The sequence below is a fragment of the Salvelinus sp. IW2-2015 genome, unplaced genomic scaffold, assembly GCF_002910315.2.
Source record: "Salvelinus sp. IW2-2015 unplaced genomic scaffold, ASM291031v2 Un_scaffold1113, whole genome shotgun sequence".
Lineage (NCBI taxonomy): Eukaryota > Metazoa > Chordata > Actinopteri > Salmoniformes > Salmonidae > Salvelinus > Salvelinus sp. IW2-2015.
The window spans coordinates 1-119,052 of NW_019942732.1; the positions used below are offsets into that span (position 1 = coordinate 1).

At 42.6% G+C, this 119,052-nt stretch overlaps 3 protein-coding genes across 8 annotated transcripts; all 3 read right to left on the bottom strand.

Annotated features, from left to right (window-relative positions):
• Positions 1-16,126: 16,126 nt before the first annotated feature.
• LOC112069771 (signal peptide, CUB and EGF-like domain-containing protein 3) lies at positions 16,127-46,559 on the bottom strand. The gene is made up of 3 exons (XM_024137147.2): positions 46,103-46,559; positions 22,463-22,585; positions 16,127-16,293 (listed from the first exon to the last, which is right to left on the bottom strand). The coding sequence occupies exons 1-3, from the start codon at positions 46,206-46,208 to the stop codon at positions 16,127-16,129; spliced, it is 396 nt and encodes a 131-aa protein (XP_023992915.2). The 5' UTR covers positions 46,209-46,559.
• A 23,809-nt stretch (positions 46,560-70,368) lies between these two features.
• On the bottom strand, positions 70,369-78,549 carry LOC112069750 (complement receptor type 2). Of its 4 annotated transcripts, XM_024137113.2 has the most exons (14): positions 78,360-78,549; positions 78,009-78,212; positions 77,546-77,642; positions 77,402-77,475; positions 74,946-75,167; positions 74,424-74,603; positions 74,148-74,321; positions 73,714-73,959; positions 73,415-73,600; positions 71,516-71,612; positions 71,321-71,394; positions 70,955-71,134; positions 70,595-70,774; positions 70,369-70,496 (listed from the first exon to the last, which is right to left on the bottom strand). In XM_024137113.2, exons 1-14 carry the CDS (start codon positions 78,412-78,414, stop codon positions 70,483-70,485), a joined length of 1,983 nt encoding a protein of 660 aa, XP_023992881.1. In that variant the 5' UTR covers positions 78,415-78,549; the 3' UTR covers positions 70,369-70,482. The 4 variants fall into 4 exon arrangements, with proteins under 4 accessions (XP_023992881.1, XP_070294788.1, XP_023992883.1 ...); XM_070438687.1 differs by lacking the exon at positions 77,546-77,642 and having other exon boundaries at positions 78,360-78,470; XM_024137114.2 differs by lacking the exon at positions 70,369-70,496 and having other exon boundaries at positions 70,595-70,674.
• Positions 78,550-93,999: 15,450 nt separating this feature from the next.
• Positions 94,000-111,014, bottom strand: LOC112069751 (6-phosphofructo-2-kinase/fructose-2,6-bisphosphatase 2). 3 transcript variants are annotated; one of them, XM_024137117.2, is made up of 16 exons: positions 110,924-111,012; positions 110,326-110,548; positions 108,770-108,895; positions 108,344-108,440; positions 107,777-107,843; positions 107,584-107,658; positions 107,410-107,466; positions 107,159-107,283; positions 99,613-99,820; positions 99,309-99,455; positions 99,095-99,199; positions 98,879-99,008; positions 97,023-97,085; positions 96,828-96,892; positions 95,969-96,169; positions 94,000-94,397 (listed from the first exon to the last, which is right to left on the bottom strand). In XM_024137117.2, the coding sequence occupies exons 2-16, from the start codon at positions 110,420-110,422 to the stop codon at positions 94,344-94,346; spliced, it is 1,617 nt and encodes a 538-aa protein (XP_023992885.1). In that variant the 5' UTR covers positions 110,423-110,548; positions 110,924-111,012; the 3' UTR covers positions 94,000-94,343. The 3 variants fall into 3 exon arrangements, with proteins under 3 accessions (XP_023992885.1, XP_023992886.1, XP_023992887.1); XM_024137118.2 differs by lacking the exon at positions 110,326-110,548 and having other exon boundaries at positions 110,924-111,014; XM_024137119.2 differs by lacking the exons at positions 94,000-94,397; positions 96,828-96,892 and having other exon boundaries at positions 96,081-96,169.
• Positions 111,015-119,052: the final 8,038 nt, after the last annotated feature.

Below are 119,052 nucleotides of genomic sequence, written 5' to 3' on the forward strand. Positions count from 1 at the left end.
CCCACTTATTTTTTGTGTGTGTTTATTGGGGGGGTTCATACAGGTTGGTGTTTGGCTTTATGGATTTATCTGCAAAGGTGGCGGGCTGCAGTTTCTTGCAGCTAAGCTGAAAGCGTTTACCGCTGTCACTCTCCCTTTCTTTCACAGTGGAGAAAGACTCTGTTAAATTAAAGCCCAAAGCATCTGCATGAGGCTGGGGTGGATTGGCAGCTCTGCTGCTCAAATGTGAGCACACTTCACTCTGAAAACGGCTTCCAACTTCTTCACCTTCCACCAGGCCCTCTGGTCTGTCCTTTATAACACTAACTTTATTTCTCACTTTTTCTGTTTTCAAGATCAGGGACAGTTATGGGCGGCAGGACTTTACGCTAGGATAGTGCTCAGGTTTTTCTAGTGGGCCTTAGTGACATGATTACATTGTTTTAAGGAGCAGCAGCGGTGCTGATGGGCTAGACTTGGCAACGTCGTTGGGTCAGGAAGGTCACACGCCACTACCCACTTAAGCTACCCCAGAGGTTTCATGTCTAGTCAGGTTCCACTCTGACATCACTCCAGGGATCATCCGGAGTGGAGGTGTGTGTGTGCGTCTGTGTGGTGTCATGTCTGTGTGGAAAGAGAGGAGACAGAGGTGAAGTTAAATTTCTAACTATGCTGAGGCTGAGTAATCCCCAGAAGGAAACTTAATTCCAGAGGCTCTCAGACTGAACAAAATAGACAGAAAATTTTGTTTCGACATGACGTTTATTAAAAAAAGCCTTGTGTTATACAGCAGACTGTTGATTGCTCGAGATGGGGATGGAATTAAGGGTTCCAGCTCTGTCCTAGCGCAGGACAGAGCACAGGTCTCCAGGGGAGGACGGAGGCCTGGTTCAAGGCACTGTCACGATAGGAATGCTGCTGGGCATGACTTTACACATTACTAACGTCCTAATCCCGTAGACAGGTCGTCTCTTTGGGAAAGAGGTCTTCTGACTCATATGAGACTTCCTGGTTAATAAGGTTACAATACAACTATACTGTATATAAAATTGTAGTGACACTGTGCAGAGACAATCTTTATAAAGGTCTTCAAAGTTCATGGATGGGCCCCAAACATTCTTTTAATTTGCATACTGTTACATTTTTTAGGGCTATGTTTTGGGATTTTTCCACCCGGAAGGATGGTGGTTGATGCTATTACATTCAAAAAGAGCTTAACATCTGGTTTCTCTATGTACAATACCCCATGTAGTTATTGGTGTGCCTCTGACCATTTTTAACAAGTTGTTAAATGAATGATGTTGGTGCTGTTAACACTGATTGGGTGTACTCAGTTGGGCTTCAAAGACCAGAGAGTACCGGAACACTCTAGTCGTATCCTTTTAGAGTAAGGGGCCCAATGAACGTCTCAAATGGATAAATGCTATGTCAGCACCTACCGTTGATACCTACTCATTGTCTACGGGTGCTACCCGTGACAAAGCAGCGCTCAGAATACCTCTAGTCAGACTAACTGCTGTGTGCTGCACTTCACTAGGCTTAAGTGGCTCTCCTCCCTCCACTCCTCCCTCACCTTTCATTACCCCTCCTCCCTCTCCCTTCTCGCTTCCACTTCCCTCTCCTCGCCTCCGTTTCTTCTCACTCTTTTCCACTCCTCTCCTGCGCATCCTTCAAGTGGAGGGCTGACAGGACGCTCGTCATTGGACAGTACTCTGTTCAGGTGTCATGTTTACCACAGTTGCCCCAGAGGGCAATCTGTGCTGGCTCAGGCTTAGTGGCCGCACAGTTGAGGCGTTCAAATTCTCGTGAACCCTCCACTCTGTCTGCTTGCCACACCAGATAACTATTAACTGAGACCTCACTCTTCAGACAACCCCGCTCTGTCTCTCTTGACTATGGGTCTCCATATCTCCCCCTCATGTTTGGAACCTCTGCAAGTCTGCCCTGCTGAAAACCTCCACCTGCCCCTGGTTCTATTGCAGGATATGAACTGTTATTAGGCTTCATACTTTTTCAGAAAATGTTCATGAACTCTTTGTATCTCCTGTGACTCAACCTTCCAATGCGCAACAATCTTCCGTTTTGTTAATGTTTGGTGTCATTTTAAGGGGGATACCTTAGTCTAACACACACACACACACACACACACACACACACAGAGAGAGATGGAGAGAAGTAAACTAATGACACATGCATGAATATACACCAAACAAGCAGTCAGCCACAAAAAGCCAATCGGGAATTCTCTTTCCAAACCTCCAGCGCATCAATGAAGGTTTCATTTCTTGATTCCTTCATCCCACCAAATGAGGCTTTGCCTGTCACTAGATCTCTCCTGCTGCAATAATTGCCTGTGTTGTGTGCTAGGCAAGGCTGGCGTCCAAAGCAAATATTTCCAAGCGGAAAGGGATTCTGGCACAGCCAGGAGAAGTGATCATGTTATTTGGACTTAAACGTTTTTTTTTTTTACAAAAATACCTTGAGAGTATGGGGAAAAAACGTGTTAATGAAGATAAAAGGGCTGCCTTAGTTATGAAACATGACATCTCTCCCTCTATCCCTCGCTTTGCTGTGAGGAGGAGATGGGAAAAAGGGAAGATTCAAACAGAGGGAGATTAAGAGATTGGTTGTGTTTGCGGAGGCCATGTCTGCTGGTTTCTCAGATAGCCTTGACTGTATATATAACATTTGGCCTTGTGCTGAGCTTCGGAGCCGTGTAAACATGGCGGCTGAGTTACAAAAACTCCTCAACTCTTATTTTGAGACGCGCTCATGTCTTTTTCTAAAAAGGTTCAGATACTCTCGGGACATTTATTGCTGACCCAGCACCAGAGATTTAAGGGGAAAATAAAAAACGATGTCGATCTCCTCCACAGTGCTGACCAAGAGTTGTGCTTCCACAGACCCAACAGACAGGCAGGCAGACAAGGAGACAGACAGGCATGTCTTTGGGATCCAGACCAGAGCAGACAGCCCAGAGACATGAAGAGGTGAGACCGAGGCCGGCCATTCGCCCTGTTTGTGCTTTTCATTTACAGGGGTATAAGAAACACACACTCCCTAATAAGGCAGCAATAAGGGCCAGGCTGAAGGCAGCACACAAACAGCATGCTGTGCTGCCTGAGCTGCCCTGGTAGGTGAGGGAGACATTATGAAGATAAACATCCCGTTGGCTTTGCTGAGCATCGGTAGGTGGGAGGAGGGAAGGGGGAGCATAGAGAGCTAGTCCCAAATTAAAACAAGATCCTTTCTTTTTTAAACAGGATTAGGGGATTTCCTCTTTCCTCTCCGTTGCCTCTGGAGTTCAATGACACGGCTCGTTCTTTCCACCCTCTTGACTGAACAGTGACCACGGCGCCAGGTTTGAACCGAGCCGAGGCGCTCTGAGAGGAGCCCTGAGTGCACACAGACACAGGCCACGCGTAAACAAACACGCAGCGCTTATCAAGCACATGTCAGCAGGAGGTTGCACAAGTGAATGTGTTGCCTGAGCACAAACACACTCTCTGTTCGTTAGGTGGGTGGTTGGGAAACGAACTCAAAGCAGTGGGAGAGCTACTAGGCTAGAGATACTTTTTATTGGTTAGACAATGCACTTCCTTAGGTTAAGCCAATGTATAGGTGTTATTAAAGCTGATTTAAACCCTGACTAGCGTGACCACAATACACAAAAACAAATAAAGCCTTTGCTTAGGCTGCATTTTGATTTGAATTCTTAAAAGCCTAAATTGTTGTGTGTGGACCCATTTAGGTATAAAAATATATTTCAAAAATTATTTGATAAAATGTTGAATTTGGATTTTACCCAGAGAAAACGCAAAAAAAGACAGTGAAGAAATAAATCATAAGAAACAAGTTTTCGAAGTGTTTGTCCTTTATCTAGGAGATATAAGAAAGCTTAGGAAATATATAGATTTTTTTTACACATATTTAACCCCATTTTTGGGTAGGCACAAAACTACATTCATACTTCCATWAAAAAAAACTGCTGTACCGGTTATCTTAAGATGAGTCCCGTGACACTTGTGGGGGACGTAGAGAATACTGGAGAATCACCCCTTTCCACAGTGGGGTAACATTAACGTGTAGCCCAAACTGTTCGGACGCTACAAACAGAAGTTGGCACATCAACGGTACCGACCTCAGACGAGTCCTCTTACACTTGTGTGGGTCGTAGAGACCACCACCGTGTTCGTGAGAGTCTCCCATTTCCATAGCGTGGTCATAATAACCGTTTGGACGCTACATACATTTTTGTGAGAAGACTGATTTTTGTGATGTGTCTCATAGTTTGACAAACTCCACTCTAGCTCTGCCACCTTTCACAGCAGATGCGGAAGTGCGACATAGGCAGATGCGGTGGATTAAGACGAGGGTTGCAAAGGGTGGGAAACTTTCCGGGAAATTGGGGAATTTCCGGGAAATTTGGGGAATTTTGCTTAGATTCATCAAAAAAGTTAACTTATAACAAGTTAACCTTTTTTGTGGAATACACATAAGGGATTTCTAGGTCTTGTGACATATTMTGGTTAAACTATCCCCAACTCAATGGAATTGCAACCCTCTGCATGCACAGTGCATTCTTCCATCACATGTACAGCTGATTCTCAAGATCTTGCACACTAATGAGATGCTATTGAGCCCACACTACTACACTGTCTGAGCCAAGGACTACATGCTTTCTGGTAACTTTTGATTACAATACTGGGTGGGGTGAATATACACTGCTCAAAAAAATAAAGGGAACACTAAAATAACACATCCTAGATCTGAATGAATGAAATATTCTTATTAAATACTTTTTTCTTTACATAGTTGAATGTGCTGACAACAAAATGACACAAAAATTATCAATGGAAATCAAATTTATCAACCCATGGAGGTCTGGATTTGGAGTCACACTCAAAATTAAAGTGGAAAACCACACTACAGGCTGATCCAACTTTAATGTAATGTCCTTAAAACAAGTCAAAATGAGGCTCAGTAGTGTGTGTGGCCTCCACGTGCCTGTATGACCTCCCTACTACGCCTGGGCATGCTCCTGATGAGGTGGCGGATGGTCTCCTGAGGSATCTCCTCCCAGACCTGGACTAAAGCATCCGCCAACTCCTGGACAGCCTGTGGTGCAATGTGGCGTTGGTGGATGGAGCGAGACATGATGTCCCAGATGTGCTCAATTGGATTCAGGTCTGGGGAACGGGCGGGCCAGTCCATAGCATCAATGCCTTCCTTGCAGGAACTGCTGACACACTCCAGCCACATGAGGTCTAGCATTGTCTTGCATTAGGAGGAACACATGGCCAACTGCACCATCATATGGTCTCAAAGAGGTCTGAGGATCTCATCTCGGTACCTAATGGCAGTCAGGCTACCTCTGGCGAGGACATGGAGGGCTGTGCGGCCCCCCAAAGAAATGGCACCCCACACCATGACTGACCCACCGCCAAACCGGTCATGCTGGAGGATGTTGCAGGCAGCAGAACGTTCTCCACGGCGTCTCCAGACTCTGTCACGTCTGTCACATGCTCAGTGTGAACCTGCTTTCATCTGTGAAGAGCACAGGGCGCCAGTGGCGAATTTGCCAATCTTGGTGTTCTCTGGCAAATGCCAAACGTCCTGCACGGTGTTGGGCTGTAAGCACAACCCCCACCTGTGGACGTCGGGCCCTCATACCACCCTCATGGAGTCTGTTTCTGACCGTTTGAGCAGACACATGCACATTTGTGGCCTGCTGGAGGTCATTTTGCTCTGGCAGTGCTCCTCCTGCTCAAAGGCGGAGGTAGCGGTCCTGCTGCTGGGTTGTTGCCCTCCTACGGCCTCCTCCACGTCTCCTGATGTACTGGCCTGTCTCCTGGTAGCGCCTCCATGCTCTGGACACTACGCTGACAGACACAGCAAACCTTCTTGCCACAGCTTGCATTGATGTGCCATCCTGGATGAGCTGCACTACCTGAGCCACTTGTGTGGGTTGTAGACTCTGTCTCATGCTACCACTAGAGTGAAAGCACCGCCAGCATTCAAAAGTGACCAAAACATCAGCCAGGAAGCATAGGAACTGAGAAGTGGTCTGTGGTCACCACCTGCAGAACCTCTCCTTTATTGGGTGTTTCTTGCTATAATTTCCACCTGTTGTCTATTCCATTTGCACAACAGCATGTGAAATMTATTGTCAATCAGTGTTGCTTCCTAAGTGGACAGTTTGATTTCACAGAAGWGTGATTGACTTGGAGTTACATTGTGTTGTTTAAGTGTTCCCTTTATTTTTTTGAGCAGTGTATTTTATATCACATACTTGATTTTTTGTTAACTAGTAAATAGAACCCTACAGCAAAGTGTGTTTAAATAATTTCTAACTTGTTAACAATTTCTGCTAGCTAGTTTTTGCTACCATTTGTGTTTTAGCTTGCTTGACCCGGCTAACTGAGGAGTGTTAATTCACCTGTTTCCATACATGTTTCATTAAAAACAAATTCTTACAAAGGAGTTGTTTAATCTAACTGCTTAACTATCTTTTTAAAATCTTTTTTCTCCCCAATTGGTAGTAGTTACAGTCTTGTCTCATCGCTGCACCTCCCGTACGGACTCGGGAGAGCTATGCGTCCTCCGAAACACTACCCAACCAAGCCGCACTGCTTCTTGACACAATGCACATCCAACACGGAAGCCAGCCGCACCAATGTGTCAGAGGAAACACCGTACACCTGGCGACCTGGTCAGCGTGCACTGCGCCCGGCCCACCACAGGAGTCACTAGTGCACGATGAGACAAGGATATCTCTGCCGGCCAAACCCTCCCTACCTCGGACGACGCTGGGCCAATTGTGCACRGRCCCATGGGCCTCCTGGTCACTGCCAGCTGCGACAGAGCCTGGGCTCAAACCCAGAATCTCTGGTGGCATAGCTAGCACTGCGATGCAGTGCCTTAGACCCCTGCGCCACCAGGGAGACCTAACTGCTTAACTATCTTAACTTATCTGTACATGGAATTGTATTTTAAATTTTCTTCTTCTAATCTTTACAGGAAAATGCCATAGGCACTATCTGATGTGTGGAGACATTTCACTGCAGCTAATGTAGAAGGAAAAGCTGTGTACATTTGCAAATACTGTGCCAAATCATATGTGAAGAATGCAACAAAGATGCAGAATCATCTAGCCAAATGCATAAAGTTCCCTCAGCGCTCACAACAAGCAACCTCAGACAAAAGTCCCTCTACTTCTATTCGAGGTGAAAATGAGGAATCAGACACCTTATCGATAGCAACAGCTCATGGTCCTCCTGGAATCAGATGTTTCTTTTGACTCAATGGAGGAACGTAGTCAGAGAAATGCTGATGAATGTCTTGCTCGAGCTGTGTATGCAACTAGTTCACCTCTGATGCTCACAGGCAATGTGTATTGGAAGAGATTTCTGAATGTTCTTCGCCCAGCATACACCCCTCCAACCAGACATGCTTTATCTACTAATTTGCTGGATGCAGAGTTCAACAGAGTTCAAGTGAAGGTCAAGCAAATCATAGAGAAAGCAGACTGTATTGCTATCATCTCTGATAGGTGGTTGAATGTTCATGGGCAAGGAATAATTAACTACATCATCTCCACCCCTTAACCAGTATTCTACAAGAGCACAGACACAAGGAACAACAGACACACCGGTCTCTACATTGCAGATGAGCTGAAGGAAGTCATCAATGACCTTGGACCACAGAAGGTATTTGCACTGGTGACAGACAATGCTGCGAACATGAAGGTTGCTTGGTCTAAAGTGGAGGAGTCCTACCCTCACATCACACCCATTGGCTGTGCTGCTCATGCTTTGAATTTGCTCCTCAAGGACATCATGGCACTGAAAACAATGGATACACTCTACAAGAGAGCAAAGGAAATGGTTAGGTATTTGAAGGGTCATCAAGTTATAGCAGCAATCTACCTCACCAAGCAAAGTGAGAAGAATAAGAGCACCACATTGAAGCTGCCGAGCAACACCCGTTGGGGTGGTGTTGTCATCATGTTTGACAGTCTCCTGGAGGGAAAGGAGTCTCTCCAAGAAATGGCCATATCACAGTCTGTCGATATGGACAGCCCCATCAAATCAAATCAAATCAAATGTATTTATATAGCCCTTCTTACATCAGCTGATATCTCAAAGTGCTGTACAGAAACCCAGCCTAAAACCCCAAACAGCAAGCAATGCAGGTGTAGAAGCACCATGGTTAGGAAAAACTCCCTAGAAAGGCCAAAACCTAGGAAGAAGCCTAGAGAGGAACAAGGCTATGAGGGGTGGCCAAGAGGACTGGCCACCCCTCATAGCCTGGTTCCTTCTACACCTGCATTGCTTGCTTGATCCATCAAGAGGATCCTCCTGGGTGATGTATTTTGGGAGAGAGTGGTAAACAGCCTGAAACTCCTTGAAACCTATAGCAGTAGCCATTGCACGAATTGAGGGAAACAATGCCATCCTGTATGATGTTCAGACTCTGCTTGCAGATGTCAGAGAAGAAATCCGTACTGCCCTGCCCACTTCACTGTTGCTCCAAGCAGAGAAAACTGCAGTTCTGAAATACATTAAAAAACGTGAAGAATTCTGCATGAAGCCCATACACGCCACAGCGTACATGTTGGACCCCAAGTATGCAGGCAAGAGCATCCTGTCTGGTGCAGAGATCAACAAGGCCTATGGTGTCATCACTACCGTGTCTCGCCACCTTGGCCTGGATGAGGGCAAGGTTCTTGGCAGTCTGGGGCAGTACACTTCCAACCAATGGCTTTGGGATGGAGATGCAATATGGCAATCGTGCCAACATATCTCATCAGCCACCTGGTGGAAGGGACTTTGTGGATCTGAGGCTCTTTCCCCCTCCCACCAACATCAGCCGCCTCAGAGCGCAACTGGTCCTTATTTGGGGACCTCCGCCACCCGGGGCTCCCGGGTGGCGCAGTGGTCTAGGGCACTGCATCGCAGTGCTAGCTGCGCCACCAGAGTCTCTGGGTTCGCGCCCAGGCTCTGTCGCAGCCGGCCGCAACCGGGAGATCCGTGGGGCGACGCACAATTGGCATAGCGTCGTCCGGGTTAGGGAGGGTTTGGCCGGTAGGGAGGGTTTGGCCGGTAGGGATATCCTTGTCTCAGTATGTAAAAAAAATTAAAAATTAAAAATGTCATAAAAAAATAAAAAAATAATAATAATGTATGCACTCTACTGTAAGTCGCTCTGGATAAGAGCGTCTGCTAAATGACTAAAATGTAAAAATGTAATTTGAGAACATACACACCAAAGCACACAACAGGCTGACCAATACAAGGGTTGAAAAATTGGTCTTTTTGAGCCTGACAACGAGCCATCCTCAACAAGGTTGGAAAATGACAGGGAAGATGAGGCCTCAGAGTCTGATATTCAAGAGGTGGACATTGAGGAGGTCCAGGGAGAAGACATGGACGCCTGAGAGGAAGACAGCCAAAGCTTTAGTTTCTCGACTATCATTTTACAGATGTATGTTGAAAACGTTTTTGGGAGATGCGATGGATCATTCAATATTTCCTTTCTTTTGTTGTMCAGTGAAATCATCCCATGTGAAGAGTCAACTCATTTAATTAAAGTTCAATTCGTAACTAAATAGTTTTTTAAATTTCTATTGGAAGGATTTAATAATTTGCAATTAGGTCTAAGGTTTATGTTTCTGTCTCCATATGATATGGTAAATATATCCAATGCAAAAAAACACCTACATTTAAATGGTAATAATATTAATTTGCATATATTTCCATTAATTCCCATATATTCCTGTTAATTCCCATATATTCCTGTTAATTCCCATATATTCCCGTTAATTCCCACGGAAAGTTTCCACCTCTGAATACTCCCCAAAATGTGCAACCCTAATTGASATGCATCCAATGCAAAACTAATGGATTTTATTATTATGTTACTTAGCACCTGTGTCAATCGACTCTAGGGAGATATTTCAGTGGAACAGCTTATTGTCATACCAACACGATATAAACAAAGCTAATGCTGCTTTGATCGAAGCCCAGCCTCCAACGATGCACTCGTTGCTCAGGTAACAGTTTTTGGTAAATATACACAAGAGAGAACCTAAACTTCCACTGTCTCACTCGGTTATTCCATAATATTTTTTTTTGCTTTGGTCATACCAAATGATATTCCTCTGTTCCTTTAAAACAAGTCAAAGTATTTTAAAAACAAACCCCAGAATGTGTGTTTGGGTGMACAGGCTCGTGCCAAGAAATCAAGAGGCCCTGACGTCTGCAGCCTGACGGCTTGCTGTCTGCTGGATGCTTACATCCTTAAAGCCCAATCCCAGGCTTGACTTTCCCCCCAAACCCTGCCAGTCGGCTCAGCTGGAATTGTTAATTTCATGGTGGATGGGGACGAACAATCCTGAGGGAGCGAGAGTGTTGATATCCTCTTCAGGAGCCAGCGAAACCCAAATCCTCCTCCTCCCTTACAACTCCCCACTCCACCCTCCACGCTTCATCTCCCCTACCTGGACTTTGGAAAGCCTCTCTGCCAAAACCCAATTTGTGCGTGTCACAACAGCAAAGTGATTGCACTCTGGGGAGAGGAGGGTATCTGACCAGAGTATTCTGGGTATCTACATCTGCAATGGAGAGATGGTGGAGGGGAGGGTGATTACTAAACTGCCAGAGAACCTGGGATTTGTGATTTCCCCTGGATCAAACCAGAGGAGTGATGGCCTTTACTTTACCAGAGCATCATTATCTGGGCTCCCTCTCAGACAGCTAACATATTTACACACAAAGGGGAACAGTGAGGTTAAAGTAATTTCCTCATGTCCGGGAGAGAATCAAATCCGATCTGTTGAGATTGAGTCAAGAGAGGGGTGGTGATGGGGGAGGGGTGGGGTTAAAAGTGTTGCATTAAAGGGTGCTTGCTTCAAAGAATGAGTATGTAGCGAATCAACGTGAGGCACTCTGGTGATTGTACTTTAACAACAGCCCCCTGGTCAATAATACATCAGGTATACAGGCTCAACCAAGRGATCACTCAAAGCTGTCACACTAGATTGGGGAGAAAACAAAGTTTTTCCACTTAGTTAGAGGGGCCGTTGCCATGGGAATGGGAATATCACATAAGAGAATAAGGAAATCACATACAACTTTAGTTACAGGTTGAAAGGTGAATACTAGGACTACAATTCCTGCTCTTCACTGACAGAAATGTGTAATAGTATGATGTGAAGCATTATGCAAAGCCTTTATAAACAGAGTGTTTAAGAAATAAAATGTTACCACAGTAATAGTATTGATCTTGTTGCTGAGATGATCTTTTGAGTGAACTGCTCCTACAACTGACAGGATGATACCAGAGAGAGAGAGAGACAAAGACAGAGACAGAGACAGAGAGAGATAGACAGAGACAGAGACAGAGAGAGATAGACAGAGACAGAGACAGAGACAGAGACAGAGAGAGAGAGAGAGAGAGAGAGAGAGAGAGAGAGAGAGAGAGAGAGAGAGAGAAGCGATGTCGATGTCGATGAATAAATAAACATAATGCGATGATGATAACAGCTCGGACAGCTGGACAGCTGGAGAGGACAGGGCCTGAATCATTACAACACACATTGCTCTGGAGACATTGCTGCCTTCCACACATCCATCCGTGGCGTGTGTTTCTGTTTATCTGTGGGCTCAGGCTCTGTGGTGGTGGTAGGGTAGGAGCAGAGGCGGCCATGTTTTGGCAATGCTTTTTCCATTCAGAGAACACAGACAGACAGGGCATCTGTGTTTTATTTGTCTATGTCCATTCTTCTGTGCTGTGTCTCTCTTTGACCTGGCCATGCTTGACATAATATCAGTAATGTGATCCCCTATAATGTTTTTCTGCCGGGGGCAAAGGTTAGTAAAGATGTGATTTGTGGTTTGCTAGCTATAAATCCATCAGGGTGTATTTTCACAGATGGTAATGATATTTGGCACCACATAGCCCTACTTGAGTGATTCCAATGGACCATACATTACGAATGATAAGAAGGAATTTAGGTTTCTAGAGGTCCTAAAAGAAAACACATAGCTTATAAATGTAGGGACATTTGTACCTTAGTGGGGAATAATGGACATCACACATCTATGAATCGCTAGACTCCTTTTTAAGAGCCTAAAAATCCCTTCTGTCCCAAACACTATTGTGAACTAGGTGTGGTAAGGTCTTCAAAACAAAAGCCATTTCACTCATAAAGAATATAATAACATTGTTTCCGCTTCACTACTTCACCGCAGTGTGCCTCGTCGTAGAGATCTCGAGACATCAGTGACTACAGAGCGCACCATGAGGTAAATTATACAGCGACCCATAGCGATGTCGTACTCCACATGCACAGATTCACTGCGCTGTGACATCACATTGCTTCCACCTGAATTCCTGACTTCCTGATGTCTTTGTGAGGTGTGTAGGGCATTCAGGGGAGACAAGGGAGGCCAGAGAAACCTGAGCAGCCCAGTGAGGCTACGGTCGACTGCACGCTCTGCCGCCTGCCGCTGCCGCCCAACATCATTAACCACTGCTAGAGCGGCCAATTACCAGGACTCATGTGGTGCGGGCAGGTCGGCGGGGGCCAGGAGAATGCCTCGTTAGCGACTCACAACTGACTAGGTATTCCCCTTTCCCCTTTCCCTGTCTAACTCAACCCGGCCCCTGGCCTGACTAGCAGACACAGCACCCCCTGCTGGCTAGGGCCAGGGTCGTGTGAGAGAGGGCAACAGGAGAGGAGAGTAGCGGCCAGGGCCGTGTGAGAGAGAAGTGAGGGAGTCAAAGCCACCCAAGCATGTGGATCATCAACCTCATGTCTTATACAAACTTATTTTCAGTGGGTAAAGGCGAAAGGGTCTTGGCTCTGTGTGAACTTCGGAGGATCGGATCAGGTGGTTCTAGGAGTGAGTGACTATAGTATCACTCTGATTACAGTGATACTGTCCAGGTGTCAGTCTGCTCTCCAACCCACTAGCCAGAGCCTCTATTAGGTCTGAGCTCCTCTGAGCACCATCTGCACAGCCACTCCAGTTACAGGCCAATAGACTTAATCTTATCGAATGGGGCCAAAGGCACTTAAACCTTTAGGAAGTTAAGGGGGAACATGAAACCCCCACAATGCCTCTTCCTCTCATGTTTCTGTGGTAAGAATMAATCACTTAGAATTCCAGAGCGGGGATGTATAAGACAGTTTCTTCCCAACTCTTCCAAACTCTCATCAAGCCCCCAAAGCCAGGCTAGGGTAACTGCTAGGAAAGAACAGGCGACGCTCAAAAGATTTTGACACATTTTGTTGTGTTATAGCCTGAATTTCAAATGGATTGAGATGTTGTGTCATTGGCCTACACACAATACCCCATAAGTTCAGTAGTAAAAGTTTGCTTAACAAGTCACAGAATAAGTTGCGTGGACTTACTCTGTGTGCAATAATAGTGTTTAACAGGATTTTTGAAAGACTACCCTGTCTTTGTACCCCACACATACAATTGTCTTTAAGGTCCTCCAGTCAAGCAGTGAATTTCAAACACAGATCCAACTTCAAAGACCAGGGAGGTTTTCCAATGCCTCGCAAAGAAGGGCACCTATTGATTGATGGGGGGGAGATATTGCATATCCCTTTTAGCATGGAGCAGTTATTAATTACACTTTGGATAGTGTATCAATTCACCCAATCACTACAAAGATACAGGCGTCCATCATAAGTCAGTTGCCGGAGAGGAAGGAAACCGCTCAGAGATTTCACCCTGAGGCCAATGGTAACTTTAAAACAGTTACAGAGTTTAATGGCTGTGATAGGAGATAACTGAGGATGGATCAACAACATTGTAATTACTCCACAATACTATCATAAATGACAGAGTGAAAAGAAGGAAGCCTGAACAGAATAAAACTATTTCAAAATATACATACTTTTTGCAATAAGGCCCTAAAGTCAAACTGCAAAAAATTGGCTACGAAATTAACTTCATGTTCTGAATACAAAGCGTTATGTTTGGGGAAAATCCAACACAACACAACACATCACTGAGTACCACTCTTCATATTTTCAAGCATGGTAGTGGCTGCATCATGTCATGGGTATGCTTGTCACTGGCAAAAACTAGGGAGTTTTTTATTTGGATAAAAAAGTGGCCTAGTTACAGTTTTGACTTAAAATCGTCTTGAAAATCTATGGCAAGACATGAACATGTCTGTCTAGCAATGATCAACAACCAACTTGACAGAGCTTGAAGATTTTTTTCAAGAATAATGTGCAAATATTGTACAATCCAGGAGTGCAAAGCTCTTAGAGACTTACCCAGAAAGACTCACAGCTGTAATCACGGCCAAAGGTGATTCTAACACGTATCAACTCACTGGTGTGAATACTTATGTAAATGAGATATTTCTGTATTTAATTTTCAATAGATTCACAAAGAACCCCCCCCCCCAAAAAAAATATAACTTTGTCATTATGGGGTATTTTGTGTAGATCAGTGAGAGAAAAAAATGCATTTAATACATTTTGAATTCAGGCTGTAACAAAAGAAAATGTGGAATAAGTCAAGGGGTATGAATACTTTCTGAAGACACTGTATATCTAAGGGATTGATGGAAGCATGGCCTGAAGAGGCAGCAGGTCCATAACCACAGATACTCCAGTTACACACCTGCATGCAAGGCAAGAGCTCATCCACAGCATAGCAAATGATCCACACACAAATAAATGGGCTCTGCTAAATGACTTGGAAAATAACCCTGTTTCAGACTATGCATGTTGTGCACGCTTGTGTGTGTGTGTGTGTATATGTGTGAGGGAAGAGAGAGCGAGAGAGGGAGAAACTGGTGTAACAAAGCGAGGCAGACAACGGCCCCCTCAAGCCTGTACATGTTTATCAGTCTACGGAGACACTTTGCTACTTTCAGTTCTGTAAGGGCATGAGAAATAGATATGAGTTGTTGTTGACTGCCCATGGCATGTTTACTGTGTTGATAAGTAAAGTCGTAGTTGATCTACTGTTCATGTTAGCGTGTCAGAAAGAACACAGTGATTTAATTCATCACCAACACATCACTCTATCCTATCACCAATGACGCATTTTGTAAACCGACAATAATACCTAAAGAAACAGTACAGGACTCACAGACAGAAGAGAGAGAGAGAGACATCTGTCAACCCATAACCTGTCTATGAAATATGAGTAGTTATATCATATCACCCTTGCTATTCTCATTCATGGTCAACACACAGCAGCAAACAACATCATAGGTTCACATGTTTGATGATGAGGTTCAAATAAAACGTTTCTGTCTGAGAAGAAGCCAGGTTTGACTTGAGGTTTTGGAGCAGGGCGAGAGAGACTGTGGGAGAGAGGGAGAGAAGGGAGAGAAGGGAGAAGGGAGAGAAGGGAGAGAAGGGAGAAGGGAGAGAAGGGAGAGAAGGGAGAAGGGAGAGGGTGGCTATGCTAAGCAGCAGAGCAGAATTACTTTCCCTTAATTTTGTAGCCTTTTAAGTTGAATGTGTGCTCCAAGGGGCTAATATGAATGGCACACTGGTGTAATATTAAACCATGAGAAAGTATGGTCCACTGACAGCTCACTCAGAGCCCTGAACCCAGGGTCAAGCTCTTCATCAATTCACTCTTTTGACCCAGACTTGTTGAAAAAAAGGGGGGCTTTTTTTGCATGTGGAAAACAGAAGGCGTGAGAGTTTCATCCTGCTATGTGGGACCAGGAAAAGTCTGCCAGAAGTGAACTACAGTAGTAGTCTAAACATAACACATTAGCCCTGATAAATAAATGATCCCTCCCCCAAAGCCCTTTTCTGAAGTATGATAGACATCCAGTCTGGAAGATTAATTAATGCAACATCATGAATTATGTCAAGTTCAATGTTTAGGACTTGCAGTTCTGCAGATCTGCAGTTGAATGGAAACCAGGCATTTCCTACTCAGGGACCTTCTGTGGGCAGTACTTTAGTTCTCTCCTTGGGCTATCCAAAACAAAGTGACTGAACGGACACAAGATCCCATGTAGCTCAGTTGGTACAGCATGGTGCTTACAACGCCAGGGTTGTGGGTTTGATTCCCATYGGGGATCAGTATGTAAATGTATCCACTCATTACTGTAAGTTGCTCTGTATAAGGGCGTCTGCTAAATTACTCTAAATGTCATAAAGCTGGTCATCAGCTGACACACACTCACCGAGGCAGTTGTGTCCGTCGTGTGCAAGGCGGAATCCGTCATAGCATGTGCACCTGTAGTTCCCCGGGATGTTGATGCAGTCATGGACACAGCCGCCGTTGTACTCACTCGCACACTCGTCTAAATCTGCAGGAAGAGACAGGGGGACGGGTTAGGACTATGGTCTTTTCATGTTTGACCTTCACCCCACCACCCAATGTTTGGACATATAGCCTGAGAGGGTGTTCTTTTTCAAATGAAACAGAGATCGATATGACAAACTTAGGTACTTGTGAGATGTTTAAGGAGTATGTTTAAAAAAAATAAAAATAAACATTTTAGTCAGAAACATTGGTGCATGTATCCCTCATGAAATCTGCAAAAGTACTACAAATCCAAGAGCAGAAGATAAAAAGGGAAATATACAGGAACACTAAAGATGAATCAGAATAGAATAAATCAATGAATGGGTGTGAAACAAAAGCAGACGTGCAAAGAGAGTGTGATATATGCAATGTTCTATAAATAATGGCAGACAAATTTAGAAGCAGGCAGAGAGGGTACAGTACATTAAGTTTATTAGGCGTACAGTGTGTGGAGAATGTGAATGTGGCCATGAACACAAGGTGATATTACAGATGAGACAATGAATGGTAGGATAGAGATAGAGAGATAGAGAGAGAGGGAGAGACAGAGAAGGACAGGGAGAGAGGGGGAGAGAGAGAGAGGGAGAGGGGAGAGAGAGGTAGAGGGAGAGAGCGAGAGAAAGAAAGAAAGCAAAGGACATGAGTAATACTGAGGAGAAGCAGACGTGCAGCTGAACCAACACTCCAGTCAGTGAGCAGCATAAAGATGACAGAGGAGTAGAGTGGCCTGTTGTGGAGGTGGCTGAAGAGGCTCTGATGATGCGCTGGCAGGCAGGGAGGTAGGCAGGTAGATAGGGAGGCAGACAGGGAGGTGGGCAGACAGGCTGGGAGACAGACAGCGAGATATGCAGACAGGCAGGGAGGCAGACAGGCAGGGAGACAAGAAGGTAGGTAGGCAGATAGGCAGGGAGATAGGGAGGCAGTCAGGGAGGCATGCAGGGATGCAGGCAGGGAGCTGAGGAAGACAGGCATGGAGCTGAGGCAGACAGGCAGGGAGTCAGGCAGAGTTGGAGATGCACCCCATCTTTTATTTTCTGACCCATTTAGGGCCAATGATCTGGGTGGTTCGGCTCGTCTTTGTAGCTGCCTGGTACAGATGCCTCAGTGCTTGATTTGACTCGACAGCAATGGGCTGAGCCTGGACCAGTGCACTCTCTCTCTCTAACTCCCAGAGCTGCCTGCCACCACAAGTTTCTGCTGCTCTAGCCCATGATGTCACACAGGAGACACACTAACGCCAGTCTCACTCTCATCTACCCCGGGCTAAGAGAATATCATCCCCTCAACGAGAGGAGGCTTCCTCCCTCTTGTTCACAACACTGACATTTCTCAAGATCAACATGATTCTATCCAACACCATTGTTCAGTCTGTTCAGTATTCAGTCTGTTACAGACCTATTTGACTCATTCACATTGAATGGAGCAGCATCAAATTCCTATCAAATAGGTGGATTTACTCCATGGGCAATACCAGTGAGATAAAAACAACGTACTGTTCTAGGGGTTCAAATAAAGAGAGATCAAGAGAGAGAAGGAGAGACAATAAGAGCGAGAGAGAAAGAGAGTGAGAGAGGGGGGAGAGAGAGAAAGAGATAGAGAGAGAGAGAAAAAGAGAGAGAGGTTTCTGTAATGACTTGGACAGGGGACTTTGCTAACAGGCACTGACGCATGATGCTGCAGTGCAGTGGTTCCCATGCTGATGGACTAGAAGATTGAGTGGATAGAATGGTTCTGAACCAGCCTGTCATGTTCCCTGTTCCCTGCTCTCCCAGACAACCTCCTTGGCATCCTCAGACAGAGGCTGTGCCACTGCCAAGGTGTGTGTGCCAGCCTGCCAACGGGTGTCTAAGAGCAGCATGTCACCTGAGACCACACTAAGGACCAAAGTGCCCTCCACACACCATGAGTCATGACTCATCAGCGATAGAGGAACAAGTACCACGTATAGAACTAGTACATCAATATGTATTATTATCCTGTCTCTCTATTATGGTTTATTTATCTCCTCCTCTCTCAGCAGGACTCTAAGGACCTCTATTAGCAGGGTAAAAACACTAGCTGTCTTTATGTGTACATGTTTCTATATTTCAATGGAATTCTAATGTTGAATACAGAATGCTCAACCTTAGTGTTATTGTATGGGTACACCTTCAGAGACATAGGCAAAAACATACAGTATAATTAAGCAATAAGGCCTGAAGGGGAGTGGTATAAGGCCAATATACCACGGCTAAGGGCGGTTCTTATGCACGGCGCACCACAGAGTGCCTGGACACAGCCCTTAGCTGTTGTATACTGGCCATATATCACAAACCCCCGTGGTGCCTTTTTGCTATTATAAACTGGTTACCAATGTAACTAGAGCAGTAAAGAAATGTAAAAAATATCATACCCGTGGTATACAACCTGATATACCATGGCTGTCAGGCAATCAGCATTCAGGGCTCGAACCAACGAGTTTATAAAATGCAATGCAGTATATCCAAGCATCACCTACAGGACGCTCTGGGCTGTGTGTGTGGGTGCACTTGGCCTATGTGTAGTGTGAGTATATGAGAGTGTGTGTATGAGAGAAAGAGAGAAAAGGAGCGTCTGGCATGTGAGTGAGTCAGTCATTAAAATCATATTGTTTCCGCATCATTACGATCATAATGAGGCCTCTGCTGATGATAATCCCTTTACCGTACGAGGGAAGACATTGCCTTTAGCCTCCTTTACCGTACGAGGGAAGACATTGCCTTTAGCCTCCTTTACCGTACGAGGGAAAACATTGCCTTTAGCCTCCAAGACAAAGACTCCTCATCTAGTTCCTGACGTGGGATATAGAGTAGCTGATAGACAGACACATCAGCTAGCTGGACTGGGTGCTCCAGTTAGGACTCTACCCACACACTCACATACTACACTGACACTCCAACACACACATACACACACACACACACTCGTACACTACATACGCTCACAAACACAAAATACACACACACATGCATATTGATGCCACACACACACACACACGCACACACACACTCACACATAGACACACTTTCACATCTTGATTGCCAAGTCACTTTTACAACTTACCTACATGCACATACTACCTCAACTACCTGAGTACCTCGTACCCCTGCACATTGACGTGGTACTGGTATTCCTTGTATATAGCCTCGTTAATGTTATTTTATTGTGTTACTTGGCTGCAGGGGCAGTATTAAGTAGCTTGGATGAAAAGGTCCCAGAGGTGCCCAGAGTAAACTGCCTGCTCCTCAGTCCCAGTTGCTAATATATGCATATTATTATTATTATTGGATAGAAAACACTCTGAAGTTTCTAAAACCGTTTGAATGATGTCTGTGAGTATAACAGAACTCATATGGCAGGCAAAAACCTGAGAAAAAAATCCAACCAGGAAGTGGGAAATCTGAGGTTTGTAGGTTTTCAACTCATCGCCTATCGAATACACAGTGGGATATGGGTCAGTTTGCACTTCCTACGGCTTCCACTAGATGTCAACCGTCTTTAGAACCTTGTCTGATGCTTCTACTGTGAAGTGGGGCCGAAGGAGAGGGGAATGAGTAAGGTCTGCCATGAGCTGACCATGCTCTGACCATGCACGTTCACATGAGAGGGAGCTCTGTTCCATCGCACTTCTGAAGACAATGMAATTCTCCGGTTGGAACATTATTGAAGATTTATGTTAAAAACATCCTAAAGATTGATTCAATACATCGTTTGACATGTTTCTACTGACTGTTACGGAACTTTTTGACATTTCGTCTGCTTTTAGTGAACGCGCTTCGTGACTTTGGATATGTTTACCAAACGCGCTAATAAAAGTAGCTATTTGGACATAAATGATGGACATTACCAAACAAAACGAACATTTATTGTGGAAGTGGGGAGTCCTGGGAGTGCATTCCGACAAAAGATCAGCAAAGGTAAGTAAAGATTTATAATGCTATTTATGACTTTTGTTGACTCCACAATTTGGCGGGTAACTGTATGGCTTCCTTTTGTGGCTGAACACTGTTCTCAGATTATTGAATATTGTGCTTTTGCCGTAAAGCTTTTTAAAAATCTGACACAGCGGTTGCATTAAGAACAAGTTTATCTTTAATTCTATGTAAAACATGTATCTTTCATCAAAGCTTATGATGAGTATTTCTGTTATTTGATGTGGCTCTCTGCAATTTCTCCGGATATTTTGGAGGCATTTCTGAACATGGCGCCAAAGTAAACTGAGGTTTTTGGATATAAATATGAACTTTATCGAACAAAACATATATGTATTGTGTAACATGAAGTCCTATGAGTGTCATCTGATGAAGATCATCAAAGGTTAGTGATTAATTTTATCTCTATTTCTGCTTTTTGTGACTCCTGTCTTTGGCTGGAAAAATGGCTGTGTTTTTCTGTGATTTTGCGGTGACCTAACATAATCGTTTGTGGTGCTTTCGCTGTAAAGCCTTTTTGAAATCGGACACTGTGGTGGGATTAACAAGAAGTGTATCTTTAAAATGGTGTGAAATACTTGTATGCTTGGGGAATTTTTATTAGGAGATTTATGTTGTTTGAATTTGGCGCCCTGCACTTTCAATGGCTGTTGTCATATCGATCCCGTTAACGGGATTGCAGCCCTAAGAAGTTWAAAAAAACWATGTGCTAATGTTTCTTACTTTTTAACTCTGCATTGTTTGGAAAGGGCTCGTAAGTAAGCATTTCATGGTAAAGTCTACACCTGTTGTATTCAGCGCATGTGACAAATACATTTGATTTGATTTGAGTAATCCTCTAGTGTGTACGGTTTCAGAATGAACTGAAAAGCAACACAGGAAGAGTATATTTGTACAGCTATCCTAATATCTCCATTTCCACACTTCTTCTTCCACAATCACAAGGCAAATGTTATGATAGCAAAGGCTGTAATTCCACCTCAGCATATACAAGCGGCTGTACCCATTGGCCCATGTTTTGCCAGGGTTTAAGGTGTTTGTTTCAGTAACACCAGATCTACACCACTACAGTATCACATCTACTGCTCTGCTTGCACAGCTTTTGAATGAGTTTGAAACGTACACTTGTTCAATTTGATCAGGTTTGTTGCCATTAGCAGAAAACAGCAGGTTTGTCTTTGAAAATGAATTATGTAATACAAGCCTTGTGCTGTACTGCATTGCCTTCTACCTTCTATGATTATTTACCACAGCCAGTATAGGGGAGACAGGCAGCTCATGGCCATCAACTACACTTCCAGTATGGTGTTTATCGGCCTTGAGGAGTCTATGCAGACATACTGCTGATGAAGAGAGAGAGGAACAGACTCTTTCAGGTATCAGAGCTCTACTCCCTCCCCAGATTTTCAAGTGGGCACTTTTTTTATTTTATTTATTTAAAAGCAAACTTTTATAACCTGAAGGCAAACAGCCATGAAAAACACAGTCAAATAAATTCTAGAATAATCTTAGGAGTGGGTGAGGGGTTGACATTGTGAAATATGGTTCTGCAGTAATACTAATAAAAACGGGGGGAAAGAACGATCCAGAGGCTTTGAACGCTCCCTACTACAAAAACAGGGTTGTGTCTGACAGGCTATAGACAGTCACGGGCAGCCCTGGGCTGTGGAAACATCCCTGACTTCTTGGCAGACAGAGGCCTCTGATTGCTTTTTCATCCACTATCTTAACTCTCTTCTCTAACATGTGCACGAAATGTACAGCTTCATTTAATATTGGACACAAAAGAGCAGTCGGCTGCACCTGTCTTTGTCTCTCTGTCCTACGCAACATCTCGATCCTCTCTCTTCAGGCGAGTACGGGATTTAAAGGTGGAATCTACATTAGAGAAAAAAGTGCCACTGTCCGCCCCCAGCACCTTTGTTATTGTTTTTGTGTTGTTGACGAAACAGAGGCGAGGTGCTTCAAGCAGTGTGGTAAAAAAAATTGCACTACATATTCTGCTGTTCTATTGGGAGATGCAATGATGTCAGAGGGGAAAACCGTGTTGGTTGTTTGCATTAGCTTCTTTGTTTTTGTAATATCCCAAATGGAAGAAGCAGTTTCCCCATGAAGGATTCCAGCTTTAAAGTTTTAAAGCCAATAAGACATGTAAAGCATACAAGTGTGTGTGTGTGTGTGTGTGTGTGTGTGTGTGTGTGTGTGTCTCTGACACCTTACCTTCGCAGTGCTTGCCATCCCCCTTGTAGCCCGACTTGCAGATGCATTTGTATGACTTGAGTGTATTCTGGCAGATGGCATCGGTGCTGCAGTTGTCAATTTGCTCTGCACACTCGTCCACATCTGACAGAGAGGGAGAGATGGAGGGAACAGTGACATCTAAGGACAATAACTACAAACAATGTTTAATATCCCCAAGTGGCTAATGCACTGTACATTAGGGGAGGAGGGTCAATCATCAATCTGACAAGGTGTTCACTATAGGATGTTTACTGTGGATACACAACCCCTGTAAAGTACCTGGTCAGACAGACAGGCCACCACGAGAATACAAGCAGTCACACTTGATAAAGACAAAACAACTCAGCTCAATAAACCCTGCTACACTGTGGTATGTTTGACAGCTTAATAGTTCTCGGTAACCCTTGTACAAATAAACAGTTAATTCATGCGTTTTTGAAGAACCGATTGCTTCATAACAATAAACAAGCAGTTGAGTAATTACTATAACGTGTAAATAAACAGTCTATCATTGATTGACCTGTGATGAACCTCTGTTTGACTGCCTGCTGGCTTGGACAATCTGTACCTGATACACAGGTCAAGAAATGGAGTAAAAAGTCAATGTTTTCATCGGGATGGTAGGATAGATAGCCCTCTACCATGGTCATGGACCAGAGTTAGAGGGAAGGATGAAGTCCAAAAATGTATAATCAGGGATGTGATCAGGAAATCATATAAACTCAGGAAAAATAGGATATTAGTTTGAGATCAATTTCAATATTTTATGAATAAAGGATCATGTAAAAATCCCAATCTTTGATAAAATATTTGCATAAAAGTGAAATGATGGGCTTGATTAAAACAGGGAACTGGGGAGTGAAGTGGGGGCAGAGTGGGTTCTATGGTCCCCTCCTCTCTAATCCCACCTGATCCCAGTTAACCAGCCCAGGTGTTTGGGATTACCCGCAGGGGGTATTACTCGCAGGGGGGAAAAGCTTAACAAGGTTTACACAGCTTCCAATATCGACCCTTATCACAAGTCCTCTCTCTGCAGGGGCCCGGAGGACTGATCCCGGGGGTACACAGCCTGCAATCTGAGACCTGTTAGTTTAGCATCTACCTTGGGAGCCATAGGCCATCACTTCCATGGACCTGACCAGAGAGGACAATGACATTAAAAACCCATGCTGTTCTTTGGAGAGGTCAGGTCTCAATAATCCTTGGAGAAGCTTTTCTTTTTTCCTGTCCAAGGGAAGTCTGTAGGGCCAACTACACACACGTTTGACCTTTTGAGTTTGAATTAGAAAATCATGTTTTCATCTGGCTCTATTTAAAATTGTATCGCAGAAGTTCAGCGTTACATATTGAAATTTAAAGGCTCCCGCGTCAGCGGAGACTGCATTCATGGTAGACGCTGCATATGTCGGCTCAATCGGGAATTACCTTTACATTTATATTGCGCAATCTGTAAATCTGTCACCATCCCAAGCCATGTTSACTACAGGAGTTTAGTAGATTACTTTTCTCAGTCTCACACAAGCATTTGCAATACCAGAAGTCCCAAAGGCTRAAAGTAGTTAATTTCTCCATATTGATTTATATGAAGTGGTAACAATGGGAATCCTCAGGGATAGAAACACAAGCTGGATCTTTTCTCCTCACTGATTATCCTCAAGGATGAATAGGACAACGTTCCTTTGATAGTCGAGCAAGCAACATTCCACATAAAAACAGATTAATCTTTTAGTCAGGTTTAAGGATTCTAAGGCTCTATGGTGATTAATATTCATTAAAAACTAAAACTAAAGAATCTCACATGTCCACTTTAGCCTACATTAATGCTCCTATCCGGGTCATCAACTCCAGATCATTTACAATTAACTGTCTGGAAAAGGTTCACTTGGTTTTACTGCTAAATATTGCCTTTCACAGAAACATTGTTGTAAAAAATATCTAGTTACGACTCAGACAAGATGCAATACAACACTTGACACAAGATAAACTGTGGTATTATGCTTTGAAAAATCAAGCATTTATTTTATGTTCAACCATTTATGAGTATGTTTTTGTGTATGTCTGAAGTGATTCAGACACTATACTACAGTACTAGAGAGGACAGAGTGTAGCACCAAGATGTCTCACTGTATTCAATATATCATGCTTGATTTGCATCTCTGAGCTGTTGACAATATAACATATTCCCTCAACAAATCTCACTGTTGGTAACAGACATAATAAATCAATAAAACAAAAACCCCTTCAAATAGACTTCAAAAAAGACAGTGCAGTTTAATTATGATCTCTATGACCTGCAAATGATTGAATTGTGTTCCTGGAAAAAAGAATAGGTATTTTCTCACCTTCTCCTGTTTCTTTGACTTTATAAACCATAATAATGGTTGTATTATACTATCAAAATCTAAATCTAGAACACAACTTCACTGAGCAGTGGCACTGTTCTCAATTTTCTATTTGTTCTTGTATCGCCAATCTTACTGCCAGTGGCAGCAGAGATCAACCTCCTCAACCGTAAATGTAACAGCAGACCCAACCATCACAAGCAAGCACTTCACTCACAACGCACAAGAGTATGTAAGGAACTAACTTTTAAGCCAAGCCTACACAAACTAATCTTTTGACTACATTGGCTGAAGCCAAGCTCAACATTTCAACAAGCACTGCCATACTTTATACAGCCTTGTATATTTCCCCAGATCTGGACAACATTCACTAACACTGAACCTCCCTCTCGTTAACACTAAAGAACAGAGCAAAGCTCAGTGTTCGCTGTGTAAGACCAAGGCTCTCCAACTTCAACATCTCTGCAATGCACATGATATGCTACAATTATATAGCATTATATAGGAGAGTGCTTTCAGTTTGATAAACCCCTATAACTAATTCATTTCTAACTAGCATAGACCGAGCACAACTCTGCTAGTGCTGAGTGTTCTTGAAGACGACAGCAATTTGTGTCCCCTCATTAGCCAAACAATAGAGGGAAAAGTGGGTAATTATGCCAACACTTWGTCTTTAAGAAATAATTCTGAACTTTGAGAAGAGCTTAATCAAGATCTTTTCATGAGCTGTCAGTTTAAGTCAGGGAACAAAAATATTAAATTGAGTAAGAGATTTATTTTTTTAATCTCTTGAGTTCATCTCCCGTTTACAGAAACATAATTTTTTTAAACGGCTCACAAAGACGGCCAGTTAGTCACTCACTCAAACTTCAGGAGTAGTTCAATAAAGTTGCTCTTTGAACAAAATAGAATCTTGGCCATGTAAAAAGAACACGTCAGATGCCCCGTTGGTGGTTTAAATAAAAAGGCACCCGTCTGGGGAATTGGGTGCCTTCCCTCCAACACATGCACAACAAAAGCTGAAAATATGCTGGATCTGTTACAAATAAAAAAGGCCTTTGCCGTGAAAATAAACATGTCAGAATCAATAGGTCCTACGGTACAGTCCCGAGGACATTCCTTTGGTCACTTCAGAAACAAAGTTGCTGAATGTGTTCAGTAACGCTGCCCTCCTAATTGACTCATGCAACACATGAAAKGCTTTGCTTTTTCAGGCTGTACGTGTATGTGGCTTTTTTTCTTTGGCACTGATGTATCAAAGTTGTTGGGAACAAGTTTAGGCAGCAGAGGTTGAATGCCGTGATTTCAGACAGGGATGAATAAACAAAGTCAAAACAACAAAACAAAAAAAGGTTGCTGTTGTTCTGTGCATTTAGACATGAKGTTTAGAGTTTAGGAGCCCAGAATTACATACTGTATGTACGCTAGTTACCCTTTCTGCTCAATGCTTTGGTTGAACCCACGGTTGGATGTCCTAGGAAGAAGTAGGTCAGTGCACTTTGTCTGAGTAGTAGCCCTGTAATGGGGCACATCATTCAAAGTCTCTTCCCTTCATAACTGGGCCGGGACAGTTGGCTGCTCTTAATACCACATTAAGTGAAATAAGAGCATGTCATGCACTAAGCCCTGGTTTATCAAACCCAAATCGAAAAGAGCTGCTGTGTCTCCAGGGTTTTGCTATCGTCAGCCTSTAAGACGCTGTGACAGTGCATGCTCTAGTCTTATCTAAAGTTCCGGAGGGGGATAGCTCATTTATATAATTCAGTTGATTAGTACCTTGGTTTAACAAAGACCTGCAGACAAATGTGGTTCCATCCTCAGCATCATAGTACTCAGATATAAGTCAAAGATTTTTTTGTGATATTGAGAGAAGATATAGTGCTGGTCAGATGATGGTCAAGCTGGTCTGACCAGCATGGTCTAGCTCAGGGGTTCCCAAACTTTTTCACTCGAGGCCCGCCTTCCAGCATTGGGGAACATCCCGCGCCCCCCCCTGCACAGAGCAAAAGGCTGGTCACCATTGTTCAAAATACACCGAAGGCTGGTCACCAGCAAAAACACAGCGAAGGCTTGCCACCAGCAAAAACACAGCAAAGGCTGGTCACCAGCAAAAACACAGCAAAGGCTGGTCACCAGCAAAAACATCGCAAAGGCTGGTCACCAGCAAAAACACAGCGAAAGGCTAGTCACCAGCAAAAACACAGCGAAAGGCTAGTCACCAGCAAAACGAGCACTGGTGACCAGCATGACTAGCCTATGCTGGTCTATGCAGATTTTTTCAGCGGGGGGGGGGGTACTTTTCCCCTCTTATTTATGGGCAGGTCCAGGGATAAGCGGTGTATTTAGCTGGGCCGGTCGGGAATAGGGCTGAGGGGAGAATGAGTGTGTGAGAGACTTGCTGTACCCAAGGTGTACAGTTCAAACACAGGGCAATGTTTACTTTGTGTGTTGAGACCCTCACTGTTTGCTCAAGCCTCCCAGACCGCCCCCTGCCCTGTCCCGGCCCATCCCCCTTCCTCCTCCTACCACAGAAATAGAGTGAATAACGCTGGGACACCCTATAGAGTAGACCAGAACATGCTAGGACTAAGGCAGTGTTATTCAAAGTCGGGGTCGCGACCCGGAACTGCAGCGGGGTTGTTTTAAAAAATAATAATACAACATTTCAGAACAAAAAGAGTACAGATGTGACAAGATTGCGTTTAGAGGTAGGTGAAGGAGTCAGGCGCAGGAGAGCAGAGATGTCCGAGATGCGTAAATTTAATGGGCAAGTCCACCAACATACAGGTAGGGCACAATACCAAAATCAAACACCCTCGACAACAGAGAAACCCGTTACTCACGAAAGGAGGAACAAACAAAGCTCCTAAATTTATACACACTCAGTATAATACGTGAAACAAAATGGGCACAACCTAAACGAGCAACATCACAATAAATAATCACGCACAAACCTAGGCAGGCAACAGGGTTAATTATACACACAGAAATTAAGGCAAATGAAACCAGGTGTGAAAGAACCAAAGACAAAACAAACAGAAAAGGAAAAATGGATCGGTGATGGCTAGTAGACCGCCGACGCCGACCGCCGAGCACCGCCCGAACAGGGAGAGGAACCACCTTCGGTGGAAGCCGTGACAACAGATTATTGTATGGGACAACATACAAATGTTTTTGATAAAGATCATTAGAAAAATACAATTTTATTGAGTAAATATATTTATTGGTGTCTTTTCACTTTGATAAAAGAAGAAAATGTAATGAATTTAAGGTTATTTGTAGATGTAAAAATCTAAATTGACCAATTTTAAGGTTGTGTCATTAGAGTTGGGGTGGGTTGGGGTTGCAAGAATTTATTGAGAAAAAAATGGGTTCCCCAGAAATTCTAGTGGAATAAATTGGGTCCCAGTGGAAAAAGTTTGAATACCACTGGACTAAGACAAACAGAACAGTGATGAGGCCAGGCCGGGGTTGTTTTGGCTCATCAATGCAAAACAAAATAGATTTTTATCAGTCCAACAGGAATGTCAAGAGTCTGAGACAGAAATGAGTAATCCCAAATCCAGACAAGAATGCAGATCATTTTTGAGTCATACAGTAATAGACTAACCGTCATAATAGTTTGAGATAAACTTACACAGGATGGCCAGTCCATCATCGCTCTTAACAACAACAACAAAAGAATATCAGTGGCTATATTGATGGAGCTTCGGGGGCCAACACCATCAGTACATCAACACGACCTCTGAGCTGCACTAGCAGTTGACCCTTGATCCCCGATGAGAGGAGGAGAAGAAGCAGGGGTCAGGTCTAAAAAGAGCTGCTAGTCTTGCCTTCCTTCATGGAGCTAGGCAGCAGAAGTGGAGGGTGAAGAGGAGGGGAGGGTGTGAGTGTGAGCCATGGCAGAATGTCACAGCCCCTCACAGCACACAGCAGCTCACAGCACACAGTGCACGTCTCATGGGTTATTAGGCCGACTAGGGCAGGAGACTGGTGGTCCAAAAAAGGGTTTGATGAAATGCAGACGTTAACATTAGTGCAAATTTTAGCATCCTCCCCCGCCTCCACCCAAATCCTCCCCAGCTAATGAAGGGATACACTGTTTGACGTCCGGCAAAGCTTTTAAAAGTTGTGAATAAAAATATKAACTGCTTCCATTTGGGCTATTTACACTCATCCTTCACACACTCTAAATGTTTAGGAATCATGACCACTGACTTGATCCTGGTCTTCTAAAAACAATGACACCAACTTCAAACCTGGCTGGACCCTCCCTAGCTGGGTCCACCAACCATGCAGCGAGAGTCTACTGTAGATGGATCTTACTGAATGGTAAAAAAAAATGGAACAGAACAGAAAGAACAAAACAAATTGTTCAAAATGTACTGTAAATAAGAGCTGTAGAAGCAACTATAACATTATTATTCAGTGACAGTTACAGTAAATCTTGTATACCACAGTCAATAACACCTAGCACTGTGTGTAGGGGGTAGTTGCTGATACATTTGAAATCACCACCTCTGTAGGTAGATTTTATTTTTTTAAACCTTTTATAAATAGAATCCACTTTGGATCTTCAGGTAAGATAATTGTAAGTAAGATAATTGTAAGTGCTGTATGAGAGCAGAAGGTTTCGTTGCACAATCTGACGTAAGACAATGGGCTGTGGGAAGTTGTGCAAAGTTAGCTAAAACCCCAAGAGCCCAAAATCAAATAACAGCAAAAGGGCTTTTATGAAGATTTCAAATGTAAGCTTTTCTATAATAGAGATGCAGTGACAATCTAATCATGGGACCTGGACGAGTCAGAGAGTGAGTAGGTACCATAGAAATAGAATCTCATTCTTTGGTACTGTAGGTAGATTATGTGAGCAAATTTGCCAGACCCCACCTCTTCCTCCTTCATCCTTAACCAGCAGCATACCACCCTGCATCCCACTGATGGCTTGCTTCTGAAGCTAAGCAGGGTTGGTCCTGGATCGGAGACCAGATGCTGCTGGAAGTATTGTTGGACGGCCAGTAGGAGGCCCCCTTTCCTCTTGTCTAAATAAAATAGCCCAATGACCCAGGGATGTGATTGGGGACATTGCCCTGTGTAGGGTGCTGTCTTTCGGATGGGACGTTAAATGGGTGTCCTGACTTTCTGTGGTCACTAAAGATCCCATGGCACTTATTGTAAGAGTAGGGGTGTTAACCCTGGTGCCCTGGCTAAATTGCCAATCTGCCCTTCATACCATCACGGTCACCTAATCTTCCCCAGCTTACAATTGGCTCATTCATCCCCCCTCCTCTCCCCTGTAACTATTCCCCAGGTCGTTGCTATAAATGAGAATGTGTTCTCAGTCAACTTACCTGGTAAAATAAGGGTAAAATAAAAAAAATCTACATCTGGCTTAGGAAGTATCTTCCAACTGTAACCCTAGAATAGAGTAGAGAAGAGTACTCCCCTGGCCAGGTCTCATCTGGCAGTAGAGCTCTCCTCCTTGTTTCACTTCAAACAGTAGGACAGGTGCCCATCTCTAGCTACAATTCTACTGGGTCCACAGAAGACAGTAAATTAGGCTGTGTAGCAGGGTTGGGATCAATTATTGAGTTGAGAGTTTGTCTTAAATTCCAATTCAAATCTTGAATTTGAATGGAATTGGCCACACCCGTAAGAAGTATAATTTGAATTAAATTTGAACTAAAGACTGTAGAATTTAATTCAGTGGAATTCTTTGAAATTCAAATGGATAATTTATTCCATAAATCATTATGCATATATTTATTTTGTCATCATGTATGGTTACCAACAATCTAATTTCTAAAACAATGAAGTATAGTGGTCTGGAAATATTGTTAGATCATTATCTAGGATGTTTATAATGATTAATGATTCAAACACTTAAATATTAAACAAAAAAAGACATATCTCAGAATGTAATAGATCAAACACCCAGAGGGTACAGAACAACCTAACATCTCATGACAAAAATACAAACAAAATACTGTTTGACATCTTTGAGTTATAATCAAGCTAATATTTGAAATAGTATCTGTATTTTTTAGTGTAAGGTGGCAGATGCTTTTGGCAAAATATTTGCCAAAGGAATGAGACTCATATGTTATTTGTCTCAGTTGAATGTCATTGAATTGGTATGAATTCAATTCTACTTCCTTTTTCCTTCTACTTCCTGTGGGGTGTGGCCAATTCAAATGTTAATTTCAATTAATGGTTTGAATTTAATTAAATTCAGAAATTCCGAATGAACCCKAATAGGATGCTCACAAGGCAGCATGTTGACTCATGACTTGGATCTTATATTGTTACATGCAGGGCAACACAAGCTCATGTTATGGGCTGCAGGTACTGGTTAAGAGCATTGGTCCTGTAAACAAAAGGTTGCTGGTTTGAATTATTGAGTCCAACTAGGTGAAAAATCTGTCGATATGTCCTTGAGCAAGGCATTTAACCCTAATTACTCCTGGCTGTCGCTCTGGATAACAGTGTCTGCTAAATGACTAAAATGTAAATGTTATACTAGAACAGTATAGCTCTCATAAGGCCTGGGAGTGCATTAATGTGTGCCTCTCTACTGAAGAACTAAGATCATTAAAAGTCTGAATAGATATAATGTCCTTGCTCAGCATGTGTTGCTCAGAAACATCAGTGCTTGGAGAAGCATTGAGAGAACATTCTAACTTTCTACTTCTACTATTACCAGTCTGTTCAACCTCTCTTTCGTATCGTTCGAGATCCCRAAAGATTGGAAAGCTGCCGCGGTCATCCCCCTCTTCAAAGGGGGTGACACTCTAAACCCAAACTGTTACAGACCTATATCCATCCTGCCCTGCCTTTCTAAAGTCTTCGAAAGCTAAGTCAATAAACAGATCACTGACCATTTTGAATCCCACCGTACCTTCTCCGCTGTGCAATCCAGTTTTCGAGCTAGTCACGGGTGCACCTCTGCCACGCTCAAGGTCCTAAACAATATCATAACCACCATCGATAAAAGACAGTACTGTGTAGCCGTCTACATCGACCTGGCCAAGGCTTTTGACTCTGTCAATCACTGTATTCTTATCGGAAGACTCAACAGCCTTGGTTTCTCAACTGACTGCCTCGCCTGGTTCACCAACTACTTCCCAGACAGAGTTCAGTGTGTCAAATCGGAGGGCCTGTTGTCCGGACCTCTGGCAGACTCTATGGGGGTACCACAGGGTTCAATTCTCGGGCCGACTCAATTCTCGGGCCGCTCTTGCTGCGGGTGATTCCCTGATCCACCTCTACGCAGATGATACCATTCTGTATACATCTGGCCCTTCTTTGGACACTGTGTTAACAAACCTCCAAACGAGCTTCAATGCCATACAACAGTCCTTCCGTGGCCTCCAACTGCTCTTAAATGCTAGTAAAACGAAATGCATGCTTTTCAACCATTCGCTGCCTGCACCGCCCGGCCGAACATACATCACTACTCTGGACGGTTCCGAACTTAGAATATGGTGAACAACTAACAATACCTAGGTGTCTGCCTAGACCATGGTGTCAACTCTGGCCCGCGGCCAAATTTGGCCCGTGGGTAATATATTTGGCCCGCGAGACAATACCAAAAATACTACTAGAGCTGGCCCCCGGTATTATACAGCGCATTCACCGCTAATACTACGAATCCCATAATGCTCTGCTGTTGTTTTCGCGCGCCAATCAGGACAGGACCCAGAAACGTCCTCTCCTCTGTGACAGTAGTCATAGCAACATAGACGCTACAACTGTCAGCGCGCCTACCTTCCCAAAAATGGCGAAAAGAAAGCAGAAAACAGGAGCTTCTGGACAAGTGGGAGGCAGAATATCTGTTTACATATGTAAAAGACAAACCTGTTGTCTTGTTTTGGAGTCAACGTGGCTGTAGTAAGGAGTACAACATTAGACGACACTATGAAACGAAACACCATGACAAATACAAGGACATGGACATGACTCAAGGAGCCAGAAAGTAGAGGAGATGAAAATAAGTTTGGTTTCACAACAGAATATGTTCAAAAAAGCCACATCACAAAGTGAGGCTGCTGTAAAGGCTAGTTATATAGTGCAGCAGAGATCGCAAAATCAGCCCGGCCCTTTAATGAGAGAGGTTCGTGAAAAAGTGCATGATGAAAGTTTGTGACCTCGTATGCCCAGAGAAAAGCAAGCATTTTCAAACGTGAGCCTGAGCAGGAACACAGTAGCTGATCGCACATGTGATCTTGCCACCAATCTGTATGACCAGCTGATGGAAAAGGGAAAAGATTTCGTTGCGTTCTCCCTCGCTGTGGATGAGAGCTGCGACGCATCTGGAAAAAGTTAATTTGGTATTTAAATCAGAAGGCTGCAAATAGAAAAGAGGCATACGATTTTTATTTAAATTTATTTATTAATAAATGAATGCCATTGATGGTTTTTTCATTTGAAATCGATTTTGCATGTCTCCACTATTAAATTATATATTGTATGGTAATAACGATGCTTGTTCCATATTCAATGTTAAAGCAAAACTTGTTGGGTCCATATTAAAAGGTTCATTGTTCAATGTTGCCCGCGACTTTGTTCAGGTTTTACATTTTGGCCCACTGGTATTTGAGTTTGACACCCCTGGCCTAGACTGTAAACTCTCCTTCCAGACTCATAATAATATCTCCAATCCAAAATTAAATCTAGAATCGGCTTCCTATTTCGCAACAAAGCCTCATTCACTCACACCGCCAAACATACCCTCGTAAAACTGACCATCCTACGGATCTTCGACTTCGGCGATGTCATCTACAAAATAGCTCCAACACTCTACTCTGCAAACTGGATGCAGTCTATCACAGTGCCATCCTTTTGTCACCAAAGCCCCATACACCACCCACCACTGTGACCTGTATGCTCTCGTCGGCTGGCCCTCGCTACATATTCGTTGCCAGACACACTGCTCCAGGTCATCTATAAGTTTTTGCTAGTAAAGCTCCGCCTTATCTCAGCTTACTGGTCACAATAACAACACCCACCCATAGCACGCGCTCCAGCAGGTATATCTCACTGGTCATCCCCAAAGCCAACACCTCCTTTGGCCGCCTTTCCTTCCAGTCTCTGCTGCCAATGACTGGAACGAATTGCAAAAATCGCTGAAGCTGGAGACTTATATTCCCTCACTAACTTTAAACATCAGCTATCTGAGCAGCTAACCCATGCGTGCAGCTGTACATAGCCATCTGTAAAAGCCCATCCAATCTACCTACCTCATCCCCATATTGTTTTTATTTACTTTGCAGCTCTTTGCACACCAGTATTTCTACTGCACATCATCATCTGCACATCTATCACTCCAGTGTTAATTTGCTAAATTGTAATTACACGCTACTATGGCCTATTTATTGTCTTAACTCCTCATGCCATTTGCACACACTGTACATAGACTTTCTTTTTTCTATTGTGTTATTGACTATACGCTTGTTTATTCCATGTGTAACTCTGTGTTGTTGTTTGTGTAGCACTGCTTTGCTTTTTCTTGGCCAGTCGCAGTTGTAAATGAGAACTTGTTCTCAACTAGCCTACCTGGTGAAGATAAAAAGGTGAAATAAAAAATAAATACAAATATCGCATACATATTTCCTAGAATTTTGTGTAACCAATGTGAAATGGCTAGCTAGTTAGCGGTGGTGCGCGCTAATAGTGTTTCAATCGGTGATGTCAATCGCTCTGAGACCTGAAGTAGTTGTTCCCCTTGCTCTGCAAGAGCCGAGGCTTTTGTGGCGCGATGGGTAACGATGCTTCGAGGGTGGCTGTTGTCGATGTGTGCAGAGGGTCCCTGGTTCGAGCCCAGGTAGGGGCGAGGAGAGGGACGGAAGCAAAACTGTTACATTTGCATACATGATAACAATGCATCCAACTTTTTGAAGGATACAAGTAATTCATTCACAAGGTTTAAGCACCGTTTCTTCGATTGTGGCATATGTACTCAATTTACCAACTCTTCATGTTTTTTGGCCTCTAGCTCTATAACATTTCATTTTATATACGAGGAGGGTGGTACTTAGTGCTGTTATATACCTTATTATTTATACAGCCAGAGCTAAATGACATGACACTCTCCCCTGTGCACACAGCAATTACATTCATTGGCGGCTGCTTTAGCAAGATACAGCACCTACTATAAAGAGGGAAACATAGCAATTACAGCAGAAGTGTTAGTCCGATATTTTTAGCTGCTTCCTGTGAAACTATGAGGCATAAAGTGAATGGCTCTCTGTGTGTGAGTGAGATGCAGAGTAGAGCATGGCAGTTCTTATCTGAAATATACAGCTCAAGGAGGTAATAGCAGAGGAGTGAAATACTTATTCTAATGGCATCATAAGAGTGTCATTAGAGACAAACACTATACGGAACAATAGTTCATTTTGACATATTACATTCATTAGATATCTCTGTTTCACAAGAACAGAATTGCAATGGGAGACAGTCCATCTGGCTCCTCCTACTACAACTCCAACACACATCAAACTACTAAGGATAAAATAAAAGGTAAATTGAAAAATGGCAATCTTAGAGTAGTATATGAAAGATAATGGTTGCCAAACGTCTGGCACCTCCTAACGTCTGGTAGTGCAACGTCTGGCACCTCCTAACGTCTGGTAGTGCAACGTCTGGCACCTTTCCTAACGTCTTGTAGTGCAACGTCTGGCACCTCCTAACGTCTGGTAGTGCAACGTCTGGCACCTCCAAGCGTCTGGTAGTGCAACGTCTGGCACCTCCTAACGTCTGGTAGTGCAACGTCTGGCACCTCCTAACGTCTGGTAGTGCAACGTCTGGCACCTCCTAACAAGACTATGCTCTTACCGGATAGGAGTCAAACAAAAAGCATGTCATCACATCTAGACTTCTAGTTATAGGTTTTATACACTGAGTSGGCAAAACATTAGGAACACTTTCCTAATATTGAGTTGCACCCCCCTTTGGCCTCAGAACAGTCTCAATTCGTTGGGGCATTGACTCTACAAGAGGTCGAAAGCGTTCCACAGGGATGCTGGCCCATGTTGACTCCAATGCTTCCAACAGTTGTGTCAAGTTGGCTGAATGTCTTTTGGGTGGTGGACCCTTTTTGATACACATGGGAAACTGCTTAGCGTGAAAAATCCAGCAGTGTTGCAGTTCTTGACACACTCAAACCGGTGCACCTGGCACCTACCCCCATACCCCGTTCAAAGGCACTTAAATCTTTGTCTTGCCCATTCTCCCTCTGAATGGCACACACACAATCCATCGATCAATTGTCTCAAGGCTCAAAAATCATTCTTTAACCTGTCTCCTCCCCTTCATCTATACTGACTGAAGTGGATTTAACAGGTGACATCAATAAGAGATCATAGCTTTCACCTGGTCAGTCTATGTCATGGAAAGAGTAGGTGTTTCTAATGTTTTGTACACTCAGTGTATATCAAGTGTTAACATTCTGGGATACCTTTCTACAATCATCCTCAATTTGAGAAGATCCCAGCTTTTCATATGACTCCTCTCACCAATTGTTCTGAGCGATTAGTGCTTTTCTAGGTCGGTTTGGTTTCGCTTATATATCTTTTTTAAAGCACGGTTTTCAATTACGGTTTCAATAATTTTTTTAAACATTAAATGCATTATAAAATAATAACGTAAAAAATATTTTTGCGCTTTTTAATGGAAATTCCAAAGCCAAAAATAGTGAACATTCAATTACCAAAATATTGAAAATATTCCATTGTCTCTGTCAGGTCCACATTGGATAGACATTACAATGAAATAATACAATATTTCAGTTGTGTATATTACTTAGTTTTTATATGATGACTTTATTATTTTGAATTCCTTAAGGTCATCATCTCATCTCTGCTCAGGCAGTAGCAGTCAAACAGCCAGACAACGTTATCTCGGTACTTCCCATATTGCTCTCTCTTTAGTCATCCTATTTAACTAGCTGCAGAACTATCTGACGAAATCCTTTTACTAGTTCTTCAAAGAAGATACGGCATACTTTCACAAACTGTCTCCATCCCTCTCTCTCGACATTGTGTTGTGTACATTCCTCTCTCATGCGGTCTATGCGGTCTGTGTGTATCTAACTGTACGTAGCAGGCGTAAAAGTGTATCCCTCTTTGCTAGAGAGAGGAATTATAACATTTCTGCACTGAACTAGGTTGAATATTTGCTTAATGAAAACTACAACTCCCTTCAGCACAGCGTCCCACATAGTTCTTGAGTTGATTTCTCCAGTGAATGATTTGATTTCTCTTTAGAGAAACAGCGTTGGGGTCACACAAAAAACATTCAAGTAATTGAACCGACATTGGTCAATTAGTTGTTTAATAACCTCCCCCAAAAATAAATGTTGGTTAATCGCTCAGCACTACTCACCAAGGAAGTATCTGTTTCACCAGTGACGTCACACCGGTCATTTCAGCCCCAAAAAGCTTCAGCTAAACCCCATGTACCTCACCAAATAAATTAGTTTTTTTTGTTCTAAACAGTCCTTGATGTGTTGGGTTTTTCCATTACTAAGCAGAATAAGAGCATTTCCTTTCATTTACAGCAGTCCCCAAAGCTGGCTCTAGCCTCAAGGAATGTAAACACAAGCAGTCTGTAAACAAGGCTCTTTCTGCCCCCCCAACCCCCATCCAACAACACTGACTGACTGACCATCACAGACCAGTCTACAGACGTCCCTCACTGACCCCAAAACTCAAAAAGAGGCGCAGTTGCATTATTAGGCCAGGCCAAAGGGGTCTCAGGAGAAAGAGGTGTAAGGAGGAGGAGGAACGTCGGGGACAATGGCAGCAAGGCTCTCCTCTGTTCTCCACTCCTCTCCACTCGAACCATGTTGAGCCTTAGTAGTGGAGAGAACAGAGAACTAAAGCAGACAATCCCACAGAGCAGACACTTACTTCTGGTCCTGGATCACACCATTGCCAATCAGTGAGTCATGGAACAGAAAAACAAATGGTGGGATTAATGATCTGAGAGCAGCCCTAGCTGTCGGCTCCTAACTGTGGATGGACAGGCCGGCCCTCCAGTGCCTTGGAAGCTCTCCCCTGTCCATGCTGGAGCTCTCAGCACTTTGAGAGGGAGTTGTAGAGTGGCTTGGGTTGGGTTCAGTGTACCATCAACTCTGCTCTTTATCCTCCCACTAACCAATGGGAACGCAGCGCCTCCGCATCCGCACAGAGAACAACAGATGGGTACAGAGAGAAGAGGAAATATAAAGAGAGAGAGAGAGCGTTGTATAGAGACCCGAGGGTGAGAAGAGCGAGAGAGATGAGAGAGAGAGGAGGAGGCAGGATCCGAGAAGATGAAGACATGGTCGGAGGAGAGGCATGCGAGAGAGAGAGAGAGAGAGAGAGAGAGCTATCAGACGTCCCACCAAAGTGCAAAGGAAATGTATTACAAGCCTCATTTGGAGCACACTGTTTACATTACGGCCCAATAAATAAATGGGCTTCTAAGAGCTAGGGGTCTCAGTCAGGGAGCGTTTGGAGGAACAGCCTGAGTCTGGCCTCATTGTTTGGACTTGTGTGTCTTCATGTATGTGTTGTGTGTAATCTTGTCAGTTAATGTTGGTATTTTCATGTGTTTGTCTATGTGTGTAGGAAGGGAAAGGTAAAATATCATGTAGGTTTTCTGAGAGTTTGAGACATCATTGGTCCAAGATTTCAGTCTGTTTCAAGAGGAGATTCACTCCTCCTATCCTGTCCATGTGGAGGCTACCTCCTCTGTCAGCATTAAGACCATCTAATTGAGACTATGAGTGCTGGAARGCTGGTCACTGTGGGGTTTATCTGCTGGGTGCTGATATAGAGGTTTCTCTGCTCCAGGGGAGAAGAAAAGGTGCCATGACAGAGTTAAGAGGCGTGTAAAAAAAAAAGACTGATTGCTTCCCCTGTGCACTGGGCAGGTACGTATGATGTCTGCAGCCATAGYCAGGTTCTAAATGCCCCATGACGACCCAAACCTGCAGACTCAATCGGACATGTCAAAACAATGCTTAGTTACTAAGGCAGGAGCCAGAAATACCACTACTTCAGTCAAACCCCCAAATCGACTCCAGAAGGCTTTTCAAAAATTAAAGCTAAATATCTTTAGATACATATTTATTTTTCAGAGCACCATATTCTGCAATATAWTTCAACCCGTGTCTGACAGCACTGTCAAATGGAAAACCGTTTTCTCTGGCTACCCCAAGCATTGTTTTTTTTTWAACAATCTATAGTGTAACAAACACCTTCAAGCAAACAGAGCCTGTGTTTTTCTTGAACTCAACACAACAACAAAATATTTTACCCAGAGGATCAGACTAATAAAACTCCCCATCACCAAGGCCAGACCCATCACCCAGGCCAGACCCAACACCCCGGCAGACCCACTACCCAGGCCAGATCTATTAATTTGCCACAAACGCTTCGGACATTAACTCTTTAGTAACCAAGAGTGGATCCGTTACAGAGAAAGAATAGGGATGCCTTACAGTATTTCCCTTGACCTGACTCTGAATCTTTGACACACTGTTGGAAAAATAAAATGTATTGGTTTTAAATTCCAGTAGCCAGGATAAAAGTGASTGACTGACCAGTGCTGGGGCTACTGTACTGCTCTGGGTAATGACCTATACCAGACAACCCAGCTTTTACACATGGCTGTAAACATGCATGCATGATAACTGGCTGACTATGTGGATCTCTACCATGCTCTGACTACAGTATACCCCTCTAGAACATCTGTCAAACAGCAACTTATAATAAACAATAACCCCATAGGCAATAAACATAGAAATTCCATATGAAAACAGGACAAAAAATACCATGATTTGGGGGATTTTCACATTCCTTTGGACGAAGGATTGTTGACATATATTTGAATCTAAAAGTATAATTGAGAAATAATATTTCAAAGTTGGCTTATTTAGGATATTTTGGCCTTACCCAGGCCTCCTTTAAGACTCCATAACGTTTCATCTGCCGGTGCTACAAAGCAACAATCTCAATCTGGAACTTTGATAAGCCCGTAAAGTATATTATGTTCAACTATATATTGAAGAATTTGATAAATCAAAAAATTTAGTTTTTCAATATTCATTTGAAAAAAAATCAATATTCATCCATTTATTTATTATTATCAATATTTTTTATTAACATTCTAATCATATTACACAGCATATGGTGATGCTTCATATGGCACCAATTTTAGCTTTGTAGTACCTACATTTTAAACATTTAGGACTCTTAAAACTTCTTTGGGATAGGGGGCGGTATTTTGACGTCCGGATGAAAAGCGTGCCCAAAGTAAACTGCCTGCTACGCAGGCCCAGAAGCTAGGATATGCATATAATTGGTAGATATGGATAGAAAACACTCWAAAGTTTTTAAAACTGTTAAAATTATGGCTGTGAGTATAACAGAACTTATTTGGCAGGCGAAACCCCGAGGACAAACCATCCAGGAATATTWTTTTTTTTAGTTCACTGTATTTTCAATTGGCTTTCTATGGTAAACTAGATTTATGAGGCACCTGGTTGCAGTTCCTATGGCTTCCACTAGATGTCAACAGTCTTTAGAAATTGGTTGATGTTTTTCCTTTGAGAAATTAAGAAGTACGGCTATTCAGAATGAGTGTCAAGCCAAGTGGACTCTTGTTTGGGGCTAGATACAGTATATCAAAATGCAAACTAAACTAGTATCAGGTCTATGCTTGTCTTAACCTCACCACCTTAAAGATCAAAGCTATTTTCACTATTAATTAAGTATATTTGTCTTGGACGGAACTGTCATCAATGGTTTCAACTACTCAACAGCACTGCAAAGATTATGATCTCCCTCCTTTCACACAACTGCTCTGTAACAACATGTACAGTGGTATTGGAGCACCACTTCTCAGGAAGATTATGATCTCCCTCCTTTCACACAACTGCTCTGTAACAACATGTACAGTGGTATTGGAGCACCACTTCTCAGGAAGATTGTGATCTCCCTCCTTTCACACAACTGCTCTGTAACAACATGTACAGTGGTATTGGAGCACCACTTCTCAGAAGATTTGATCTCCTCCTCTTTCAACAACTGCTCTGTAAACAACATGTACAGTGGATTGGAAGCACCCACCTTCTCAGGAAGATTGTGATCTCCCTCCTTTCACACAACTGCTCTGTAACAACATGTACAGTGGTATTGGAGCACCACTTCTCAGGAAGATTGTATCGGAGTATCCATTCTCTGGGTGGGAAAGCACGGCTTAACTGTTTGTCTGCTCTACACTCATGAAGATCAATGACCCTGACAGACTTCCACGGGCATGGTGATGTATAGATTAACAAGAAGAAAAGGACAGTATCTCAAGAGAACATCTATTCAACCTCAATTCAACCATGTGACCTGGAGCTATATTGAGTAAATAATAAAGACAAAGTGTTCTGTGTGTCAAATCCATATGCCAAAACCCCTGAGTTGGCAAACAGAAAGGAACTTTTGCATCAGTATGATRTAAGGCACATATCCACCCTGTGAGTAGATAACAGTAATGTAATAGCACAACAAATACCACTGCTGTCTAGAGTAATGCATGAAGCACAGAAACAGCACCTAACAGAGTGAATGTGATGAGAAAAGTGTATCGAAGTGTTGTTACAATACGATTGGGAAGTGGTGAGAAAGGACTGGCCATGGTCCACGATGATCACATTCACAGAGAACAGAATGCTGTCTCCACAAGAGTTGCATTCTTCTTCTGTGGTGTTCCTAGGGTGGTCTAAGCTCAGAAAGATGAGCAGGAAGAAAATATGTTTGCAGATCTTTTCATGTGGCTTCATATGTGGTTACCAGGAACCATTACTAATAGATCACAAGAGATGTCGGTATTTGACATCTTCAGTAATTGTACAGCTTTGACTTTCACAGGTAAATGCCTGCAACCTTTGCTGACAAAAAGCAAAGCAAACCTATCAACATCTTGACAGCGAATGTATGAGGAATGGACAGGTTTAAATATTTTAAACCAGAGGATAAAGTGAGGAATAGGATCCCCATTTACAAGAGTTTGTGGATGCCTTTAACACACACAGACATAGCCTATGACAGACGGTGGAAAAAGACATGGCTACTTCATTAAGTATAAAGGAAAGAGAAAGAAGACAAAGCAAACAAAGAGGAGAGAAAAAATAAAAGGGGGGGCCCCTTTGGCCTRCCTTCCATCCCCTTCTTTGTGGAAGACACAACACTTCTAGGTAGACCTACCTCCCTCGGGCCTCATTTTGCTGAGTCGTTCCCTCCAGGCTAGGGCTGGTTGGTTCCCACATCGTGGCCAGACCCAGGGCTCACGGCTGAGGGCTGCTGCCCCTGCCTGCCAGAGAGACCCCCAGGTTACACCAGCAGAGGTTACAACCAACAAAGTCCCCGCTCTGCACCGCACCACAGCATGTCAGAACCTCACCAACAGTTGCCTTGGCACTGTATTAGCTAGCCAGGAGCTTTCGACTTGAGCTTAGCTCAAAGGCTCAGTGATTAGTCTTGTCGTCCAAGGCCCTTCACTATTTCCCTTTTTTTCTTTCTCTCTCGCTCTCAGCCTGCTCCTCTAATCTATCCAATTTCCCTTCTTCATCTCCCTCTTTTTCTACCTCTACTTCACCACATCCTCCGCATCACTCCTTTGTTCCATTTCTCTTTTTAGATGAGATAACGATTGATGGCCTGAAGGCAGACCTGTAATTAAGCTGACATTGATGAAGGACAAAGAGGTTTGTCGCCAACATCTGTGTTAAATAAATATTGAGCTGACAAATTGTGCTTATTTTTTATCAGCACCGCTCTCTCTCTTCTAAATGTCTAAAGATAAAAAGCCATAATATTAAAATATTACTAACTGCACATTATTCTTAGACTATCTTCCCAGTTTTAAGATTTCTGTTTTCACAGAGTCCATTCTCATTACTGCATTTGTATTTTTCAATCCATTGCATTAAATATTACTCTCAACAACCAGGGTCCATCAAAAAGATATGTCCATGAACATGAACAACACATGATCACTATCAGACCATGCTTAGTTTGGCACATACTATACTAACACATTTCAACCTGCGCTTCAGACTTCTCATGTCAAAAAGCTTAGAATGTGCTGTGCCATATCTTATCAATAGTAGACTGACAGACACATTTCTAGAACCAATACCAGGCTATGATGGTGGTGCTGCTTGTCACCTAGGCTACAAACAGGTGCATGCCATTACTTAGTGACAACACTGTTCAGGTAACATTCCACAAGATAAGGGAGTGTGTAATCGATGTTGTGGAAAATTAAGTGAGAAAAAAGTCATTCTAATTGCAAAATGTAAATATTGGGCTTTCCCACAAGTGGGGGCAGACCACCCAGGATGCAAAATAGTCACTCCCCCTCCCCCTTCACTCCTCGCCTATAGGCAGAGAGATGTCTTTTTGTGTCTCTCTGCGTGTGAAACATCACCAAAAACAAGCAAAGCTGCCGAGGCTTGCCCACACACACGGTGCTGTGCTCTGTCCCTTGCATATATACAGTGCATTCGGAAAGTATTCAGACCCCTTGACCTTTTCCACATTTTGTTACGTTACAGCTTTATTCTAAAATGGATTCAATTGTTTTTTCCCCTCATCAATCTACATACAATACCCCATAATGACAAAGCAAAAACAGGTTTTTAGAAATGTTTGCAATGTATAAAATAAAAAAAACTGAAATATCATATTTACATAACTATTCAGACCCTTTACTCAGTACTTTGTTGAAGCACCTTTAACAACGATTACAGCCTTGAATTTTCTTGGGTATGACGCTACAAGCTTAGCACATTTGTATTTGGGCAGTTTCTCCAATTCTTCTCTGCAGATCATCTCAAGCTCTGTCAGGTTGGATGGGGAGCGTTGCTGCACAGCTATTTTCAGGTCTCTCCAGAGATGTTCGATCGGGTTCAAGTCTGGGCTCTGGCTTGTCCTGAAGCCACTCATACGTTGTCTTGGCTGTGTGCTTAGTGTAATTGTCCTTTTGGAAGGTGAACCTTCAGGTCCTGAGAGCTCTGGGGCAGGTTTTCATAAAGGATCTCTCTGTACTTTGCTCCGTTCATATTTCCCTCGATACTGACTATTCTTCCAGTCCCTACTGCTGAAGAACATCCCCACTGCATGTTGCTGCCACAACCATGCTTCACCATAGGGATGGTGCCAGGTTTCCTCCAGATGTGACACTTGGCATTCAGACCAAATAGTTCAATCTTGGTTTCATCAGACCAGAGAATCTTGTTTCTCATGGTCTGAGAGTCCTTTTTGTGCCTTTTGGCAAACTCCAAGCGGGCTGTCATGTGCCTTTTACTGCAGAATGGCTTTCTTACGGCCACTCTACCATAAAGACCTGATTGGTGTAGTGCTGCAGAGATGGTTGTCCTTCTGGAAGGTTCTCCCATCTCCACAGAGGAACTCTGGAGCTCTGTCAGAGTGACCATTGCGTTCTTGGTCACCTCCCTGACCAAGGACCTCCTCCCCCGATTGCTCAGTTTGGCCGGGCGGCCAGCTGGAGGAAGAGTCTTGGTGGTTCCAAACTTTAAAAATGATGGAGGCCACTGTGTTCTTGGGGACTTCAATGCTGCAGATTTTTTTTGGTGCACTTCCCCAGACCTGAGCCTTGACACAATCCTGTCTTGGCACTCTATGGACAATTCCTTTGACCTCATGGTTTTTTCTCTGACATGCACTGTCAACTGTGGGACGTTATATAGACAGGTGTGTGCCTTTCCAAATAATGTCCAATCAATTGAATTTACTACAGGTGGACTCCAATCAAGTTGTAGAAACATCTCAAGGATGATCAATGGAAACAGGATGCACCTGTGCTCAATTTCGAGTCTCATAGCAAAGGGTCTGAATACTAATGTAAATAAGGTATTTTTTATTTTATTTGTAATACATAGAAAAATACATCTAAACCTGTTTTCGCTTCGTCATTATGGGGTATTGTGTGTAGATTGAAAAGGAAAAAGTTGTATTTAATCAATTTTAGAATAAGGCTGTAACGTAACAAAATGTGGCTACAGATTGACAAACTTATTGTCCTTATTATTATTTATTTTTTCAAGAGAGAAACAGGCAGAATAGGGGAAATAGTACATGGATAAGAAAACGGCACCCAGGCAGCAACATATTTCAGTCCTTTTATTGTGTGAATGGATTACTTTTATTACTGCAAGTAAAATGTTGTCCAATGACATGCATCATGCATGCATTTTCATTGGCTTTCAATGCCCTAATTCTGATAACCATCGTCATATTTGGAGTTTGAACACTCGATGCGGATTTAGAGTTGTATCACCTTAAACTCTTCAGGCACAGTGTGTGATAAATCAGAAAGAGAAGGCAAGCCATGGAACCAAACTGGGTGCAGTACTGTAGCCTAGCTCAGTGGAGGCTTTGAGAGAGAGCCCTATCGCTCCATGTGAGTGTTACAGAGTAGTGTCAAATACTTGCCCTGGTAGTGTCAAATACCTCCTGATGGTCTTTCTTTCATTAACCACTCCTCTGCTCATTAAGTTCACAACAAACCTGTTCTGTTCACACTGTTGTTGTTGTTGCGGTTTGAAGTGTCACCAGTTATTCTTCATGGTTAGAGAATAGGAGTGTCAGGGAGATTTAAACATGTATTAACAGTTTTAAATCAGACCTATAAAACAGGTTAATTTGACAATGTTGTGCCAAAGTCTCAGAAAAGTGCAGCAGTAGCTTAACCATTGTGGAGAGACAAATATAGTCTGGGCATGCAATGTGAGAATAATTGAGTACTGTAGTTGGTGAAATTCCCAGAATACTTTATATCTCTGTAACAGCATTGACAAATGCCAGTGCTAAAACAATATTTAAACAGAGTGGAATTTCCTAGGTAGAACTTAGAATACACATTTTTTTTGCATTAGCCTACTAAACTAGTTTTAAATGTTCTTCACCAGTGTGCCTCTTCTTTTAAATCATAACCTTCATATAATTTTGAGTAGGATTAATGAGTCATACTTATTTTTTTTATGTTGAAGTTATTGGTGTGTGTGTGTGTGTGCGTGTGTAATCTTTAACGGCTAACTCATTTGTAACTTAATTAGAAATTGGTCAGGTATTAGCATACATATTCACCATGCACTGCAAATTGAGGTAGTGATATCTGCACTAAATAACAATAGCATAGGCTAGGGTTAGGCTACTACGCTCCAGAAAAATAAAGCTTGAAGGAATAAAGGTATTTTGATGGGAAAACGTACCTTGAGTGGATTTGCTTCCTGAAGCGCGAGCTGGCTGTTGGACAAAGGCGACCAGACACAAACCGACTAATCCAATGCTCGCGCGCATTATAACGTGCATATGCATAGCTACTTGATACTGTAGTTAGACTGTTATAGTTATTAAACACCTAGCTAGGTTGCAACGCTCAACACGCGCAAACGGACGATCTTTTTTTTTTTAAGTGTTGGTCCACCTTTAAAAATATAATGTGGGACTCTGAAGTCCTTTCCTTTATGTCTGCTTATTCTGTTTCAAGTGATCGGCTTTTGCGAAATGCCCGACAATGTGCAGCAATACTGAAGCGGTGTTCTGTGATCATGTTCTACACTGGACAATTTCAATATAAGAGAGAGGGAGAGAGAGGGTTGAGAGAGATGGAGCGGAGCGGAGAGGAGAAGGGGGAGGAGAGATTACGATACGCGCATTGCTCCTGCTCTCCCTCACGCGCTCTCTCTCTTTCTCCAACTACTTGCAAGGATTTCTTATTCTGCAGGAATTTACAATCAGCTGCTGGTTGGACCGTAGTCGGGGGTTGCCATGGAGACGGCTTCCGCGGTTGAGAGGTCAGACTCGGGGACCATGTGCAAACAATGGACTGCGCGCCACACCACCACCATCAAGTAGGCCACTTTTCTCATTCATTGACAAGGGAAATGAGCGTTGCGCGAGGGGAAAATACTCTAAACCTCCAAGAGAGAGATACAGTGATTTACAAATATGCAAAAGTGCAGTTGATACTGTAGCACCCCATTCACATTGCACAGGTTGTAGCCACTCTACAGTAAGTAGTAGGTTCGTTATAGCGACTTGTAGCCACTGCGCTTGCACCGTCTCCCATGATTGGCTCTCATAGGTCTACTAAAGTATCATCCTTTTTGCCAAGTCAATTATTCGGAACTATTATTTTCTCCAGCAGTCATCAGAAATTGATTTGATGATATCTAATAGCTTAATGTAGTTGTTGTAGGCTGTCAATCCAACACAAGCTCCAAAGAAAAAGCCATGAGCCAATCACATTCTAAGAGATCCAGAGAGCAATCATAGCGCACTGCTTTGCAAACACCATGCTATTGAGCAATAGCCTTTAGAAAATTCAGTTTAATTGTCACATCTTCCCCATATCTTTGTGCCCCCACAAGTCTGGTGTAACATTATCGCTATTATCATGACCTTCTTGATCTAGATATTATTATTCAAGCCTATACATACTCCTTTTTGAAATTAGTTTGTACCCTGTCCAATTTGTCTTCCGTTTAGAACCCTTAGGGTTCCAAGTAGAACCCTATTGGGTTCCATGTAGAACCTTTTCCCCAGAGAGCTCTACATGGAACCCAAAAGAGTTATACCTAGATCAAAAAGGGTTCTACCTGGAACCGAAAAGGGTTTTCCTATGGGGACAGCCGAAGTACACAAGGCATAGACACAGAAAAATATTACATTGCCCTGGCCCCAGCTCACAAAAAGGTTTTCACATCTTCTGAGAGACAGCAAGGGTGTGAAAGCCTGTGTGTAGCTGGTGTGGAGGAGTCAGGCGCAGGACAGCAGAAATGAGTAAGGAACGTAATTTACAATCAATAAATCAATAAATACAACACAATAAACTAGCCCACAATAACGGACCGTATACATACAAACAATCACTCACAAAAAAAACATGGGGGAACAGAGGGTTAAATAATGAACAAGTAATTGGGGAATTGAAACCAGGTGTGTAAAACAAAGACAAAACAAATGGAAAATGAATAGTGGATCGGCGATGGCTAGAAGGCCGGTGACGTCAACCGCCAAACGCRGCCCGAACAAGGAGAGGGACCGACTTCGGCGGAAGTCGTGACAAAGGGATATCGCCAAGCAGTCTGAACTTCACGTCACCTGCCTGTAACATCCCTCAAACGATACATTTACTTTCAATTCACAGCAGGACTCTGTTTTCCTCCTCCAGAGGATATTGTCCCATATTTAATATGTATTTGTGTTACAGCCTCTACTTCCTCCTTTTCTCTTTTCAAGAATCAATAAAAGCCGAACAAAAGGAAACACAAACAAGAATCAGCATGTTCCTGTTCTTTCATTATACCATGGCTGCTTTTCAACTTGAAAGAGGGTAAAGAAGACAGTTTGCTTTTCCACTCTCCTCCAGAACACTGTATCACTGATCATGTGCTTTATACACCATTAGCAGTGAGGGCCTACTGGGAATGAGTGTCACGACTTCCACCGAAGGTGGTTCCTCTCCCTGTTCGGGCGGTGCTCGGCGGTCGGCGTTGCCGGCCTACTAGCCATCACCGATCCATTTTTCCTTTTCCGTTTGTTTTGTCTTTGGTTCTTTCACACCTGGTTTCATTTGCTTTAATTTCTGTGTGTATAATTACCCCGGTTGCCTGCTTAGGTTTGTGCGGGATTATTTGTGTCATGTTGCTCGTTGAGGTTGTGCCTTAGTTATGTTCACGTATTATACCGAGTGTGTATAAGTTTAAGGAGCGTTGTTTTTCCTCCTTCCGTGAGTAACTGTGTTCTTTTTGGTCGAGGGTGTTTATTTGGTATTGTACCTGACCTTTTTTGTTGTGGACTTGCRTATTAAAAGGCGCTACTTGGACATCTCTGCTCTCCTGCGCTTGACTCCTTCACCTATCTCTAAACACAAATACGTAACAATGAGACTTGAAATGTGCTTGAATCAAAGCACTAACTATCTGTTCCTTCCTTCCCACGTTACCTGGAACAAAAGCCTAAAAAGAGAGCCACTTGTTCACACCTTGGCTTTTGGAACATGGTGATTAGATTCAGCACGGCATCAGTATCAGACAGAAGAAATGCGTATTATATTCTCTTTCCTCTAGGATTTAATCTACTGTGCTGATGCATTTATGTTTAGATGTATGTTTTGAGACAGATAATGCTCTATAATTATGTTCCATAGCTCCTCTGTGTTATTTCTCTTCAATCAAAAGTGTAATTATGGTCTCGCATTAAGATTGAATTGTTATCTSCAAATCATTCAACTACAGGCTAAGTCAGATAATGATGAACATTTAGAAGGCAATCTGATAAAAGCTTGTCCATAAAGATGGATATCTCTGTGGCTGATAGAATTGAAACCTTCAAGAGTTCAAAGGTACAGAGAAACAGAGGTTTACCCAGGTTTAATCTTTGAAGTGTTTTTACCTTGCAGGGTGGAAGCCACTTTCTGGGAATGTCTAATGCTCCTTATTAACATTTGGGTGGTAAAATAAAGCCTGATCATACACTTTTTCTTAAATCTGAGGATGTGTTGGAATTTCATCTGATTTAGAATCACCATGGGCACTACTCTTCTGTCGTGAACCTTCATTTCATGAATCTTAATGAGTTGTATTTATAACCAGAGTAATCAGACAAAGTATAAAAATGCCCTTTCAAATAAATCCCTCCTGGCTTGTAACAGACATCATTTGAAAGGATTCATAGTAATGACCATTTATATCCAAACTGTGAAGTCTGTCAGCCTGGCCTGTGTAATTATAATAACATCCTTCAGAAGAAATATGGAAATGTCCCAAACCCAAATCTCCAGGTAATTGTGAGCCCTTATACAACCAGATGAACTGAGAGTCACTGGGGAGCCAGAGAAAGTCAGGCCACCGTGGCAGGGGAGCCTGGGAGCTGTAAGAGTTGCATAAGCATCAGCATAGTTTTTCAAATGGGTACGGCAGTAACACTTACTTCATTAAGGGCCTAGCGGTGTGCATGGGCATCACTCTACACACAAATTGGGCTATTTTTACTTGAACAGACACATAGGGGAAGCCCAGGTAATGTTTAATTTATGACCCTAGTCGTCATGAAAGGACTTCAGTTAAACTGTGAATCCGGAGGAAAGGGAAAGGGTAAAGAAAGAGAGTGAGAAAATACAGCTGCAGGCTGCAATACAGGCTTCTCCTATTAGATAAGCACACAGCCCCACTATGCAACCAAATGGCATCATATACTTCGGCAATGGGACTCTACCACACCATTTTACATGTATCCAAAGCAACATACATTTCGTGTGGGTGGCCCCAGTGGAAAACGAACCCACAAACCTGATGTTGCAAGTGCTTGAGCCACACAGGACCGAGATGGTGCCCAGCTCATTCCCTCTCTCTCTTTTCCCCTCCAGGCAACACCAGCTAGGTTTCAGTCACCACCACAGGCCCAGCAGGGTCTCTGGGCATTGACCATGCCAACTCCACAGGGGATCAGATGGGGGAGTTTCACACCACATTTCAGCACTGGCAACCCGGAGAACATTGTGGGCTGGCCCCAGGAATTCACCTGACCACAGCCCCAGGCGCTGGCACCACGAGAGAGAGAGAGAGAGACCGGCCTTCTCTGGTTGGTCAGCAGGTAGGCAAGGATACAGTATTACTATGCATGCAAGAATGTGAATGGTTCTAATCTAAGGAACATTATGAGACTAGATGAAATAAAACACACTCCTGTTGTTTTCTCAGAGATGTGTGTTAGATGAGGGTTGCCACTTAATATAATGTTTACATACCCTACATTACTCATCTCATATGTATATACTGTACTCTATACCATCTACTGCATCTTGCCTATGCCGTTCTGTACCATCACTCATTCATATATTTTTAAGTACATATTCTTCATCCCTTTACACTTGTGTGTATAAGGTAGTTGTTGTGAAATTGTTAGGTTAGATTACTTGTTGGTTATTACTGCATTGTCGGAACTAGAAGCACAAGCATTTCGCTACACTCGCATTAACATCTGCTAACCATGTGTGTGACAAATACAATTAGATTTGATTTGATTTGAGTTAGATGAGGGTTAGAGGGTTAGATGAGTTGGAACGTTAGCATGAGTGAATGGCATTACTATGCTCTAAGGCTATGGTTGATGAGGTTCTTGTTTTCCAGTGCAGAGTAGATAGTGTGTGAGCTAGTCTTATCATGTAGATGAGAGTGGAGGGGAGGGGTGGATAAGATGTGCATCATGATTGACATGTGTGTGTGTGTGTGTCTGTGTGTGTGTGCGTGTGTGCATGCGCAATAAGGGACAGGTAACTGCAGACAGGAAAACCAAAGGATATGCCTAATCCTGCTAAATCCTTCTTAAATGTATGAGTGCTCACATTACTAAAGCCATTATTGTCATATCATGCTATTATGTCATCAACTTTTACAGTTGTACTTAACTATTATCTGTCTGCGCATATACAATCACAAGTCTGTAGATGACTAAGCAGGTAGGATAATGGAGATGCCTCCCACATGTTCAGATGGTGACCTGTTTGAATGAGCTAACTGGGCTGGGTAGCTGCACACTCAGCAGTGGCTTTACTGTACAGAGCATCTGCACTAATCCCCCTATGATCATCTAAGATCCAGCCTTAGACAGACCTGGCAACCCACACAGGTACAGTCAGAAGATGAGATCTGGCAACCTCCCACACAGGTACAGTCAGAAGATGAGATCTGGCAACCACCGACACAAGTACAGTCAGAGGAAGAGATCTGGCAACCTCCCACACAGATATAGTCAAAGGACGACCGACCGCCCAAGACAGCAACCGACATAGAAGACCCTGACCTCAATGTGTAGCCGTACGCCAACATGGTTTATGCCTTTATCCCAGTCAGCATCTGACAAGGTCTAGAGGAGCGTCATAAATCTGGAGGTTTGTATTTTCACAAAGTAGAAAAGGATACTTATGCTAGATTAACATAGAACTTGTAGACTAGACACATGTTCGATCTTTTTAAGAAATGTTACGTGAAAATAAATCTATGTCTGATTCCTATAACTTTACCTTGACAAGCAAACAGACTAGATCAAATATGACTGCACAGTTGATGCTTTGTTGAGTAATAGTTTACAAAACATTCAGACTAAGTACCACAGGCCAGGACCAGTCCTAACACTTTTTCTTTTACTCTGGAGAAAATAAATGATTTCCTCTGAAAGAGATCAAAACGACCACGCCACTCTGAGCTCTCTGGGTCACCCTGGGTCAGCCAAGGTTACACTTTTCAGGGCAAAACAAATTGGTTATTGTTATCCAGCCTGCCTCGCTGCACTGTTGCCAGGGCCCAAGCAAAATACTTCATTTCAAACCTCCAGTGGAAGCAGGTTCAATTTGATACAAGGGGAAGAAAACACAATTCAACAGTTCAACATTCATACTGTTAACTGGAGGCAATTCCTCTTATTAGTGAGTTACAAATTACTAACATTTTGTACAAAATGAATGACTTAATGGCTCATGATGAACGGTATGGAATATGAAATACATAAAACACAAAATGGAAATTGCATTAGTCTGCATTAGTCATTCATTCATTGCTCATTTATTGCTCTGTGTTATCGCCAAAGAGAAAGCTGTTAAAACTTAATTATTTCCCTCTCGCGAACGGAGAATTCTAATGATATTATATAAATATAAGTCTGACACTAACTAGGAGCATTCTTTCCTATGAGAGAGCAACGTTGCAGACTGTCTCCTCCCGTAGTTTTTGTTTTTGGATGAAGGTGCTCACATCACGTCATTCCTTGGCAACAATAGAAAATACAAAAATAAATCCTCATTAAATCCACACCATATGCAGCATAATCCTGTCTGAAACGAAGCAATTAGGTCATTATGAACATCTTACAGGGGGTTATGAAAGAGGATGACTTTAAAGCCCATCAGTTTGTTTTGAAGTCTGTTTGGTCTGCTTGCCTGAAATTAATACAGATGACAACAGGCAGCTAAACGGGGGTCCACCTTATGTTCCCTGGGACCTTTGTTCCCTGGGCCCTATGTTCCCTGGATCCTATGTTCCCTGGACCCTATGTTCCCTGGACCCTATGTTCCCTGGATCCTATGTTCCCTGGACCCTATGTTCCCTGGACCCTATGTTCCCTGGGCCCTATGTTCCCTGGGCCCTATGTTCCCTGGGCCCTATGTTCCCTCAGTATCAACTTAATACATTTCTGTCAAAATTGGCACAACTGCTTATTGTCCAAATAATTTGTATTGTAATCAAATGTGGCCTTTTTTGTGGACAGAGAAGATTCAAATAATACCCAGTATGCTTTGAAAGAATTCATTTTCACATAACATTTTCGTCATTTATATGACGAATCATTTATATATCCATCCTGCCCTGCCTATCTAAGGTCTTCGAAAGCCAAGTCAACAAACAGATCACTGACCATCTCGAATCCCAAACGTACTTCTCGCTGTGCAAATCCGGTTTCCGAGCGGGTCACGGGTGCACCTCAGCCACGCTCAAGGTACTAAACGATATCATAACCGCCATCGATAAAAGACATTATGTGCAGCCGTCTTCATCGACCTGGCCAAGGCTTTCGACTCTGTCAATCACCATATTCTTATCGGCAGACTCAGTAGCCTCGGTTTTTCTAATGACTGCTTGCCTGGTTCACCAACTACTTTGCAGACAGAGTTCAGTGTGTCAAATCGGAGGGCATGTTGTCCGGTCCTCTGGCAGTCTCCTATGGGGGTACCACAGGGTTCAATTCTCGGGCCGACTCTTTTCTCTGTATACATCAATGATGTTGCTCTTGCTGCGGGCGATTCCCTGATCCACCTCTACAGCAGACGACACCTTCTATATACTTCCGGCCTTCCTTGGACACTGTGCTATCTAACCTCCAAACGAGCTTCAATGCCATACAACACTCCTTCGGGGCTCCAACTGCTCTTAAACGCTAGTAAAAACCAAATGCATGCTTTTCAACCGTTCGCTGCCTGCAACCGCACGCGCCGACTGCATCACACCCTGGACGGTTCCGACCTAGAATATGTGGACATCTATAAGTACCTAGGTGTCTGGCTAGACTGCAAACTCTCCTTCCAGACTCATATCAAACATCTCCAATCCAAAATCAAATCAAGAATCGGCTTTCTATTCCGCAACAAAGCCTCCTTCACTCACGCCGCCAAACTTACCTAGTAAAACTGACTATCCTACCGATCCTCGACTTCGGCGATGTCATCTACAAAATAGCTTCCAATACTCTACTCAGCAAACTGGATGCAGTTTTAATCACAGTGCCATTCGTTTTGTTCTAAGCACCTTATACGACCCACCACTGCGACCTGTATGCCCTAGTCGGCTGGCCTCGCTACATGTTCGTCGTCAGACCCACTGGCTCCAGGTCATCTACAAGGCTATGCTAGGTAAGTGCCGCCTTATCTCAGTTACTGGTCACGATGGCTACACCCACCCGCAGCACGCACTCCAGCAGGTGTTATCTCACTGATCATCCTAAAGCAAAACCTCATTTGGACGCCTTTCCTTCCAGTTCTCTGCTGCCTGCGACTGGAACGAATTGCAAAAATCTCTGAAGTTGGAGATTTATCTCCCTCAACAACTTTAAAAATCTGCTATCCGAGCAGCTAACCGCTCGCTTGCAGCTGTACATAGTCCATCTGTAAACTACCCACCCAATTTACCTACCTCACCCCCCATACTGCTTTTATTTATTTACTTTTCTGCTCTTTTGCACACCAGTATCTCTTCTTGCACATGATCATCTGATGATTTATCACTCCAGTGTTAATCTGCTAAATTGTAATTATTCGATTTATTGCCTACCTCATGCCTTTTGCCACACATTGTATATAGATTCTCATTTTTTTCTACATGTTATTGACTTGTTTATTGTTTACTCCATGTGTAACTCTGTGTTGTCTGTTCACACTGCTATGCTTTATCTTGGCCAGGTCGCAGTTGAAATGAGAACTTGTTCTCAACTAGCCTACCTGGTTAAATAAAGGTGAAAAAAAATAAATTTAGCAGACGCTTTTATCACACCATATTGCCATCACACTTCTGACACCATGCAGTAAATTTGGGGTGATATGGGGCCACAAAATTGTGAGCCGCTAATAAAAAAGAGTATAGAAAAGTATTTTGTATTTTTAAATTGCGTTATCACAAAATATATTGCATTTGAGTTCAGGCCAGTGACAAACAAATGAAAAAATACTCAAAAGTAATTGAAATACGTATTTCAAAAACATGTAACAAAAATTCTGCTCGTCTCTGTTCCATCATGCAACAGTGGATCAACTTACCAAAACCAACCAACATCAAAGGTGTAAAAAGTATAAGGTTGATGGAACATAAGGTAGAGTGCACATAGGGCTGTTGCAACATGGGTTGAGGGAACATAGGGCTGAGGGATTATTGGGCCGAGGAAACATAGGTTGATGGAACATAGGGCCCAGGGATCATAGGGCAATGTAAACATAGGTTGAGGGAACATGGGACCCAGGGAACATAGTGGCAAGAAAAAGTATGTGAGCCCTTTGGAATTACCTGGATTTCTGCATAAATTGGTCATCAAATTTGATCTGATCTTCATCTAAGTCACAACAATAGACAAACATAGTGTGCTTAAACTAATAACACACAAAGTATTGTATTTTTCTTGTCTATATTGAATACATAATTTAAACATTCACAGTGTAGGTTGGAAAAAGTATGTGAACCCCTAGGCTAATGACTTCTCCAAAAGCTAATTGGAGTCAGGTGTCAGCTAACCTGGAGTCCAATCAATGAGACGAGATTGGAGATGTTGGTTAGTGCTGCCTTGCCCTATAAAAAAAACTCACAAAATTTGAGTTTGCTATTCACAAGAAGCATTACCTGATGTGAACCATGTCTCGAACAAAAGAGATCTCAGAAGACCTAAGATTAAGAATTGTCTACTTGCATAAAGCTGGAAAGGGTTACAAAAGTATCTCTGAAAGCCTTGATGTTCATCAGTCCACGGTAAGACAAATTGTCTATAAATGGAGAAAGTTCAGCATTTTGCTACTCTCCCTAGGTGTGGCCGTCCTGCAAAGATGACTGCAAGAGCACAGTGCAGAATGCTCGATGAGGTTAAGAAGAATCCTAGAGTGTCAGCTAAAGACTTCCAGAAATCTCTGGAACATGCTAACATCTCTGTTGACGAGTCTAGGATACTAAACAAGAATAGTGTTCATGGGAGGACACCAAGGAAGAAGCCACTGCTGTCCAAAAAAAACATTGCTGCAAGTCTGAAGTTTGCAAAAGTGGACCTGGATGTTCCACAYCGCTACTGGCAAAATATTCTGTGGACAGATGAAACTACAGTTGAGTTGTTTGGAAGGAACACACAACCCGATGTGTGGGGAAAAAAAGGCACAGCACACCAACATCAAAACCTCATCCCAACTGTAAAGTATGGTGGAGGGAGCATCATGTTTGGGGCTGCTTTGCTGCCTCAGGGCCTGGACAGCTTGCTATCATCGACGGGAAAATGAATTCTCAGGTTTATCAAGACATGATATGCAGAAATCCAGGTATTTCCAAAGGGTTCACATCATTTTTCTTGCCACTGTAGGTCTGAAGGAACATAGACATGGTCCCGCTAAATGCAACAGTTGTTAAGTGAGTGGTAGGCTGTGGCTGGACTAATCATCTTCCACACTTAAAAGATCATAGTGGATCACACACTGTAGTGGAAACCTTTGGAGGCCTTCCTAACACTTTATTCCAATGGTCCTAACCAGACTGCACCTCAAAGTTAGGACAACACCAGCACTCCAATGAAAGTGGTCTGTAAACAGTATGTTGTCTTCCATCATCACATGATGCATAATAATATAACACAAATCAAAGTTTACTGGACGTGTACACAGTTCAGCAGATATTAAAACGAGTGCAGTAAAATGCTTGTGTTACTAGCTCCTAACATTCTCGCAAAAATGTTGAACAAGTACACAAATAATAATCAAAAAGTAGAACAATAGGTTACAGCCTCAATCATGACTGCAATTACCACACCGCTCTGTAGTCTCTCACTGTGCCTGTCTGCATATACAGCAGCTGTGAGGAGAGACAAGTCTGCATAGGCTCACGCAGACGGCTGCCTAACTACACATCTATCCAGCACAACCCTGGACTGCCCTCTAGTGGCAACATTGTGCTCACACAAGCTCTGAAGGATGACCACTTGTTTATGGTCATGTTCACTGCTAAACGTTCTTGAACGTTGCAGATAGAAATACCATAAATAGAGCCGACGTGATTCCTTCTTCTACATGTCAGAGATGCATATTCTACATTGATAGTATATTTCTATCTGAACGTTCCAAAATGTTGCTGAACATGCCCTATGACAAATGTCTGTGCTCTTCTCATTGGCTCTCTCAATCGCAGTAGCCATTTAGAAAACATGTCAAACAAATGAAAAACAATGATACCTTATGAATGTATACACTGGGTGTACAAAATATTAAGAACACCTTCCTAATATTAAGTAGCACCCACCCCCTTTTTGCCTTCAGAACAGCCTAAATTCGTCAGGGCATGGACTCTACAAGGTGTTGAAAGCATTCCCACAGTTGTGTCAAGTTGGCTGGATGTCCTTTAGGTGGTGGACCATTTGTGATAGATACACATGGGAAACTGTTCAGTGTGAAAAACCCAGCCGTATTGCAGTTCTTGACACAAACCGGTGCAAACCAGCTTGCTGGAGTTTTCAGGGACATATTCATATTAACTAAATGAATATGTCCCTAAGTTACCTTCCCTATGCCAGTCTGTTGTCCCCACTTGCTTCAAGATGTCCACCATTGTTCCTGTACACAGGAATGACTATCACCCCATAGCCCTCCTTTATAATCATGAAGTGCTTTGAGAGGCTAGTTAAGGATCATATCACCTCCCTCTTACCCGACACCCTAGACCCACTACAATTTGCATATTACCTTAACAGATCCACAAATGAAGTAATCGCCCCCCTCCTGTACTCCCTGTTCACCCATGACTGCGTGGCCACGCATGTCTCCAACTAAATCATCAAGTTTGCTGACAACACAACAGTGGTAGGCCAAATTGACCAGCTTCAATTTGCTTACCGCCCCAATAGATCCACAGACAATGCAATCGGTATCACTCTGCACACTGCCCTATCCCATCTGGACAAGAGGAATACCTATGTAAGAATTCTGTTTATTGACTATAGCTCAGCATTCAACACCATAGTACCCTCCAAGCTCATCATTAAGCTTGAGGCCCTGGGTCTGAACCCCACCCTGTACAACTGGGTCCTGGACTTCCTGACGGGCGGTGGTGAAGGTAGGAAACATCACCTCCACTCCGCTCATCCTCAACACTGGGGCCCCACAAGGGTGCATGCTCAGCCCCCTCCTGTACTCCCTGTTCACCCATGACTGCGTGGCCAAGCACGCCTCTAACTAAATCATCAAGTTTGCAGACGACACAACAGTAGTAGGCTTGATTACCAACGATGACAAGACAGCCTACAGGGAGGAGGTGAGGGCTCTGGGAGTGTGGTGCCTGGAAAACAACCTCTCACTCAACGTCAACAAAACAAAGGAGATGATCGTGGATTTCAGGAAACACGAGAGGGTGCACCCCCTTATCTACATCGACAGGASCACATCACTGACAAACTGAAATGGACCACCCACACAGACAGTGTGGTGAAGAAGGTGCAAAAGAGCCTCTTCAACCTCAGGAGGCTAAAGAAATTTGGCTTGTCACCTGAAACCCTCACAAATTTTTACAGATGCACAATTGAAAGCATTCTGTCGAGCTGTATCATTGCCTGGTATGGCAACTGCACCGCCCGCAACCGCAAGGCTCTCCAGAGGGTGGTGTGGTCTGCCCAACGCATTACCGAAGGCAAACTACCTGCCCTCCAAGTAACCTACAGCACCCGATGTCACAGGAAGGACAAAAAAGTAATCAAGGACATCAACCACCCGAGCCACTGCCTGTTCACCCCGCTATCATCCAGAAGGCGAGGTCAGTATAGGTGCATCAAAGCTGGGAACGAGAGACTGAAAAACAGCTTCTATCTCAAGGCCATCAGACTGTTAAACAGCCATCACTAGCACATTAGAGGCTGCTGCCTATAGGCATATACTAGGAATCACTGGCCACTTTAAGGAATGGAACACTAGTCACTTTAATAATGTATACATATCTGGCATTACTCATCTCATATGTACAGTATATACTGTATTCTATACTATTTTACGGTATCTTAGTCACTTAATGTTTACATATCTGGCATTACTCATCTCATGTGTATATACTGTTTTCTATGCTATTCTACGGTATCTCTTCACTTAATAATGTTTACATATCTTGCATTACTCATACATGTACAGTTGAAGTCGGAAGTTTACATACTCTTAGGTTGAAGTCATTAAATCTTGTTTTTCAACCACTCCACAAATTTCTTGTTAACAAACTATAGCTTTCTGCAAGTCGGTTAAGACATCTACTTTGTGCATGACACAAGTAATTTTTCCAACAATTGTTTACAGACATATTATTTCACTTATAATTCACTGTATTACAATTCATGGATCAGAATTTGGAACAGAATTTTACATACACTAAGTTGACTGTGCCTTTAAACAGCTTGAAAAATTCCAGACAATTATGTCATGGCTTTAGAAGATTCTGATAGGCTAATTGACATAATTTGAGTAAATTGGAGGAGTACCTGTGGATGTATTTCAAGGCCTACCTTCAAACTCAGTGCCTCTTGCTTGACATCATGGGAAAATCTAAATAAATCAGCCAAGACTTAAAAATTGTAGACCTCCACAAGTCTGGTTAATCCTTGGGAGCATTTCCAAACGCCTGAAGGTACCACTTTCATCTGTACAAACAATAGTACGCAAGTATAAACACCATGGGACCACGCAGCCGTCATACCGCTCAGGAAGGAGGCGCGTTCTGTCTCCTAGAGATGAACGTACTTGTGCGAAAAGTGCAAATCAACCCCAGAACAACAGCAAAGGACCTTGTGAAGATGCTGGAGGAAACAGGTACTAAAGTATCTATATCCACAGTAAAACAAGTCCTATATCGACATAACCTGAAAGGCCACTCAGCAAGGAAGAAGCCACTGCTCCAAAACCGCCATAAAAAAGCCAGACTATGGTTTGCAAATGCACACGGGGACAAAGATCGTAATTTTTGGAGAAATGTCCTCTGGTCTGTTTCGCCATAATGACCATCGTTATGTTTGGAGGAAAAAGGGGGAGGCTTGCCAGCCGAAGAACACTATCCCAACCGTGAAGCACAGGGGTGGCAGCATCATCATCACCAAGCATACTTCCAAAGTTGTGTCAAAATGGCTTAAGGACAACAAAGTCAAGGTATTGGAATTGCCATCACAAAGCCCTGACCTCAATCCTATAGAAAATTTGAGGGCAGAACTGAAAAAGCTGCGAGCAAGGAGGTCTACAAACCTGACTCCGTTACACCAGCTCTGTCGGGAGGAATGGGCCAGAATTCACCCAACTTATTGTGGGAAGCTTGTGGAAGGTTACCTGAAATGTTTGACCCAAGTTAAATAATTTAAAGGCAATGCTACCAAATACTAATTGAGCGTATGTAAACTTCTGACCCACTGGAAATGTGATGAAAGAAATCAAAGCTGAAGTAAATCATTCTCTCTACTATTATTCTGACATTTCACATTCTTAAAATAAAGTGGTGATCCTAACTGACCTAAGACAGGGAATTTTTACTATGATTAAATGTTAGGAATTGTGAAAAAACTGAGTTTAAATGTATTTGGCTGAGGTGTATGTAAACTTCCGACTTCAACTCTATATACTGTTTTCTATACTATTCTACTGTATCTTAGTCTGTTCCGCATTGACATCGCTCGTCCATATGTATATAGTCTTAATTCATTCCTACTTAGATTTGTGGGTATTGGGTATACAGTATGTTGTGTAATTTGTGAGATATTACTTGTTAGATATTACTGCACTGTCAGTGTCACGTTCCTGACCTGTTTTCTCTTGTTTTGTATGTGTTTAGTTGGTCAGGACGTGAGCTGGGTGGGAATTCTATGTTGTGTGTCTAGTTTGTCTGTTTCTATGTCAGCCTAGTGTGGGTTCTCAATCAGAGGCAGATGGTAGTCGTTGTCTCTGATTGAGACTCYTATATAGGAGGCTTGTTTTGTGTTGGGAGMTTGTGGGTGTTTGTTTCCTGTCTCTGTGATTGTCTGCACCAGATAGGTCTGTCTCGGTTTTCACGGTTTGTTATTTTGTAGATTGTTTGTAGTGTTCACTTGTTCTTATAATTAAACATGTTGAGCACTGGCTACGCTGCATTTTGGTCCTCTCCTTCACCCCAGGAAGAAAACCTTTACAGTCAGAGCTAGAAGCACAAGCATTTCACTACACCCGCAATAACATCTGCTTATCACTTGTATGTGARCAATACAATATGATTTGATTTATTAGCAACAACGACCAGACAGCCTACAGGGAGGAGGTGAGGGCCCTGGCGGAGTGGTGCTATGAAAATAACCTCTTCAGAAACGTCAACAAAACAAAAGAGCTGAACGTGGACTTCAGGAGGCAGCAGACAGAGCATGCCCCCATCCCCATTCAGCTCCCGAGTGGCGCAGCGGTCTAAGGCACTGCATCTCAGTGCGTGTCACTACAAACCCTGGTTCGATTCCAGGCTGAATCACAACCGGCCGTGATTGGGAGTCGAATAGGGCGGCACACAATTGGCCAAGTGGTGTCCGGGTTAGGGTTTGGCCGGGGTAGGCCTTAATTGTAAATAAGAATCTGTTCTTAACTGACTTGTCTAGTAAAATAAATCAAAACATAAAGGGGTCTCAGTGGAGAGGGTGAAGAGCTTCAAGTTCTTCAGTGTGCACATAACTGACAGCCTGACAGTTCTCTTATCAAGAGAACATCCTTGCTCATCCCTACTGCTTCTGATCTGGCGGACTCACTAAACACAAATGCTTTGTTTGTAAATTAAGTCAGAGTGTTGGAGTGGGCCGGCCCCTGGCTAGCAGTAAATAAAATAAAAACTAGAAAATCGTGCCGTTTGATTAATATAAGGAATGTGAAATGATTTATACTTTTACTTTTGATACTCGTGTATATTTTAGCAATTACATTGACTTTTGATACCTAAGTATATTTCAAACCAAATACTTTTACTCAAGTAGTATTCTGCTTGGTGACTTCCACTTTTGAGTAATTTTCTATTAAGGTATCTTTCCACCACTGAGCATCAAAGCTGGGACTGAGAGACTGAAAAATAACTTCTATCCCCAGGCAATCGGACTGTTAAATAGTCACCACTAGCCGGCCTCCGCCCAGTACCCTGCCCTGAAATGAGTCATAGTTACTAGCCGGTTACCACCCGGTACGATACCCTTCACCTTAGAGATTGCTGCCCTATGTACATATGTAACAGTTTTGCTTCTTTCCCTCTCCACGCCCCTACCTGGGCTCGAACCAGGGACCCTCGCCACACATCAACAACTAACACCTACGAGGCATCGTTACCCATCGCTCCACAAAAGCCTCTTGCGGAGGGGAACAACTACTTCAAGGTCTCAGAGCGAGTGACGTCACCGATTGAAACACTATTAGCGCGCACCCTGCTAACTTGCTAGCCATTTCACATCGGTTACACATAGTCATTGAACACTGGTGATTTTTTAAAAGTTTACATAATGTTTTACCCACTTCATATGTACAGTATATAGTGTACTCTTAGTCAAGGCTCCACTTACATACAGTGCATTCGGAAAGTATTCAGACGCCTTGACATTTTCCACATTTTGTTACGTTACAGCCTTATTCTAAAATTGATTAAATTGTTTTTTCCTCATCAATCTTCACACAATACCCCATAATGACAAAGCAAAAACTGGTTTCTGTAGGTTGGATGGGGAGCGTCGCTGCAAAGCTATTTTCAGGTCTCTTCAGAGATGTTCGATCGGGTTCAAGTCTGGGCTCTGGCTGGGCCACTCAAGGACATTCAAAGACTTGTACGAAGCCACTCATGCATTGTCTTGGCTGTGTGCTTAGGGTCATTGTCCTGTTGGAAGGTGAACCTTCGCCCCAGTGTGAGGTCCTGTGCGCTCTGGAGCAGGTTTTCATCAAGGATCTCTCTGTACTTTGCTCCGTTCATCTTTCCCTCGATACTGACTAGTCTCCCAGTCCCTACCGCTGAAAAACATCCCCACAGCATGATGCTGCCACCCCCATGCTTCACCGTAGGAATGGTGCCAGGTTTCCTKCAGACGTGACGCTTGGCATTCAGGCCAAAGAGTTCCATCTTGGTTTCATCAGACCAGAGAATCTTGTTCCTCATGGTATTTGGGTCCTTCGGGTACCTTTTGGCAAACTCCAAGCGGGCTGTCATGTGCCTTTAACTGAGGAATGGCTTCTGTCTGGTTATCCTTCTGGACGGATCTCCCATCTCCACAGAGGAACTCTGGAGCTCTCTTGGAGTGACCATCGGGTTCTTGTTCACCTCCCTGACCAAGGCCTTTCTCCCTCGATTGCTCAGTTTGGCCGGGCGGCCAGCTCTAGGAAGAGTCTTGGTGGTTCCAAACTTCTTCCATTTAAGGATGATGGAGGCCACTGTGTTCTTGGGGACCTTCAAAGCTGCAGAAATGTTTTGGTACCCTTCCCCAGATCTCTGCCTCACCACAATCCTGTTTCGGAGCTCTACGGCCAATTCCTTCGACCTCATGGCTTGGTCTTTGCTCTGACATGCACTGTCATCTGTGGGACCTTATATAGACAGGTGTGTGCCTTTCCAAATYATTTACAATCAATTGAATTTACCACAGGTGGACTCCAATCAAGTTGTAGAAACATGTCAATGATAATCAATGGCATCAAATCAAATCAACGTTTATTTGTCACGTGCGCCGAATACAACAGGTGTATTCACTGTAGACCTTACAGTTAAATGCTTACTTACACCAACAGTGCAAAAAAGGTATTAGGTGAACAATAGGTAAGTAAAGGAATAAAAACAACAGTAAAAAGACAATGGAAAATAACAGTAGCGAGGCTATATACAGTAGCGAGGCTATAACAGTTGCGAGGCTATATACAGGCACCGGTTAGTCGGGCTGATTGAGGTAGTATGTACATGTAGATATGGTTAAAGTGACTATGCATATATGATAAACAGAGAGTAGCAGCAGCGTAAAAGAGGGGTTGGCGGGTGGTGGGTGGCGGGACACAATGCAGATATTCCGGTTAGCCACTGTGCGGGGGCACTGGTTGGTCGGGCCAATTGAGGTAGTATGTACATGAATGTATACTTAAAGTGACTATGCATATATGTTACACAGAGAGTAGCAGCAGCGTAAAATAGGGGTTGGGGGGGCACACAGTGCAAATAGTCCAGGTAGTATTTCATTACCCGTTCAGGAGTCTTATGGCTTTGGGGTAAAAACTGTTGAGAAACCTTTTTGTCCTAGACTTGGCACTCCGGTACCGCTTGCCATGCGGTAGTAGAGAGAACAGTCTATGACTTCGGTGGCTGGGGTCTTTGACAATTTTTAGGGCCTTCCTCTGACACCGCCTGGTATAGAGGTCCTGGATGGTAGGCAGCTTAGCCCCAATAATGTACTGGGCCGTACGCACTACCCTCTGTGGTGACTTGCAGTTGGAGGCCGAGCAATTGCCGTAACAGGCAGTGATGCAACCAGTCAGGATGCTCTCGATGTTGCAGCTGTAGAACCTTTTGATGATCTCAGGACCCATGCCAAATCTTTTTAGTTTCCTGAGGGGGAATAGGCTTTCTCGTGTCCTCTTCACGACTGTCTTGGTGTGTTTGGACCATTCTAGTTTGTTATTGATGTGGACCAAGGAACTTGAAGCTCTCAACCTGCTCCACTACAACCCCGTCGAAGAGAATGGGGGCGTGCTCGTTCCTCCTTTTCCTGCAGTCCACAATCATCTCCTTAGTCTTGGTTACGTTGAGGGATAGGTTGTTATTCTGGCACCACCCGGCCAGGTCTCTGACCTCCTCCCTATAGGCTATCTCGTCGTTGTCAGTGATCAGGCCTACCACTGTTGTGTCGTGTGCAAACTTAATGATGGTGTTGGAGGTGTGCCTGGCCATGCAGTCGTGGGTGAACAGGGGGTACAGGAGGGGACTGAACACGCACCCCTGAGGGGCTCCAGTGTTGAGGATCAGCAAGGCAGATGTGTTGCTACCTACCCTCACCACCTGGGGGCGGCCCGTCGGGAAGTCCAGGATCCAGTTGCAGAGGGAGGTGTTTAGTCCCAGTCTCCTTAGCTTAGTGATGAGCTTTGAGGGTACTATGGTGTTGAACTATGAGCTGTAGTCAATGAATAGCATTCTCACGTACAGTGGGGAGAACAAGTATTTGATACACTGCCGATTTTGCAGGTTTTCCTACTTACAAAGCATGTAGAGGTCTGTCATTTTTATCATAGGTACACTTCAACTGTGAGAGACGGAATCTAAAACAAAAATCCAGAAAATCACATTGTATGATTTTTAAGTATTTAATTTGCATTTTATTGCATGACATAAGTATTTGATCACCTACCAACCAGTAAGAATTCCCGGGCGCTCACAGACCTGTTATGTTTTTCTTTAAGAAGCCCTCCTGTTCTCCACTCATTACCTGTATTAACTGCACCTGTTTGAACTCGTTACCTGTATAAAGACACCTGTCCACACACTCAATCAAACAGATCCAACCTCTCCACAATGGCCAAGACCAGAGAGCTGTGTAAGGACATCAGGGATAAATTGTAACCTGTACAAGGCTGGGATGGGTACAGGACATAGGCAAGCAGCTTGATGAGAAGGCAACAACTGTTGGCACAATTATTAGAACATGGAAGAAGTTCAAGATGACGGTCAATCACCCTCGGTCTGGGGCTCCATGCAAGATCTCACCTCGTGGGGCATCAATTATCATGAGGAATGTGAGGGATCAGCCCAGAACTACACGGCAGGACCTGGTCAATGACCTGAAGAGAGCTGGGACCACAGTCTCAAAGAAACCATTAGTAACACACTACGCCGTCATGGATTAAATCCTGCAGCGCACGCAAGGTCCCCCTGCTCAAGCCAGCGCATGTCCAGGCCCGTCTGAAGTTTGCCAATGACCATCTGGATGATCCAGAGGAGGAATGGGAGAAGGTCATGTGGTCTGATGAGACAAAATAGAGCTTTTTGCTCTAAACTCCACTCGCCGTGTTTGAGGAATAGAAGGATGAGTACAACCCCAAGAACACCATCCCAACCTGAAGCATGGAGGTGGAAACATCATTCTTTGGGGATGCTTTTCTGCAAAGGGGACAGGACGACTGCACCGTATTGAGGGGAGGATGGATGGGCCATGTATCGCGAGATCTACACCAAAACCTCCTTCCCCAGTAAGAGCATTGAAGATGGGTCGTGGCTGGGTCTTCCAGCATGACAATGACCCGAAACACACAGCCAGGGCAACTAAGGAGTGGCTCCGTAAGAAGCATCTCAAGTCCTGGAGTGGCCTAGCCAGTCTCCAGACCTGAACCCAATAGAAAATCTTTGGAGGGAGCCGAAAGTCCGTATTGCCCAGCGACAGCCCCGAAACCTGAAGGATCTGGAGAAGGTCTGTATGGAGGAGTGGGCCAAAATCCCTGCTGCAGTGTGTGCAAACCTGGTCAAGAACTACAGGAAGCGTATGATCTCTGTAATTGCAAACTAAGGTTTCTGTACCAAATATTAAGTTCTGCTTTTCTGATGTATCAATACTTATGTCATGCAATAAAATGCAAATTAATTACTTAAAAATCATACAATGTGATTTTCTGGATTTTTGTTTTAGATTCCGTCTCTCACAGTTGAAGTGTACCTATGATAAAAATTACAGACCCTACATGCTTTGTAAGTAGGAAAACCTGCAAAAATCATCAGTGTATCAAATACTGTTTCTCCCCACTGTAGGTGTTCCTTTTGTCCAGTGTGGAAAGGGCTGTGTAGAGTGCAATAGAGATTGCATCATCTGTGGATCTGTTTGGGCGGTATGCAAATTGGAGTGGGTCTAGGGTTTCTGGGATAATGGTGTTGATGTGAGCCATTACCAGGTTTTCAAAGCACTTCATGGCTGCGGACGTGAGTGCTACGGGTCTGTAGTCATTTAGGCAGGTTGCCTTCGTGTCCTTGGGCACAGGGACTATGGTGGTCTGCTTGAAACATGTTGGTATTACAGACTCAATCAGGGACATGTTGAAATGTCAGTGAAGACACCTGCCAGTTGGTCAGCACATGCCCGGAGCACACGTCCTGGTAATCCGTCTGGCCCCGCAGCCTTGTGAATGTTGACCTGTTAAAGGTCTTACTCACGTCGGCTACGGAGAGCGGAACAGCTGATGCTCTCATGCATGCCTGTGTTGCCTGCTTCGAAGCGGGCATAGAACTGATTTAGCTCGTCTGGTAGACTCGTGTCAATGGGCAGCTCGCGGCTGTGCTTCCCTTTGTACTCTGTAATAGTTTGCAAGCCCTGTCACACAAGATGAGCGTCAGAGCACGATACAATCTTAGCCCTGTATTGACGCTTTGCCTGTTTGATGGTTCGTCAGAGGGCATAGCAATTTCTCATAAGCTTCCGGGTTAGAGTCCCGCTTCTTGAAAGCGGCATCTCTACCCTTTAGCTCAGTACGAATGTTGCCTGTAATCCATGGCTTCTGGTTGGGGTATGTACGTACATTCACTGTGGGGACCACGTCCTCGATGCACTTATTGATAAAGCCAGTGGACTGATGTGGTGTACTCCTCAATGGCATCGGAAGAATCCCGGAACATGTTCCAGTCTGTGATAGCAAAACAGTCCTGTAGTTTAACATCTGCTTCATCTGACCACTTTTTTATAGACTGAGTCACTGGTGCTTCCTGCTTGAATTTTTGCTTGTAAGCAGGAATCAGGAGGATAGAATTGTGGTCGGATTTACCAAATGGAGGGAGAGAGCTTTGTACGCGTCTCTGTGTGTGGAGTACAGGTTATCTAGAATTTTTTTCCCTCTGGTTGCACATTTAACATGTTGGTAGACCTGATTTAAGTTTCCCTGCATTAAAGTCTCCGGCCACCAGGAGCGGTGCCCTGTTTGGTTATTTCCTTATACAGCTGACTGAGTGCAGTCTTAGTGCCAGCATCCGTCTGTGGTGGTAAATAAACAGCCACGAAAAGTATAGCTGAAAACTCTCTAGGCAAATAGTGTGGTCTGCATTTTCTCACAAGATATTCTACTTCAGGCGAGCAAAATCTAGAGACTTCCTTAGATTTCGTGCATCAACTGTTGTTTACAAATATGCAGACACCACCCCCCCCCCCCCCGTCTTACCGGAGTGTGCTGTTCTATCTTGCCGGTGCAGCGTATATCCCGCTAGCTGAATATCCATGTTATCATTCAGCCACGATTTCTGTGAAACATAAGAGTATTAACAGTTTTTGATGTCCCGTTGGTAGGATATTCGTGATCGTACCTCGTCTAGTTTATTGTCCAATGATTGCACGTTGGCGAGTAATATTGACAGTAATGGCAGCTTTCCCACTCGCCTTCTGCGGATCCTTACGAGGCACCCCGCTCTGTGTCCTCTTGCAAATAACTGGAATGTTGGCCTTGTCGGGTGTTCGGAGAATGTCCTGTGCGTCCTGCTTGTTGAAGAAAAAATCTTTGTCTAGTCCGTCTAATCCGAGGTGAGTGATGGCTGTCCTGGTATCCAGAAGCTCTTTTGTGCCGTAAGATACGGTTGCAGAAACATTATGTACAAAATAAGTTGCAAAAAACCCACATAATAGCACAATTGGTTGGGCGCCCGTAAAACTGCTGCCTTTTCATATCAGGATTCACCTGAGCTCAATTTCAAGTCTCATAGCAAAGGGTCTGAATACTTACGTAAATAAGGTATTTGTTTCTTTTTCTTATACATTTGCAACAAAAAAAAATCACTAAAACTGTTTTCACTTTGTCAATATGGGGTATTGTGTGTAGATTAAATTAATTGTTTTCCTCATCAATCAGTTTTGGAATAAGGCTGTAACGTAACAAAATGTGGAAAAGGGGAAGGGGTCTGAAAACTTTCCAAATGCACTGTAACTACTGCTGTACACACTTTTTCTATTCATATACTGTCCATACCATCAGTATACATTTCACACTAAGGTCTACACCTGTTGTATTCGGCACATGTGACAAATAAAATTTGATTTAATACTGTCTTACACACCATTATATACAGTACCCGTCAAACGTTTGGACACACCTACTCATTCAAGGGTTTTTCTTTATTTTTACTATTTTCTACATTGTACCAGCCAACAAGTGCTCAGCATATGTGGGAACACCTACTCATTCAGTTTTTCTTTATTTATTTTTTACTATTTTACATTGAAGCAGCTAACAAGTGCTCAGCATATGTGGGAACTCCGTCAAGACTGTTGGTGAAGCTGGTTGAGAGAATGCCAAGAGTGTGCAAAGTGTGACTACTTTGAAGAATCTAAAATATATTTAGATTTGTTTAACACTTTTTTGGTTACTACATGATTCCATATGTTATTTCATAGTTTTGATGTCTTCACTATTCTACAATGTAGAAAATAGTCAAAATAAATTTAAAAAACCCTTGAATGAGTAGGTGTCCAAACMTTTGACTGGTACTGTACATATACAGTGAGCTCCAAAAGTAGTGACAGTGACATTTTTTAAAATTGTTTTGGCTCTGTACCCCAGCACTTTGGATTTGAAATGATACAATGACTATGTTAAAGTTAAATTAATTTGAGGGTATTGTCATCCATATTGGGTGAACCGTTTAGTGAGAAAATTAGATGCACAAATATCATACTCCCAAGACATGCTACCTTCTCACCATTACAATAACAGTGGAGATTAGAATATTTAGTATGATACATTTTTTTTGTCATTTAGCAGACGCGCTTATCCAGAGCAACTTACAGTAGTGGGTGAATACATTTATTTAAAAAAATGTTTTCATACCGGTTGTGGGAATTGAACCCACAGCCCTGGCATTGCAACCGCCATGCTCTACCAACTAAGCTACGCAGAACACTATGACACGGATATTTTTGCATCTGTAGAAGTGTTTAGAAACATATTATATTCTTACAAGTGACTCCAAAATGACAATGCAGAATTTACCAAACATTTTTATTGTTAACAAAATCGGAAACAAACAAAACAAACAGCAAATGCATCTAACACATTTGTAGAGTCACACGTTTGATGCAGTCATTGTGTGCTATGAATATGGGACCAAATACTTAACTTTGAGTACTTTAATACACAAGTGAATTTTCCCCAAAACGTTTGGTCCCCTAAAATAGGGGTATATGTACCAAAAGTGCTGTAAATTCATGATAACATGATTCCAGAAGACAGAAGTTTTAAAGACAACAGTCATTAGGATATTAATTTATTATAATAAAATGTATTGAGTTTGATTATTATGGTAAAAGTTATGGTAAAATGGTTGAGTTGGCGACATTCAGTATAATGATCAATGGTATTAGACCTTCAGTAATACCGATCTGTAAAAAAAGGGACAATTTTATACAATGCACTCCAGTTATGTATCAGCCTACAAAGAGTTATATTGTCAGTAAATAGACCCTTCAGATTTACTCACATTGACATATGGGAAGGGCAGGAGTCCATGTCCCGTCCAGGCTGCATGTGACAGTGCCTGGTCCATTCATCACCATGCCCCTGAAGCAGACAAATGTCACAGAGTCGCCAAACTCAAGTGGAATTCTAATCCCTCTTGTCATTTGGGCATATTGTACTCTGGGATAGGGACATTTAATGTCTGTGAACAGAGATTAAAGAGTCAACATAAGCTTTTATTCTATTGGTTTTAAAGGGGTTGGTTCCTTAATATTACTCTCAGGGCCAAGTTCTCAACACTTAAGGGATGTTCCTAGTTTGCTAAAGGGAACAAAAACATAGCAAAAATAGTGCAGCTATAGAGTTTAACAGGAAATGGAACCTTTGCACTCTGGAGGTGGCGCACTCCATGTCCCATCTTTGGTACAGTAGAGCTCACTCGTTCCAATCAGTTTCCCTACGCGACACCGATAGCCAATTACAGTGCTGTAAACGTAAGGTGGTTCCAAATGGCCATTTAGCTCTCCATTTACCACCTCAGGAAGTTTAGCACACTGTACAGCTGAAAGTCACACACACAATGTACATTTACATGATTTAGATGACCTTTTTTTTTTAAAGATTATGGTGACAGAACTGAAGTTCAGGGATGTTCTAAACTAAAGCAAAGTTACCTAAAGCAATTGACCTATGACCCAGGTGTAATACTGTGTGGTGCAGTAGACCATCTAAAAAATAAATGTGACACCTTCACAGACAGGAACACGCCCATCCCAGCCATCATTCATGCAATTTCTTACATTCTGTCCAACCAGCTGATACCTGGTGTAATAATGGGTACAAAAAGTGATTTAATATGACAACGCATCTTTTATTTGTACACTGCAACAATTATGAGAGTAGCCTTAAGAGCAAAAAGACATACTAGCAGAATAGAACTTACCCTTCATTACAAACCCCTGTGGCTGTATCTCCAAACTCTGCACCGGTATAGACGAAATGACCAAAAGACATCTCTCCAGCTGATCCACATGATTTGCCTTCGGACAAGAAAATGTCATTAAATTACATTTTTCAGAAGGCACAAAACACACAAGCATTAACTACCACAGAGTGACATATTCTAGACCATCTATGGCTCTGCTGCCACCTAATGCTTAAACAAGAGAAGAATGTTCTTTACATACTGTAGTACATAGGAGGAAGAAGTATTAATGATGTGCCAGAGTATATGAAAAGTATATGTAGAGTAACTAACTGTACATATACAGTACCAGTCTAAAGTTTGGACACCTACTCATTCAAATTAATTTTTTTTAAACTATTTTCTACATTGTAGAATAATAGTGAAGACATCAAAACTATGAAATAGCACATATGTAATCATGTAGTAACCAAAAAAGTGTTAAACAAATCTAAATATATTAGTAGCCACCCTTTGCCTTAATGACAGCTTTGCACACTCTTGGCATTCTCTCAAACAGCTTCACCTGGTATGCTTTTTCAACAGTCCTGAATGAGTTKCCACATATTCTGAGCACTTGTTGGCTGCTTTTCCTTCACTCTGCGGTCCAAATCATCCCAAACCATATCAATTGGGTTGAGGTCGGGTGATTGTGGAGGCCAGGTCATCTGATGCAGCACTCTGTCACTCTGCTTCTTGGTCAAATAGCCCTTACACAGCCTGGATTTGTGTTGCATCACTGTCCTGTTGAAAAACAAAATGATAGTCCCACTAAGCCCAAACCAGCTGGGATGGATGATCGCTGCAGAATGCTGTGGTAGCCATGTTGGTTAAGTGTGTCTTGAATTCTAAATAAATCACTGATTTTGTCACCAGCAAATCCCCCCCACACCATCACACCTCCTCCTGCTCCAGGCTTCACGGTGGGAACCACACATGCAGAGATAATCCGATCACCTACTCTGCGTCTCACAAAGACACGGCGGTTGGAACCAAAAATCTCACAGTTGGACTCATCAGACCAAAGGACAGATTTCCACCGGTCTAATGTCCATTGCTCGTGTTTCTTGGCCCAAGCAAGTCTCTTCTTCTTATTGGTGTTCTTTAGTAGTGGTTTCTTTGCAGCAACTCGAACATGAAGGCCTGATTCACGCAGTCTCCTCTGAACAGTTGATGTTGAGATGTGTCAGTTACTTGAACTCTGTGAAGCATTTATTTGGGCTGGTAACTCTAATCAACTTATCCTCCGCAGCAGAGGTAACTCTGGGTCTTCCTTTCCTGTGGCGGTCCTAATGAGAGACAGTTTCATCATAGCGCTTGATGGTTTTTGCAACTGCACTTGAAGAAACTTTCAAAGTGCTTGAAATGTTCCGTATTGACTGTAAAGTAATGATGGACTGTCGTTTCTCTTTGCTTATTTGAGCTGTTCTTGCCATAATATGGACTTGGTATTTTAGCAAAAAGGTCTATCTTCTGTAAACCACCCCTACCTTGTCACAACACAACTGATTGGCTCAAACACATTAAGAAGGAAATCAATTCCACAAATGAACTGTTAATTGAAATGCATTCCAGATGACTACCACATGAAGCTGGTTGAGAGAATGCCAAGAGTGTGCAAATCTGTCATCAATGCAAAGGGTGGCTACTTTGAAGAACCTCAAATATAAAATATATTTTGATTTGTTTAACACTTTTCTTGGTTACTACATGATTCCATGTGTGTTATTTCATAGTTTTGATGTCTTCATTATTATTCTACAATGTATAAAATAGTTTAAAAAAAAAAAAAAAACTTGAATGAGTAGGTGTGTCCAAACTTTTGATTGGTACTGTACTTTCATCTATTCTGGCACATCATTTCATATGGTTTCTTACGTTCACATCTCAGAGTTACTGGCGTCCACCTCCCACTGACGCAGGTACTATAGTAAGTGCCTCTTACTCTCATGTATCCCAAGGCACAACTGTACCTGACCTGGTGACCAGGACCAAAATCTGCCTGTGCTCTACAGCAGTCAGAAAGGTGTGCGTTGGAGAGGTACGGTGGCACTCCACATCTGCCTACAGGAAAGGGAGATAGATAGAAATCACATCTGGTATAAAACTAATGCATCATAACATGTATATATATTTCAATGATCAAAGTGACAGATATTGGCTGGTGTTGTGTTTACCATCAGGCTTGGGGCTTTCAATTATATCATTAAAGGGCAGACAAAGTGGGAGCTCGGGCTGCCACTGGCCGTCTGGTCCACAGGTGAGCTTCTGGGCTCCAGTCAGGAGGAAGCCCTCGGAGCAGGCCAAGGTCACTGAGTCTTTGACCCTGTACACTGAGACAGTCTCACTCAGCTTCACACTGTTGGCCACTGAAGGAGCAGGGCAGGTCACTTCTGCTTGAACAACTTGTGGTTCACCTCCCTCTAGAATGATGACATTTCAAATGTTATTGTGGTTTTGTTTAATTCATTCTTGCATCTATAATGACAAAAAAAATATGTACCTCATCTTGGAGATAAGAGGAAAAATGACCTCGTACTTTGGTAAAAAGCACAACATTGAGACTAGACTTACAGTACATTCAACCCTTTGAAAACAAGAGATCCTTTACCTGGCACACATTGTGGAATCTCCTCCATCCATTCCCCAGATCTTGAACATTTTATGTGGGCAGAACCTTTTAGCAGGTTTCCTTTAGAGCAGGAAATGGTTACATCTGATCCAGGTCTTCTACGCTTGATGGATGGGCTACCATTTGTTATGTTTAATATAGGGCACTTAATCTCTACATGAGTAAAAAAAAAAGATAGAAGCAGGTTAAAACAGTTACAACACATTTGACACAGAGTCTGTATAGCAGTTGTCCTAATCATGTCAGGATACTTACGTGTGCACTGTGGAAGAGAAGGAGTCCATTTTCCTTTAACCCCACATGTGACAGTGTTTGATCCATCCAAATAATAAAGGTCCTTGCAGGAAAAAGACAAAGAATCTCCAGATCTATAAACTGGCTTCAACCCATTGATCAACCTCTCCCTCTTTTCCTTGGGGGCATTGCAAGTGATCTCTAGAAAAAAAGAAGCAGACGATAGCTCATAGAAGTTTGGTGTCTCTCTGTGGTAGACGGCCATGCCCTATCATTACAGAGCACTCCTAACAAATCATCACAGAAGAATGATAATTAGAGTTTCAAAAAACTATGCAACAGAACAGACACAGCAATGTCTCCATAGAGTGGGAGGTGGAATTACAAGAGCTAGGCACCACCATAACAAATCAAGGCTCCCCCAGCAATGAATATGGGCCAGATACCCCAAAAAAGTGAAAAGATTTCAACTTTGGGAACCCTTAAGTGATGTTGGGCACCCCTACTGAGTCAATGTGTTATTCAAACCAGGATGGACCTCACCTCCGACAGAGGGCAGACAAAGTGGGAGCTCGGGCTGCCACTGGCCGTCTGGTCCACAGGTGAGCTGCTGGGCTCCAGTCAGGAGGAAACCCTCAGAGCAGACCAAGGTCACTGAGTCTCTGACCCTGTACACTGAGACAGTCTCACTCAGCTTCACACTGTTGGCCACTGAAGGAGCAGGGCAGGTCACTTCTGCTTGAACAACTTGTGGTTCACCTCCCTCTAGAATGATGACATTTCAAATGTTATTGTGGTTTTGTTCATTCATTCTTGTATCTATAATGACAAAAAAAATATGTYCCTCATCTTGGAGATAAGAGGACAAACAGATGCCTCCATCGAGACAATGACCTCATGCTTTGGTAAAAAGCACAACAACATTATGGGTGCCTGTGATTTGGGCGATTTATACAAAATGTCATGCATAGAAGGGTCCTTTGGAGTAAGGATTGTTGACATATTTCACATTTTTATCTTAAAGCATAATTGATAAATAACTAATTGAAGTTGGAACATTTGTGAGATTTTGGCCTTTCTTCTTTCTCATCTGTAAATGCTAGAAAGCTAGAAATTGATGTCATATGAAGCTTTACTGTTCGCTCTGTAATATGAGTAGTAATTTCATTTCAATAATAATTTCCATGCATTCATTTGTTTTTTTAAATATAAACATAAATATTGAAGATATACCATTATTGATTTGGCTACATTTGTTTCATATTGTTGAACATAATATACTCTACAGGCATATCAAAGGTCCAGAGTGGGATCCCTGCTAGTTTGAAAGTTAAGGTCCATTTTATACAGAGAAATTGGCATATTAGGCAATGTAACCAATTGAAACCCTCGTTTTACTTGTATCAACGCAAATCCTGTAAATTACCAGCAGAGGGCAACCATTTTGAATCCAATTTCACATTCACAATGTTGGTAATGCTTACAAATTGCATCATAACCACTGAGMTATAATAAGAACTAGAAACTGCATCCAAGATGTTCCAACCGTTTTTTCAAGGAAATCTACTCAAGTTCCAATTCATGAACCGTCTATATCCGGGTTGCATCCGGTTTATACAGACCAACATCACATGCGCACCAGCAATTAGTGAGCACAGGCGACATTATCGCATCATCCAAAAACATAGCAGACCTTGGATGAATATAAAATGTTAATATCAACATCTAAGAGTGATGCAAAAATGTATATATATATATWTTTTTTTTATCTGCTGACGTGAAAATAATTGGAATAATTAAATGGATGTTTTGTGCACAAAGGTGATGACTAAAGTGTCTTATTAGGAATTTTCAAATCTGACTTCTCTATGTGCCCGTCTATAGAAACTGTCTTTCTGGGCCGGGTGTCAATTAAACTGCAGTACCGAAGCAAAACTGTAGGAGTAGTCGAAACCGTGCTTCTAGACAAGAACCCTGGCCCCTTGATCATAACTCTAAAAGTAGCAGAGATCCCACTTTAAACTTTGATATGCCCATAGAGTATATTATATTCAACAATATTAAGATATTCATATGACACCATTGTTTGCTTTGTAGCACCTACAGATAAAACATTGTGGAGTCTTAAAGCGGCAATAAGCAGCTGAAGCAATAACAAAGCGTTTTTCCCGCCTCTGTTTTGGTAAAAAGCTGAAGGGTGGGGCTGGAGAAATGTAAGCACTCTCAAATTCATAGACAGTGCTATGGATGCATGGACTGACCATCCAAGATATATAGTTTTAACCATGTAATAAGGCTACAGTGTTTGTTTACATTTACTTTGTTTACAAACATTGGAGTAAAACAAGCTTATATTTGGGGTTCTGATGGGGCACGAGAGTTGAACTAAGCCTATGCAGCATTTAAAAGTTATATTCTATAAGAATCACTGGGTACATACAAATTAATTATAAGTCAAAAAAATGTATGTAGCAGCAGATTTCCCCTCTAAATGAGGCATGGTTAGGCCAAAATGTCACAAATAGTCCAACTTCAATTGATTATGTCAATTATGCTTTAAGATACAAATATGTCAACAATCCTTCCTCCAAAGGAACCTTCAATGGATTCACTTTTGTGGGAAAAACAAGAAAAAAAAATGTTTTTTTTTGTTCTAGTTTGGTGAGGAATCACCCTTACGGGACATTAGCTAGGACATTATTACCCATGCTGTGGTAGCCTAAAGGAACATTTGTTTGTTTACATGATATTCTAATGCTTTTGTAACAATGGGACAATTACGGACTGAATGTCCAAGGCCAACATGGTCAAGTCTCAACAACAGGATCTTGGTGTGTCATGCCTACAATCAACTAGACAAGTACAGGGCATGCCAGTCTGGTATTTCATACAGCAGAACCTACTAAATTGATTAGGATGCATGTTATATGTCCTACTTAGAAAGGGACGGACCTGATCGCTGCATATTACTTTACGATTGATCATTGAATGGTGCATACCTTCACACGTGGGAATCTCTCCACTCCAGCCAGAGTCCTTACATATTCTGTATTCCATCCCCTTCATTGTAAACCTGTGCAAATATCAGAGATTAAGAAAAAGCACAGGCTATAGGCCTATTTCATTACATTCAAGACACTTACCCCTCATTGCATAGTGCATATGCCTTGTCCCCCAACAAAGTCCCCATATAATGAAAGTATCCATTGAATAACTCCCCAGCAGATCCACAGTTCTTCTCTGAAGAGAGGATGGGACACATTAGAAAACAGCAGGGCAGTCAGGGAATGAATCCAGGGTGAGATACTGTGCCAAATTCAACATAATAACCACAGGGAACTGTTTGGGCCAAACAGCACTAAGACAGGCACACTGCAGTCCTCAAGGACTGAATTGAATATAAATGTTATTCCCAAATGTTCTCTTTGCAACCACCAGAGGGCCCCAGTAAATGTAAGTGTCAAATTACATCTACTTGCAACAACAACCTCATCCCAGAGACAGTTGTAACCATAATGATATGATGGTATGACATTCATTGAACCAGTGTTATGCACAACAACAATATATACGTATCTAAATGCTTAGCTGTAGGCAATTACTTACTTTCACACTTCATGGTTAACTGTGTCCATTTTCCATCTTGACACTTGATAGAGCGAATGCCACTGTTCTGAGTGTAGCCCTCGGCGCATCTGTAGCGGACTTTTTCTCCATGGCTGAATATACCCTTTTTCGGTTTCATGTATATGTCCTCGAATTGCGTGTGTGGATAGGACGACGGCGCACCACATTTCGATGGAACTTGAGCTGTTTAGAAACAAATGAGCCACATTAGCAACAGTGGCAATTCAAATCACTGCGTTCATCCGATGAATATGTAAAAATGCAACAAATGACATTGTCAGTATTAAAGTGGACTGTGCAATGTTAATTTTACGAATACAACAATCTCACCTGAGGAATGTAGGGCAAGTGATAAGAAGAACACGACATTATAAACCAGATTCATCGTTTCATGTGCGTTCGGGTCTGTACGCTCACCCGTTTAAACGTTAATGAGTTTAATAAAATTGTATGTCGACTGGGTTATGTTTTATAGTTGGAGGGGAGGTGACGTAAAATGAGGAGTAMCCTTGTAGGCCTACGTAGCTAGGCTATTCAGATTTATTTACGTCAAGTAATCTGAGTTTTTCCATTGGTAATACTTAGACTCACTTCTATTTTGGAGTGAGTCTAAGTATCTAAAKATGATTTTCAGAAATCATGTATGATAAGTGGTTCAAGAAACACCCCAACACAGGAAGGAGTGAGTCAAAGTCAAAAACCAGTGGTGTAAAGTTCTTCAATTCTTGAAAAAATACGTCAAAATACTTTAAAGTGCTACTTAAGTATTTTTTGTGGTTCTGTACGTTACCATTTATATTTGACAACTTTTACGTTTAATCCATTACATTTCTACAGAAAATAATGTACTTTTACTCCATACATTTTCCCTGACAACCAAAAAGTACTCATTACATTTTGAACACTTAGCAGGACAGGAAAATGGTGCAATTCAGTTATCAAGAGATCTGGTGGACTCACTAAACACAAATGCTTCGTTTGTAAATTATGTCTAAGTGTTGAAGGGTGGCTGGCCATGGCTATCTGTAAAAAATGGTGCTGTCTGGTTTGCTTAATATAAGGAATTTGAAATTATTTATACTTTTACTTTTGATACTTAAGTATATTTTAGCAATTACATTTTCTTTTGATAGTCAAGTATTTTGAAAACCAAATACTTTTAGACTTTTACTCAAGTAGTATTTTACTGGGTGTCTCACTTTCACTTGAGTAATTTTATTTTAAGGTATCTTTACTTTTACTCAACCATGACAAGTGTGGACTTTCTTCACCACTGGCCAAAAAATGGTTGAATCAACATTATTTACAAGTCATTTCAACCGCCAAAATCTACGTGATGATGTTGAATCAATGTGGAAAACTAATTGGATTTGCAAAAAGTAATCAACGTGAAAGACATTTTGTATTTTTTTTCACCCAACTTTTTACCTAAATCCAATGACATGGTGCATATTCTTTTTTTTACTTCACATTGAATTCAAATGTAAATCAAAACTAGACATAGAATTTACGTCTGTTCCGAGTGGGTTGTATGTTTTACAACCCCATAACAGCATCTGCAGTAACCAAGTATTCCAGCCACTCTCTTCCTATGAAGAGGCAGTTGCTATTAAATAAAACAATTTTAGGGTAGGAATCTAGGCTAAACTGGGCTGGGTCTTCTGTTCCAAGATCATCAGGAACAGTCGAAGGTGGAGGCGACTGTGGAGCCATTATCCTGGCAGCGCTTGTGGAAGGGTGGGGCTCTGAACACCAAGCTTGCTGGAGTTTAGCAGCATCATCGTGTAACAGTTTAACTTTAGTCCGTTCCTCGTCCTGACCGGGGCACGAACCAGGGACCCTCTGCACACATCAACAACAGTCACCCACGAAGCATCGTTACCCATCGCTCCACAAAAGCCGCGGCCCTTGCAGAGCAAGGGGAATCACTACTTCAAGGTCTCAAAGCGAGTGACGTCACCGATTGAAACGCTATTAGCGCGCACCACCGCTAACTAGCTAGCCATTTCACATCGGTTACAATCGCTGTTGTCTTGGCGACAGCCTCAGTGGTTTAATGCTCCTGCTGCTCATCGCTCTCCTTTGTTTGGGTACTTTGGCGAAGCCAATCTTAGCCTATTTAGCTAGCTCGAACCAAATAATATGCCAAGGCAATTAACACTAATGCTTTTTACAGCTACAGTTGAAGTCAGAAGTTTACATACACTTAGGTTAGAGTCATTAAAACTCGCTTTTCAACCACTCCACAAATTTCTTGTTAACAAACTATAGTTTTGGCAAGTTGGTTAGGACATCTACTTTGTGCATGACACAAGTAATTTTTCCAACAATTGTTTACAGACAGATTATTTCACTTATAATTCACTTTATCACAATTCCAGTGGGTCAGAAGTTTACATACACTAAGTTGACTGTGCCTTTAAACAGCTTGTAAAATTCCAGAAAAGGATGTCATGGGTTTAGAAGCTTCTGATAGGCTAATTGACATCATTTGAATCAATTGGAGGTGTACCCGTGGATATATTTCAAGACCTACCTTCAAACTCAGTGCCTCTTTGCTTGACATCTTGGGAAAATCAAAAGAAATCAGGCAAGACCTCAGAAAATAATTGTAGACATACACAAGTCTGGTTCATCCTTGGGAGCAAATTCCAAATGACTGAAGGTACCATGTTCATCTGCACAAACAATAGTACGCAAGTATAAACACCATGGGACCACGCAGCCGTCATACCACTCAAGAAGGAGACGCGTTTTGTCTCCTAGAGATGAACGTACTTTGGTGAGAAAAGTGTAAATCAATCCCAGAACAACAGCAAAGGACCTTGTGAAGATGCTGGAGGAAATAGGTACTAAAGTATCTATATCCACAGTAAAACAAGTCCTATATTGATGTAACCTGTAACCTGTAATCGATGTAACCTGAAAGGCCGCCATAAAAAAGCCAGACTACGGTTTGCAGCTGCACATGGGGACAAAGATCGTACTTTTTGGAGAAATGTCCTCTGGTCTAATGAGACAAAAATAGAACTGTTTGGCCATAATGACCATCATTATGTTTGGAGGAAAAAGGGGGAGGCTTGCAAGCAGAAGAACACCATCCCAACCGTGAAGCACGTGGGTGACAGCATCGTGTTGTGGAGGTGCTTTGCTGCAGGAGAGACTGGCGCACACCACAAAATGAATGGCATCATGAGGGAGGAAAATTATGTGGATATATTGAAGCAACATCTCAAGACATCAGTCAGGAAGGTAAAGCTTGGTCGCAAATGGGTCTTCCAAATGGACAATGACCCCAAGCATACTTCCAAATTTGTGGCAAAATGGCTTAAAAACAACAAAGTCAAGGTATTGGAGAGGCCATCACAAAGCCCTGACCTCAATCCTAGAGAAGATTTGTCGGCAGAACTGAAAAAGTGTGTGCGAGCAAGGAGGCCTACAAACCTGACTCAGTTACACCAGCTCTGTCAGGAGGAATGGGCCAAAATTCACCCAACGTATTGCCGGAAGCTTGTGGAAGGCAACCCAAAACGTTTGACACAAGTTAAACAATTTAAAGGAAATGCTACCAAATACTAATTGAGTGTATGTAAACTTCTGACCCACTGGGAATGTGATGAAAGAAATAAAAGCTGAAATAAGTCATTCTCTCAACTATTATTTTCGCATTCTTAAAATAAAGTGGTGATCCTAACTGACCTAAGACAGGGAATTTTTACTAGGATTAAATGTCAGGATTTGTGAAAAACTGAGTTTAAATGTATTTGGCTAAGGTGTATGTAAACCTCCAACTTCAACTGTAGATAGCTAAGAGTGAAACAGCTTCAACTGTAATCTTGACCCTGCCCTTACAATTCAAAATCAAATATATTACAGCTRAAGTTATTCACTTAGCCTACCACAGAGATGAGAAGCGATTTTCCCCACTTTTTATGGAAACCCAAAGGAGTCATACGACATACCTAAATGCCCAGTGGCTTTCCATAGCCCCCTTAAAAACACAGCAGCACACCCTGTCCAATGTGCGCAGGGGAGATACAGATTTGTTTTGCGCCAACCTGTCACTCAGTCATTTGAACTTTTTTGCTATTTTTATATAGGGACATAAAACTGAGGGGGCTAAAGTTTGAACTGAGGGGGCTAAGCCTCCTGTAGCCCCCTCATGGAGCCATGCCCGTATCAGCATTTGATCAGCATTTAATGATGAACAGCTCACAATTTCAGTGTCCATCTACTAACTACACTCACTATTAAGAAAACACAACATTTTGTACTTTCACTATTCAAAAATGAGAATCAGAATTTTCCTCAATTACAAATAGAGTAATACAAGTTTCTATGCAACTCATGACATTGCACAACACCTTCTCCACACCTTAAGGTGTTGTTGGTTTAGGACTTTAGATAAAGGGTAGCTCCTGTTGTGGTACAATTAAGTATTTTACAGTCTTTTGGAAGATGCCTACACTGATACACAAACAAGGGTGTGAAAGTGTTGGGTATAGCATGACAACTATGTTACAGTGCACCACAAAGCAGCTACTTTAATTTCAGCCATTAGTGGTTGTCTCTTCCCTGGCTGTACATATTCAAATGTGAATCAGTAATACATTATATCAAAGCACTGTTAGAAACCCCTAGCTGACTGAACCAATGAAATATTTCTAAGAATGATTTTGTTTACTTTACAAGGGCACTTAAAATATATATTTATTTATTTATTTAACCTTAATTAAATAGGCAAGTCAGTAAAGAACAAATTCTTATTTACAATGATGGCCTACCAAAAGGCAAAAGGCCTCCTGCGGGGACGGGGGCTGGGATTAAAAATTAAAAACAAATATAGGACAAAATACACATCACAACAAGAGAGACACCACAACACTACATAAAGAGAGACCTAAGACAACATAGCATGGAAGCAACACATGACAACACAGCATTGTAGCAACACAACATGACAACATGGTAGCAAAACAACATGGCAGCAGCACAACATGGTACAAACATTATTGGGCACAGAAAACAGTGCAAAGGGCAAGAAGGTAGAGACAAGAATACATCACGTGAACAAGCCACAACTGTCAGTAAAAGTGTTTCCTGATTGAGTCTTTGAATGAAGAGATGGAGATTAAGGTCCGGTTTGAGTGTTTTCTACAGCTCGTTCCAGTCGCTAGCTGCAGCGAACATCGACCCAGGGATGTGTGTGCTTTTGGGACCTTTAACAGAATGTGACTGGCAGAACAGGTGTTGCATGTGGAGGATGAGGGCTGCAGTAGGTATCTCAGATTGAGATCTAAGAGGGTTTTATAAATAAGCATCAACCAGTATACTACAGAGTAGTATAGAGTGCAGTGATGTGTCCTACAAGGAGCATTGGTGGCAAGTCTGATGGCCAAATGGTAAAGCACATCTAGCCACTCAAGAGCACCCTTACTTGCCAATCCATAAATTATATCTCCGTAGTCTAGCATGGGTAGGATGGTCATCTGAATCAGGGTTAGTTTGGCAGCTGGGGTGAAAGAGGAGCGATTACGATAAACAAAACCTAGATTTAACCTTAGCCTGCAGCTGTGATATGTGCTGAGTGAAGGACAGTGTACCATTTAGCCATACTCCCAAGTACTTGTATGAAGTGACTACCTCAAGCTCTAAACCATCATAGGTAGTAATCACACCGGTGGGGAGAGGGGCATTCTTCTTACCAAACCACATGATCTTTGTTTTGGAGGTGTTCAGAACAAGGTTACGGGCAGAGAAAGCTTATTGGACACTAAGAAAGCTTTGTGTTTGAGCGTTTAACACTAAATCTGGGGAGAGTTCAGCTGAGTATAAGACTATCATCTGCATATAAATGGATGAGAGAGATTCCTACTGCCTGAGCCTAGTTGTTGATGTAAATTGAGAAAAACGTGGGGCCTAGGATGGAGCCTTGGGGTACTCCCATGGTAACAGGCAGTGGCTGAGACAGCAGATGTTCTGACTTTATACTAGGGCTAAATCAATATCAATAATTAGAGGTAATTACTTCCCTCAATAACGATGTAAAAACGTTTAGATTCATTTTCGATAATGTTGATATAGAATAGTTAGGTACAGCAGTCCATTTCACCTCTGTGATGCAGCAGGAACGTGCGGAGAAGTGACAATATGCACGTGGAGAGGTATACTCCCACTAAAAACCACTTAGCACCTCGAGTGATGGAGTAGACACTATTAACCAGCAGCTTCCAACGAAGAAATTATTGAATAAAAAGGGTTAAATTGTTTCAGTAATTTGGAAGTGGTTTGGATTTTTGAATTCCGACAAAGAGCAGAGCAATGTTCGGTGCAAATTGTGCCATAGACAGGTGGCTACGAAGTCTGGTAATATGACAAACCTTTTTCAACATCTGAAGCAAAATCACTCTTTGGATAAACGCCCCTCAAGCACCAGCCAATCTAGTGATGTTTGCCCGAAGCAGTCAACACTGACAGCGTTTATGCCCTACAAGCAAACATCAAAAAGACAATCACAAATGCTATTATGCATTGCTAAGGACATGCTACAAATTAGCACAGTGGAAAAGGAAGGTTTCAAGAGGCGTATCAATGTAATTGACCCCAGGTACGTGCTCCCTGGCCGCAAACATGGAACAATGTTCCTTCAAGTATAATTTTGTGTAGCTCACATAATCATTTTTTTTTAACCTTTATTTAACTAGGCAAGTCAGTTCTACTTATTTACAATGACGGCCTATCGGGGAACAGTGGGTTAACTGCCTTGTCCAGGGGTAGAACGACAGAATTTTACCTTGTCAGCTCGGGGATTCGATCTAGCAACCTTTCGGTTACAGGCCCAACGCTCTAACCACGGTTTGTTCAGGCATTCTTGAGTTTGAAGCAGATATGCACCTTTTAAACATTATTGGATTAATATTGTGATAATTATCGTTATCAAATGTAAAAAATATATAGATATCGTGATAATTTATTTGCCATATTGCCAAGCCCTACTTTATACACTGCAATCTTTGAGGTAGTTAGCAAACCAGCCCAAAGACCCCTCAGAGACACCAATACTCCTTAGCCGGCCCACAAGAATGGAATGGTCTACCGTATCAAAAGCTTTGGCCAAGTCAATAAAAATAGCAGCACAACATTGCTTGGAATCAAGAGCAATGGTGACATCATTGAGGACCTTTAAGGTTGCAGTGACACATCCATAACCTGAGCGGAAACCAGATTGCGTACCCGAGAGAATACTATAGACGTCAAGAAAGCCAGTCAGTTGATTATTGTAATGTTTTTCCAACACTTTTGATAAACAGGGCAAAATAGAAATAGGCCTATAACAGTTAGGATCAGCTTGATCTCCCCTTTTAAATAAAGGATGCACTGTGGCTGCCTTCCAAGCAATAGGAACCTCCCCAGAGAAAAGAGATGGGTTAAATAGGTCAGAGATAGGCTTGGCGATGATAGGGGCGGCAACCTTAAAGAAGAAAGGGTCTAAACCATCTGACCCAGATGTTTTTTTTTTAGGTCAAGTTTAAGGAGCTTCTTTAGCACCTCCGGCTGCAGGGAGAAACTTTGTAGTGGGGCAGGGGGAAAAAAGTGAGGAGCATGGGGAATAGTCGCATTAGAAGGGGTGGGAGATGAGGAAATGTTGGATGGGCAAGGAGGCATGGCAGTCAAATAGGAATCCTGACTTAATGAAGTGGTGATTAAAGCGCTCAGCCATATGCTCCTTGTCAGTAACAACCACATCATCAACATTAAGGGACATGGGCAGCTGTGAGGAGGAGGGTTTATTCTCCAGGTCTTTAACCATTCTCCAGAACTTCTTAGGGTTAGATCCACAGAGAGAGAACTGCTCCTTAAAGTAACTTTAGCCTTCCAGATAGCCTGAGTACACTTATTTCTAATTTGCCTGAATGAGAGCCAGTCAGCCTGAGTATGCGTGTGCCAAGCGATTTAACAAAATGGAATTATTGAGGTGGAGTAACTCTGCCAGATCTCATTTTCTTTATGGGCGCGTATTTGTTAACGATACCAATGAAAAAAGAAGGTCCATGCATCTTCGACAGAGGGGATCAAGCTGATTCTACAGTCATGGCCAAAAGTTTTGAAAATGACACAAATATTAATTTCCACAAAGTTTGCTACTTCAGTGTCTTTAGATATTTTTGTCAGATGTTACTACGGAAGTCTGAAGTATAATTACAAGCATTTCATAAGTGTCAAAGGCTTTTATTGACAATTACATGAAGTTGATGCAAAGAGTCAATATTTGCAGTGTTGACCCTTCTTTTTCAAATCAAATCAAATTTTATTTGTCACATACACATGGTTAGCAGATGTTAATGCGAGTGTAGCGAAATGCTTGTGCTTCTAGTTCCGACCAATGCTAGTAATAACCAACAATAATCTAACCTAACAATTCCACAACTACTACCTTATACACACAAGTGTAAAGGGATAAAGAATATGTACATAAAGTATATATGAATGAGTGATGGTACAGAACGGCATAGGCAAGATGCAGTAGATGGTATAGAGTACAGTATATACATATGAGATGAGTTATGTAGGGTATATAAACATAAAGTGGCATAGTTTAAAGTGGCTAGTGATACATGTATTACATAAAGATGGCAAGATGCAGTAGATGATATAGAGTACAGTATATACATATACATATGAGATGAGTAATGTAGGGTATGTAAACATATTAAGTGGCATTGTTTTAAGTGGCTAGTGATACATTTTTACATAATTTCCATCAACTCCCATTATTAAAGTGGCTGGAGTTGAGTCAGTATGTTGGCAGCGGCCACTAAATGTTAGTGGTGGCTGTTTAACAGTCTGATGGCCTTGAGATAGAAGCTGTTTTTCAGTCTCTCGGTCCCTGCTTTGATGCACCTGTACTGACCTCGCCTTCTGGATGATAGCGGGGTGAACAGGCAGTGGCTCGGGTGGTTGTTGTCCTTGATGATCTTTATGGCTTTCCTGTGACATCGGGTGGTGTAGGTGTCCTGGAGGGCAGGTAGTTTGCCCCCGTGATGCGTTGTGCAGACCTCACTACCCTCTGGAGAGCCTTACGGTTGTGGGCGGAGCAGTTGCCGTACCAGGCGGTGATACAGCCCGACAGATGCTCTCGATTGCGCATCTGTAGAAGTTTGTGAGTGCTTTGGTGACAAGCCGAATTTCTTCAGCCTCCTGAGGTTGAAGAGGCGCTGCTGCGCCTTCTTCACAACGCTCTGTGTGTGTGACCAATTCAGTTTGTCCGTGATGTGTACACCGAGGAACTTAAAACTTTCCACCTTCTCCACTACTGTCCCGTCGATGTGGATAGGGGCTGCTCCCTCTGCTGTTTCCTGAAGTCTACACATCCTTTGTTTTGTTGACGTTGAGTGTGAGGTTATTATCTGCACACCACACTCCGGAGGCACTCACCTCCTCCCTGTAGGCCGTCTCGTCGTTTGTGGTAATCAAGCTACCCAGTAGTGCCGCAAACTTGATGATTGAGTTGGAGGCGTGCATGGCCACGCATTGTGCGTGAACAGGGAGTACAGGAGAGGCTCAGAACGCACCCTTGTGGGCCCCAGTGTTGAGGATCAGCGGGGTGGAGATGTTGTTACCTACCCTCACCACCTGGGGGCGGCCCGTCAGGAAGTCCAGGACCCAGTTGCACAGGCGGTGTCGAGACCCAGGGCCTCGAGCTTGATGACGAGTTTGGAGGGTAATATGGTGTTAAATGCTGAGCTGTAGTCGATGAACAGCATTCTCAAATAGGTATTCCTCTTGTCCAGATGGGTTAGGGCAGTGTGCATGTGGTTGCGATTGCGTCGTCTGTGACCTATTGGGTCGGTAAGCAAAATGGAGTGGGTCTAGGGTGTCCGGTAGGGTGGAGGTGATATGGTCCTTGACTAGTCTCTCAAAGCACTTCATGATGACGAAGTGAGTGCTACGGGGCGGTAGTCGTTTAGCTCAGTTACCTTAGCTTTCTTGGGAACAGGAACAATGGTGGCCCTCTTGAAGCATGTGGGAACAGCAGACTGGGATAAGGATTGATTGAATATGTCCTTAAACACACCAGCCAGCTGGTCTGCGCATGCTCTGAGGACGCGGCTGGGAATGCCGTCTGGGCCTGCAGCCTTGCGAGGGTTAACACGTTTAAATGTTTTACTCACCTCGGCTGCAGTGAAGGAGAGCCCTGCCACATACCTCTTGTGTCTGAGCTGTTGAAGTGCGACTCTACTTTGTCTCTATACTGGCACTTAGCTTGTTTGATTGCCTTGCGGAGGGAATAGCTACACTGTTTGTATTCGGTCATGTTTCCGGTCACCTTGCCCTGGTTAAAAGCAGTGGTTCGCGCTTTCAGTTTCACCGGAATGCTGCCATCAATCCACGGTTTCTTGGTTTGGAATGTTTTAATCGTTGCTGTGGGTACGACATCGTCAATGCACTTTCTAATGAACTTGCTCACCGAATCAGCGTATTCGTCAATGTTGTTGTTGGACGCAATGCGGAACATATCCCAATCCACGTGATCGAAGCAGACTTGAAGCGTGGAATCAGATTGGTCGGAACAGCGTTGAACAGACCTGAGCACGGAGCTTGCTGTTTTAGTTTCTGTTTGTAGGCTGGAAGCAACAAAATAGAGTCGTGGTCAGCTTTTCCGAAAGAGAGGGCGGGGGAGGGCCTTATATGCGTCGCGGAAGTTAGTATAACAATGATCCAAGGTTTTCCAGCCCTGGTAGCACAATCGATTATGCTGATAGAATTTAGGGAGTTTTGTTTTCAAATCCCCAGCTACGATGAATGCAGCCTCAGGGTGTGTGGTTTCCAGTTTACATAGAGTCAGATAAAGTTCGTTCAGGGCCATCGATGTGTCTGCTTGGGGGGAATATATACGGCTGTGATTATAATCGAAGAGAATTCCCTTGGTAGATAATGCGGTCGACATTTGATTGTGAGGAATTCTAAATCAGGTGAACAGAATGACTTGAGTTCCTGTATGTTGTTATGATCACACCACATCTCGTTAATCATAGGCATACACCCCCGCCCTTCTTCTTACCAAAAAGATGTTTGTTTCTGTCGGCGCGATGCGTGAAGAAACCAGCTGGCTGCACCGACTCCGTTAGCGTCTCTCGAGTGAGCATGTTTCCGTGAGCAAAGAACGTTACAGTCTCTGATGTCTCTCTGGAATGTTACCCTTGCTCGGATTTCATCAACCTTGTTGTCAAGAGACTGGACATTGGCGAGTAGTATGCTAGGGAGTGGAGCGCGATGTGCCCCTCTCCGAAGCCTGACCAGAAGACCCTTCGTTTGCGCCTTTTACGGCGTCGTTGTTTAGGGTCGCCGGCTGGGATCAGATCCATTGTACTGGGTGGAAGGCAAAACACAGGATCTGTCGGGAGAGTCATATTCCTGGTTGTAATGATGGTGAGTTGACGTTGCTCTTATATTCAGTAGTTCCTCCCGACTGTATGTAATGAAACCTAAGATTACCTGGGGTACCAATGTAAGAAATAACACATAAAAAAACAAAATACTGCATAGTTTCCTAGGAATGCGAAGCGAGGCGGCCATCTCTGTCTGCGCCGGAAGTAGTCAGGACCTCTGCAATCCGCCCAGGCATGCTGTCAATTCACTTCTGGGCCACATCCTGACTGATGGCAGCCCATTCTTGTATAATCAATGCTTGGAGTTTGTCAGAATTTGTGGGGTTTTGTTTGTCCACCCGCCTCTTGTGGATTGACCACAAGTTCTCAATGGGATTAAGGTCTGGGGATTTCCTGGCCATGGACCCAAAATATCGATGTTTTTCCCCCCGAGCCACTTAGTTATCACTTTGCCTTATGGCAAGGTGCTCCATCATGCTGAAAAAGGCATTGTTCGTCACCAAACTGTTCCTGGATGGTTGGGAGAAGTTGCTCTCGGAGGATGTGTTGGTACCACTCTTTATTCATGGCTGTGTTCTTAGGCAACATTGTGAGTGAGCCCACTCCCTTAGCTGAGAAGCAACCCCACACATGAATGGTCTCAGGATGCTTTACTGTTGGCATGACACAGGACTGATGGTAGCGCTCACATTGTCTTCTCCAGACAAGCTTTTTCCGGATGCCCCAAACAATTGGAAAGGGGATTCATCAGTGAAAATGACTTTACCCCAGTCCTCAGCAGTCCACTCCCTGTACCTTTTGCAGAATATCAGTCTGTCCCTGATGTTTTTCCTGGAGAGAAGTGGCTTCCTTGATGCCCTTCTTGACACCAGGCCATCCTCCAAAAGTCTTCGCCTCACTGTGCATGCAGATGCACTCACACGCCTGCTGCCATTCCTGAGCAAGCTCTGTACTGGTGGTGCCCCGATCCCACAGCTGAATCAACTTTAGGAGATGGTCCTGGCGCTTGCTGGACTGTCTTGGGCGCCCTGAAGCCTTCTTCACAACAATTGAAGCGCTCTCCTTGAAGTTCTTGATGATCCGATAAATGGTTGATTTAGGTGCTATCTTACTGGCAGCAATATCCTTGCCTGTGAAGCCCTTTTTGTGCAAAGCAATGATGACGGCACGTGTTTCCTTGCAGGTAACCATGGTTGACAGAGGAAGAATAATGATTCCAAGCACCACCCTCCTTTTGAAGCTTCCAGTCTGTTATTCAAACTCAATCAACATGACAGAGTGATCTCCAGCCTTGTCCTCATCAACACTCACCTGTGTTAAGGAGAGAATCACTGACATGATGGCAGCTGGTCCTTTTGTGGCAGGGCTGAAATGCAGTGGAAATGTTTATTTTTTTTGTGGATTCAGTTCATTTGCATGGCAAAGAGGGACTTTGCAATTAATTGCAATTCATCTGATCACTCTTCATAACATTCATCTGATCACTCTTCATAACATTCTGTAGTATATGCAAATTGCCATCATACAAACTGAGGCAACAGACTTTGTGAAAATGTATATTTGTGTCATTCTCAAAACGTTTGGCCACGACTGTATACCAATTTATAGAGGCCAGGTCATGAAGGAAGGCTTGCTCATATTTTTTTTTTAGCAAGCGCATCTGACATATCAAGACAGGTCGTTTCACTGGGCAGCCATTACGAACACAGGCTCTAAAACACTGATCACTAAGATCATTACAGAAAACACCAGACTGATACCGATCAGGATTATTTGTATGGATAACATCAAGGAGAGTAGCCTTTTCTGGGTGTTTGGAGTCATATCTTGTGGGATTGGTAATAATCTGAGAAAGATTTAGAGACTCATTGCTTTAGGATTTGGTCAGGTGGTTTAATCATGTCCCAGTTTACCTCACCTAGCAGGACAAATTCAGACTTGGTGTAAGGGGCCAGGAGAGAGCTTAGGGCATGTAGGGTACAGGCCGGTGCTGATGGTGGCCGATAATACCCAGCAACAGTCAACAATGAGTTATTTGAAAGCTTAATGCATAAAACCAGCAAATCAAATTGTTTTGGGACAGACTTGGTGGAGACAACCGAGCACTGAAGGTGTTCCTTGGTAAAGATTGCCACTCCATTACCTTTGGAAGATCTATCTTGCCGAAAAAGATTATAACCAGAAATGTTATCAGTGCTCAAACACTTTCTTAACCACGTCTCAGTAATGACCAACACATCTGGATTGGAGCTGTGAACCCACTCTTTCAATTGATCCATTTTAGGTAATAAGCTTCTATTTTAACAATAGAAATATTTTAACGTGCAGAAAACCCAGGCTTTTACAAGAGCAGAAATCAGTGAAGCAGATGTCAGATCACAAAACAGAATTGGGGCTAGCAACAGTTGATGGGCCAGAGTGTACATTACATGCACATTTCCAGATATAATCAGCAGTAAAACAATCAGGGCACGGCAGAGGACAGGGAGAACTCTGCAGTGTTATTTATAACATTTGAATGTGCATTAGATGGCAACAATATCATATTGTACAGCAATTTCATCAGCCGGCAAGAGGTGGTTAGAATAGGATGGGAGGCCAAGAGTCCGTGTAACCAAGAGTCAGAGTCCCGAGTGTAGGAACAAAGCACGCAGGAGTCATGAAGCAAATAGCATACAGCACAAGAGAAAAATATAACGACTTGGGGCTAGCCATTGTAAGTTCAGAGTCACTCTCCCCAACAGTGCGTGTGTGCTGGAGGCGAGCGAAAGCTCGGGAGAGAGGGGGGAGTGAGGCGGGGATACCTGTACCAGACAGGCCATGGCAGACGGTAAACAGATCGCCAGGTAAAATCCAAGCAGCAGTGCAGCAGGAGTAGGTGTCACACCCACCCCATTGACCCAACCCATTTCCCCTATGACAGACCAGTCCGGAAAAAAGTGTATGGTTGCAATCAGTTAACGGTCCCAATCCCCGCCACCTGTCCTTTACGTCTTTGACAGACGCAACTTATATTAGTCCTAGATGTGTCACGGGTCATATCCTAGGTTTAATAAGAAGGTTGAGTGATTTATTGGACATATAGTGCATTCAGAAAGTATTCAGACCCCTTCCCTTTTTCCACATTAAGTTACAGCCTTATTCTAAAATTGATTAGATCATTTTTTAAACTCATCAATCTATACACAATACCCCTTAATGACAAAGCAAAAAACGGGGTCTGAATACTTTCCAAATGCACCGTAGGTTATTATTCCCAGGAAGCATCCCTCAGAATCTTGCCCTATATCCAGGGTTCTACCACAGGCTTGCCCTGGCTTTAGATAAGACAGGAAGAATTGCTGGAAACATCAAAACAGGAAGACACCACCCAATGAGCTCACTAAATCTGGCCACGCCCACACTGTGTACCAGAGAACATAGTCAAGTCTAACTGCCATGAGCAAGACATTCTGACAGATACATTCATTTATTGAATCGTTTACACTCATTAGATCAATATTCCAGTGATTTAAAATATTTTACAGCATAGTGCTAGTATACAGATCAGTATACTGTAGTCTTACAGGCTACTGTCTTCTGCCTATTTATATAATAACATAGCCTTGCAAGAGCCACAAAAGTAATGCTACTAAACACAGTCACAGAGGCACTTTAGAGCAGCATTACATTTAACATATATAATTATGGCAGTAATTAACAATAAAATACACATGGGTGGGCAAGATCAGTGAAGTTTAAGTATGAAAGTACCTACAGTATCTTTCCTTATGCTGTGCTTTTTCAGAATGCAAAATCATGCAGATAACGTTAGGAAAAGTAAAAACAATGTCCTTTTAACAAATTTAAGAATAAATGCTGGCATTAACTGGAACTACAGTAGTAGTTGCCATTTTAGCTGAAGACGTGTAATGGATGCATCTATAATGCAAATAAATTGGTATTTCATAACATGACGATAAATATGTAACCAAATTGCAGAGTAAAATGTGAACTATACACACACACAGAAATGTAACCTGTGACAGTAACATGTGACTAACTAATAACATGAATCCCTGAGCTGAAATGTTAAATCCTGTATGGTGGTCTTTCAGCCTAACTGAGGAAAAACAAAGCTGGTCACAAGGCTGTTCAAAAATGATGATATTCAACTTAAGAGGTACATATATTAAGAGCTTAAGTAATTGTACATTATAGACAAAGGATAAGACATTGTTTGTAGTAAGTGCTTTGTTTTTTATAAAATGTTCAGTGATACCATGTGGCAACCCATTCCATAAGGGACTTAGTGTAAAATAAATTGCAATCGACAAATAACTTAATGACTCTAAAATCTACTAAGACAAATATCCTCAAAGATATCCTCTATTTAACATTCCAAAGTTCTGATTGGAGTAAATTCAACTTTGAATGTTGATAAGTGTGTGTGCAAGCAAGGCCATGTTTTTCTCAAATCATCTCGCTCTTCACCCTCACACAACCACAATATCTATCTAACAGATGTCAACAGAAACTAAACAGCTGTAGAACAAATTCTGGCCACTACAACAACCACACGCTGTGACTATTTGTGGCTGAGGTGGTGTGCTTGAACCACTGCTTGACAATCAAAATGATAAGGCTGGCATGGTATGTAGCAGGCCTGAGCGTTAGGTGATGGTTCCTCCTGGAGTGGAGGGACTACAGTAGGTACAGACAGAGGGCACCTGTGTTCAAATACTATTTGAAATCATGTCAAATACTTTATCTGTGCTTGCATGTTGAAATGGAATCAATAGAAAAGCCCCCAAAGTGCAAACACTGCCCATCTGGCACTCCTGGCAAACATTCAAGGTATGTACAAATATTTAAAATAGTATTTGAACCCAGGTCTGATGGCAGAGAGGATGTTGGGGAGTGGAGACACCCGTCTCTGTCCTCTTCAACTGCGAACAGCATCTTCTGAGTCCCCTGGGCTGAAGCAGTTGAGAGACTCCTTTAGGAGGCAGAAGGAGGGAGAGACAGTGTTATCTCACATGCTAAGCTGTGCCAAGGCCGAGCGGCATCATCATACAGTTTGTTTTGACTGGTCTCTGCTACACTTGAGCTCAGAAAGAGGATTGTAAGGTCAATCACAAGACACAACTTGCAGTTTTTTTTAGGGATGCACCGATATTAGATTTTTGGCCGATACCGATATCCAATATTTTCCTTGCCAAAAAAACCCCGACACTGATACCGATAACCAATATTTAAAAAATGTTGCGTCCTTTTAAGCATTCTAGTACAGCTAAATAGTTAACACACAGACGCAGCGGTCTAAGGCACTGGTTCGAATCCAGGCCGTATCATATTTGGCCGGATTGGGAGTCCCATAGGGCGGCTCACAGTTGGCCCAGCATCGTCTGGGTTTGGCCGTCATTGTAAATAAAAATTTGTTCTTAACTGACTTGCCTAGCTAAATAAAGGTTACACACACACACCACATTGACCAAAAAGTTATTTTGTTGGCATTTACGTATGTCCCCATTACCAGTAAAACATAATCAAAACCTATTTCTTTCACTTACTTGCTGTGCTGTTTCATTGTTCATTTGTTCAGTCGTTTCATTCTCAACCAGGATTTCATCATACATGTCAAGCAGTGTTTCAGTTGTCTGTCCGTGGCTTCTCTTCCTCGGTGCGCACTGTCCCTGTGTCCGTTTCCATCTTGTCCAGCTGTGTACGTAACATTTCACTTGTACCTAGCATCGAGCATGGTGGTGACACAGTAAAGAGGCTCCGATAATATACCACCGAATTGCTTATTCACAGCCTCAAGTACTTTTGTTAGTTTTAACCCCACGGTCTGTGTCGGCTGTTTTGTTGAGTAGGCATTTCAATGTCATGACATAGGGTATCACCTCTGCTGCAGACACAGTTGATTGGCTTATTTCTCTAGTCAGTTGTTCGAATGGCACTAGGAGTGTGTTCATGTTTCCAAGTTTCAAACATGTTCTCAAATGCCATTGAAATGGCACCAGCGGTATGAGAACCAGCACATCCTTGAGCATGCAATACGGCTTTCCTCAGTACAAAATCCTCGTTGACCCAATGTGCTGTCAGCTCAAAGGGCTGACATCGCTGGTCCAAATGTCGGTCGTGATGCCCATAGCAAGTAGCATAATGAATTCCATTATCTTGGTGTTAATGGATTTCGCCTTTGAGTTGTCTCTCTGAAATGTTCTTACTCTTTCAAATGACTGCTCAACTTGAACTTGTTTAGTTGTTGGCCTAGTATTTTTCTGCTTTTGTTCTGTGTAGCGCTGTATTTTTCATGGCGTCATCTACCTACGTTATATAGGTACGCATGTCAGCTTTGACATCGGTTTTGCACATCGGCGTTAAACTAGACATTGGGCTGATGCCAATGTTGGCATTTTTTACTAATATCGTCCGATTCCGATATGCTCATCGATATATCGTGCATCCCTAGTTTTCAAAATAAGTTTACTGTAGTTTAAGGACATAAGTAACATCATAAAAACACGTGAAGAGAGACATCATTCATGCAGAAAGACAACTAACTTGGCTTCGTGTCAACTCTGCTCCCTCAGGGTCCTCGAAGGACTGCATGCTGGGTATAAAGGGGGCCAGGGGCCGTCGAGATTGAGGTGGGTTGCCAGCGCTGTAGAGGCGCGGACGCTTCACCTGGTCGTGACTGGACAGGGGAGTGAAACTGTTCCTCCGGAGGAATGTGGTGGGAACGACGTCATTACAAACTTTATCCTGGTTAGAGAGGATGGAGCATCAGAATCAGAGAAATAAAGTTTCTGTCTTGCATGCTACACATCTTGTGAAAACATTACAGCTGAAACAAACAGAATATTGAAGAGGTGTTGCGGTTCCTTTCCCAGACATGTTAGCAGGGCTATGCTCAGTAAAAGGCAGTGTGGCCACTGGTCATGTTTATGAGTACTACCACACAACATGGAACATCTGGTAAACACACTGTACAGGGGACAGCACTGAGACAGTGTGGCCTGTTCATTCCAGAACTACATACTGTATTGTATAGGCAGAGCAGACCTCCAAATTAGAAGAAATTACATAAAAGAGGCCCTTTGTATTGGTGAGGGTGGAAACTGTACTCTGGTCTGTTTTTTGTTGTTGCAATTTCTCACACTATTTTATATAACTGCATATTCTGAGGATTGACTCACTACTACCTAGAACTCTTCAAACTACAACTTCCCAGATCAGCCAGTTTGTTATGACTTGACTATTTATTGTAGTTAATCATCCAACTGACTCTTGAGAGAAAGTTGTTGGATCAGTGGTCAGAACTGGCCACACCTGTTAAAAGAGGGATACAGTATACGAACAAATGAAATTAAGTAGAACACACAGTAGATTGAACAGAGATGTGTCAAGGAGAACAACTCACTAATGGCCTGTCCCGGTGAGTGTTCACAGCCTCCACTTTGAGGTCAAACATGTCCACTTTACAACCTGGCCGAGATTTTTTTTTTTTACGGATAGAGAGAAAAAATAACAGTGAATGTTAACCTGAGAGAGGAATGAGAGAGAAAGATGTTGTGTCTGAGACTGACACAGGGTAGTCTTGGATGAGATATCCTACCATAAGCCATGGGGGTGAGCTTTAGAACTGTGTGGAGGGGACACTTCAAGTAGGGCAGGTCATCTGTGTCAACAGAAACAAAGACACAATGACTTTATTTAGAACATTGCATGTGAGATCAATGTGGCATCTCAAAAGGACTCAATCTCATGCAGTTAATGACACATGATAGAGTTAATACATACATATATTTTTAGGGATTATATTTAGATTTCTTTACTTCTCTTTCCTGACATCTGGCAGTGACAGTCAGAGGTGCCCACTGCACAGTCACAGTGTGGGTGGCTTTACTAGCCTTTAAAATGCCCCTTAAGGCACAAACCACTTTCGCAACTGAATTGGCAGACCTTTAAGAGGGCCATGTGACATTCTTTTTAACCTCAACATCTATTTCTGTCCTTCATCCAGGATGAACATGAGCAAAGGCAAACTTTTCCACTCAAACAGAAGTCAAGAGGTGTGTGTTTGTATGCTTGTATCCTGGCTAAAGTAATTGAGTTTCCTAACGAGGTGCTGTGTGTATCTGTGAATGTGCTTGTCTGTATATACAGTGCCTTTGGAAAGTATTCAGACCCCTTGACTTTCCACAATTTGTTACGTTACAGCCTTATTCTAAAATTGATAAAAAATTGATTAAATATCACACTATGCCCCATAACGACAAAGCAAAAACAGGTTTTTAGACATTTTTTGAAATAAATATCACATTTACATAAGTATTGATACCCTTTACTCAGTACTTTGTTGAAGCACCTTTGGCAGCGATTACAGCCTTGAGTCTTCTTGGGTATGACGCTACAAGCCTGACACACCAGTATTTGGGGAGTTTCTCCCATTCTTCTCTGCAGATCATCTCAAGCTCTGTCAGGTTGGATGGGGAGTATCGTTGTACAGCTGTTTTCAGGTCTCTCCAGAGATGTTCGATCGGTTTCAAGTCCGGACTCTGGCTGGGCCACTCAAGAACATTCAGAGACTTGTCCTGAAGCCACTCCTGTGTTGTCTTGGCTGTGTGCTTAAGGTCGTTGTCCTGTTGGAATGTGAACCTTCTCCCCAGTCTGAGGTCCTGAGCGCTCTGGAGCAGGTTTTCATCAAGGATCTCTCTGTACTTTGCTCCATTCATCTTTCTCTCGATCCTGACAGGTCTTGCAGTCCCCACAGCATGATGCTGCCACCTCATGTGCCAGGTGTCCTCCAGACGTGAAGCTTGGTATTCAGGCCAAAAAGTTCAATCGTGGTTTCATCAGACCAGAGAATCTTGTTTCTCATGGTCTGAGAGTCTTTTGGTGCCTTTTGGCAAACTCCAAGTGGGCTGTCATGTACCTTTTACTGAGGAGTGGCTTCCCTCTGGCCACTCTACCATAAAGGCCTGATTGGTGGAGTGCTGCAGAGATGGTTGTCCTTCTGGAAGGTTCTCCCATCTCCACAGAGGAACTCTAGAGCTCTGTCAGAGTGACCATCGGGTTCTTGGTCACCTCCCTGACCAAGGCCTTTCCCACTGTCAACTGTGGGACCTTAAATAGACAGGTGTGTGCCTTTCAATCCAATCAATTGAATTTACCACAGGTGGACTCAAATCAAGTTGTAGAAATATCAAGGATGATCAATGGAAACAGGATGCACCTGAGCTCAATTTCAAGTCTCATAGCAAAGGGTCTGAATACTTATTTAAATAAGGTATTTCTGTTTTTTATTTGTAATAAATTAGCAATATTATAATGGGGTATTGTGTATAGATTGCTGAGGAAAAGTTCTTATTTTAACCAATTTTAGAATAAGGCTGTAACGTAACAAAATGTGGAAAAAGTCAAGGGGCTGAATACTTTCCGAAGGCACTAAGTGAGTTTGTGTGTTTGTACCAGCACTCTTATCCAYGAAGTAAGCGAGCAGGCAGCGCATGACAGCCTGGTGACAGATGACAAGCACGTTGCCCTGTCTTTCCAGCTCCATGATGACCGGCTCTAACCTCTGCACCAGGTCCTGGTAGGACTACGGAGAGAGGAGAGGGACAAACTGAGCTCAGTGCTTCCGATGAATGGGACAGATCTCTGTAGAGAGATAAGGAGTAAATGTACCTCTCCTCCTGGGTAGCGGTAGTGGTACTTGTCCTGATCTCTTAAGGCAAACTCCGCAGGGAAGGTTTCCTCAATCATCTCATAGGTCATCTCCTCACACACACCCTGAGAAACATAAATACATTTTTTTTTAAATAGACAATCATTATTAAATTTAACCCCTACCATGTTTCGTCTGTGGGTCACTATTGAACCGTGGTGCTGTGGTACTGACGGCATCGATCTCGTTGAGTATCTTCCACTGCTCGTAGGGCACCCCGAGCTCTTCAGCAGTCTGGATAGTCCGTCCCAGCTGGCTGGTCCACACCTTGAGGTCTGGCAGACCATGCTGCTCCACAAAACCCTTCAGCGCTCCAGCAAACTGAGAGAGGATTAGAATAGGCATAGTAGGTTTATTTGTATACAGAATGTAAGAAAGATGATGCCATAGTGATTGTGTGTGCAAGATTTATATATATAGAACACAGAGCAACATAGCATGAAGTGGTGCAATAGTTTCTGTACTTGTAATGGTATACCTTTTTCCCTTGAACAGACAGCATTGCATCGCCCCCGATGCGTCCCTCCACGTTGTGGTCGCTCTCTCCGTGCCGACACAGGTAGATAGAGTGAGAGTGTACGTGGATGTTCATCAGGTAGTACACGATCTTGCTCTGGATGTAGTCCTGCACCTTGTTTACCAGGAAGCTCCGGCCCACGTTGATGACCTGGATGAAGGACAGGTCCCTAGGGGTCAGAGGTTAGAATGGAGATCAAGATGGAATTTATCAGTGACCTGATAGCGTCTTGATCTGATACAGACTGATTGCTAAAGACGCTAATAATGATCATCATGAAGATCTACTCATTAGCTAAATTAATTCTCAATACAATAGTTCTGAGAAATCAAAGAAATTGACAAGAACTTTTAATAATAAAATAATACTTTTAATAGCTATTCAGCACCTACTTTCTGTATGTATTAAATGGCCCGAACTGTTGAAAACAAAGGCTTTCGCAAGGCACTAGCTGGGCCAGTAAGAGGGAAAGCAACTGTTCCTCTTCTCTAACTGGGACAATGTCCAGAGGAATTTACTGATATGACTTGGAGGCCCAGGCTTGAAATAAGATTGTACATTTCTTGAAGATAAACATAGTAAAATCAGTGTGTTGTTTTATAAGGCTTATCATATGAGGGACTACATCTATATGGTGAATTAGGAATTAATGACCAACGAACCAGAAACGTTTTTCTGTCAGGAGATCTAGAATTGGAATCAGAACAATGATGTTATGATGAGTCAACATGGTGACAAAGCAGGCTATAATCTGAAAAAATACCTTTGTCAATCTTGTGTGTTGTCTCCAACTACTGAACAAACTATGGACCTCTTGATGAATGTTTGTAAATACAAATGGTATCAATTAAAGCTACATTGTGGAACTTAGTATGTACTGGTGTTTTTGGAGACCCCTCTGGCAAGAATGAAAAAGAAATGTCAAGAGTTGAACACAATTCCACAGAAACCCGCTCTCATCGGTAGTCGCTAGAATGACATCCTCTTGATACAGAGTATAGTCCGATTTCTTCCTGCTCTGCTGACAAGTATTTTTCTCAGCTCATATGAGTCATAAAGGCCTAGTGCACTAATTTGGTGGAAAAACAACATTTTCCCAAAAATGACTTTTTTAATATATTAATAATTTTTTATGGGTGATTTATCACAGGGTGCTGCAGCACCCTCAACACCCCTACTTCCTGCAGCTATGGGTACATTGTAATAATGTTATAGCCAACATGAACGTCTCTGCCTGGTAAAAGATTAGATCGCCATCTGAAGATAGCTAACTTGGTAAAAACTTTGAGTACTATGTACAGTACCAGTAAAAAGTTCGGACACACCTACTCATTCAAGGGTTTTTCTTTATTTTGACTATTTTCTACACTGTAGAATAGTGAAGACATCAAAACTATGAAATAACACATATGGAATCATGTAGTAACCAAAAAAGTGTTAAAACAAAATGTATTTTATATTTGAGATTCTTCAAAGTAGGTACCCTTTGCCTTGATGACAGCTTTGCACACTCTTGGCATTCTTTTGAGACTGGTACTGTACGTTTTCACATTTCCTGGGAGCCACCAAGTCTGACAATAGGGACATTTTACGTGCCTATTTAATTCCTATGTAAATCTACCCCAATTTAATTCCTATGTAAATCTACCCCACAATGGCCTTTCAACTTAGATAGGATCATGAAAGACATTACAATGATGACCCATGTCAAGTTTGGCATTGAGATCTTTAAAACAATAAGGAAACTATTAACAATTCACTTTTTTAACTATGTAACACTAATGCTTAAAATAATCACCAAAAAAATCTTCATGGACAACAAGTTTGAGAAAAGCTGAGATTTGTCAATAATTTAACCATCTTTTGACCAATCAGATTTTATATGTCCATTTAAACTGCTTTAAATCCACTCTACAGTGGCCTATCAACTTAAAATTTGTCAACACTATCTTTGACGTCCCTAAGACGATCCACACTAAATTTGATATATCTAAAAAAAAACAAGGACACAAATTATTTGCATATGTAACGTTAACGCTCAAAATCATATGCTCCTGATGAACCATGTCAGATTTTCTCCAGATTTTGTATTTAGACTCATTACATAAATCTTTAATGGTTTTGCGAAGAAATTGTTGCTGCATTCAAATATGGCCGCACTGTACCTACAGGTGCACGTTAGCACATATGCTAATGAAAAAAATACTTTAAAAAAATTAAAAAAAATCTCCTTGTCATGAACTATAAATCAGATTCACTCCAGTTTTGGTACACTGTATAGACTCAATGAATTAGCCTCCAATGAATTTGAGAATGATTAGTTGCTGCATTCAATGTTGGCCACGCTACAGCACTAGATGGCACCATATCACTCCAGGGCTAGAAGAACTGAACCGATGGACATGGGACCATGAAAGTTGGTATGTAAACCTTATGAATATGTCCTTAAAAGTTGTGTGAATATAAAATCCCTTTAACCCTGATGGCTGCACCAGACAAGTTGGTGGCACAATAGATGTCATTGGATACTAGAACATATCTAATGATCAAGTGAACTTTGTCTCATGCAAATGAATGTTAGGTTTAAATTATGCAGATGAACAATGAGAAATATTGTGATTAGTATATCTGTATAATCACATATTGTTGCCCTATTATGTGGTCTGAACTAGTGAAAACTGGATATTTTATTCATGAATATTTGAAAACAGAAGTTCTGCTGCTTGCGCAGTCTGCATATTACAGCTGTGAGAGTGTATTGAAGTATTTTGGAAAACTAATGTGGAGTGTACAAACTGAGATTAAATAATTTACACAAACAGATTTCAACGACATAAATTACCAGAATTCAAAGATGACCGCAATATACCAATACACTAACGCTGATTTTTTGGACAATATTTCTAACCATTAGTGAAATTGACACCAGAGTTGGTATATAAACTCAATACATTAAGTAATGACCTTAAGAATGATTACCTGCTGCATTCAAAGATAACCAACCTACAGCACTAGACTAAGGGCTTATTCTCACTGAATAGAGTTATCGCGACCAATGTTAACTCTAAACTGTATGCCAGGCGCGCAGCTCCCCGGGACTGCCGCGCAGAAGAAATATCAGAATGCACAGAGAAGCACCAGATTGAACTTCACTCAACTTTCTAGAGTTTTGCCCATTAGTTAACACTATCAACGTTTCCCTTTACTGTGGGAATTGTGATCGAATCAACACAATATTAGCCAATTTCAATGCAACATAGCAAAACAAACTATGCAAAACTAACTATACAAGAGATTTTATTGTAGGCAGAATGCATCGGAGTAGGATTCTATTGCATTGACAGGCACTACTCAGGCACATACTCTACACAGACCAGTGCGCCATAACCTATCAGAGCTGCAGTAGGCCTATATGCAAATAGACCATTGCCATATACAGATCTGTGCCGTTCACTTTGAACTGGACTGTTTTTACAGCATCAGCAGTCATGATTAGATGCGCTTGTTTTGAGATCAAAACGAGAGCTACATGTACTGACCTGTGTACATAGAACTTTTTTTTGCCTTAAAGGGGCAGTGTTGTATTTTGAGACCGGCTTGAATAAGTAAAGTAGCCAATAGGCAGAGGGTAGCATAATTTGTTTTATTCTCTGTAATAATGGTGCATTTTATTTTGTAAAGTGGTTTCTTGCATCAATATTGAGCCTGTAATCAAACCCACAAATGCTGACGCTCCAGATACTCAACTAGTCTAAAGAAGGCCAGTTTTATTGATTCTTTAAATCAGGACAACAGTTTTCAGCTGTGCTAACATAATTGCAAAAGGGTTTTCTAATGATCAATTAGCCTTTTAAAATGATAAACTTGGATTAGCTAACACAATGTGCCATTGGAACACAGGAGTGATGGTTGCTGATAATGGGCCTCTGTACGCCTATGTAGATATTCCATAAAAAAAATCTGCCGTTTCCAGCTCCAATAGTCATTTACAACATTAACAATGTCTACACTGTGTATTTCTGATCAATTTTATGTTATTTTAATGCACATACATCCAGATAATGCTGCGTACCATTTTGCGCAATGACACTAAGTGTGATCGAGGCGTTGTCTACTTCATGTAGCTAACATATTCATGCTTCGCCTATTCCTATTTTGATTTGAAAGATGCTGTTGCACAAATAACATGCTAATTTAGTCCTACACTATCACTGTTATCAGGCTGTATAGCTAGCCTATATTATCCTGACTACATTTATTAGCTAGCTAGCGATTAGCGGCTAACACAACTTAGCCACAACTTGCTAAGAAAAGAAACTAGCTCTTTGCAGATGTAAGAAACACAAACTAGGGCCTCCCGGGTGGCGCAGTGGTCTAGGGCACTGTATCGCAGCGCTAGCTGTGCCACCAGAGTCTCTGGGTCGCGCCCAGGCTCTGTCGCAGCCGGCCGCGACCGGGGGGTCCGTGGGGCGACGCACAATTGGCCTAGCGTCGTCCGGGTTAGGGAGGGTTTGGCAGTAGGGATATCCTTGTCTCATCGCGCTCCAGCGACTCCTGTGGCGGGCCGGGCGCAGTGCGCGCTAACCAAGGGGGGCGGGTGCACGGTGTTTCCTCCGACACATTGGTGCGGCTGGCTTCCGGGTTCGGAGGACGCATGACTTTCGACCTTCGTCTCTCCCGAGACCGTATGGGAGTTGTAGCGATGAGACAAGATAGTAATTAGTAGCGATTGGATACCACGAAAATTGGGGAGAAAAGGGGGTAAAATTTAAAAAAAACAATAATAATATAAATTTAAAACAATTAAGAAACACAAACTAATAGTAGAACGCTTGTGGATTTATATTAAGAAGTGGAAACTGCATCGGAGTCATCAACATTGTTGCATGTGCTGCATTGACCATGCAGACTGAACGCAAGTGTCTCGTGGTCGAGCAAATGCGCTCCTTTAGTGGTGGGGCTAGGTCTGTGGAAAGCAGCATAATGCGAGAGAGCAGAGAGGGATGACTCAAGTAATGGAGTAAACTATAAAAATGGACGTTACAGACGGTGTGTCACATTAACAAATATTCAAATATAACACAGTCAAGGATACATACATATAGTTATAACTAGTTACAACTAAATAGCTAAGCAACATTATATATTCAAATGAAACAAACCAATGCAATGGCGCAGTCAGCTTGCTAACAAGCTAGCTACACTAGGTAGCTAGCTGCTAATGTGGTTAGAAAACATCAAAACAAGTAACTCATAGTAGCTATAACACTGTTGAGGATAGAGGGCGCTATTTACACTTTGGGGGAAAATCGTGCCCAATTTAAACGGCCTCGTACTCTATTCTTGCTCGTACAATATGCATATTATTATTACTATTGGATAGAAAACACTCTCAAGTTTCTAAAACCGTTTGAATTATATCTGTGAGTAAAACAGAACTCATTTTGCAGCAAACTTCCTGTCAGAAAGTGAAAAATCTCAAATCGAGGCTCTGTTCCAGGCCCTCCCTATCATTTTGCTTGAGATTTATGACTATACATGCACTTCATACGCCTTCCACTAGATGTCAATAGGCTGTGAGAGGTGAAATGGGGTCTCAAGCTCTTTCTATGGGCAAAAGAGACAGCTTGGAATGACATGACCCCAGAATTAGTTTGTTCAGGAAGCGCATAAAAGGTCACCAGTATTGGCTTCTGAAAAGCAATCGTTATAGACGTCTTATATCTCCGGCTTGATTTTATTTGATAAATGTGAAAATATCATCGTAAAGTATGTTTTTCCAATATAGTTTTATTAGATGATTGAAATTTTTTCGGGAGTTTAGACGTGTTGCGTTCTTTGCGTTTGGTGACGAAGGAGAGCTTTCCGCCACTTAGCTAGTTTTGCTTGCTCATTCGAGAGGGAAAAATGCCATTCTAAAACCAAACAACGATTGTTCCCGACAAAGGACCCCTTGTACAAAATTCTGATGGAAGCTTAACAAAAGTAGGACCCATTTATGATGCTATTTCATATATCTGTCGGAACATGTTTACTAATAGTTTGCGCCCAGATTTTGGGCACTCTCTCGCCATAACGTAAACTGCATGTCGTAATGAAGTTATTTTTAGAATTCTAACACGGCGATTGCATTAAGAACTAGTGTATCTATCATTTCCTATACAACATGTATTTTTTAGTAATGTTTATGAATAGTTATTTGGTCAGAATATGTGAGTGMCAGAAAAATATCCGGACGTTGTGGGAAAAAGATGCTACGTTAGCACAATGTATAACCACTGATTTCAGCTCTAAATATGCAKATTTTCGAACAAAACATAAGTGTATGTATAACCTGATGTTATAGGACTGTCATCTGATGAAGCTTATCAAGGTAAGTCAAAAATTATATATCTTTTGCTGGTTTGTTACGATCGCTAACTTTTGCTGCTGGTAAATGGCTTGTGTTTCTGGCTATTGTGGTAAGCTAATATAATGCTATATTGTGTTTTCGCTGTAAAACACTTAAGAAATCGGAAATATTGGCTGGATTCACAAGATGCTTGTCTTTCATTTGCTGTACACCATGTATTTTTCAGAAATGTTTTATGATGAGTATTTAGGTATTTCACGTTGGTGTCTGTAATTACTCTGGCTGCTTCGGTGCTATTTGACGTAGCTGTGATGGTAGCTGCAATGTAAAACTGATTTATAGCTCAAATATGCACATTTTTCAAACAAAACATAGATTTATTGTGTAACATGTTATAAGACTGTCATCTGATGAAGTTGTTTCTTGGTTAGTTTGGTTGGTTTTGTGCATGCTACCTGTGCTGTGAAAAATGTCTGTGCTTTTTTGTATTTGGTGGTGAGCTAACATAAATATACGTGGTGTTTTCGCTGTAAAACATTTAAAAAATCGGACATGTTGACTGGATTCACAAGATGTTTATCTTTCATTTGCTGTATTGGACTTGTTAATGTGTGAAAGTTAAATATTTCTCAAAAATATTTTTTGAATTTCGCGCTCTGCCTTTTCAGTGGAATGTGGGAGGAGTTCCGCTAGCGGAACCCCGGGGCTAGACAGGTTAATAAATATTTACAACTAAATAGCAAACACAACATATCACTTTATATCTAGCAAGAAAATAATTTCCCTGTTTCTTTGGGTTAGATCGGGGAGCTGCTGGGACAGGTTGTGTGCTACCTGCACCTGTCATATCTGTAAGCTATCGCCGCAAGTGAAGTGTGAGTATCGACGTCCCATTCATATCCATTCAAATCTCAGTCTGAGCTGGCACCGCCTCCGGTAACTCGTCTTTCACTATGCGCATCACTAAATCTGGCAGGTAAATCAGACCCGACAGGGAAATCGAATACAGTGGTTTTCAGGCAGGCTGGAGGCGCAATATTGCTACTGTTGAAGCACATTGGATGAGCACTAGCGACTCAGAGCTTTTGAACATTAAAACAAATACAAAAATGTACATAATGCAACATTAACCATTTAAAATAGAGAACGTCTTACTTGTCGTGTTCATCTGGGTCTAATGGTTGGTACATGACTTTATAACATTCTATTCTCTTCAGGAAGTCCTCCATCACACTCTCTCTGTCTCTTTCTGGGTAGTCTGGGCTGGACACCTTCACATCCTGGGGAGGAGAGAGGGAGGTGCACAAGACTTAAAGTGTGGAAATCCTTAAGAAGATAACCATAGAATGTTTTAATGAGAAGTAAAACTCATAATGTAGTTAAGTTTTTTTTTAAAGTTAATTTACCATAATATTAGCAGCAATGACATCAGGGTCGTCACACAATGACTCCACAAAAAACACCTGCGAAAGAGACCAATCTTTGAAGAAACACTTTACCAAACCATTTTGACACCAATAATTGAGAAAAGTTTCTAAACCTAACCATTGTTAGGTATAGAAACAAATAATAACGCTGACCTTGTAAGCCTGTTCCTTTGCAAAACTAAGGAGTAATTCTCTCCTCTCTCGGGTGGTGTTTGTGGCATCAAAGACCTGAAAAACAGTCACATCTCACTGATATCTAAAATTAAGCTCATCTTTCCAGTTTGATATCACTATTTTGTCTCCAATTACTCCAAACAGCAGAGAGAGCAGAGAGTAGATACTCAACAGCGATTTGGCCCCCCTCTTCAGTCAGATAAGCTTTGACATCCTGCAGAGCCACCAGAGCACACTGCCTGTAGGGACACAGTGACCCACATCAATAACAATTGAAATGAAAAATCAGTAACACATCACTTAAATCTGACAGACATAATGCATTATGTTGCTATAATGGATTGTAAGACCATGTATGACGACCCCATTATGTCTTTGTAATATTTATGTTCAATCTGTTGAAGAATTATAGCATAGAAATACACAATATATTACAAGCCTTATAATAATAGATTATAGGGTTTATATAATGCTTATAACAAGTATTATACCTGTTGGTCTAGCAGCTAGCATTAAACCAAGAAAAAGGAAAATGGCGGGCAGCCAGGTGACTCACTACCATTGAGTTGCTCACTAAAAAACAGCAAGGTTTTCAATACAGATACCACCTGCTTGGGAAAACATGGAGGGCATAGTCTAGAAATAAAAAGGGTTACTGTAATACTGTATAACTCATCAAAACAACCTCATTCTTCTGCTACAGGTCCAAAAATACTATGAAGGGAGGCGGAGCACTCACTTCCTGATTTCCATGGCCTCCTCGTTGTCGTGTCTGAAGAAGTCATAGGACTTGTAAGCTTTCACAGCCTCTCGCCTGTAGACCCCCAGGTTGAATACTGCAACACAATACAGGTGATGAAATGCACATGTTCTTGTAATCAGTAGAATGTCATGTGACATTTWACTGAACTGTAGAGGGAAGTCATGGGTTTTGCAGCATCGCAGTTCAATTACATAATTCACTATATTGTAAATATATCAACACAAAAAGATCCCTATGATTGTTAGTCTGCAAAAAAGGAATTAATTTACACATCGTATAGATGAATACAATAACATGAATAATGAGGAAAGTGTGGCTTCAATGTTTATCTTCCGGTAGTGTGGGTCTACTTGTTTTAATGAAAATACAGTATAGTACATACAGTGAGGCCTCTATACTAACCCTTGGTTGGCACTCCTATCCAGTTGAGGTAGCGGGTCAGCTTCTTGGACATGTAGGTTTTCCCTCTGGCAGGAAGACCAATCATCACAATCACAGTGGGGGAGTTGGTCATGTAAGAGGCCCATGCTGTTCACACAGAGAAACATCAATCACAACCAAACAACTTACTTTGAAATGTCAATAGAACATAGGCTAAGTATTTTACCATGACACAGTAACGCCATTATATTTTATAATTGTTTTTAAAAAAGGCCAATATAATAACATGTGAATTATTCCTTTGGGTTTATTTTTTCATCCAGATCTTCTCACTAGTAGTGGTTAATGTTTTTCAAACAGCAGCTGCTTAGCTACTGACAGTCCACAGACACTGTTAAGTCCATGCCAAGAAAATGTAAAATGAAGTCTAGTGTTCTGAAGAAGTTTATTGTTATTGTCGCTCTCTCTTCTTTAGTCTGTTACTGCAGACAGAAGATTCACCAACACCCACCCTCAGTCCTTTGCACACAAACAAACCCTTGCTATACTTAACAAGACCAGGCATTACATTTACATGCTGCACATTCCTTAAACCAGCCTGTGGCTTAACAATTCAGTGGTTACCAAGCAGCCACCCGCAAAAGATTTGTGTGTGTGAATGTGAGTTTGAGATATGAGTGTGTTTGGGATATCTTGGAACCATCTCCAGTTCCTGATTACAGATTCCTCAGAGTGGATTGGACTGGCTAGTTAAAGGTCCAATGCAGCTACTTTTATCTCAAAATCCAATCATTTCTTGGTAACAATTAAGTACATTACTGTGATTGTCAAAAATAACAAAAATAGCATCTTAGAAAAAGGGCAATCTCTCAAGSATGAATTTGGTATTTTTTTTGGTATTTAACACGTTTTCCACATGGTGATGTCACCATGGAAGGCCGAAACAACATCCCACCAAAACAGGCAGAGATTTTAGGTGGTCTTTTCAAACAGCTCTTACACTAAAAGGGCATTGTCATAATTTTCACAATATTATTCTAACCTCATAGTGTGGAAATATATATGACACATGAAAATCTAGTTTTGACTGTACTGTGCCTTTAATGCTAGACTTATTTAACTGGGGGTGATTGCAAAAACGCATGCACTGATGACTGCACACATCACATTTAATCTAGTTTGAACTGAAGTGTGAAAAAAGTCACTATGCCTATAGTAAACTATCAGAGCACCTTTCACATGCTGTATGCAGGTAGGGAGACAAAATATGCCTAGTTTCACGTTGCATGAGAGGAAAACAAAGTTTGCCAGCGAGGCAAAAAATAGGGCTGATTACTTACAAAAAATGGCATTTTGTGTTAATATCTATATTTCTAAATGTTAAATTCTGCACTGCCAAATTCAATTCCATTTAATCAATGTAATTGCCTATTGTCGTGAGGAACATAGCTCACATTGGTTATGCAGCAGCTTGCAATGAATACCCACAGATCAGATTGGCATTTGACCTAATTGGAGGAAAGGGACCAAGATAGACGGGAGCATATGAGGCTAGCAGACAAGACACTAGTACTTACAGCATTTCTTCAGTACTTCATTAGCCCTGAGTTCCGTTCTCTTTCCCTCTGCTGAACTTTCCAGAACTGCAGTGCCTTTCTGCTGGCTGGCAGCCATGATGCTAGTAGACACGGCACACTGTCACTATACTGTCCAATGACTGGTCCTTTCACGGCAGGGTAGCCTGGCAGGGGACTCTCTCTGGGACTGGGAGGTCAGGACACTAGCTAAGTGAGGTCATCTCTGCAGATAACATAGTTGTTTAGTCTATCTTCCCAGATTGCTTAAATTGTTTACTTTCAAATAACCATAGCAAGCTAGCTGAGTAAATATTTTTCACAATTCGTTTCTCTAGTTAGCCTATAAATACGCCTAGCTATTGTTAGTGCAAAATATGGCTAGCTAGCTAAGCATAATACATCCCCTTTACATCTGAAGAAAGTGACCGGTTGGTTTATTTTTTCACACGTTCATATGACACGCTTGTTCTATCTAAAACAACGTGAAGACATAAACCCGGTTCAGATACAACTTTAGCATGATTTTTACTGCAACGTCATACTATGCAACAAAAACAGATTATCCTCAGCACGACGGATAGTTTACAGAAGCACTTACCAAAATGACAACAGGTGAGTCGACAGACACGAGTCACTTTCTAACCACTCAGTACAGTAGCTATTTCATCTGTCTGCTCTCGAGCTCCGAGGTATTCTATTGTTTGGCTCCTCCCCCCGGACACTGCGGGAAGGAAATCAACCTGCGCACTGACTGACGGACAAACCGGTAACACAGATAGAACAATGAGACAGATATTTCATCGGATGTATGAATGTGAAGCATAAAAAAAGTAAACAAAATAATAACAAAAAATCTAAATAAATGTGAAGCAACCGCCTGACATTGGTAGTAAGAGGAAGCCCAGTGGCCAGCAGTGGGAGAAGATGGAAGGAGATGGATTTTGACCGATATTCTGCAAGTTCTCATCGATGAAACATTTGATCTCAATACAGTTTTCTGTTCCCAAAACTACAATATGTTATGAACAGAGTGGATTAAGTTTTGTAGACTTTACCCTTTGCCAAAGTTGTAAAAAATCGCGTTGTTTAGAGGGAGTGCAAATGCGAATTGAGTTATTGCACACACGCACTTCACAGAGGAGACGTTCTCTAGCGGAAATATGCAGATGTCTGTTAGAACGGGCCAATAGAATCTCACTAGCTCGTGCTTGGCTCTGCCCACCTCCTTGCTTGTTCTGCCCACTATGATTCATATGTTCCCATTGGAAACGTCAGTCTGTGGTCCATCTTAGTTTAGTTATAAACATCTTTGCTGGTAATCTTCTTCGGTGGGGTTTGTCTGCAGTTGGCATCCAACATTATGGCGCATTACCCCCAGCTACTGTACTGGAGTGTGAGCCAGAGAAGGACAAATTAAATCCTACCTGTGAGCCCCGTTTCTCTTAAAAAATAGAAAATATTTGAGAATGTATCTAATGACCTTCAGTCAATATACTCTTTAAACTAATTTCCTGTATCCCCTTCATACTAGATCTCAGCCTCTCTTTTCCTCTCCTATTGCCCACACTGTATCAATACACACTCCACTGTTTCCTGGCAATAATCACACTTTCCTATTGGATGCTTTCCTATAACATTAAAGTCTTATTCAATTGGCTGTGTCTCACCCTTAATTTGTAAAAAGAGCCTCCTCTCCTTTGTCCCTTCCTGCCGTCCTCCCTGAATTTCCTCTGTACTTGAAACAAATGCCTACTCTTAGTATCTCTATTACAATGCTCCTGCCATCTCTGCACCATTACTGTCCATATCAGGCTTTTTGCCACTGCCTTGCTCATTGAAACTACAACCTCAACATCCCCACTACTAAGTGCTTGTTTAGCCAGTATATCAACTACCTCATTCCCCTCCACCCCCACATGGGCTGGGACCCAGGTAAATATTATCTGTATACTCATGTCTAATCCTGCAATGGGTTTGTAGTACATCATAAAGCAGATCTTGTCTGCTACGTGAGCTAAAGTACTGCAGACTCACCAACTCTGCACATTAATCAGAGCAAACAACTACTCTGTCTGACTTCCTCCACCCACTGCAAGGCCAACAGTTTGGCCATCAGCTCTGTCGTATATACAGCCAGATGACCTGTAATATGTTACCTGACTACCACCTCACATTCCTGCACTACAAATGCTGACCCAGTACGTCCTGTCCTTGGATCTTTTGAACAATCTGTGTAAATGGCCACAAAATCCTGATACACAGTATCCAGACGTCTACTAAACAAATCAGATTGATCAACACGCAATATTTAATTGCCAGCTGCTGTCTCCTAATCTGCAATGGCACCTATTTTGCCAATTGGCCTGAGCCCCTTTTACTCAACGAAGCCCTGCTTATCCATCATGACTGGACTACCGACGTAATCTGCCCGAGGTTTTTTTTCCAACAGGCCTCTCCGTCTCGATGTCCCCTGAATGCCCATCTGCTAGCCGCAGCCCACTAGCTGTCTAGAGCATATTGGACTGTTAGCTGAATAGGTACATCGGCCAATTTCTTGGGCCACTATACCTATTTTGACAAACGCTCTGCTACTCGGAACACTACTAATCCATCACGACTGGTCTATCCACGTCACCGCACGCGGAGGATAAAACAGACTTTCCTCCATTGCGACGTCCCTCTAAGGCCCTTCTGCTAGCTTGCTATCCCCGGCCTGCTAGCTGTCTGAATCGCTGTGTCTCCAGCCAGCCCAACCACTCACTGGACCCCTATGATCACTCTCACTCGGCTACGCATGCCTCTCTCTAATATCAATATGCCTTGTCCATTACTGCCCTGGTTAGTGATTATTGTCTTATTTCACTGTAGAGCCTCTAGCCCTGCTCAATATGCCTTAACCAACCATTTAGTTCCACCTCCCACATATGCAGTGACATCACCTGGTTTAAACGTCTTTAGAGACAATATCTCTCTCATCATTACTCAATACCTTGGTTTACCGCCAATGTACTCACATCCTACCATACCTTTGTCTGTACATTATGCCTTGAATCTATTCTATCGCACCCAGAAACCTGCTCCTTTTACTCTCTGTTCCGAACGTACTAGACGACCAGTTCTGATAGCCGTACCCTTATCCTACTCCTCCTCTGTTCCTCTGGTAATGTAGGTTAATCCAGGCCCTGTAGTGCCTAGCTCCACTCCTACTCCCCAGGTGCTCTCATTTGTTGACTTCTGTAACCGTAAAAGCCTTGGTTTCATGCATGTTAACATTAGAAGCCTCCTCCCTAAGCTTGTGTGAAAGCAGTGAATAAAACACTCTGCCAACCCGGATGTCCGAGCCGTGTCTGAATCCTGGCTTAGGGATACCACCAAAAACCCTGAAATTTCCATCCCTAACTATAACATTTCCCGACAAGATAGAACTGCGAAAGGGGGTGGTGTTGCAATCTACTGCAGAGATAGCCTGCAGAGTTCTGTCTTACTATCCAGGTCTGTACCCAAACAATTCGAGCTTCTACTTTTAAAAATCCACCTTTCCAGAAACAAGTCTCTCACCGTTGCCACTTGCTATAGACCACCCTCTGCCCCCAGCTGTGCCCTGGACACCATATGTGAATTGATTGCCCCCCACCTATCTTCAGAGCTCGTGCTGCTAGGTGACCTAAACTGGGACATGCTTAACACCCAGGCCATCCTACAATCTAAGCTTGATGCCCTCAATCTCACACAAATTATCAATGAACCCATCAGGTACAACCCCTAATCCGTAAACACGGGCACCCTCATGGATATCATCCTAACCAACTTGCCCTCCAAATACACCTCTGCTGTTTTCAACCAAGATCTCAGCGATCACTGCCTCACTGCCTGCATCCGTAAAGGGTCTGTGGTCAAACAACCACCCCTCATCACTGTCAAACGCTCCCCAAAATACTTCAGCGAGCAGGCCTTTCTAATCGACCTGGCCCGGGTATCCTGGAAGGATATTGACCTCATCCCGTCAGTAGAGGATGCCTGGTTATTCTTTAAAAGTGCCTTCCTCACAATCTTAAAAAATATATATATATATTTTACCCCCCTTTTTCTCCCAAATTTTGTGGTATCCAATTGGTAGTAGATACTGTCCTGTTTCATCGCTGCAACTCTCGTATGGACTCGGGAGAGGCGAAGGTCGAGAGTAAAGCGTCCACCGAAACACAACCCAACCAAGCCACACTGCTTCTTGACACAATGCACATCCTTCCCAGAAGCCAGCCACACCAATGTGTCGGAGGAAACACCGTACACCTAGCGACCTGGTCAGCGTGCACTGCGCCCGATGAGACAAGGATATCACTAACCCGGACGACGCTGGGCCAATTGTGCACCGCCCCATGGGCCTCCCGGTCGCGGCCGGCTGCGACAGAGCCTGGGCTCGAACCCAAAATCTCTGGTGGCACAGCTAGCACTGCGATGCAGTGCCTTAGACTACCGCGCCACCCGGGAGGCCCCCTTCCTCACAATCTTAAAAAAGCATGCCCCATCCCAAAAAAATAGAACCAGGAACAGATATAGCCCTTGGTTCAGACCTGACTGCCCTTGACCAGCACAAAAACAGCCTGTGGCGTTCTGCATTAGCATCGAATAGCCCCCGTGATATGCAACTTTTCAGGGAAGTTAGGAACTAATATACACAGGCAGTTAGGAAAGCTAAGGCTAGCTTTCTCAAGCAGAAATTTGCATCCTGTAGCACAAACTCAAAAAAGTTCTGGGACACTGTAACGTCCATGGAGAATAAGAGCACCTCCTCCCAGCTGCCCACTGCACTGAGGCTAGGAAACACTGTCACCACCGATAAATCCACTATAATTGAGAATTTCAATAAGCATTTTTCTCGGCTGGCAATGCCCCCCACAGCAAATCGCCCAAGCCTCCCCCATTTCTCCTTCACCCAAATCCAGATAGCTGATGTTCTGAAAGAGCTGCAAAATCTGGACCCCTACAAATCAGCTGGGCTAGACAATCTGGACCCTCTCTTTCTAAAATGATCTGCCGAAATTGTTGCAACCCCTACTACTAGCCTGTTCAAACTTTCTTTCGTATCGTCTGAGATTCCCAAAGATTGGAAAGCTGCCGCGGTCATCCCCCTCTTCAAAAAGGGGGAGACACTCTAGACCCAAACTGCTACAGACCTATATCTATCCTACCCTGCCTTTCTAAGGTCTTCGAAAGTTAAGTTAACAGATTACCGACCATTTCGAATCCCACCGTACCTTCCTCGCTATGCAATCTGGTTTCAGAGCTGGTCATGGGTGCACCTCAGCCACGCTCAAGGTCCTAAACAATATCATAACCGCCATCGATAAGAGACATTACTGTGCAGCCGTATTCATCGACCTTGCCAAGGCTTTCGACTCTGTCAATCAACACATTCTTATCGACAGACTCAACAGCCTTGGCTTCTCAAATTATTGCCTCACCTGGTTCACCAACCTCTTTTCTGATAGAGTGCAGTGTGTCAAATCGGAGGGCCTGTTGTCCGGACCTCTGGCAGTCTCTAGGGGGGTGCCACAGGGTTCAATTCTTGGGCGGACTCTTTTCTGTGTATACATCAATGATGTCGCTCTTGCTGCTGGTGATTCTCTGATCCACCTCTACGCAGACGACACCATTCTGTATACCTCTGGCCCTTCTTTGGACACTGCGTTAACTAACCTCCAGACGAGCTTCAATGCAATACAACTCTCCTTCCATGGCCTCCAACTGCTCTTAAATGCAAGTAAAACTAAATGCATGCTCTTCAACCAACCACTGCCCGCACCTGCCCGCCCGTCCAGCATCACTACTCTGGACGGTTCTGACTTAGAATATGTGGACAACTACAAATACCTAGGAGTCTGGTTAGACTGTAAACTCTCCTTCCAGACTCACATTAAGCATCTCCAATCCAAAATTAAATCTAGAACCGGCTTCCTATTTCGCAACAAAGCATCCTTCACTCATGCTGCCAAACATACCCTCGTAAAACTGACCATTCTACCGATCCTCGACATCGGCGATGTCATTTACAAAATAGGCTCCAACACTCTACTCAACAAATTGGATGCAGTCTATCACAGTGCCATCCATTTTGTCACCAAAGCCCCATATACTACCCACCACTGCGACCTGTACGCTCTCGTTGGCTGGCCCTCGCTTCATACTCGTCGCCAAAACCACTGGTTCCAGGTCATCTACAAGTCTCTGCTAGGTAAAGCCCTGCCTTATCTCAGCTCACTGGTCACCATAGCAGCACCCACCCATAGCACGCGCTCCAGCAGGTATATCTCGCTGGTCACCCCCAAAGCCAATTCTTCCTTTGGCCACCTTTCCTTCCAGTTCTCTGCTGCCAATGACTGGAACAAACTGCAAAAATCACTGAAGCTGGAGACTCATATCTCCCTCACTAGCTTTAAGCACCAGCTGTCAGAGCAGCTCACAGATCACTGCACCTGTACATAGCCCATCTGTAAATAGCCCATCCAACTACCTCATCCTCATACTGTATTTATTTATTTATCTTGCTACTTTGCACCCCAGTATCTCTACTTGCACATTCATCTTCTGCACATCTACCATTCCAGTGTTTAATTGCAATATTGTAATTACTTCGCCACCATGGCCTATTTATTGCCTTACCTCCCTTATCCTACCTCATTTGCACACACTGTATATAGACTTTTTCTACTGTATTATTGACTATGTTTATTTATTCCATGTGTAACTCTGTGTTGTATGTCGAACTGCTTTTCTTTATCTTGGCCAGGTCGCAGTTGTAAATGAGAACTTGTTCTCAACTAGCCTACCTAGTTAAATAAAGGTGAAATAAATAAAAAAATATCCCCCATCTCCACCTGTAGTGCAGACACTGGGGAGGTCTGAAACGCCCCAATATTCTTAGTCTTTGCCCCTTTATGACATCTAGCCTTCTAATGAGGTCTGGGCTGCCGAACCATATGCAATACTGTCATAGTTTATTAAAGATCAGATGAATGCAATATACATGGTCCTCAATGAGGAACGGCCAGCCCCCCACGTCTTCCACGTCAGACAGCGCATTACATTTAGCCCCTTCTTATAAGGGCACAAGCGAGACCCAGATGCAGACACGGGAGGCAGATGGTTTGAGTCTTGATATTTATTTAACAATCCAAAAGGGGTAGGCAAGAGAATGGTCGTGGACAGGCCAAAGGTCAAAACCAGAGTCCAGGAGGTACAGAGTGGCAGGCAGGCTTGAGGTCAGGGCAGGCAGAATGGTCAGGCAGGCGGGTACGGAGTCCAGAAAACAGGCAAGGGTCAAGGAGGACTAGCAAAAGAGAATAGCAGCAGGAGTACGGGAAAACCGCTGGTTGACTTGAAAGGCGTACAAGATGAACTGGCACAGAGACAGGAAACACAAGGATATTTACACCAGGGAAATAAGCGACACCCAGAGGGTGTGGAGACAATCACAAGACAGGTGAAATAGATCAGGGTGTGACAATTCTTACACTTTCCCACCACTCTCTCAATGTGTTCTGCCCAGGTCAGCCTAGTGTCAAAGTACACCTCAAGGAACCTGAAGGCCCCCACCCTCTCCAAGTTTCTCCCATATAACCTCAAGTGTACCTCATCTCCCACCTTCCTCCTGGTAAAGAACACTGTCTGAATCCTCACATTAATGCCCATCGCTCTCTCTCAACAATTGCTTCCTGTACCTTCCTGACTACTTATGGCACATTTCTTCCATAAGGCCCCATCATCTGCAAATAACGACCTCCCAATATCCGGCCGCACCTGAGAGTAAACATCATCGATCATGATTGAGAACAACAGAGGACTAATCACGCTCCCCTGCGGTGTATTGTTATCCACCAGGTAGCTGCCTGATACAGATATTCACCACCCTCACCTGAATAGACTTTCCAAACAGGAAATCCTTTATTTAGTTGTACATTCTTCCTCCAACCGCCATAATATTAAGCTTAATTAACAACCCCTCCTTCCACATCATACACATTCTCCACATAAAAAAACACAGCTACAACATTCTCCTTGTTCACCTGAGCCTTCCTTCTAAGCAGAACACTGGGTCCATAGTTCCCATCCCCTTCATGAACCCACTCTGATGTGATGATACTAGCACACTGCTCTCCAGGAAGTAAGTTAACTTCTCAGAAATCATACGTTCCATAATCTTACATACAGTTGAAGTCGGAAGTTTACATACACTTAGGTTGAAACTCGTTTTTCAACCACTCCACAAATTTCTTGTTAACAAACTATAGTTTTGGCAAGTCGGTTAGGACATCTACTTTGTGCATGAAACAAGTAATTTTTCCAACAATTGTTTACAGACAGATTATTTCACTCCTTCGTGGTCCCATGGTGTTTATACTTGCGTACTATTGTTTGTACAGATGAACGTGGTACCTTCAGCCGTTTGGAAATTGCTCCCAAGGAAGAACAAGACTTGTGGAGGTCTACAATTGTTTTTCTGAGGTCTTGGCTGATTTCTTTTGATTTTCCCAAGATGTCAAGCAAAGAGGCACTGGGTTTGAAGGTAGGCCTTGAAATACATCCACAGGTACATTCAATTGATTCAAATGATGTCAATTAGCCTATCAGAATCTTATAAAGCCATGACATCATTTTCTGGAATTTTCCCAAGCTGTTAAAGGCACAGTCAACTTAGTGTATGTAAACTTCTGACCATGACATTGTGAC

Coding starts and splice junctions, on each gene's coding strand:
- LOC112069771 (XM_024137147.2), bottom strand. CDS start 46,208: ATGCATATGCACGTTATAATGCGCGCGAGCATTGGATTAGTCGGTTTG. Junction 22,586..46,102: donor AGGAAGCAAATCCACTCAAG/GTACGTTTTCCC, acceptor CCTCTCTGTCAG/ATGTGGACGAGTGTGCAGAG. Junction 16,294..22,462: donor GGATGGCAAGCACTGCGAAG/GTAAGGTGTCAG, acceptor CTCTTCCTGCAG/ATTTAGACGAGTGTGCGAGT.
- LOC112069750 (XM_024137113.2), bottom strand. CDS start 78,414: ATGAATCTGGTTTATAATGTCGTGTTCTTCTTATCACTTGCCCTACAT. Junction 74,604..74,945: donor TTGTCTGCCCTCTGTCGGAG/GTGAGGTCCATC, acceptor CTTTTTTTCTAG/AGATCACTTGCAATGCCCCC. Junction 71,395..71,515: donor ACAGGGGTTTGTAATGAAGG/GTAAGTTCTATT, acceptor TTATTACACCAG/GTATCAGCTGGTTGGACAGA.